The 137,393-nt window shown below is 52.6% G+C and overlaps 5 protein-coding genes across 6 annotated transcripts; 2 read left to right on the top strand and 3 right to left on the bottom strand.

Moving 5' to 3' along the window:
• Positions 1–5,135: 5,135 nt before the first annotated feature.
• AMZ1 (archaelysin family metallopeptidase 1) lies at positions 5,136–14,271 on the bottom strand (the record flags this gene model as incomplete). The annotated part of the gene is made up of 6 exons (XM_080940884.1): positions 5,136–5,693; positions 8,307–8,483; positions 8,821–8,990; positions 9,257–9,385; positions 11,545–11,712; positions 13,968–14,271. The coding sequence occupies 6 exons, from the start codon at positions 14,269–14,271 to the stop codon at positions 5,136–5,138; spliced, it is 1,506 nt and encodes a 501-aa protein (XP_080797010.1).
• A 19,512-nt stretch (positions 14,272–33,783) lies between these two features.
• On the bottom strand, positions 33,784–45,622 carry BRAT1 (BRCA1 associated ATM activator 1). The gene is made up of 14 exons (XM_080940526.1): positions 45,585–45,622; positions 44,773–44,916; positions 41,512–41,666; positions 40,150–40,297; positions 39,379–39,751; positions 39,110–39,229; positions 38,156–38,247; positions 37,852–37,970; positions 37,593–37,779; positions 37,353–37,426; positions 35,955–36,057; positions 35,745–35,843; positions 35,462–35,637; positions 33,784–35,046 (listed from the first exon to the last, which is right to left on the bottom strand). Exons 2-14 carry the CDS (start codon positions 44,897–44,899, stop codon positions 34,351–34,353), a joined length of 2,469 nt encoding a protein of 822 aa, XP_080796652.1. The 5' UTR covers positions 44,900–44,916; positions 45,585–45,622; the 3' UTR covers positions 33,784–34,350.
• Positions 45,623–48,006: 2,384 nt separating this feature from the next.
• On the top strand, positions 48,007–83,288 carry IQCE (IQ motif containing E; the record flags this gene model as incomplete). Of its 2 annotated transcripts, XM_080940587.1 has the most annotated exons (23): positions 48,007–48,042; positions 50,477–50,524; positions 52,144–52,189; positions 54,578–54,706; positions 55,217–55,351; positions 56,449–56,519; positions 58,472–58,585; positions 58,702–58,752; positions 60,428–60,498; positions 62,014–62,086; positions 62,289–62,338; positions 64,616–64,779; positions 65,649–65,704; positions 66,649–66,878; positions 69,474–69,578; positions 70,117–70,204; positions 72,379–72,549; positions 73,442–73,465; positions 75,609–75,728; positions 75,959–76,080; positions 76,818–76,918; positions 80,599–80,799; positions 81,166–83,288. In XM_080940587.1, 23 exons carry the CDS (start codon positions 48,007–48,009, stop codon positions 81,291–81,293), a joined length of 2,334 nt encoding a protein of 777 aa, XP_080796713.1. In that variant the 3' UTR covers positions 81,294–83,288. The 2 variants fall into 2 exon arrangements, with proteins under 2 accessions (XP_080796713.1, XP_080796714.1); XM_080940588.1 differs by lacking the exons at positions 72,379–72,549; positions 73,442–73,465.
• A 12,546-nt stretch (positions 83,289–95,834) lies between these two features.
• TTYH3 (tweety family member 3) lies at positions 95,835–123,129 on the top strand. The gene is made up of 14 exons (XM_080940669.1): positions 95,835–96,060; positions 107,753–107,922; positions 108,188–108,299; positions 108,411–108,631; positions 108,961–109,056; positions 110,058–110,130; positions 110,366–110,441; positions 111,448–111,503; positions 112,118–112,210; positions 113,841–113,933; positions 114,093–114,229; positions 116,142–116,315; positions 116,882–116,957; positions 120,336–123,129. Exons 1-14 carry the CDS (start codon positions 95,938–95,940, stop codon positions 120,408–120,410), a joined length of 1,575 nt encoding a protein of 524 aa, XP_080796795.1. The 5' UTR covers positions 95,835–95,937; the 3' UTR covers positions 120,411–123,129.
• Positions 123,130–127,965: 4,836 nt separating this feature from the next.
• On the bottom strand, positions 127,966–135,330 carry LFNG (LFNG O-fucosylpeptide 3-beta-N-acetylglucosaminyltransferase). Its single transcript, XM_080941146.1, has 8 exons — positions 134,845–135,330; positions 130,938–130,986; positions 130,543–130,642; positions 130,295–130,448; positions 130,096–130,181; positions 129,685–129,850; positions 128,859–128,944; positions 127,966–128,731 (listed from the first exon to the last, which is right to left on the bottom strand). Exons 1-8 carry the CDS (start codon positions 135,271–135,273, stop codon positions 128,665–128,667), a joined length of 1,137 nt encoding a protein of 378 aa, XP_080797272.1. The 5' UTR covers positions 135,274–135,330; the 3' UTR covers positions 127,966–128,664.
• Between the last annotated feature and the right edge of the window lie 2,063 nt (positions 135,331–137,393).

The following is a 137,393-nucleotide window of genomic DNA, read 5'->3' as shown; positions in this document are numbered from 1 at the left end:
AAAATCCAGGTGTGGGGCATGCACTGTTATCCCAGCCCTGGGGAAGCAGAGGCAGAGGGCAGGCCCCAAAGGACACCTTGTCCAAGTAAACATGGCGTACAGCTCCTGGGGAGCACAGCACTGTCTAGCCAAGCTGATGGATGGGTTGTGACTGGCCAGCTGGGGCTCTGGAACCACCTTGGTTTGTTAGGGTTCCACTGGGGCTGCTCTCCACACTGACTTGGCCCTGGTGGGGTGGGTCTGGCCTGAAGATTTGAGCTTTACACCTCTAGATGTTGGTCAAAGTGAGTTCTTGGTTTTTCTTTGCTTAACATAAAACAGGTTTACCACTCAAAGCCAATATTCACTTCCTCATTTTCCATCCCAAAAGCACAGCCTCCTTTGTTTGAAGATTTACCCTGTTAATTGCAAATTTTAATTCCACGTACCTGAGCCTGGCAGGTCAGAGAGTCATCATAAATGCGTCTTTTCAGTGAAATTCTTCAAATCACTGTGACTGTAATGTGGCACATACATTAAAATGTACCCTTTTGCAGGCACATGGGCCTGCACCTTGGGAGATAGAGGCTGGAGGAGTGTTCAAAGCCAGCCTGGGATGCTCCAGACCCTATCTCAGCAATAAACACACACAAGGGGCCGGGGACATGGCTCAACAAGTACAACAGCACTTTCTACACAAACATTAGAACCCGAGTTCAAATCCCTGGAACCCACATAAAGTGTCTGTTGCATAATATATATACTCTTATGTAGCCTAGCTCTGTGGAAGACCTGCTGGCCACCAGTATTAGCTCCTAGTGAGAAACCCTGCTACAATAGTGATGGAGCAAGGCACCACATCCATCCTCTGACCTGCGCCTCTGCACTGAATAGCAAAGGAGATGCTCGCTTCACAGAAATGCCAAGAACCAGCCAAGTGCTGCATGAGCTGGTAGTGGGGGCTTTTGCCACATCATGTAACTGGTTTGTTGGGGGAAAACATACTGGCTCCAGCCTCTGCCAGGCACCACTGTGAGTAATGCTGGGAAGCGTGGTAGTTAGAGGGGCTTCCAGTAAAGGGTGTTGTTCCCACCTGCCACCTTGGCACCTTTCCACCAGTATTGAATTTGCTTCATTTCTTTAATGAATATGAGCCCAGCCATTCGCCATCTTTGCAGAGCTGCGCCACAGGACTGAGTGTCTCAGTAACCGGCTTTCTCTCTCTCTCTTTTTTTTTTTTATTTATTTATTTATTTATTTTTTTTTTAGCCTTTAGTGTGGTGGTTAGTTTTAACTGTCAACTGCCTGAATCTAGAGTCACTTGGGAAGATTCTCAACTGAGATAAAGTTGGTGTGTGGGCAATCTGTTGGGAGACAGGGTCTCTACTAAAGATGGGGTTGAACTGGCAGACAACACACCTTGGTAATCCTTGTGCGCCCTCCCCATCCAGCTGAGGATGACCTTGGACTTAATATTTGGGTCCTCTTGCCTCAGTCTCCTCGGTGCTGGGATTATCCAGGGCCTCTGAATGCTAGGCAAGCACTCTGCCAACCGAGCCACATCCCAGCCCAAGAACCCACCTTCTGAAATCTGCTACAAGAAATGCAAAGGACCAGTGGACCCTGGCTGGCAGCCTTCCCCCGCTCAGTGTTCCCTAGCGTCACCTCTCATCGCCGGCTAGAGCCCAAAATAACCCAGATTTATTTTTGAGCTCAGCTTCTTGGGTAAGAGGCAAATGAAAACAAGCTTTAAGTCAAGAGGCTTGTTTTAAGAGGCAATTTCCAAGAAACGTCTGGGGGTCACTGTGGGTTCAGCCCCACCCAGCAAGCCGTGTTCCCTGTGATAGTTGGCAGGTTACACGCTCCTTGCTTCAGGCTGCAGAGGGATTCTTTCCCCAGGGCCTTTGTTGTGTTAGTATTACTTATTATTGCATGTGTGTGCAAGTGTGCCACGGCATGTGTGTGGAAGTCAGAGGACAACTTTGTGAAACAGATTCCTTCCTGTTACGTGGGTCTGGAGGACCAAACTCAGGTCATTCACACAGAAGCACCTTTACCCACTGAACCTTCTCGTTGGCCTGGTTTTGTTCTACCTCCCTGTTTGCATCTGAGTATTCCTCCAGCTTCCCACCCTGGGAAGAGGTAAGTGTGTGGAAGCTTCCAGAAGCTTCCCCAGAGCTGACCTGGGGCTTCCCAAGAGTGAGGGAACAGTCCCTACCTGTCTGTGCATCCCTTTAGTCTGCCTGTTGTCCTGCAGAGTTCAAAGAACACCACGAGCAAAGGTAGGGACCTGGTGTGGGGCTGGCAAGGTGGCCAAGCTAATAAAAGTGCTTGCCGTACAAGCCTCAGTTCAATCCCCAGAACCCACAGGGTGAACTAACTTCCAAAAGTTCTCTTCTGAAATCCACACACACACAACACGACACCCGTGTACTTCATTTGTGTGAGCCTGCATCTCACAAAGATTTTACTAAGAGACGTGAGCTAGCAGACACGGCACGTTCCCCTGCACGTAGAGACTTAAGTTTAGCAGAATGTGAGGGACAGCTGTAGTCTTCGGCTCATAGGAGGCTGAGCAAGATGAGCAAGAGGACAGAGCGGTACCGTCGCAGCCAGTTGTTCGGGACCTGAGTTTGAGCCGTATGTAGGGGCTGGAGAGATGGTGGTTCAGTGATTAAGAGCGTTGATTGTACTTCTAGGAGGCCCAGGTTTAATCCCAGCCCCTACATGGCAGCTCACAAGTGTTTAATACCAGTTCCAGGGGATTCTGAGGTGGACCTCAGGCCTGTACATGCGGGCACACACAGGTACACACACGTGTGTACACATGCGCACACACACAAATGCTGCTTTTCAGAACCTTTTCTGTCCTTCTAGGCAGGCTTGGGCACAGCTGTCTGTCTCTCCAAAACCTGACTGTCTGTCTGTTGGGTTCGCAGAGTGGCTCACCTTGGCACTGCTTACAGACCTGTATGTGGACACATCCCTGGAATTTTCTAGCATCCCCTTCAGCCTCAGCAGGATCTAAGTTTGGAGTATATCCCAGCTAGACCACTGCATGTCTGTGTATTTAAGCACTTTGGAGGGTCTTTCTGTTCACAAAGGTCTCTGTCCCAGGGGACAGTGTTCAAAGTCCTTCCTGCTCATGTCCTGGCCATGAGGTGAAACTCTTCTGTCCCCAACAGTTTCTGTCACGAATAAAAAACAAAATGCTGGCCTGCCTTGCCCTCTGACGAGTCTGGGCTCTGGGTAAAGGGGGTGGGGGAGGGACATCAAGGTACCTGAAGAGGCATCCACAGCCATGGTCCAACACATGCTGAGTGTCCTAGCAACATAGGAGGCTCAGCAACATGAAGCTAAACAGACAAACTCCAAGGTCGTCTTTGGCTACACAAGAGACCAAGTTGGGCTACTAACACCTTAGCTTAAAAAGGGAAACAAAAATAAGGGGGGGCAGGGTAGTGATAAGAATCAGGAGACTGAGCCTGGCCAGAAAAAAGCAGTGGGAATTTCCCCTTAAAAAGTAGGTAATTCACTGGCCCTTCCTACTCTGCTTCATGGCCTCTGCTCCACCGGCACTGTTCCCACCATGTTCTACTTTATCCTCACTGCAGACCGCCACAGATGAAACCTTGGAAGCCGTGAGCCAAAACAACCCTTCTCTCTTAACCTGACTTGCTCGAGTGTTTTGTTACAGCAATGGAAAGGGAACACAGCCACTCACAAGATTCACATGCTCCTCTCTAATGCCCCTGTGGAAAGCGGAGCGCCCAGCCTCCTCAGGACTGATACTGGCTGCCATTGCTAGCCAACTGGGGTATTTGAGAACAATGAGGGTCACGTCAGAATGTGTGTGTATGTGTGTGTAAGAGAGAGAGACAGCAGTGTGTGAGAGAGACAGACAGAGACAGCAGTATGTGAGAGAGAGACAGACAGAGACAGCAGTGTGTGTGTGAGAGAGAACTTCAACAATACACGGCACAGAAACAAAGAGAACAACACAGCTGGGGATAATTTCAACACCCTATGTTAGGAGTTGATACAGCAGGAGACAGGAAAAATGTCATCAAAGACAAAGATCTGAGCCCCAACCACCACATAGGCCTAACTGGCGGCATCAGCTGAGCAGCAGCCTCAGGGTGGAGAAGTGGCCTCTGCCTTCCACAGCCAACCCCATCACCCCACTTCTAAGTCTCACAGGACACAACTTCTTTCAGGAGCTTCTCAAAGATACCTGTGCCAGTCCTGGTGAGCAGAAAGTCATTCATTCTAGTGACAGAAAGGAACCCCATGTGAGTGGCACAGGTCACAATGAAATGTTAGTGCTGGAGAGATGGCTCAGACTTGAAAGGTGTATGCTGTACTTGCAGAGAGGACCAACATCAGGTGACTTACAACTTCCTGTAATGACATCTAGGGGCTCTGGTGCCCTCTTCTGGCCTCTGTAGGCAACTGCACTCATGTGCCCAGCCGTGCTCAGAGATACAAGCACACACACACACACACACACACACACACATACAGCCACATAAGCCATGCTGCAGGGAGGCCCAGGCCCTGAATAACTGAGAAGTAAGCATGCAGCGCACACACACACACACATACACACACACACACACAGCCATGCTGCAGGAAGGCCCAGGCCCTGAATAACTGAGAAGTAAGCATGCAGCACACACACACACACACACACAGCAATGCTGCAGGAAGGCCCAGGCCCTGAATAACTGAGAAGTAAGCATGTAGCACACACACACACACACACACACACACACACACACACACACACACACACAGCCATGCTGCAGGGAGGCCCAGGCCCTGAATAACTGAGAAGTAAGCATGTAGCACACACACACACACACACACACACACACACACACACACACACACACACAGCCATGCTGCAGGGAGGCCCAGGCCCTGAATAACTGAGAAGTAAGCATGCAGCAACCTCTTACTTCTCAGCTATGGCTGCAGGCCACACAACATGGGGACCCTGTGGTCAAGCACCCAAGGAACATTTCTTTAGCTTCTGGGGAACCTTTGTTTTAACCCTGCAGATACCAGAGTACCCTCAGTCTCTGGGCACCCCTACTTGGCTAGTATCCTCACAGGAACTGACTTCTCTGCACTGGGTGGGCCATCTTGCTGTGTTAATTTTCTGCCCCCCAGCGGCAGTGGGAAGAACTGGCCTTGGCAAGTCTGCGAGAGCTCAGCCGCCGCCTCAGGGAAGAGAACTTGTCCCCCAGGACCCTGCGCAGCCCCACATTGTCCTTGCCACAAGGCACACGCTGCTTGGTCACCGGGAGCTGCCCTGTGAACATCTCCCACCGGCCCAGGGCATCCACGGCCGTGTCCACCTGGACCAGCTCCTCTTCGGCCCCCTTCCTCTCCAGGGCCTGGATGCATGCCTCCAGCCACTGTTTGAACTCCTCCATGGCATCCACAGGCCCCCCGAGTCTCAGCAACACTTCTGAGGCCACTAGAGAGCTTAGTCCGTCCTCGGACACTGGTTCGGGCCCATCAGGGAAGGTGTGACTCCACACATCAGGGGTGACAGGCTCCGACGGGCTGGTGACAGGCTCCGTGTCACTCTCGCAGCCCATGCCGGAGTCGGCACTGAAGGGCAGGGTGTCCTCTAACACAGATGGCTCCCCAGCCTCTTGACCACACCATATCTCCACCATCATCTGAGCCCAAGTGTGGAGTCTCTGTGGGAAGGAACAGGCTGAGCTTAGCAAGGGAACCACCGAGGACCACCCCAGGCCGCAGCCCAGACACCCACCTTTCATATGTGGCAAACTAGCTGTTAACCCAGCCACTGCTCAAAGGGAAATTACGTGAGGATTATATTATAGTTAATCTGAACTTTATGTGTTTGTGTGTGTGTGCACACATGGGGGTGAGTGCACACCCACACAAGTGTAGGGTGTACACATATGCATATGGAGGACAGAGATCAACACTAGGCACCCTCATTTCACATCTTGTTTTTTGAGACAGTCTCTCCTTGAGCCTAGAGCTCACCGTGGTTAGACTGACTGGCTGACGAGCTTCAGGACCCTACTGTTTTGACCTCCCCAGCACGAGGGTCACTTATGCCTGCCCTATACCCAACTTTTATTATCTGCTAGGGATCCAAATTCACATCCTTATACCTGCTGAGATATTTTCCCAGCCCCTAGAGTTTTGTTTTCCACTGGGTGGTTGTGGTGCACATTTTTAGTCTCAGAACTCTGGAGACAGAGACAGGCAGATCTCTTGAGTTCAAGGTCAACCTGGTCTACAGAATGAGTTCCGGGACAGCCAGAACTACATAGAGAAACCTGTGGGGTTTTTTTTAAGTTTATTTCCCTCCTATTTATTTATTTGCATTTGTTGTTTTCCTTCTTTTTAAAAAAATATTTAGCCCAGCATTGTGCTGTGTGCCTTTAATCCCAGCAGTTGGGAGGCAACGGCAAGTGGATCTCTGTAAGTTCAAAGCCAACCTGGTCTTCAGAGCAAGTACCAGGACAGCCAGACCTATTTAATGAACACTGTCTCAAAAAAAAAAAAAAAAGTTTTATGTGCCTGAGTGTCTGCATGTGCACCCCATGCATGTAGTACCCACAATAGCCAGAAGAGGGCATCAGATCCTGCGGACCTGGAGTTAACTGGCAGTTGTGAGTTACTGGACATGGTTATGAAACCAAACTATTCTCAAGCACTAAGCCATCTCTCCAGCTCTGAGGTAAGGCATTTTTAAGTCAAAAGGAAGAATCAACACATTTCCTGTCCCTAAATGCCACGTACCATCAGCTGTGCTGTGTGTGACCTTACCTTCCTGAAGCACATCCCCCTAAGGATGCCCTTGTGTGACAGAGCACATCCCCAGTTGTGCTATATCTTATGTGACAAGATATAGTGTGTCCCACCTCTGCTTTGAGGTTAGACCTCACTTAGCTCTGTGTCCCCTACCAGAATCCTCAGGGACTGTCCTAGTGACACTGAGCTGACTCCACCAGAGAGAGCTCCACTAGTCCCCACGGCCTATCCCCGGGCGCCAGCCCAACTCCGCAGGCACCTGGTACATGCACATGTAAGCAAATGGATGAGAACGGAGCTGGAGAGATAGATCTCAGCAGTTCAGAGAACTTGTTGCTCTTCCTGAGGGCCCAGGTTCGGTTCCCAGCATCCACATGGTAGCCGACAGCCATCTGTAACTCCAGTCTCAAGGGACCTGACACCCTCTTCTGACCCCATGGACACACATGGGCAAAACACCCATACACATACAAATGACATCTTTTTCCTTTTCTCTCGTTTGTTTGGTTTTTTTTTTTTTTTGTTTTGTTTTGTTTTTTGTTTTGTTTTGTTTTGTTTTGTTTTTTTTGTCTTGTTTTGTTTTGAGACAGGGTCTTCCTACGTAGCTCTGGCTGCCCTGGAACTCTCTATGTAGACCAGGCTGGCATCAACTCACTGAGATACCCCTGGCTCTGCCTCTGGAGTGCTGGGATTAAAAGTGTGAGCCAAGACCACAAAGTTAAAGAGGAAAAATCCTGTGGGGAGCGGGCTTCCCTTCCCACACCTAGTTAAGTTGAGCCTAGACACTGGTTCACACAAACAGGAATGTCTCCTCTCTGCACTGAAGACTTTAACTTGATCTCAAGCAGAGGTGGATTTCAAGAAAAAATAAGCAGCATCTGCATTTGACCCCAAACCCTGAGCCACGTTTGCAAACAAGACTTCCTACAGGGATAAAGGGTGGAGGCTGTAGCAATACTCCATGATGACAGCAGAGGGCAGCACCTCCTCGCCAGCTCAGCCAACAGGGGCTCCAAGGCGGCTGCCTCCCTGGATACCAGCTTCCCCTTTGTCCTAGGGGCTGCACCGCCTCTGGGTACAGGATTCCTAGTGTCCAGCAAAGAAGAGGAAGGACTGGAGATGTCGAGAAGGAGCCTCCCCAATGCTCTGTAAATACAGCTCCGGGCAGGGAGCGCTCTGCACCTGCCCTCCTCTAAAAACTGCAGCCTGATGTCACTGCCACCAGCCTGGGTGTCCCATCTGACAGAAAGACCTGCAGCCCACCCCCCAGGAATGATGGTGCACACATGTCCTTCTCTCTCTCTTGCTCTCCTCTCTCTCTCTCTCTCTCTCTCTCTCACACACACACACACACACACACTCACACTCACACACACACTCACTCACACACTCACACACACACTCTCACACACTCACACACACACTCACACACTCACACACACACATACACACACACACACACACACACACACACTGTCCCCTTCCTCTGTGTGGCTGCCCTGAGCTCCCCACACACTCACCTTGTACCTCTCCAGGAGCCTGAAGCCCAGAAGGTGGTGCAATTTCCTCAAGCAGATGGGACAGAGGTCCAAGGGCCGCCGGAGTGCCTCATCCAGGCTGAGCGCCCCCTGCAGGAGGCAGCGGAGCCAGCGACAGCTCCCCAGGCCCAGGAGGTGGCAGAGCTCATGACAGGTGACCTAAGGGGGACAAGGCGCTCAGTCTCTGCGTCCTGTAACTCCCGCCCAGGTATCCCCAAGCCCACTGGGCAACCCTGGAGGAAATCCAACACCTCGGGTAAGAACAGATCCCCGGGCAGTATTCCAGCATCCCCCTCCCTGTATCCTTCTCAATGGCTCCAAGAGCCAGCCGGAGCAGGGGTCATATCCCAGAACCCCATCGGGTCACATTTTTGTGGTCTCAAACCAGAGTGCCTTCTAGTCTTCGATCACTCACTCTAAAATTAGGGGCCACCTTTCTTTTAGCACCAACTGTGCAAGGGAGGGGCCCCTGATCCTTCCTGTCCCCCCTGCTCACCTTGCAACACTGGACCATGCCCAGGGCGCTGAAGCACATGGTCCGTCCTCCCTCGTGTGGCAGTGTTTCAGGGCCACCTGCTGCTGCCTCCAGCAAAGCTGGGTCAGGAACACTGGGCCCGGCCTGCAGCAGCTCCCCAGAGAAACGAGCGAAGCTACACACACCCACTTCTGGGGAGAGGCCAGAAGAACTAGTCCAAGGGACAGCATGGCTCAGGAACCCAGGATGAAACCACCCAGCATTTCCTGCAGCCCACGACATCCAGAAGGGGGACCGGTCCCTGGCCCTGCCATATGCAGTCTACTGGGGACCAGCCCCTTGCCCAGGTCCAGTTAGAACATAGTCTCAAGTCAGGGCATACACAGCAACTCCCGGGAAAGAACACGCATGCAGTCATTCTGTCTCCTTAGCAACAGTTACTAGGACCTCAGCTCACCGTGCCCCGGAAGAAATCTGCCAAAGGTGAAGGTCCAGGCATCATGTGGGTACAGGTCGGCCAGTGTGAGGCCCAGCACGCACAATGCATCCCCTGGCTTGTTGTTCTTCAAGAATGACAAGATGCCATCTGCAGGAAGATCAGGGTGGGCAGGCAGATGAGCCTCCCTCTCTCTCGGTGCGGGACCAGCCCCTCTCAAAGCTGGTGGCAGATAAGCACATCTGTGGGGACCCAAGGAGAGCGAGGCCTTGAGTCCCCAGGGCCAGCCATTCCCTGGGTCATGTCTCCTGCGCCGTGACATCTGATCTGTACACAAGGCCATCACCTTCCATGTGGGGGACGGGGGCCAAAGGGGCAGTCAGGGGCTGAGGAGAGCTCCAGGACCCATGTAAGAAAGTCAGTCCCAGGGTTTGTAACCCCAGCACTGAGAAGGCAGACACAGCGAGATCCCTGGAGCTCACTGACGGAGGAAGACCTGAGGCATTAACCCTCCCCCTCTCCCCCCCCCTTATACACACACATACTTTCTCACACACACAATCTTTCTCTCACACACACATACTCTCACATACACTCTCTCTCACAAACACACACTCTCTCACACACACTCTCATACATACACATACATACTCTCTCACATACACACACTCACACACATTCACATATTCATGCACACTCATACACTCTCAAATTCACACATGCACATACACATTCACACACTCACACTAGCAGATGCACATTCACACATGCTCATACATTCTCACATACACTCCCACACAACACACACACACACACACACTGGACAAAAAGAGCCCAGGAAGGAACAGGTACCTGAACACTTACCCCCAAAATATCCACACCCAGTCCCTAGGCCCAGGGAACACGTTACATCAAGCAGCAAGAGGGCTCTCAGCGGTGATTACAGGTAAGAGGGACCCTGACTTTGCACCACCCAGACAGTCAAGGTCAGGGCAGGGACTCTGACCCACTCAGGGCAGAAGGAGGGAGAAAAGGGAGACCTGGGTAGTCAGTGAGGCCCCAGAAAGCCAGGGAGTGACTGCAGAGGAGGAAAGGACACAAGACAAAGGCAGAGATGGCAGTGGGGCTGGGAGCACCTTCATGAAGATCAAGATGCTCAGCACAAGACAGGGAAGCGGCTGCATCTGGGTCTGCCAGACACCGCTAAGAAAGCACAGAGCAGAGTCCCGCACGGTCTTTACCCAATACCGAGGAAAGAGCGCACTGCAGCAGAACCAGGCCAGTGCAAAAAGAGAGGGAGGTCAGGGACTTGTGGGTACCGCCAAGGAGAATGTCCCTGCTGCACCCCACTGAGTGCATGGCTGGCTTTACGCAAGTGAGGACTGTAAGGGGAAGATGTGGGGGGGGGGGGGAATGGAGACCTGAGATGTCAAGTGTGGGAAGGGAGAGGGTAAAACCGCAGGGCTATGTGACCAGCATGAGACTACCCTAGTCAGGACAGGCAGAGTGACAGATGAAGGGGCTGTCAGAGAGATGTGTTCACAATCCAAAGTGCAGGTGACACAGTTGCTGGTAACAGAAGTGTGGAGTGCACCAAGGTCCAGCAGAAATGGCCTAACCACAACACCAAATGTTTCAAAGAGGGCTGGAGAGATGGCTCAGTGGTCAAGAGCACTGGCTGCTCTTCCAGAGGTCCTGAGTTCAGTTCACATAATGACTCACAACCATCTATAAAGGAATCTGATACCCTCTTCTGGCATGCAGGTGTACATTCAGACAGAGCATCATACATTAAAAAATAGAACGCATAAAGGTACAAAAGCTTCTTTACAAAATAATATAAAACATAATATATTTTAATACAATATTTATAAAAATAAAGTCTAAAATTAATTTTTAAAAACATAAAAAAGGCCAGTTTGATGGCATAAGCTTTTAATCCCAGCTCTCTGGAGGCAGACAGCAGGTAGACCTCTGTGAGCTCTAGGCCATCTGGGGCTACCTACTGAGACCCAGTCTCAAAATTAATAAGTAACTTAATAAATAAAAAATAAGTCTCAAAATTGTAAAATAAAAAGAAGTCAACTAATTTTGACAGAATATTTGATGTAAACAAAACTACCATACAAATCTTTCCATCACGTGCACACACGCACATACACACACACACACACACACACACACATGCCTGCATAAACAACAGACATTCCTTCCCTCTCTCAGGGCTCCTTCCTCCCAACCTTTTCTTCCGGAAGCATCTTCTGCTGCACAGTGAAGCCCCAGGCTGCCCCCCACAGCCCCCCTCTTACCGGTGTGAAGCTGGAGCCCATCAGCGTCCCGGCTGGGTCTTGAGCAGCAGTTAATAGAAGCCGCAGCCACTGAGGGCAGGCACTTAACTCGAAGGCCCAGGAAGAAAGCCTCGGCACAGCTTCGAAGATGGTCCAGCAGGGGGCATCCCTCCAGCCCCTCACTCAGATCTAGCAGTACAAGAGCCCATCAGTCGGCTGCGGCCTCCTGCCTGTGGGTCCACCCATGCTGGCCCCTTGGGTGAAAAAAGTCAGTTTCCTGACTGGGCAGGCAGCCCTGCGTGATAACTCCAGGCAGGCAAAGGCATGGAAACTCGCCAGAAGAGGGCAGAACACAGCCCGGCTGTAGCAGAGAGGCACCAGCGGACATCTGGGATGGGGAACAGCCACCAGAGGGAGGGCACATGCTCGGCCTATGCTACTTAGGGCACAGACCTGGGATAAAAACAGGGGTCCGTGGTTGCAGGGTCTCCAAAGCTGTTAGAAACAATTCCCCAGGCTTGGGGGCTGGGGATGTGGTTCAGCTGGTAGAATAGATATGGCTCAGGATCTGTCCCCATCACTGTAAAACTGGGCATGCTGGTGCACAGCTATAATCCCAGGATCAGGAAGTGGAGGCAGGAGGATCAAAGGGTCAGAAGTTTAAGGTCATCTTTGGCTAAATAATGGGTTCAGGGCCAGCCCAGACTTCGTGAAATTCCCATTCAAAAATAAAATAAAGGGTCTGGAGAGATGGCTCAACAGTTGAGAGCACACACCACTCTTGTAGAGGACCCAGGCTCAATTCCCAGCACCCACGTTGGGCAGTTTACAACTGCCTGTAACCCCAGCTCCCTGGGGAGCAGACATCTCTGGCCTCTAAGGACATTTGTACTCAGGTGAGCAAGAGCACAGAGAGATACAAATACACGTGTCAAAAAGAAAAGAGAGTAGAAAGAAGGAGGGAGGGAGGGAGGGAAGGGGAGGGGAGAAGACAGACAGACTCTAGGTCTAGCCTAGTCCTCCTAGGCCCAGCAGAAGACATGGCGGGGTGACTGACTAAAACAGGCGTGAGCAGTCTGCAGGCTGAGGGGTGCTGGGCAGCAGAAGCCTCGGTGCCCAGAGGCAGTAAGAAGCTGCTGCAGAAAACCCAGGCTGGGACTGAAGACATGGCTCAGTGGTTAAGAGCACTGAGGTTCTGAGTTCAAATCCCAGCAACCACAAGGTGGCTCACAACCATCTGTAATGGAATTACACACCAGTGCCCTCCTCTGGTGTCTGAAGATAGTGACAGTGTGCCCAAATACATAAAAAAATAAATCTTTTTTTTTTTTTTTTTAAGAAAGAAAACAAAAACCCAGGCTGGCCACCGAGGCACCATTCTAAGGACCAGAAAAAACAGGGTGTGTCAGTGTCTCGAAAACCACGCCCTCCGTCCACCATCCTGACGCTAAGTGTGGCCCTCCACCAGGCACGGCGATAAACTTTGGTATACTGAGAACACGGAGACCAGATTGCTCCTCCTCCCTCCCTAGCATCCCTGGCTGAGCCGTCTTCTAAGCCCTGGCTGCTCTGACTCCGCCAGTCTCTTCCTAATGAATAGACCTGGAAGGACTCACTGGGGACCCCCTAGTCCTCTCAATGCCCAGTCCAGTGTCCTCTAAGAGAGCATGAGGCCAGTTAGGATTTGCCTTCAAACCCCACCTCCTCCAGATTCCAGCTCTACCACCAGGCAAGCCTCAGCTTTCAGCCTATAAGATGGGTATCCCCTGAGCAACCAGCACAGCCTAGGGCAGTGGTTATGACCAGGTAATGGCCAGGACTGTGAGCACACACCTTAATAACCAGTAGACAACGGGGGAGGCTAAAAAGGCAAGCCAGCCTGCCAATCCGGGAACCTGGCTGAACCCAGACCATCTCCTTCAAGCCAGTTCTGCCTGGGGCTGGTTCTCACTGGGAGATTCTAGGCAGGGGCTCTACCACTGAGCCACACCCCAGCCCCTCACTGGGGGACTCTAGGCAGGGGCTCTACCACTGAGCCACACCCCAGCCCCTCACTGGGGGACTCTAGGCAGGGGCTCTACCACTGAGCCACACCCCAGCCCCTCACTGGGAGATTCTAGGCAGGGGCTCTACCACTGAGCCACACCCCAGCCCCTCACTGGGAGATTCTAGGCAGGGGCTCTACCACTGAGCCACACCCCAGCCCCTCACTGGGAGATTATAGGCAGGGGCTCTACCACTGAGTCACACCCCAGCCCCTCACTGGGGGACTCTAGGCAGGGGCTCTACCACTGAGCCACACCCCAGCCCCTCACTGAGGGATTCTAGGCAGGGGCTCTACCACTGAGCCACACCCCAGCCCCTCACTGGGGAACTCTAGTTAAGTGCTCAACAACAGAATAACACCTCCAGGAGTCCTGCTGACTCCAGCCCACCTCGCCTACCTATGGGCTGCAGATAAATGTGTTTCTGGGCCAGGCTCTGCTTCCGGAGCTGCAGAGAAGCATGGAAGGTCTCGAAATCCTCAGGGGCCTCTGGACGGCTCAGGAGCCAGTCAAAGGCTGAGTGAATGCACAGTGTGCTGAAGAGCGTCCGGTGAGGGTTGTAGGCCTCAGACAGAAAGAGCCTCTCCGACGGGGAGAAGGCTGAGGTATAGAGCTGCTTCAGGGCCAGGTCGCAGGAGATCAGGGCATCCTTCAGGGCCCGGGGCCCGAAGCTGAACTCCTGGGGTGGTCTGCACTGCACCATGGTGTGTGTTTGGCCCCTGGCCACTCCTTCGATTTCCTTTTCCAGGCCATGAATCTCCCAGGGGACAGCCACGGTCTCTCGTAGACCCTTCTCTCAGGCTTAAAGAGTAGCTGCTCAGGGTTCCCAGGAGATAGAGACTGAACTGAGAGACAGCAGAGCTTAGTTCTGCCTCGCTCTGGAATTCCTCAGCAAGGTGAACGAAAGCCTGCTGACCCCCTGCGGAAGACACACAAGGCCCACAGTCACCGCCCTGAGCAACATGGCTGTCTCTCAGACAACAGGCAGGTTTTCCTGTGAATTCAAGTCAGAACGACCCATCTACACTAGAAGGTACCATCATCAAGTAGGAAGGGGTACGGGTGGACATGTTTGCATCTGTGTGAGCGTGTGTGCATGCGTTGGGGGTGGGAGGGCAAAGGTTGACGGCAAGTCAACTGCTGACCACCTTACTTTTGGAAAAAGTCTCTCACTGAACCGGGAGCTTAAAAATCCAACCAGACTGGCTGATCATCAAGCCCCCAGATGTACCGCCTCAGTCTTCCACATGGTTATTAGGGATTCAAATTCAGATCCCCATTTTTGTGTGGTAAGTGTTCTACCCACTGAGCCATCTCCCCATCCCAGAACTGAGCGTGGAGCTGCCTTCTCTCCTCACAGGTGCGTTTCCAGGGGACTCCAACTCTGCTTTGAGCCCTCGGAAGCAGATCTATAAGGAGGTATCTACCCTTCAATGCTAAGAGGGTGCCTTTCACAAAAGGCAGAGGCTGCTCCTCCTGCTTTTTACAATCGCAAGATGCACGCTGTCCTCTCAGAGCCACCAGACCCTCCTCCCAAACCATTGGGTTCCTTGTGGGAACCCCTCCCCGAGCACCCCAGGACTGTCTTCTGGGGAAGAAGACAACCCAGTGTCTCCCAGACCCTGGTTTCTAGAGTGTGAACATGGTCTAAGTTACACCTCTAACAGTCAGGAGCCACTGCGCCAGACACAGCAGCCGGGCGGACCCATGCTGTAGTAGTCACTGTCCACCGGAGTCCTCCCTCCCTGGGAGCGAAGACTGGCAAGAGCATGCTTTTATCAGGTCACGCCTGGCTCCAGCCACAGGCTGCTTTGAGCTTCCTTTTGTATCTCAGTGCAGGGCAGTCAGCTGAGGCAGGAACACGTAACGCAGAGCACGGGAGGCAAGGTGCTGCTTGCCTTCTCTGCCCCGGCACCGCCAGCTTCCGAGGACAGGAAGTGTGCAGCCACGGAGGCCCTGCAGGCTGCTAAGCACCTGACTCCTCACACATCTCACCAACCTATTTTTGTGTCTGGATGCCAATCACAGCACCTCTTTAGACTCCCTACCTGCCCCAGACCTGCACACAAACAGCACCCCAAGCTTCAAGCCCAGGGGCTGTGCTGTCTTACAGTGACCTCTGAATTAGGCCTCCAGGTTGTAGCTACTACTTCAGTTTGTCTGTCTGTCTTCTCTCTTTAGTGCTAGGGATGGAACCTGTGGCCTGATGTAAGTTGAGTAAACCGTACCACTGAGCCACACCCCAGCCCCTCACTGAAGGATTCTAGGCAGGGGCTCTACCACTGAGCCACACCCCAGCCCCTCACTGGGGGATTCTAGGCAGGGGCTCTACCACTGAGCCACACCCCAGCCCCTCACTGGGGGACTCTAGGCAGGGGCTCTACCACTGAGCCACACAACTACTCCCCAAATTATCTTTCATGTAACTGGAAATGATCTATCTATGTGTCATTTCTCTGGATTAGCCCAGCTTCTCTACCTCATATCTTCTTCAAAAGAAAGGAAGGGAAGCCCTGGTACCACAGACATCCTCATCCCTCTGATCAACATCTGCCCATCTCATCAGCCACTCTGAATCCTTAGAAGCTGGGCAGTGGTGGCACATACCTTTAATCCCAGCTTTCAGGAAGCAGAGACAGGCAGATCTCTGAGTTCCAGGCCAGCCTGGCCTACAGAGAGAGTTCAGAACGGGGACAGCCAGGGCTCCACAGAGAAACCCTGCCTTGAAAAGCTGGGGAAGAAAGAAATATCCCTCAAAATCACTTTGTGAGTGAAATGGGCATGTGTCTGTGTGTGTCTGTCTGTATGTGTCTGTGTATGTCTCTCTGTGTGTATGTGCATCTGAGTAAATGTGTGTCTCTGTGTATGTGCCTATGTGTGTGTGTGTGTGTCTGAGTATATGTCTGTGTCTGTATGTGTGTGCCTATTTGTGTGTCTGTGTGTGTCACACACTGGCAGAAACAAGAAGTCAACGTAGCATATTGTCCTCAGCCACATGCCACATTATTTTTTAAGACAGGGTGTCTATTGACCTGCAGTTCACTAGTTCAGCTAGACAGGCTGTCCAGGGAGCTCTGAGGCGTCTGCTATCTCCACCTCCATACAACAGGGCTGTGGCTACAGATGTGGCTGCTATTCCTGCCTGGTGAGGTGTATAATATCCACTGAGGTATCTCCTCAGCCCGAGACTGTCTTTATTCAACACTTCATTCGATCTTCAGACCAGGGAAACACCCTGGCATCTGCTCTGTGTGCAGCATCATGAGAAAGCACCCCTCCCCCCAGCCCAGGGCTTGGAGGAACAGGACACACCAGCTCCAAAAGACACTGGATACTACATGTTGTGCTTTCAAATCCAGTACTTGGGTGGCTGAGACAGGAGGATCACCATGAGTTTGAGGCCAATGTGGGCTATATAGTGAAACCCTATCTCACATAAAAGAGAGAGAGAGAGAGAGAGAGAGAGAGAGAGAGGAAGAAAGAAAGGAAGGAAGGAAGGAAGGAAGGAAGGAAGGAAGGAAGGAAGGAAGAAAGAAAGAAGAGAACAAGCCAAACAAGTAGGAAAACAAACGGCAACATGGGCCATGGGGGATGTGGGGGGAGGGGACAGTGATGACCAAAGGACTCACCTTTCAACATGGACCTGCAGTTGGTTTGACAAGGTCTAAGTTGGGCACTAGAGTAAGCAAGCCCCTCTGTCCCTTCTCATGTCCTTCTCTGAGGTCTGGTAGCCCGGATGTCTACACAGACAGCATTTCCTCTTGAGCAGCACTTGTGACCTTATACACCTTCTGGGGTTCGGAGTGGACGCTCCTGTCCCCAGGCTACGAGCTCAGTTTTTCCACCCTGCATGGCCAGTCCTCACCAGACCACACGTAATGCAGAGACAGGAGCTGCAGGAGGAAGTGGTCCAGGCAGCCAAAGCAGCCACAGAGCAGGACTGTGAGGAGCCACCCTACCCCTCCCATCCTCTCAGCCATGCCGAATACTCCTCTAAAAAAAAAAAAAAAAAAAAAGACCTCCTAGCTGCCTGCTGTGTCTGTCATGGTCTGCTGACACCCTCTGCTGATGGTCCTGACAGTACATGTCCAGTAGCCTGCCTACACAGACCCTGAGACGTCACAGAGCTAGCGATACTATGGTTTCACATAGGGAAACTGAGGCACAGAAACACTAGTGGCTGGTTGTGGGTCACAGGGTGAAACAGGAACTCTTGGCATGGTTCTAGTGGCTCTCAACCTGTGTGGTGCAACCCCCTCAGGGGTAGGGCATCAGGCAGCCTGCACTTCAAATGTTTACATTACAAATTATAGAGTATCCAGATTGCAGTTATGAAGTAGCAGCAAAAATAACTTTTTGGTTGGGGGTCAGCACAGCATGAGGACCTGTACTGAAGGGTCCCCACATTAGGAAGGCTGAGAACCACTGTTCTAGCGTGCAGTGGCGAGGAGACATTCCTTCTCCCTGCTGCTATACCTCGTTTGCTTTCCTTTGTGCTGCCTCCCTCCCTGTTTCACCCAGAGCCTGGGGCAGCATGCCCACCCTTGCTTAGGCGCTAGCTCCCCAGACAGGTTCTGTCACTCAGTGTAGAGACAGCCTGCCTGACGGAGGTGACCAAGGCCAAGTCCCCTAACTCCCAGAATACTTGTTCATGTGTCTTATGTGTGTTTTTATTATGAGGCAGGGATTTACCATGTAGCTTGGGCTGCCCTCAGACTTGCAGCAATCCTCCTGCCTCAGCCTCCCAATTGCCAGGATTACAGGCATACATCAGAACATCTAGCCTACTCTCTGCTTCTTGTTACTCCGGAGACGACATAATATGCCAGCAGCTGCTGCGGCTGGTTTACTGAGGGCCACATCTTGAAGGCGGTTTGAGCAGCCTCAGGGAGAAGGAAATGCAAGATGCAAAGGAGTTGGGGAAGAGGAACAGCTTAGACAGCATGGGGGAGGCTTCTCCCCCATCTCCGTGCAAACCCCACCCTTGCTTGTGAACCCCAAATTCCAACCCAGTTTCCCTCCAGTCAGTGAAGCGGCTATGCTTGGGACAAGTTCGGAGACTACCTGAACCAGCTGTTTGGATTGACAGGAGGCTTTACCTTCCTGGAGCTGTGACATCCCCTGGCGGTCACTCCCCTCCCAGACACAGGCTGGGGAGCAGCCCGGTGGCCAGAGACCTCACCTGCCTCTGCGGGACGTCCCACAACAGTCCACCGGTCCTAGCTGGGAAATTCTTCAAGCGCTTTCCCAAAGCCCAATCACCCCCATCTGAAGATGACAAAGCTATTGCCTGGTCCTGGGGAACTGCTAGCAGGGACTGGGCACTCTGCCCCCTGGGACCCAGCTCTGAGCAGTCTGGAACCTGATCACCAGCGTAACACGTAGGAAATCCCAGTCGCCAAGGTTCACCCAAACCTCTACCCAAGTACACCGAGTGCATCCCGTGGCCTCCCGCACGGAAGCACGCAGCCACCACCACCCGGACGTCCCCGGGGCTTGCGCTTGCTGGAACCCCCACTCCGCATCGTCCCCCAAACCCACCCCAGCCATCAGGTCCCCGCGCCTATGGTTGCTCTCCGCGCGCCTCCTACCTCGCAGCCCTGCGCCCTCCGGAGCTGTCCCAGAGAAGCTTGATGTGTGGGTCACGGGGACCAAACCGGCCCTGGTGTGACGTCAGCACGCGAGGCAAAGCAGGATCTGGTGGAAAGTGCGAGAGGAGGGCGGTAGGAAACGGTGCCACACCCTCCCCAGTGGCTCTCAGACTTCTGGTGTCTGCTCAGGAGCACGTGGGACACTGACACTCCCAGCAACGTGCGCTCCAGAGCTCACCTCATAGCTCGAGGAGAGGAAGCTGGAACATTCCAGGCAAGCCTAAGACAACAGAGGAAAAGTCAAACGGGGCAGGAGAGGCAAATGGGGGCGGGACATTCCTGTAATCATGCAAATGATGCTGAGACTGGAAGATTGAGGGTTCCAGGCTAATCTGGGCTATATATAGTGAGAAGCTGTCTCAAACACAACCAAGGCCAGAACCAGCTAAACAAATGCACAAGCAAAAAAACCAAACAAAGTAATAGGCAAGAAGCCCCGCCTACCGTGCACAAGGTCCTGCACTGGAAACCCAGGGGTGCAGGCCTGTCACTGAAGGCCTCCAACTTACTACCTTGAACTTCTGACTCTCCTGCCTCTGCCTCCTGAATGCTGGGGTCACAGGGGTACACCACCACACCCACTTGTGCAGTGCTGGGGATTGAACCTACAACAGGGTTGCATGCTAAGCAAGTACTCCCCCAGCTGAGCCATATCTATAGCCCCAGACAGTATTCTGAATGCTTCCAGAACATTCTTGCCCCAGCCACCTACAAGTTTGTTTGTTCCCATTTTGCTGATGGAAAAACTGAGGGGCAAGCAGGAAAAAGGACTGGAAGCCCGGCTGAAGACCTTCCAAACTCATCAGATTCTTGTGTTCTTCTTATTCCTCTTCTAGAACATTCTTCCCCCTAAATACATTGCTCTGAAAGGGGCCTCAGGAGGTGCCCTCATCCTTCTGTGACACCTGTTTATTCCAGATGGATTCAACATCAGGGGTTTGCCTATCCCTCTTGCTGTATCTAAGGTCTATGGTCTGGACCTAAAAACAGGACCTGGTAAAGAACAGGTGTTCAACTTATACTGGCCAAATGCAAAGACTCATAACCTGCCAAATAAATTATCTTAAGCTGGTATAGACCATTCACTGAGTGTCACATGGTCCTGTTTAGTCACTTAACAAAACATTTTCAGGGACCAGAGAGATGGCGGTTAAGAGCACTGACTGCTCTTCCGGAGGTCCTGAGTTCAAATCCCAGCAACCACATGGTGGCTCACAACCATCTGTAATAAGATCTGGTGCCCTCTTCTGCTGTGTCTGAAGACAGTGTATTTACTTATATATAATAATAAAATCATTAAAAAAAAATTTCAATGCTGCCCAGACAGATGGGGAGAGAGGGGAGAGGGAGAGGGAGAAGATGAGGTAGAGGGAGAGGATGAGGGGGAGGGAGAGGGAGAAGATGAGGGGGAGGGAGAAGATGAGGGGGAGGGAGATAATACATGTGAGCTCCTTGGGAGCTATGTACCACCCCAGGGACCAAAGGACAAGGGGCAACTACAACCATTTTGGGGTCACATTGTTCCCAGGCTCTTCTCTGAGACCAGATATCTCCGTTGTCCCTGGGAAGTGTCTTCAAGGAGCCCCAGAGCTACTGGCTAGGGATGCCCCAAGGCGACCTCATGGGGACTTTAGCACCTGCTAGCAATGAGTCTCTTGTTCTCCTCCCATAGTCCACCAGTAGGTCACTGAAATCTGAGACCTCGAGCCTGGCCTAGGTCTCAGCGTGGCTACAGGCAGAACGAGGCCCCCAACTCCCTACCCCAGAGCCAGGCCTGGAGTCTGAGATAGGTCTTCTCACCACCTAGGATCACTTAAGAAGAGAGGCTCAGTGAGGGATTATCTACATTGAGTTGGCCTATGGGGGATGATTTTATAAATTGATGCAGAAAAATTTAGCCCAGTATGGGTGGCACCATTCCCTAGGCAGGGGGTCCTAGGCTGGGTAAGAGCAGAGAAGTTAAGCACAAGCAAGCCCATATGTATTAGTTCCTTCTGCTCCTGGCTGTGGTCATGATGTAACCAGAGGATTTTGGTTCCTACCTTCACTTTTGTACTGTAGTGATCTGTAACCTGGAACTGTCAGCTAAGAAGTCCTTTTCTGCTCTGCTGTTTTTCTTGTCAGAATATTATATCACAGCAACAGAAACCAAACTAGGACAGAGTACTGGGGGCTTCCTGTTGCTTTCCAGGGCTGGGAACTCTGATTTGAAAGTAGTGATGGGGGAGGGAGACTGTTACTTTGTTTCCAGACAGGGTTTTTCTGTGTTGCCCTGGCTATCCTGGAATTCACTCTATAGGCCAGGCTGGCCTTCAACTCAGAGATCTTGTTTCTGTATCGGGAGTGCTGAGAGATTAAAGGCCTGGCCACCACAGCCCAGCTGGGAGGCTGCTAACGAACCTATGTGTTTGTGTGGAAACTGGGTGGAGCAGGTCAAAGAGGAGGAGAAACAGTTCGGTGGGTAAAGAAAGGTACTTGCCACTAAAACCAGACAAACTGAGTTGGATATCTAGAACCCATGGAAATGTGGAAAGAGAGAGCTGTTGTCCACAAAATTGTCCCCTGACCTGCATGTATATTAACTGCCCCCCCCCACAAATATGTTTTAAAAAAATAAGAAAGAAATACTTCAGACAGGCATGCCTTGGGTTACAAGGCCAAAGAGCCACCTGAGGGGAGACAAGGAGACTGTGCGCTGACCACAGTGCTGAGAGCCCACAACCTCTGTTCCCTTCTATCCAGCCCAGGTGTGGACTCCCAGCATTTGCTGGGAAAATGCTCTCACTCCCAGGGATCCCAGAACAAAGAAGCAGCTTCCCACCACATCCCCCTATCCTGGGCCCTCAGGAGCTGCTGACATATGACAAACTGTCAGTCCTGCAGTGGACTCTTACCCAGCGACCCCAAGGAAATATTCCCGTAGGTCAGAGGCACCCTAAGGTCAAGGAATCTCACATGACCTCTGAGCCTCCGAGGGGTCTCCACCTCCACAGGCCTCAGGCAGGCTGGGCATCTCAGCCTCTTCTATAGACAGCAGGCAATTCAGGCAAATTGGAGCTCAGCAGTTAAGAGCAGAGAACCTCGCATAGTTTAGTTTCCAGTACCTAACACTGCATGCAACTCCACGCCCCCTTCTGGCCTCTGTGGCACTGCACACACATGCCCTGCCTATTTAAAACATAAAAAACATCGGGGCTTGGCATTACATACCTTTACTCTCACTTGGGATGTAGGAAGTAGAGGCAGGCAGATCTCTGTGAGTTCAAGGCAGCCTGGTCTATAAAGTGAGTTCCAGGACAACCAGGGCTACGCAGAGAAACCCTGTCTCAAAAAAAGAAGGGGGGAGCTGGAGAGATGGCTCAGGATAAGAACACTGACTGCTCTTCCAAGGGTCCTGAGTTCAAATCCCAGCAACCACATGATGACTCACAACCATCTGTAATGGGATCTGATGCCCTCTTCTGGTGTATGAAGACAGCAACAGTGTACTCACATACATAACATAAATAATTTTTAAGGAAAGAAAGAAAGAAAGAAAGAAAGAAAGGAGGTCCCTGTTTCCTCCTCCCATGCTATCACGAGTGGGGAGTCCTCCCTTCCCTGGCCCGGGATTCATGTCTGGATTCCACAGACGTTCAATGACCTCTTGTTTGTTTCCATCGCCCCCGAAAGCCACTTCTGAGGGGGAATGACTCTAAGTGCAGGGCCAAGCTGTGTCAGTCTCAGCCATGGACGCATTTTTTGGTCATCCCTTGATAGGGTTCCCATGTGTAGCCCTGACAGGCCTTTAACTTCATCCCCCTGCTTCAGCCTCCATGGAGCCACCTGGGACGTCTGCAGACAGCTACATTCTTTGACACCCTGCTCCCCTCAGCAGCACCCTGTGAATGGCTTAGCCGTGCATCATCATCATTTCAGGGAACAAAGGAATTTCCTTAAAAGAATGATTGAGAAATAATGATCCAACTGCAAACATCCAATGCAGAAAACGTGATAAATTCTAAAAAATAAAAATAATAAATAATAAATAAATAAATAGCAAAGGGCAAAGGTTGACTAGTAATCCCAGAACCAGGTCTTTTTCCTAACTTCTGTTATTTTTTCCCTCCACATTTAAAACCATCTCTCCCAACCCCTCTCTGGTTTTTTTGAAACAGAGTTTCTCTGTGTGGCCCTGGCTGTCCTAGAACTCACTCTGTAGATGAGGCTGGCCTCAAACTCACAGAGATTCACCTGCCTCTGGTTCCTGAGTGCTGGGATTAAAGGCATGTGCTACCATCACCCAACTAAAACCATCTTAAAGGGATTGTCCACAGACTCTCTGTTAGATGCTATTTTCTTCATCTTCTGCTCTCCCTCCCTCCTTCCCTCCTGCCAAAGATTTAGGTCTTGCTATGTAGCCCAAGTTGGCCTCAGACTCACAAAGTTTCTGTCTCTTTTTTCCAAGTGCTGATATCACAGACGTGCACTGAACACCACATACTTCTGATATGTGTTTTCTGGTGCACTTTATTAGAGCAAGAACTAAGGCTGTGGGGAAAGATCCATGTTCTATTGCAAAGCTGCTTTCTATGAAGAAGCTGTAAGGAACTGGGAAGAAGGCTCAGTCAATGGGTGAAATGTCTGTCCTGCAAGCTGACGATCTAAGCCAAGAAAAAGCCAGGCACAGAGGCACAGGCCTGTGATCTCAATCTCACCACTGGGGGCCTGAGGCACAGGAGAGCCAGCCTCAAACAAACAACAAGCCAGGCTGGATGCTAGGTATAATGTGCATGTCTTTAGTCCCAACGTTCAGGAAGCAGAGGCAGGAGGATCTCTGTGAGTTCCACATCTGCCTGGTCTACATACCCCAGGCCAGCAAGTGATACATCGTGAGACCTTTTCTCAAAAATCCTAGTAGGGACAGCATTGAGGCCAACGCCTACAACCCACCAGCAGCATGCACACACATAAATGAAGTTGTAAAGTGCCATATTGTCACCTCTAGGAGGCATCAGAGCCACAAGACCCAGGCCTCAGAACTTGAACTTGGAAATATAGATGAACAGGTCCCCAGTGGAGATTTGATGAACTGGAAGGAACCCCCTGACCCCCAAGGCAGGTGGTCCCCAGGCCAGGACTTCCTGGATGCTGCCACACCCAGCCTAGACTATTTCCTGTCAGTCACCCACCCCATGCAGTGAGACACACTGCCCTTTACCCAAGTAGGTCTCCAGACCTCTAGAATATTCTAGAAACAGAATGGATCCCTGTCCTCTGAGCCAGGCACACCTAGGGCTCACTTCTATAGAGGTTGCTGTACTTCCCCGTGCCTCTGCTTCTCCAGGGCTGGTAAAACAGTCCCCTTAAAGATGGGCTCACCCAGACCCTCAGCACGGGGGTCTTGTTTGGAATGAGTTTCTGTGAGTGCACAGCGAGGGTACACAGGTGAGACATTTCCACATTGTTTATTTATTTATTTACTTATTTGTTTATTTTGGTTTTTCAAGACAGGGTTTCTCTGTGTAGGCTGGGTGTCTTGGAACTTGCTTTGTAGACCAGGCTAGCCTCAAACTCTGTCTTCCTCTGCCTCCCAAGTTCTACAATCAAAGAGGTGCACCACCACTGCCTGGCTCAATGAAGCCCATGCTATGGAAAGGGGGACGAGGTCTCATGGAGTCTGGGGTGATCTTGAACTTACCACATAGCTGAAAAGACCCTTGAACTTTTTATTAGTGTGTGCCATGATTCATGTTTACAAGTGAGAGGACAGAGTACAGGGCTCCTTTCCTCCCTCCCACCCCCACCCCCGAGTGAGTCCTGGGGATTGAACTCAGGTCCTCAGGTTTGATGGCAAGTGCCTTTAGTTGCTGGGGCATTCACTGGCCCAAGTCTTGAACTTCTGACCCTCCTGCCTCCGCCTCCTGAGTGCTGTGCTTGCAGGAAATCACCACCATGCCCATTGTTTGCACTGCAGCAGTGAGCCCCAGGGACTCATGCGCTCTTCACCCCAACCAATGAGTCTTAGACAAGAACTAGCAGCCACTACAACAGGAAGGAGGAAACTCACTGTGTAGCCCAGGCTGGCCTCAAACTTGCAGCAACCTGCCTGCCTCGGCCTTCCAGGTATTGAGATTACAGACTGAGTCATCACACCGCTGAACCGATACACTTTAAAAGGGTGGGCTCTGTGGCATGAAAATCATATCTCAGTAAAGCTGTTTTAAAAATATTTACAGGTCAGATGTGGTGGCACAGGCCTTTAATCCCAGCACTTGGGAGGGAGAGGCAGGTAGACCTCTGAGTTCAAAGCCAGCCAGGGCTACACAGCTGAACCTCGCAGGGCAGAGAAGGAACAATGTGACCATAGACGGCTGACAGGGACAAAGGATTCTCTGCAGAGCTGCTGGAACACTGGTTCTCAACCTGTGGGCCAGGACCACAAGAGGAATTACATATCAGTCATTTGTGTGTCAGATAACTACATTACAACTCATAACAGCAGCAGAAACACGGTAGTGGAGTAGCAATGGAATACTTTTATGGTTGGGGTCACTGCAGGGGAGCACAGTGCACCCCACACTTCTGGCTCCATGAATGACAAAAACACGTGTGCTGTTGTAAGCTGACCAGTGACCGGAGCTCGCTCCATCTGGAGAGAGCCAACTGCTCCCCACCGAGTGTTGGAAGGGTGAGAGGAGGCGAGCGATGGCTTTGCCGCAGCAATCGTCCCCAGTGGGTCAGCGCTTTGTTCAGCAGACATGGCGTCTGCCAGGTGCTGGGTTGCAGCGGGCCAGGCTGCCCCAGATACAATGCCAGTGGAGAAAAAGAGGATGCGGAAGGACACGGAATCCAAGGACAGTGTTTGAGGCCTGTGCCACACAGATGGGCAAACAGGATGAGCCGGAACCAAGGGTGGAGAAGGGTCCGGCCCAGGAGAGAAGCTTGTGGTATGAGCAAAAGCCAGAATAAGTCATTTGTGTGTCATTCCTGGGGCTTTGGGCAGGTGGGTCGAGAAGGCCCAGGAGCAGAGTGGGGACGAAGCCACAAGACAGGCTGGACTATGAGACATCATCAAGGACCCCGGGGGCTCCCACTGCCTTGCCCTGAGGTGAAGGACAGGACCAGGCAAGTGACATTAAGACGGTGGCCATGGGACCCAGCTTCGGACAGCAGGGAAGTAGCATGCATGAAGCTCTGTGTTCTGTCCCCAGAGCTGCATAAACCAGACATAGCAGCAGAGCCCCAGGACTCAGATGGTGGAGGCAGGAGGATCAAGGTCATCCTCAGCTACATAGAGAATTGGAGGCCAGCCTGGGCTACATGTGACCCTATCTTGAGAGAGAGAGAGAGAGAGAGAGAGAGAGAGAGAGAGAGAGAGAGAGAGAGAGAGAGATGTAAGGTGTGCTCAAATAGGGTAGAAGACTCCTTTACGCCAAGGGGTATCCTTATCTATCTATCCTCCAGTTTCCCGTGGCCCCCCCCCCATTCACCATCTTGAGAAGAGCCCTCCCCTCTGTCTGGTGGGGCAGCCATATTTCTGGAAGCATTTTATAGAAGCCCCAGCCAGGGTCAGCTGGGACTGGGTGCCAGGGACCACAGCTCTCTGGGTCTCCCATCTCCATCCCATCCTGCAACAGCTGAGAACCCTTCCCAGCCTGTGAGAGTAGCAGAAGACCCTAGACATTAGAAGCATCTTGATTCAGTGGCGGGGATGCACAGGGCTCCAAAGCAGTCCCAGCCGTCCCTGGCCAGCCTCCAGCCATCCACGATCAGCCTGTGAAGCCGCCCTGTGAGCAGCCCAATTAGTATTCACACCAGGTTCCCCAGTTCTGAGATCCCTTGTTCCCCCCAGACAGCAGCCAGGGCGACTAAGACTCAGGGGGGTGGGCTATCAATGGAAAGTTATCTTCAACAAATAGTAAAGGTCTTACGGCAGGGTGCGCAGGATAGGGAGCTGCCCTGAAGACAGGCTCCTGGGGATTCCCAAGGCTAGACCAAATCTGGGTTTGGGCATTGAGACTGGGCTCCGTCTAGCCTCTAGTCTCTCTGTCTTATCTCTGCCTAGGCTCTAACAGCTCCCTCATTCTCCTCTTCCAGTTTAGTGGTCAGGGTGAGGAGAGCCCACCTGTTGCTTCCCAAACAGAAGTACATGGCAGGCACAGAGACACTTGTCCCTGTCTAAGTTCTCCTCCATTTAGGCTTGCCTGAAAATGTCCCCAAAGCCCTTGCACTGGGACACCAACAACATAAAATGGCAGGTCATCTCAGGGAGCCCCAAGTAGACTGCAGAACAAGGGGTGTCCCACACACTGGCCCTCTCATTCATTGTACAGGTTTGTCTTACTTCCCCTGGCAGGGAAGGGAGGTGCTGGCTGACAAGTCTTCAGAGTCTAATCCGTGCCCTGGTACAGAGAAAGCCTTAATTCCTCTTGTAGGGAGGCGCAGAGGTTAGAGTAGGAGTGTGTATTAGCAAGAGAAGGAACTCCTCCGGAAGAGAGGGTTGCCCTGCACAGGCTTGTAAGGAGCCAAGGCGCAGCCTGGTGGAACTAGACCCCTGCAGCCTTGTCCAAACAGTCAGGACACACTCAGGTAGTCTCCAGTGTGGGGAGACTCCTGGGAAGGGCTCTCAGTGAGACCTCCAGATGGAGGTATGGTCCTTGTGCCTCATCTATCCCTGTCACCTCTGCAAGATGGGGCATGGCCATTCCCTTCTGGGGACCCAGATAAACCCAATTCAGGCTACCACAGGCACCGGCCTGGGAGCCCGTGCGACACTCGGGCCTGGGACTTCTGGCAGCTCTCAGCCCCTGGAGGGTGCAGTCATCAAACTAGCTTCACCCCCTACACGGATAAAAGAGAATCAGTAGCACTGGAGGTCCTGGAGACATGGTCTCACACTGGAAGTTGCATGCCTCCCAGACACTTTGCCCTACCCACAGGCCTAACAATCACTTTGAGACATCTGGTCAAGCCTCCAGATATTTTTTTTTCCTGACTGACCAACACAGCTGGCCCCACCTGACTTCTGTCTGTCCAAGCCCCACCCCCATGCATCCTCAAGTATGCCTTAGTCTTATCAGAAAGCCCCATCTTGTCCCTGAACATCCCAGCTTCCTGGCCACCTGGCTCACCCCATTGTGTCTCCACCAGACCTGTCTGTCTTAGCCATTGGTCTTTTCATTCCTATACCACCTCTGTGGGTGCTTCTTCTGGCACCCCATTCTTGGAAGATAGGCTTTGTAAACTGGAGTGCAGTCCAACCTTGTTCAGCCCTGCTGGCTGTCCTCTTTTCCTGTCTCTCTCCATCCCTCCCAGACTCCAGGCCTTGCCCGGGCTATACTCTCCACCCAGATACCTGCTCTTCTCCCCTTCACCTGGCTGACTCCCATTCAATATGTAAGCTGCAGGCCCAGTAGTAGCTGCCTCCTCCCAGAAGCCCTCCAGTCATGCACTCCTGCAGACAAATAATTACCTGAGCAGTGGCTGTCTTTGGCCAGGAGGTCCACGTTGAGGGTGGGGACAGCAACCACAGGGCACCTTGGTCTGGTCCCTCCGCACCTAGTGACGCCCAGCCTGTAGTGCACACATCCCTGTCAGTCCTCTGTTCCCCATGTCTGTGCACACCCAGCAGCCATCACACCCAGAGCGCGTGCACACAGGCAGTTCCCTCTGTTGAGAAGAATGCACACAAGAGCACACACTCCCGGACCACCTCTGACATGCATCACGCAAGCACTTATTGCCTACCCAAGCCATAACTCACCGCACGCATGCCACACACTGCCAGGCACGCTCCTGTCACTTCAACGGGTGCAGGGAGCCGGGTAGTGTGAGCGGCTGCTGGCCGCCTCTGCCTGCCAGCATTTGCCAAGCAGTTTCCATGGCGACACATCTTGGCTCTGACAGGAACTGATGTGTGTGGGGAAGAGGGTCCCACAGAGGGGGCGAAATGGGAGGTCTCTATGTCCTCCGCTCCTGGCACAAACAGGGGGGTGTTCCACAAGTGGACTAGGCTTGCACCTCACATAGGGGGTTCTGAGCTGCCTGGCACAGGAGCAGACTCAGGTCATTTAGTCATTCAACAAACCTCTGTGCATAACCACTCTGTGCTGATGGCTGGGTCTATAATCTTGTCTATAATCTATAATGTAGATTTACCAAGGACTTGATGTCTGAGGATAACTCAGTTTCCCCAAAGCCCCTCAGAAGGCCCTGTCCCAGGGAGGTCTTCTGAGCATCCATCCTCTCTGAGACTAGAGACCAGGAGGGGATGCTTTACACCCTGCTCCTCCTCTCTCCCTGACACATCCCACACTGTTTTTGCCTGGCTCCTATCAGTCCAGGCCTCTCTCCTGGTTCATTTTGGACAATAAAAGATGATAGATTTATGGTTCGGTCTGTAAAGTGATTTCCACATAGGCATGAAGACTTGGATTCAGACCCCCAGCACCTATGTAAAAGGCAGATGCAGAAGTGCACCCCTATAATTCCAGAGCCAGGGAAGTGGGGGTCAGGGAAATCCCTGGGGTAAGCCAGGCAACCTAGCCTAGCTAGGAGCTCCGGGTTCAGTTGAGAGCCTGTCTCAAAAGATGGTGTGGAGAGGCAGGAGAGAGCTCAGAGGCTGAGTGTCCACTGCTCCTCCAGAGGACCTAAATTACGTGTGGTGAGTGCGCACGCGCACACACACACACACACACACACACACACGCGCGCATACCCATTTATAAAGAGATGAACAGTTGGGAGGGTAGGAATATTTGCAGAATGAGGTCAGTGGGAAGCCCAAAACAAGGTGAGGGCAAAGTCAGTGAATGCCACCGACTCTGGGGACATTAGTACTGAGCAGATGATGTTACGTTATGTTGTGGTTTGAATGGGCTCTAGCTTGTTCTCCCAAAACTAGGATGTGTAAGCTTGGTCCCCATGTGAGCCCAGTACAGGGGTGGCAGAGACCAGAGGAGCTCACTAGCAGCCAGTCTAACCAACCTGGTAAGAACAGATTTGGTGAAAGAGACCTTATCTCAAAACCAAAGTGGGGAAGCTAGATTGGGGGGGGGGGCAATGGCTGCTCCTCCCAACAACATATCAGGTGGATCGCAACCACCCAGACCCTATGTTCTGTGGGATTCAATGCTCTCTTTTGGCTTCTGTGAGCACCCACACAAAGATGCAGGAGGAAAGAAAATGGAGAGAAAAGAAAGAGAAGAGCGGAAGATACCTGATGTCAATCTACAGCCTTCACACACACACACACACACACACACAGACACACACAGACATACACACACATAGACATACACACACATACACACACACACAGACACGCATGCAGACACACACACACACACACATAGACACATACAGACATACACACACACACAGACACACACAGACATACACACACATAGACACACACACAAACACACACACAAACACGCATGCAGACACACACACACACACACACACACACACACACACACACACACGGAGAAGGGTAAAGGTGGAGGGACTGGAGCCGATTGTGCAAATCTGACCTTTTGATCAAGCTCCCGAGTGAGCCTGTTTCCTCCTGTGTTGAGAGCCAGGCGATCCTAGGCTTTCTCAGAAGCCTCAAGGAAAGGACAAAAGGAACTGAGGTCTGAGGTCTGTGTCCTTGTCCAGGGCCAGACTCAGCAAAGTCCATTCTGAGGCTGAGAACTGGCTTTGAAGGAGTTAAGGTTTCAGTTCCTGGCAACTTGGTTTACCCCCCCAGTTAGTCTCCTAGTTTCTCAGCCCAGAAGCTTCTGTGCTTGTCTCTGACACCCCAGAGATGACCTTGTTTGCCTTGTGGAACATTGCTTCATTAGCCTCCTGCTGACTGACGGCCTGTTGTATGATGGCTTTTACTGACTCTGTCCTATTTTGTCCCTCCAACAAATAATATATAAGATGCTGTACTTCTTAGTGAACATGCTTGGCATAACTGTGTGAGACCTCCTGAGCCCACCTGTTCTATTTTTAATCTCTGAACCCTGGTCCTTCCTCCTCAGGACCCTGTCACTGAAGAATGACCTGTTGATCCAGGTCTCTCTACACTCTTTGTGACACACCTAAGGTACCCTTGGGGAGGCCCCGAGGCTATGCCATTTAAACCTTCCAACCACCAGAAATGCAAAGAAAACCATTTATAAACTGTCTAGACTTGGGTTTGCTGCTACAGAAAAAAGAATGGATTGGTGTTCAGGCAGTTATTTTGGAAGAGAGAACCTGAATTGAGAAAATGTCCCTGCCAGATTAGCCTGTGGGCTAGCCTGTGGTACATTTTCCTGATGAACCTGGGAGGGCCAAGCTCACTGTGGACAGTGCCACCCCTGGCCCGACGGTCCTACAAGGAAGTGTTCCGAGCAAGCCAGTGAGCGGTGCCCTTCCATGGGCTCCATGTTGGCTCTTGTCCTGCTTGAGTTGCTGCCCTGACTCCCTCCAATGATGGACTTTGAGGTGGAGGTGTAAAGCTAAATAAACCCATTCCTCCTCAAGTTGCTATGGTCATGGTGTTTTGCCACAGCAATGTCAACTTTAAGACATCTGGTGAGGGCACCCCACTTCAGAGACAAGGGAAGTGAGGCTCAGCCAGGCTGAGTGAGCTGTCCGAGTGGCAGATTGCAAATTGGGCATTGGGAGTTGGGTTTCTCTCTCACAATCGGCAGTCTACACAACAGACTGCATCTGCCAGACTTGAATTACTGGTCAGAAGAATGAATGGGTTTAAGTCATATCTCTCGTCCTGTGAGTTGTGACATCCTGAACTTCCCAGATGGTTATTCACAGATAAGTATATGACGCTGCTTCCAGAAGCCCCATCTATAAGAGAACTCTGTAGCGTGCACAAAGCTTTCTGACTAGGAGTAAAGATGTCTCACTCCTCCCTCCGTAAGTGCAGATGTGACTGCTAACACTGTCACCGTTGACAGGCACGAGTCACCTCTGGGCAAGTCTGTGAAGAGGTTCTTACTAGCTAATTGGGGTGAGAAGATGTACCCTAATGTGACACCATCTTATAGTCTATATTAAATAAAAAGGAGAAAGCAAGCTGAGCCCCAGCATCCATTGCTCTGCTGACTGTGGACGCAGACTTGCTGCTTCCCACTGCTGCCATGCCTCCCTCTGTGATGCAGAGTATCCTTGAACTGTTAGACCTCTCTTTCAGAGCATCTCTACAGAGAAGGCGTGTCTATACTGCAAGTGATGCTGTCATGCTCAAAACACTGTCTGCTTTGTTTTGATGTTTTGATCTCTGGCATGGTTTGCCCATTTGTCTGCTCGGACACTGAGTCGTTTGAAGGCCCCTTTACTTCATCACTACACATGTGAGAAAGGACCCCAGAATCTCTGCCATAACCAGAACAAGCCCACTGCAGTTTCAAGAATGTTTAACAGTAAAGAGGCATCTTGGTTATCCGGGGAGACTGCAACCAAGATACAGCTTTTCCCCCAGTCATCTAATTCCTTCCCTACTTGGCACCATGGTGTGAAACTGTGGTGGTTTGGATGAAAATGGTCCCTTCAGGGTTACAGGGAGTGGCACAATTAGGAGGTGTGCCCTTGTTGGAGGACTTGTATCACTGGGGTGTGGGCTTTTTTGAGTGCTCAAGCCAGGCCGTGTTCCTTTCTTTCTGCTGCCTGCTGATCAGATGTAGAACTCCAGGATCCCGTCTGCCTGCACCATGTAAGGCAGCCCGCTTAATATTTTCCACTACAGGAGTCACTATGGTCATGATGTCTCTTTACAGCCATAGAAACTCCAACAAGGCAACCATGCTTATCACAGCAATAGATGACAAAGCAGGTCAGAACTTGGTACCAGGAGTGGGGTATTGCTGACAGACCTGACCATGACGTTTTGAGGATTGTACAAGTGTTTGGAAAAGCCACTGACTGCTCAAAGCCTAATGGGCTGCCATGCAGGAGCTTGTAAGGTAGTTCAGAGAAATGCAGGTAATGGAGGCCTGGCTTTAGGAGGGAATTAGGACTATGAGGACCATTCATGTGATATATTTAAAATCTCTGGTCAGCTGGGGCTGAAGAATCAGCTGTGATTAATCAAAACTAGCAGCAATGAGGTAAATCTTTTGGGAAGGAACTCTTTAGGATCAATACACAGACGCTATGGTCCAGAGAGGGCTAAGGCTGCATCTCAAGCTGCCAATGAACTTGGTAAAATAAATAAAAACCTCTTTTGTGTGGTACTGGTTAGTCACGTAACAACTACAGGATTAAAGCTGCCACGGAGACAGGAGAGGCCATGGTAAAGGTGCGGTTTCAGGTGTGGTGGAGACCCCAGGTCTGCGGGATCACACCAGTAGGTATGAGGTGAAGCCGGCCTGAGTCTAGAAGTCCTTTGGTGTGTGCTGTGGGTGACAGAGCCAGGAAGTGGAGCTGCCCAAGCCCTTTGGAGCTCAGAAGACCATGGGTGAGCTCTAGATGTCAAATTTGAGCATTCTACCCTCAAAAAGAACACAACATTTTAAAAAAATTTTATTTTACAGGACTCACAGTTGTGACTTTGAACTTTAATATATCTGAATTCTTTAGATTATGGGACTTTTAAACTTTGGTTGATGGAGCAGAGAGCTGAATGGCCAGACTTTGTTAAGCCACATACACAATTAACCTCAAAGATTATAGACTTCAATGTTACCTGTTCTGAGCAGAAAGCAAACCACTTCTTTAACAAGACATGGAAAGTAGGATTCTGTGGGGAAAGTGCTTGCCATGCAAGCATGAGGACCTGAGTTCAAATCCCAGCACCCATGTACAGACCCGGGCACAGGGATGCAGTATTATAATCCCAGTGCTAGGGAGGTGGTGACGGGATCCCTGTAGCTCACTGGCAAGCTCATCATCGAGCACCAAGTCCCAGGGAGAGACCTTTTCTCAAAAAACAAAGTAGACAGCACCTGAGGAAGACACCGGAGGCTGACCTCTGGTCTGCATACACACACACACAAAAGGTGGAGTTTTTGTTTTGATTTCTTAAGACAGGGTTTAACTCTGCAACCATGGGTGTGTTATTGTACCCCACTTAAAAGGTAGGAAATGTGATCCACTCCCTGCAGGGTCTCTCAAGAGGCTGACATGGGCTGGAGATGGGGACAGGATGGGGACACACCTTAGTAGCAGTCAGCTTCGTTCTCCTCCAGCACGCCCACCGTGGCCAGCATGTCCTGCAACAGGGACTGTGGGCTCTTCTCCATATGGTCGCTGCTCTTGGCCAGCCTGCCCTGCAGGCCGTCCAGGTCTAAGGACCTGAGCATGGCGATCAAGGCCTCAGGACCCAGGGCCCCCAGGGGCTGGGCCTGCTCACCTTCCCGCCACCTCTGCAGGGCAGCCTCCACCGAGGCTGAGTGGGGGCTGTCCCCGGCTTCCTGAGGGCTACTGCAGGGAACTGTCTTGTCCCTCAAGAAGAGGAGCAGGTCACAGGCCTTTTGGGCCACCGGGCGGTCACAGTCAAGCAAGGCACAAAAGGCAAACTCCAAGAGTGGCAGACGGCAGAGAGTCTGCAAGAATTCCAGGTGTGGGCGGGAAGATGTGGCAGAGGGCAGGCCCACTGTATAGGGACAGTGGAGGCTGGGCTGGCCCACTGCCTGTGTGAGGAACACCCGTGCCAGCTCCAAGCCCTGTACTCGAACCTCCCAGTCCAGATCCCGGCTCACTGCCTGGAGAACAGTGGCCACAAACCACTCTGTGTCTCGAGCCACATCAGCATGGCCGTCCCTCAGCCACTCCGTAAAGACCCGTAACACAGCCCTTCGAGGGAAGCCTTCAGAGTCCGTGCACAGGATGTGCATGAGGTCCGTGAGTAGGCCCTGCAGGTTGTAGAGTTCCAGAAAAGTCAGCATGGAGAAGGTGAGCTGAGCACCAGCATCCATCCCTGCTTCCTGACTACAGATGCAAATTAACCAGCTGCCTCGAGCTCCCGCCACAATTCAGCCACCATGATGGACTGTACCCTCAAACTATGAGCCCCAATTCACTCACTTCCTTAACCTGCTTTCTTCAGGTATTTTCATATAGCAGCAAGAAATCCAGCTATCACAGTTGATGAACCAGGAAGGACAGAACGCAGGAGACATAAATCCATGGCCACCTGGGCTCTGCTCCCCTGCCACAGTGTGTTCTGCATAAACTGTCCCTCAGCCTTGCCCTTGCTCTCAGGAGCAGTTGCTACAGATCTGGCTAGCTGCTTACTGACTCACTGCGCCAACAACAAGCGGCTCCTACCTGCTGGGCCTGCGGGTGCTCGGGACTGGCGGGAACGGCCTGCAGACCCTGGCTGGACAGCTGCCCAGCGGCACCCACTGCACTTGCTCGGACATAACTCTCAGGGTCTTGGAGGAGCTGGCAGGCAAGCGTAGGTACTTCTGAGGAATGCAGTGCCTCTCTGAAGTCAGCCTGCCCTGGGGGTCAAATGTCACACAGCGGTGATCAAAGGCCACTCAGGTAGTCTGAGAGCCCCAGAACCAGCAAGACACAACATACATGCTCCTGTCCCCAGGATGCTCACCTCCCCAGTGTCGGATCAGATGTGTCAGGAACTCCAGGGCCGAGTCCCTCACCTCCCAACACGGGCTGCACAGGCGCTTCTGTAGTATGGGGAATAGCTCTGTACCAGGAAGGGGTGGTTAGTGACCTCTAGGGTCACACTCTGCCTTTCCTCAGGGAAACCCTGCCCAGCTCTCCAGCTTGATACAGTTCTACAAGGAGCTAGGATTACCTCCAAGGAACAGCAGGGCATCAGGGCTGAGCTCAGAGCTGCTGGGGGTCTTGTGTGGGTTCTGGAGCCATCTGAGTGTGGCCTGGAAGGCCTTCTTTAGGACCTAGGATGGGACAGGCTAGAGGCTAGGAGTAGCGTGTTACACACGCCCCACCCCTCGCCACCACTGCGGGCACAGATGCACAGGTGAGTGCAGACCACGGGACTGAAGAAGATGGGAGCCTTCCTCATGTGATATGACAGCAACCCCCACCCCAAGCCTCTCCTCATATTTGGTCCATTCTGCCTGCAGCACCTGGCACTAAGTCTACACCCAGGAGTAGGCAAAGCATGAGAATCTGCCCCTAATTCCCTTCCCTCCTTAACAATTCCACGAATGGCAGAGCATGGTGCGGGAATGCCAACTGGAGGCTTGGGCAACAGAGTAACCTCCTGTCTCAAAGACAAAAACAAAGCCACTGACAGGAAGAATTCCCCTGGATACTGGGTTATCAGCCATGTCCCCACCTCCAACCCTGGCTCCCCTAGAGCTTCAGAAGTCTGTAGTGGGTGCTGCTTGTACTCTAGTGCTGATCTGAGTCCCCCAAAATGGCCCCCAAAACAGGGTAAGACACTGGGGGACCCTGCCCCCAGTTAATCCTGATGCCAGCAGCCAATAGCTGGGGAGAAAAGGCATAGACGGGGTTTATGTTTTCTGGGCTTGGGACAAGGAAGAGGCTGGAGGAGAGAGAAAGGAGTCACCATGGAAGAGGAAGAACGTGCAGGAGGAGAATGAGAGCTGGGGGCTAGCCAACTGCAGTCAGGACATAGAAATGAGTAAGTAGTCACTCAGTTATCAGTACCAAGTGGACTCTCACAGCATGGAGAGTGGGCAGCTTCCATGGTACTGCGCTGCCTAAGGCATATTTAACAACATAATAAAGCTGTGTGTGTGTTTCATCTGGGACCATAAATAGTCTAAGGTGGGAAGAAACAGATCTTTTAAGATCTGCATTGCTACACAATTCCTTTTAAATGTGAACCCCACCGGCATGGGCCTGGCCATGAGTCCCACACGACCACTGCCAGTTTTGACTCTTGAATCAGGGCCTCTACCCCTCGTAGTCTTACTGTGTGGCCCTGGCTGTCTGGGAACTCCTCCTATAGACCAAGCTGGCCACGAACTGTAGAGATTTGCCTGTCTCTGCCTCCCACGTACTGGAACTAATGGTGTGTACGACCGCACCCAGCTTGTCAGGGTCTCTTTATAGCCTAGACTGGCCTAAAACTTATGACTCTCCAGTGTTTACCACACCCGTGGGGAGGATTACAAGTGTGTGACTTGGTAACCCCGATTGGAAGCATTCTAAAGTGAGAAGGTCCCCAGCTGTACAGGCCTCCCAGAACCCTGTACAGTACCATGGGGCTAGACTCTGGGCTCTCCAGGGTCTTCAGGAGGACAGCAAATACCTCCAGCACCAATTCCAGGGGGCCTGAAACAGACACAAGTGGAAACATCAACCCAACTTCTACCCAGAGCCTGCCACCTGGATTCCCAAACTCTATGGAAACAGAAGTCAGAAGCTACCCAAGGGCCCAATGGACCCCCCAGAAGAAAGAGAGAGAGTGGAATTCAGGGCAAGAGAAAACAGCACTCACTTGTCCCCAGAGACAGCGTCCCCAAGAAGTCAAGGGCTGCTCGCTGGACTCGAACACAGCCACCCAGAGCGCCACAGAGACGGCCTCCCGCCCTGGAGCTGGGGTCCGCCGAGCCATCACAGAGATGCAATATAGACACAGCGGCTTGCAGCAGAGGCACCTGTGGCCACGGCGAGGGGCACTGGGGCTGCAAGGAGGGGGCAAGTCAGCAGAGGCCTGGGGTCACACAACTCATGACACAATGCATGGCTACACTTACCAGCATCTGCAGCTCCTCCAGGTGAGCCAGAGTCTGGCAAAGGAGTCCCACACAGGCTGACTTGGAAGATAGGAGTGTATCCACAGTCAGCAAACTACCCACAGTCCCATCCAGCAAGCCTAAGGCAAAGACAACAGCATCTCTTTAGTGACCACCATCCAAGCAAGGGCCAGGTCTCAAGTTCAGGGCCAAGGGCAGTCAGGGATGCTGTCTGTGTCTACTTTCAGTTCGGGAGGTCTGAGTGGGACCAGGGTAGCTCACTCTTCTCTGCCTAAGAATGGAGGGCTCCACCCTCCCTGCATACCTGGAGGTCCAGGGGCCTGAGTGGTAGCTTTCAGGATACAGGCCAGTGGCTGGAGGAGGACTCCAAAGGCCTGGGTCCTCAGTTCCTGGGGACTGGGGACATAGTACAGGATAAGTGTTATACTCTGGCCACAATCTGAGCATCCTAGAGTCTATGGTGGCCCAGTACAAGCGAGGGTAGAGCTCCTCTCAAACAGTTCGTCTGTAAGCTGCTAGTTAGAAACCAGGACAGGAGGAAAGCCCTGACCAAGGCTTGGCCCTGTAGTCCTCAGGGGCCCCAGACAGGCTGGTTACACTCCCTGGTCAGAGTAATTAGGAATTTCCTGGCTCCTAGGGCACTCACGTTGTGTTCAGTGACCTGAGGTGTCCCTTTTCACATTATGGGATGGACCACTCTGATGAACTGAGCCTGCCCGGACCCTTAATACCCTTCCTGCCTGCATCCCATATTCAGCAGCCCACACCTCTGCACACCCCATGGGGTGTACATTATAGGGCTCCAGGAATGTGGCCCAGCCTTACAGATAGTACAGGAGTTAGCTCTAGCTCTGGGGAACCACAGACTTTTATTTGAAATCAATCTGTCTCTTGCTCAGTGTGGGGCACATGCTGCCTAGGAGGTTGAGGTGGAAACGGCAATTCAGTGAAGACTGTCTCAAAATACGAAGAAAAAGAAACCTATTGGTTTTCTATAAGAGAGCTGCCTAGAATCCCCCAGTGAGGGGCTGGGGTTAGCTCAGTGGTAGAACACTTGACCAGCATGTGTAAAACACTAAATTCCATACCAAGTACTGAGGAAGGAAAAGAGGGAGAAAGGGACAGAAGGGGGCAACCAGAGCTTTAACACCTGCCCTTCCTACCTGGCTGCTCTCCCACCTGCCCCATTCTCACATCTGGCTTCCCAGTTTCCACAGTTCCCCAACCATTATGACACTTTCAGCTCTCCCAATCATACCAATGCTGAAGTTTCAGGGTCCCCAGGGCTAGAGGCCCAGCTTGTGTGTGGCTCAGGCGGCTCAGAGTCTGGGCCAGCATCTCCCACAGGCCACAGGCTGCAAAATTCAACACAGGAGACCTGGAGAAAAAAAACATGCCTCCATCAGAGCCGAATTGGACAGCTGCAATTGTGCCCAATCCTGCAGAGGCCCTGTCTCCTGAGGCAGTGCCAGGGTCCTCCCCATGAAGCATCAGCTGCTCTGAAACTTCAGACAATGGTCACCTGACCTGGCTACATTGAGAAGGAGGTCCATGAGCGAGTGCACTGCTGGAATGGGGTCTCTCTCAAATAGGCGAGCGACAGGGGGACTTAACCGCTCCCAGAGGATCCCTGTCCAGGGATTATGACAGCGCCCGAAGGTTGTCGTTAGGACATTCAAGGCCTGTGTGACCTGTGGGGTGGCTTTGGAATGTAAGGACTCTTCCACGTGGTTTACAATCTTCTGGGCACAGACAGGCCAGGCAGCAGCTTCGGGGGCAGGGGATCCTGATGTTTCACCTTGCATGGACAAAGCCAGGATGTGCACTAGGAGCTGGCTGGCTGCTGAGGCTACAAACAGGCTGGGGTCTCCCTGCAAGGAGAAGATTGTGTCCACAGCACCTGGATGGGCAGCGAAAGGTCAGATGAGGGTGCACACAGGGACCTATCCATCATACCCTTCCGAGCCTCTGGGACTCTGCCTCCCCAGCGCTGGGATTAATGGCATGCTCAAGCACCACCTGTCCCTGAGGCAGCTTCTACCCAGTTCTAATGTTACAGGACAAACTCCTCACTAACTGACAGGACACAATTGTAAGAGCCACTCCAAACCCTAGGAATCAAAGATGACACTTCCCTACTGTCACTGTGTGCTTATACTGACATGCCTGGACACTACCATTTCCCCAGCTGCGAAGACTGGACTCAGAGAGGTCAGAGGCTCCTTAGAGATCCCACAGCACAGGCAAAGAGGCAGGAGGCCCTGTAGGGGAACTGGGCAGGACAGGGGCTACACTCACCACTGTCAGCCAGGAAGTGCAGGGCACTGGGGTGGTGTGCCAGGGAGCACAGGCCCTGGATCCAGCCACTGCGCACACTGGGAATGCTCCAGGCTGCCCAGCTGAGGGCACCTGTCTCTCCAAAGAGCCCCATCAACAACTCTCCCTGCTAAGAAGCAAAGAAAGCATCAGAAATGCAGAGGGAGAAGGATTTTACTGTTGGTGGTTTTCAGGACTGGTAGAGTCAGGCTTGGTGGTGCATCCTTTAACTCTGCCATTCAGGTGCAAAAGCAGGTGAGTCTCTTTAATTCTAGGTCTGCCAGGGATACAAGGTGAAACATCTCAAAAAAGAGAACGTGAGCTGGAAAGATGGCTGGGGCTGACTGCTCCAGTAGTGAAACCTGGCTCAGGTCCCAACTCCCACATGGTGGCTCACAAGTGAGTGAATCCCAGCTCCAGGGATCTAATACCCTCTTCTGACCTTCACAGAAACCGCACCCACATACACCAGAGACATACATGTAGGCAAAACCCTAACGGACACAAAGTAAAAATAGATACCAGGGAAAAGAAAAACACCAAGTGTGGTAGTGTATGCCTTTAACCCCAGCACCTGGGAGGCAGAGGCAGGCAGGTCTCGGTGAGCTCGAGACAAGCCTTGTCTATATAGCAAGCTCCAGGGCAGCCAGGACCACAAAGAGAGACCCTGTGTTAAAAATCAAAACAACACCACAAGACCAAAATGATACTAATAAAAATAAAAAAAACCCTCCAACAACAAAGCAAAAGGCCAAGTGGATTGGTAGAAGTGCTAACTGGTTTCACACAACTGCTCCCAGACCCCAGTGCCACCTCTCTGCCCCCGAGACGGGACAAAGGTCAGAAACACATTTCTCTTCCTCCTGTCTGTGTGAGACTTTTATTCTTTTAAAGTTCTTTAATTATATGTCTGTGGGTCTATGTACATGAATGCAGGCTCCTACGGAAACCAGAGGGCATCAGTCCCCAAGAGCTGGAGTCCCCTGCCTTGTGGCAGGGAGTCACTGTACCTAGAACACTGTTCTTTCCCCCACGTGATCCATGGCCTTGCCACAGACAAAGCATGTGGAGTGTCCTAGGGTCCTCACACTGCCCCATCAGAGAGAGATACTTAGAATGTGGCAAGGGTCATACAGCAGGTGAGAACAGGAAGCCAGCCAACATCATCTCTGACAGTGTTTCTAAGTAGGAGCAATGTGGGATGACACTGAGGTTGGAATCCTGGCATGCTGGCCAGGCACAGGAGCAGGGCCAGCGACTGAGACCCAGGCACTGAGATGGCTTCCACACCAGGAGAGGATGCCCGCACTTTGGGGGACAAGCACATGGGAGATAAAAGCTCACCTGAAGGTACTGAAAACAGTCCTCTTGGGCTGCAAATATCCCAACAAGGCGTAGAGCAAAGGAGAGGACCCTGGGGCTCATGTCCTGTGGCTTTAGCACATGGGACAGGAGCTCTACTAGGCAGGGGTGGTCCTGTAGTAATTGGAGGCTGGAGTCTGTGGAGAAAGAACATCCCAAGACAGCAGTGACCATGGATAGCTTCTCTAGAAACGGCTGGAACATGCCTTTCAGTTAGAATTAAGGAGTCCAAGAAAGAGGGGCATTCACCACAAATGATTCATTAAAGAGACCCCAGAGGCATGGTGCTACGTGCCCATAATCCCAGCATTTAGAAGGTGGAGGCAGGAGGCTCAGAAGTTCAAGGCTATCTTCAGCTACCTAACAAAATCATGAATAATTTAGGTTACAAATAAGTCTGCCTCAGAAAAACAAAAATTGGGCTGGAGAGATGGCTCAGCGGTTAAGAGCACTGACTGCTCTTCCAGAGGTCCTGAGTTCAATTCCCAGCATCCACATGGTGGCTCACAACCATCTGTAATGGGATCTGATGCCCTCTTCTGGTGTGTCTGAAGACAGCTACAGTGTACTCATATACATAAAATAAATAAGGCTTTTTTAAAAAGTGCTGAATATGCTGGAAGGAACAGTTTTATACTTGCCCATTAGACTGGCTTTCTCCGTCCACACCTGCTGTGTTCTTGGCAATCTGTGTTTCTCAGAGTTGTGCAAAAATCTTGCCCTGAGACTGTACATTCAACTTTATAGTAGATAAAAGATAACAGCTCATAAAGATGAGAGCCAGTAAGGAGTTAGGGCTGTAACTCCACACCAGAGCCCCTGCCTAGACTCCCCCAGTGAGGGGCTGGGGTGTGGCTCAGTGGTAGAGCCCCTGCCTAGAATCCCCCAGTGAGGGGCTGGGGTATGGCTCAGTGGTAGAGCCCCTGCCTAGAATCCCCCAGTGAGGGGCTGGGGTGTGGCTCAGTGGTAGAGCCCCTGCCTAGAATCCCCCAGTGAGGGGCTGGGGTGTGGCTCAGCAATAAAATACTTGTCTACCTCTAGTATTACCAAAAGAAAAAAAGGAGAAAATAAAGACAGGAAATAAATAAATAAGGAGCCATTAAAGCCAACACTGCCCACTCAAAAAAGTTGAATTTATAATCTCAGAGCAAGATTTTTGAACACCCCTGAGAAACACACAGACAAATCGCCAAGAACACAGCAGTTGTGAACAGTGTAAGCCAGTCTAATGAGCCAGCATGAAAACTGTCCTTTCAGCATGTGCAACATTTTTGGTTTCTTGAGGCAGGCTAACATGTAACCCAAGTTATCCTTGAATTTGTTTGGTAGCTGAGGATAGTCTTGAACTCCTGAGCATCCTGCCTCCACCTTCTAAATTTGAGGATTATGGGCATGTAGCACCATGCCTAGCTTTTTTCTGTTCCTTTTCTTTTTGTTTTTCAAGACAGGGTTTCTCTATGTAGCCTTGGCTGTCCTAGGACTTACACTGTAGACCAGGCTAGCCTGAACTCACAAAGATCACCTTGCCTCTGCCTCCTGAGTGCTGCAATTAAAGGGGCTTTTTCTTGCTGGGAGAGGAAGGAGCAGTTGCTAGGGACTGAGGTCAAGACTTCATGCCTGGTAGGCAAGTGCTCTCCCACTGAGCTACATCCCCAATCCTTCTCTTTTGTTATTACTGACTTTGGATTTGGTTTTGGTTTTCTGTTTGGTTGTTTTGAAACAAATTCTAATCCAGGCTAGCCTTGAATCTGCTACGTAGGTGAGGCTAACCATCAACTCCTGATCCTCCCATCTTTGCCTCCCAAATGCTCAGCCATATCTGGCTGCCAGCCCTATCTGTTTTGCTTTCAACAAGATCTTACTAAGTTGCTTTGAACTCACTGTGTAGCCCAGACCCTAAACTCAAAAATCCTCCTGCCGAGTGCCTGGCACAGCTCTGCCATATGGGGCATTTTTAAAAATTGTAGGAGGTGGGAGGAACTGTCTACCAACCCACACCCAGCTATGTTCGGAACAAAAGGTTATACAATGAGACCGGACAACACCCCTTTAGTTGACTAAAACCCACTGAAATGGTACACTTCATTTTCTACCCATTTATTTTATTTTATATACACTTATATACATTTGTCCTTCTGTAGCCCAGGCTGGTCCCACACTCACTACATAGCCCAGGATGGCCTCAAACTTGCAGCAACCTGCCTGCCTCGGCCTTCCAGGTATTGAGATTACAGACTGAGTCATTATGCCCCGCTGAACTGATACACTTTAAATGGGAGGACTCCGTAGCATGAAAATCATATCTCAGTAAAGCTGTTTAAGAATACTTGCAGGTCAGATGTGGTAGCATACACATTTAAACACGACACTTTGGAAGCAGAGGCAGGTAGACCTCTGAGTTCAAAGCCAGCCTGGTCTACACAGTGAGCCCAGGCCAGCCAGGGCTACACAGCTGAACCCTGCTTCCAAAAAACAAGATGGTTCAGTAGGTAACAGTTCCTACTTTTCAGTCATAAGGACCTGAGTTCAAATCCCCAGCACTCATATAAAGGATTGGGATAGCTGCACAAGCCTCTAATCTTAGGGTTGGGGGAGCTGTGGAAACTGACAGATCCCAAGAGCTTCTGGGCCAGCCCCTGTAATCTCAAATTCAATACAGACCTTGCCTCAAGGCAATAAGGTGAATGGAGACTGATGGCTAATGTTCTGCTCTGACCTTCCTATATAGAAGCTTGGGTGTACGCACACGCACATACATATACATACATACATATACATACATACATGCTCAGGAGGCAGGCACTGGCAGGTCCCTAAGTTCCAGAACAGCTAGGGCTAAACAGAGAAACCCTGGTTCAGGGAGAAAAATAAAAATGGAAACACATACAACAATGCAAGTGATTAAATTAAGGTCCGCCCACAGTAAGGATGTAACTCTGGCTGGCCTTAAACTCAAAATGTAGCGCTGTTAAGGTCCTCTTGTCTTGGCTTCTAGATGACGTCCCACCACATCCACACAGAGATCTGACTCGTTTAAGACAAACAAAATACAATGGAGACAGCAAAACAAAGTGGGCACCTGCTCTGCAAACTCCTGGTGTGGAGTGGACAGCGAAAGCCTGGAACGTGGCCAGAGTTCATCATACATGACTACACCTGACTCTCCCTGGTCAGCCACAGAGCCTCAAGGAGATGATGTAAAGACACCACATGAATGGACAATTCTATAAGCCATGTCCTCACCTGCCTCTGTCACTGTTTTAAACCAGTCCAGCAGTTTCTCCAAGCAGGTGTCATCTGTCACCAGCTGTCTGGGATCTGCCAAAACAGCACAGAGAGCCGGGAGGAGCCTGGAGCATTCTGGGTCCATGATCAGGCCAACAGTTCCTACAGGGGAAGCAAGAGGTCAGCCTCATATCTGGCTTGGGACACCAGCTACCCTAGGTACAGGCAGCCTTGAATGCCTGTTAGGATGGGAGAGGGGCTCGGAAAACTTCACGTGGACCAGAACTTGAGTCCACAAAGATGCTAAGCTCAGTTCAGGGGAACCTGGGCAAGAGGACTGAGTCCTGGCAGCTGCCTTGTAGGGTGAGAACAGGTTAATGAGAGCCACAAGGCCTTTAGTGTCAAACTTGGGGGTTTGGTGGGGTGGGGTAATGGGGTGCAACTGCCTATTAACCTGGCTGCGAGAACAGTCAGGGGATCTGCCAGATGTACAAAGAAACCATGCCACGGAGAAGTGCACAGGAAGGTGGATGTCAGAGCCCAAGTCAGTAAAGGCTACAAGTGACAACCCCGTGGCCTCCAACTAAGTGTTTCCTCAGGACAGAAATATGCATCTTGGAGGGCAATGATTTCGGACCTGCAAGGCTCTGTCTGGACCTCGACATCCCTCGTCCGTACCTCCTAAATCCGGGTAAAAGGTACGCTCTCCACGACTGCGAGTTAGCCTGGGGTTCTAATCCCGCCCCCGCATCCCTCCGCTAAGGGAAGTAGGCCTGGGAGTGCAGAATGCACCACTAGGCTGCCCGGCCGAAGCTCGAACTCTGCCTTACCAGGATCTCGACCCTCCGTGTGCCTCACCCACTGTCGTTCCGGTATCTGAGGCAAGCCCCGCCTTCGTCTCCGCAAATTCCGCTTCACGCGGGCCGAGGCCCCGCCCTCCCCAGGTCCTGTCCCATTTCAGAGTTCGCTTCACGCAACCGCGAGCCCCGCCCCTCCACAGGAATTGACTCCATCCGGCCAGCTACAAGTCCCACCCCGCCTGATTGCACAGCCAGCAACGAGGCTCCGCCCCCTCAGACCCTGCCTCCGACGGAAGTTCCTCTTCTCCTTGCTACAGGCTCCGCCCTCGATGACGCATATTCCCCGCCCGGTTCCGGTTTACGTTTCCACAGGCCCTGCCCTCGGTCAGTGCCACGTGATGGACATGGGGATGGGGACAAAAGAGCGGGGTCGACGCGCTGGGAGACTGGTGATGACTCTGCCGTTCCGATCACCTCTAAGGTTCAAAGCCCATACACGCACTCCAGCTGGATGCAGTTTGGGACTGTCACACTACTAATCTCTCAGAACTGTCGCGCCCTCTCCAGGACGCTCTATGGGACGTGCCCACGCAGGCAGTAGGCGGAGCGTCCCGGAGGCGGGTCCTGTGTGGGCGTGGCTACTTGCTGGGAGGCGCGGCCTAGCTGGCCTCGGGCCACGTGCCTAGGTTTTTAAGGTCCCCGGTTTCTGCTGGCTGTTTTTACCCTTGCTTTCAGTTCTTGTGTACGGTGTGGTCAGCATCAGGCAGGTCAGCGCGGAATCCCCGGTGCTGAAACCCTCGGTTCCCACAGCGGACACCGCTAAACTGGGATCTAGGGTGTCAGGACCCTCCAGTCACCAAAGCCTGCATTTCTGTGGCTCTTCACAGCTCCGTTCTTCTATCTCTTGCCTTCTCTCTACCAACTCTTTACAGCTTTAGCCCGCTCTGCTAATGACAAAGATTAAAAGTAGGCCATCGGGGACTAGAGAGATGGGTCAGTGGTAAAGAATACCTCCTCTTCCAGAGGACCAGAGTTTGGTTCCCAGCTCAGACATCACTCACACAGACACACAAATTAAAATGTCTTTTAGGGCACGGTTCTGGAATACCTAAAGATAACAAGATAAAACTCATCTACCCCGAAATTCCAACGTGCCTTAAATCAAGCCTGTGAGCTAACTTGCTTGTCTCTCTTCCTTCGTAATGGGGGCACGCTGGACTTGTACAGAATAAAACACTGCATTTACATACTGTTTGAGTCAGGGGTGTCATTCTTTGAATGACCTTTACACAAGCAAGAAGAAAAACCTCTCAGGAGAAACCTTGTATTGAGCTTAATGTTGCAATACCACCCACTTGCGGAGAGTTGTTACCCAAAAACTGAATGCGGGCTGGGGGAAAAAAACCTGAGTCGCCAGAATTCATGAAGGAGATAGGGCGGGGTGGAAGAACAAAATAAGAAAAGCAGGGCACGGTAGTATACATTTGTAATCGTAGCACTGAGTTAGGCAGACTCGATGCCTCCCCCCATCCCCCAGGCAGATGACAAACTGTACCATCAGGCATGGGTAGGAAAAGCCACAGGGTTCTGGAGAGTTCAGAGAGGCTTGTGATAGCAAACAGTTGGTGCTGGCCTATGGGCAGCCGTGGCGTGGACTGCCTCATCCTCAAGGTGCCAGACTCCAGGTCTAACAATTAGGGAGTCATTTTGGTCCCCAACATCTCAGCTTATTTAGAGGAAAAGCAAACATGTAAATAGGCTGATGTCCCCAATCTCAAATCTTGCCTACTGTTAAAGATGCTGCCTTATTGGACTGGAGAGATGGCTCAGCGATTAAGAGCATTGACTGCTCTCCCAAAGTTCCTGAGGTCAATTCCCAGCAACCACATGGTGGCTCACAACCATCTGTAATGGGATCTAATGCTCTCTTCTGGTGTGTCTGAAAACAGCGACTCACAGTGTACTCACATACATATATGAAATAAATAGATCTTAAAAAAAAAAAAAAAAAAAAGATGGTGCCTTACGTTCTGTCCTCTAAACCCACTCAGCATGGCGACCCTCGGAACCTCTGCCCTCTGGGCTACATAGTTGCAGCCGCTGTTTACGTAAACCCAACTCGGGCTGCTGAAGTTGGATCTGAGAGCATGGCTCCGAGGTAGAAAGTAAAGCCTTGCCTGCGGGAGGTCACAGGCTCATTTCTTGCATCCCGCAAAACCAAATACTCAAGAGACAAGGTGCGATTGCGCAGTGCCACCCCGGGAGAGTGCGTGGTTGGCCCCTCGCTCACGCGCACTGAGCGCGTGCACAGCACTCCTCCCGCTCTGGAGGAAGGACCACATCCGGGGCTCTGTGGCCGCGGCACGGTTGCCATGGTACCAGGGCGGCTGGCAGGCCTCCCAAGCTGAGGGCCGAGCTCGCAGGACCAGGGAGGCCGCGTAGCGCTGCCGCTATGAGCTTGGGCACCACAGATCTAGCCTCGGAGACGGTAAGGAGGCCTAGGGCAGAGGGAGGAAGGGCGCACGGTGGTAGCCAGCTCCGGCAGGCCGATTGTTACCGCACAAGAGCCAGCTCCGGGCGTCGGCCGCCACCGTGCCCGCGCCTCAGCAGCCTCTAGCTCCCGCCTGCGCTCGCGGAGGCCACTACTTCCAGGAAGCCCCCGGGACTGCGCCCTCCTGCACGCGCTGCGGGTATGAGGCGGTAAGCTCATCTCCTAAGTGTTGCTGTAGGCTGCGGTCCGGTGACGCCCCGGAGCGATCCGGAGCAAGGGGGAAGGCCTGCTCCCACCCTCCTCCATGGTTTGTCCTGCACCGTTTGTCCAGGCATCCCTGGAAGAGGCGTTACTCTCTCACTCTCCGAGTGCGTGTCCGGTACCTTAGTGCCCGTCGGTCTCCAGTGAACTTGGTGCTTTCCGGGTTGTGGGGGAGTGCCTATAGGACAGGACAATAAATAGGCTGATGTTCCCCATCTCAAAGAGAAGTAGGGAGCAGTATGGAAGAGGTTTAGGGCCAGCGGGAATGTCACATGTAGAGGCCGCAAGGCCGGGAAAGTAGCACGCCCGAAAGCAAGCTCGTTGGGATCGGATTGCGAAGAGTACTGAGGAGGTTGGTAGAGACCTGGCCAGGGTGAAACATGACTTTCAAGGGGCCAAGGGATGCCAGTGGGAGGTTCCACAACAGACTTAAGGGACCAGCCTTCTGGTCAGCGGAGAGCAGCTGGCATTTCCTACTTGTTCCTGCCTAGTTTCGGAGGTCGGTCTCCCAACTCTTACTTCAGAAACTGCCCCCAGTAACTGCCTCCTCATCTCTGTTTGTTTTCTGGGTGCTACTGGGGACTGAAACCATGAGCCTCCCCAGCCGGGTCACTGGTGTATTCCAGGCAGACAGTTTCTGACTCAGACCCCCAGCCTAAGCACCCCCACCCCTGCCTCTCACTGGGCTCTCCCACTGAACTAACTTCCAGACCTGTAAGAAGTTGAAACCTCCCCCACTAAGAGTGAGACTTGGTGGAGGAAGACTTCTAACGGGATGTAAGTAAATTAATAAATTAATGAAGAAAAAGACCAAAAAAAAAAAAAAAAAAAAAAAAAAAGGTAAAAGTCTATTGTGTTGAGATTACAAAGATTCATTCATTACTCTTTCAGTACCTTTGAATTATCCATAATCTGGCCATCTACAGAAATCCAGTTAATATAAGTTGTGTTTCTTTTATGCATCTTTCCTCCCACAAGTTTTTAAAAAAAACAGATCACATTTCTACATCTGTATAACTTTTACCATTAACTTTGTTTCTAGTATTTTCGGTATTTTTTTTAAATGCTCTGACTTTGTGTGTAGCCCAGACTGGCCTCAAATTCTGCCTCCTTCTGCCTCAGTTTGCCAAATCCTAGGATTACAGACTTGCACCACCAGGAGGTGTGTGTTTTCCCAGATGTAACTGAGGATGGGGAGACTGGGTTCAGTGGATAAAGTGCTTGCCTGCACTCCCGAACTCACCTCACATCCACAGGGATAAGGCTGCCTGTAATCCTAATGCTCAGGAACTGGAGACAGGGGAAGCCCCTGGGCAAGCTGGCTAACTAGACTGGCCACAACGGATGAGCTCTGGGTTTAGCGAGAGAGCCTCGGTCAAAGTGGAAAGGGATGAAGGGAGACAGAGTCTTCGAGACCTCCACAAGCATGCACGCACAGGCACACACACAAACGGGCAGCCAGGTAGAGCCCTGGAGTTCCGGTCCCCGCTGTGTCAGGCAGTTCACCACTGCCTCCAGGGGTCCACAGACAACCTACATACATGTGCACATGTACAGACACACATGAAAGAAAGCTTGCATATCTATAAACAGAGAGCATGAAACTAAAAGGTATGTAAGCAAAATGCTTTGCTCGGCCAAGAGATGGGCAGAGTAGAAGTGGAGTAACTGAGGCACTGAAGCAGTGAAAACCCGGCTGGCTTCTCTTGACTTGAGAACTCTTACCAAAGGCACACAGTAACCTGAGAACCATCATACCTCTGTGGGTATGGACTTCCCCAGACAGGCAGAACCTTTCATTCACCCCAACCCCACCTTCCTTCTTTTTCTGGGTCTGTTCATAAATGGAGACCAGAGTAATGTCACTTGAAATTCCTCAGCCATCATCCACACACGCCCCTTACGTTGAGGGAGTGGCATAGAATGCTTAAGTAGGCTAGGCCCGATGGTCAGTGAGCCCTAGAGATTCACCTGTCTTTCCCCACCAGCACTAGATGTGGATGGAATCCAGGTCCCCTCGCTCCCACATCCTCCTTCCTGACTACCAGGGTACACCACTGCTACAGGCTGGAGGTGTCCCAAGCCTCCCTCGTGCTGGTCCATGAGATGTACTGGGCCGTGCTGCAGCAGTGGGACGGGCCTCCCAGTGACTTGTGTGCATTTCTTCCAGGGAGATGACAGTCTGTCTGCTATTACCTTTGATTCTGACTTTGAGTCGGTGAGTACCAGCAGGGGTTGGCAGTCCCAGCGTCCTTGCATGTTGTCCCCCAGACGCTGCTGGACCCGAGCATGGGTGTCCAGAGCTGCTTCTGGTGTCAGAGTTTCAGCCTGTTAGTTGCATCTAGATAACTGAGATTGTCGTTTTAGAACTTTTCCATTTGTGTATGTATTTGTTTATTTATTAGAAGTCAATTCCAAGAGCTGGGAATGTGGCTTGGTTGGTAGATTACTCACCTGGCAGGCGTGAAGCCCTGGGCTGCACTTCTAATGCTGCGTAACCTAGGAACCGTGATGCAGAGGCAAGGGAATCAGTTTAAGGTCTTCTTCTGTTTATATAGTGTGCTCAGGACTAGCCTGGGCTACATAAGACCCTGTCTCAAACAATGGTAGCAGCAACAACAAAATATTATCACATCAAAGCTAGTTTTAGAAATCGTGAAGGTCTGGAGAGATGGCTCAGTGACACTTGGTACTTTAGCAAAGTATCCAGATGCAATCCCTGTGTCCACAGAGCAGCTCACAGAGTGCTGGCGACTTGGGTGCACTGTTGAGTCTTGCCCTTTCAACTCACGGGGGATCCTAGGCAGGGGCTCTACCACTGAGCCACACCCCAGCCCCTCACTAGGGGATCCTACGCAGGGGCTTTACCACTGAGCCACACATCCCAGTCTCTCACTAGGAGCTTCTAGGCAGGCTGTCAACATTGGAAAAACACTCCCAGTGCCCCCCTGAAAATTCAGCAGTGGCTCAGGTTCTTTGTAAGTTTGCTGAGTGGCAAAGGGAAGCATGCTAAGTGTTCACTTAATGGATAACCGAAGAAATTGCTTGATTCCATCTATACATGAGCCAACAGGAGAAGCCTCAGCTATACTTAGGAGGCCTCTCATGCCCACAGTCCCCCAAGGAGAGACCACTGTTATTGTACGACAAAACTTTTCCAGGGGAGATAAAACAACTCACCCCAGACTCGGACTCCACAACAGAGCAAACTGCAGCTCCGCGAAGCTGTTGCTTAGAGGTCTGTTGTGGAGGGTTACTTAAGGACCAAAATGACTCAGAGACAGCTTCATGACCAAGGTGGGTGACAGCTCACAAAGCTGGTAGCCTGGAGCACTCTGCGCTTCCACAGGAAGCCAGTAGGTCGGACAACGAGCGTCCTTTCCAAGTTACTCCAGATCTTTCCTGGGCAGGTGGTCTAGTCCCAGAGTTTGGGAGACTTACTTGCAGCCTGACTTGTCTGAGAGTAATTTCTGGCAGGCAGAGCTAGCTATTAGGACAATATGGGAGATCCTTCCTTTTTTGTTCTTCTTTCAAGAAGTTTCTCTGTGTAGCCCTGGCTGTCCTGGAACTCACTCTGTAGACCAGGCTGGCCTTGAACTTAAGAGATCTGCCTGCCTCTGCCTCCGAGTGCTAACACAACTAGAGAGAGTGACCTTCCTGACTCCCCACCTCATGTAAAGATCCACACTATGGAGTGCCTCAGACCTCTGAGAGGTCTCCTGGCCAGCGTCTCCATCAGGGCCCGCCTCCCTGTTTGGCCTCTTGAGTTTGGTGAGGTTTTCCTCCAGAGTTCTTAGGAAGCCTGACATGTTTCATATTGCTTCTTCTTTCTTGCAGAAAACAAAAAGAAAAAGTTTCCACAAACCTCCTTCCACATCACCAAGTAAGTATGACTTGACAGATTCTCTGTCCCCTCATCTCCACCTCGACTCTGCAATGTGGCACAAATGGCCCTTCTTCCCTGGTGTCCTGGAGAAAGCGAAGGATGTTGCTCTTTGGATACAGTTGGAGGAGGGGGCTCAGTGGTGTCAGAATTGCCTGTGTTTGTTTGGGGCTGCTGTCCCAGAGCACTGTGCAGGCCACCGTCTCATTAAGCTTCCCAGAAGATCGCCTTTCCTTTCTCTTGATTTCTCAAAGCCAGGGCACAGCTGAAATGAAAGGAAGCCTGTTTTTGGTGCTTACACACTCATACACGTGTGCACACGTATGTGCCCGTGGAAGCTCCTAAGCCATGTTGTCCTTCCTCAGGTGTGGTTCATCCTGTTCATGACACAAGTTCTAGAGCTTGTGCCTAGAGCTCACTAATTAGGTCAGAGTGCCTTCCAGTAAGTCCCCAGGTCTACCACCCCCACCTCCCAAGCAGTGGGATTGCAGACATGTGTCACCACGCCTGGCTTCTGTATGGGCTAGAGGAACAAGCTCAGATCTTTGTACTTGTGAGACAAACAAACACTTTACTGACTGAGCCATCTCCCAAGCCCTGTAAAAGGACGCTTCTGAACTGAGCTCCCTCAGCAGCACATGTATGGCCTCAGATGGAACAGGTGGCTGTGTGTCTTTCATCCCGGTAGGATCTCTGAGCTCCTTCTGCTACAAAGGCCCTTCTTTTCCTCCCCCTCAGAAGGATGAAGACTGTTTTGTCCCTGTCTCTAGCTGTGACTGAAGGAGGCAGCTTTTATTCATCAGGGTAACTGCGCTTAAACAGGGTTGGTCCCAGGGCCTGCAGTGCCTTCTGGTGGTGGCTGTCAGTGTCACAGTGCTCTAGGGCAGAGTGGCTCATGTGACAGCCTCTGCAGGAGTCTCTGTGACAATTGAGAAGTCCTATACTGGGCTCAGCATCATTTGTAGCTGTGGATGACTGAGCTCCAGATCTTCCTGCCTTAGCCAGGCCCTTAGCTGGGCTAATGGGCTCACACCACCAGGCCCAGTCCAGTGTCCCTTTAAACATGGGAAATGACACCTGAATATCCTTATCTTTTGTATGAATGTGTTGTTTCTTACATAACTAAAGATGTGAGAGTCTCAATTAAAAAACTTCAGGTATTGGAGAGAGGTCACAGAAGGAAAGATTACTGTCTGCTCAGCCAGAGGACCCAGGCTCTGTCCCTGCCACCCACAGGAGAGCTCACAACCCCATTTCCAGAGGATCCATCATCCTCACACAAACAAACACACAAGCAGAACACCAATGCACATAAAATACAATAAATTGTATGAAAATTTTTAAAATTTTCATTCCCTTCATTATGATACATGCCCTAGGAATTTTTTCTCATTTCTTCTCTATAAAGATTAAAATGTTGAGCTAGAGAGAGGTCTCAAGCATGAAAAGCATTGAAAAATTCAGTGCTGCAATATTTATATTTTTATATATTTTTTAATTTATCTTGGTTTTTCAAGCAGCAAGAAAAACTCGATTTTTGAGGAGTAAAACTGTACCCACTATGGGCAGGGCAGTGCAAAACTCATGTTTCTGAAGAAAGCATGGCATGGCATGGCAGGATTACATCTTCATACAAGTTTCCACATCTCAAATTCTCCTTTCTTCAAAACAAAACCGTTCTTTACACTTAAGTATTTGTGTGTAAAACCAGATATGGTGACTTACATCTATAGTTTTGGCTAAATACACTAGACCAGGCTGCAATACCACTCAGTGGTAGAGGCTCTGCCTAGAGTCCCCCAGTGAGAGGCTGGAGTGTGGCTCAGTGGTAGAGCCCCTGCCTAGAATCTCCCAGTGAGGGGCTGTAGTGTGACTTGTTGCTTAACATATATAAGGCTCTGGGTTCCATCCCCAAGTTTAAAAAAATAGCTGTTTCAAGAAGGTTAGACGAGAACCTGTGGAACAGTGAATGGATAGCTCAGTGATTAAACACTCTGCTGCTCTTCCATAGAACCAGTTTTCTACTCACTGCCTCCTGTAACTTTAGTTTGGGGTGGGGGGCTGATGCCTCTGCCACTGTGGCTCCCTGCACTCACCCCACACAGACACATACCTACAAAAAGAAATCCTAAAAACACACAAAAAGGTAGTGTCTTAAACTCCAGGGTTTCTAGCCTAGCCCAGGGTTTCTGGGCTAGCAATATATAGTAATACCTCATGTCAAAGTAAGCCAGTCAGTAAGTAAAAGGATTGAAATTACCTGTTTGCCAGAGCGTGTGCTTTCTGGGTCTGAACACCTCTGGAATGTTGCGTTTGACTAATCTTTGTATCATGCGGGAGCTTAGGTACAGCGATTCCGCAGCTCTGAACTCTACATTGCTTTCCTAGAGTCGCCTTACTACTCCAAGCCCAGGAAAGTGAGCTCCTGGCGATCTCTGAAGACAGCGGGAAGCATGCCTCTGAGTAGCAGAATGTCCTTGACCCCACAGAAGCTGTGGCTGGGAACCTCAAAACAGGGTATGTGGCTCTCCTGTGGAGAAGGGTGCTTTGGCTTGAGACAGAGTATGGGAAATGGCAAACGATTGAGATGGTGCATCTGAAGCAACTGGTTTCAGCTTGCCTGTGATCCTCTCAGAAAGACTGAACACGTCACATCACTGTGGGCGTGGCTTTCCCAGCCCCACCTGAGGATACCCCAGCACCTTTGGTTATCTAGGGGCCGGCCCTTGGCAGAGGTGTGATGGAACCAGTTGCTAGTAGCTTGTAGGAGACAGCCGTTAATGTTTCTGTGAGCTGGTCCTTGTCACACTGGAACCCTGGAGTGGTGACGTTTACACCAGGGAATGGCCACACAGGCTCCCCGAGTTGACCTTCCCGAGGTGCTTGTTAGGCATTAGCAGTACACCCCATCCCACCACCACCATCCCCACCCTCACCATCTGCAGCATCTTTAAGCCCTGGAGCCTGAGAACTTGCCAGACTGTATACTTGTATCTGTCCTGTTAAACACATGCACATTCAAACCAGGAAGTGTGACCCAGCCCCCGAGCTCCACGCTTACCTCGGAGCACACGTGGACCCAGCCCCCCAGCCGCACTCCCGACTACCTGACAGAAGCCATGAGAGCGAAGAGGGCAGACCTCAGGCGTACCGGCAGCCATGGTGAGCATGCTCCTGGGGATAAGGCCAGGAGAGCAGAAAGCAAAGGAAAGCCTCTAGCAATTGAGGGGTGAGACTTGTGTTTTTTTTGTTGTTGTTGTTGTTGTTTTTCTTTTTCTTTTTTGGCTTTATGCATAAGATCCACCATTAGGACATTCTAGAATGTTCATGAAGAGCGTCTCATAGACAAGCCATTGTGTCATACGACCCCCCTTAAGTAGAATTACCATTTAAATCCCTTATGTTGGGTAGGCTGTGCATGTGCTTTGGGGTGCATGTGGAGGTCAGAGCACAACTTGAGACGTCACTTCCCTTTTGCCACCTTGTAGGCCTTGGGATTGACGTCAGGCTCTTCAGACTTGCTGAGCAGAGTTTTAACTGCTAGACCATCTGGCTGGTTCTTTGTTCCTTACTATTCTGTGCCCATGGGGCCTGTTGGCACCTCTGTGTTAGCAAAGACACTTGGTGGCTCTGAGAACTAAATTTACTCATTAGGCTTATGCTTTAGGCCTATTTGGTTACTTTGGACGTATAACTTGTTGGGTGTCATTAAAAGCTCTAAGTGGAGAGAGGGCTTAGTGGGTAAGAGCATTCATTCGACATGCAAACGAAGGCCTGAGTTCAGATCTCATCACCCATGCAGAAAGTCAGGTGTGACCCCAGTAACCCCAGCACTGTGGTGGGCAGACAGGAAGATCACCAGGGCTGCTACCTGCCAGCCTAGCTTTAGTTCCATTGAGAGACCTGGTCTCAAGGGAGTAAGGCAGAGAAAGTAGGACTCCTGATGTCCTCTTTGGCCTCTACATGAACACAGGCTCACAATGCACAAGTGTACCTGCACTCGCGCACACACATCCACACACGCATGCATGCACACACCCTCAGTAAACAGGAAGAAGAGCACTCCCTCGTCTCCCTAGTACTCAGAAGGCCTCAGCATCGTGACCTGCAGGTGATTGGGCTACAGAGTGAGAGTCATCTATCTTAAAAAACAAGCAAATAAGTGCATTTTATTAACTCACAGGTTTCCCTTCAGGCATAACCAGGGGTCCTTTCTACTGTCTCATAATGTCCTAAGAGTCACGCGTATCTCCCTCCAGGTCACGTCTCTGGGACTTCTGTCTACAGAGAGAAAGAGGACATGTACGACGAAATCATCGAGTTGAAGAAGGTAGGGGTCCGCTCTGCTCCTTCCATTGCAATGATAGCTCTCTAACATCACTGACAGGAAGTCAGTGTCATGCTGGGAATTGTCAGACACTTGGAGTACCTTACTGTAGGAGCTGGCCATCTCGGCCGAGGGGAAAGCCTGGTCAGCTGCAGAAGACATGGTGGTACATGCCAGTCATTCATCAGTAGGGAGACAGGCAGGAGAGCAAAGTTCAAGTCCTGTTGGGCAGCATAGTGAGTTTATGGATAACCAGGGAACCATGAGACGCTGTGTCTGAAGCTCAGACAAGCCAGCTGTGCATCAGTGACGGCCCACTGAGAGGACTGCAGCCCAGTCCATCGCCTTCGGAGGCAGTGTAGAGGGTCCCACTCAGCTCCAGATGCAGAGAAACCCCCAGCAATGAATCACTCTTACAGGTGGTACCTGGGAGCCATATTTCGGGGGGCTTAGAAATAGGCCTCTGGGAAAATGACCCTGACTATTCAAACTCATAGGTGTAAGTTTTTAGGAGACATGCTTGAGGAGATTGGAGACACACAGTAGCAGACAGTTGTCTAGAATGTGTATAGCCCAGTGTTCCATTATAGAACAGCAGGGTGCTGTGTAGACTCAGTCACCCAGAGAGGGGCTGGGACTGGGGCTCAATGGTAGAGCCACTCCCTAGCATCCCCCAGTGAGGGGCTGGGGTGTGGCTCAGTGGTAGAGCCCCTGCCTAGAATCCCCCAGTGAGGGGCTGGGGTGTGGCTCAGTGGTAGAGCCCCTGCCTAGAATCCCTGAGTACACGAAAAGGTCTAGGTTCAATTGCAAAAAAAGTTTAATTAAGAGTTGACTACAGGATCTGTTTCCCCTTTACCTGCCAAAGCTTGGTAAGAAAATCCATCCACAGGTGGATGTTGGGAGCATCTCTGCCCAGTCCTTCCTCCCTCCTTCCCTCCCTTCCTTCCTTTCTTCTTCCTTAAATTGATTTTTTTAATGATGAGTCTGTGCCCGCGCTTGCCTGTGTGCCTGTGCATACGATGCCTGAAGCAATCAGAAGAGGGCACTGGATCCTCTGGAACTGGAGCGATGAGCAGTTTTAAGTCTCTCACTGGGGGTGCTGGGAACCCAACTAAGGTCCTCTGTAAGAACAAAACGTGCTCTTAACTGTTAAGCCATCTCTTCAGATCTGTAGCAAGTTTTCTATGGAGCATTGGTCCATAGAAAGTGTGACAGATGGAAGCCCCAGGAAAGTCCCAGAGTTCACAGGCTTCAAACTGTTTCTCTGTTGGTTGCCATCGGCTTTGTAACAGGAGAGGTGTCAGGTGCATGGCTTTTCCCACCCCACAGTGCTGAGATCAGCTCTGTACCACTTGCTGCCAGATCTCCCACCACATAACACCTGGGACTTTTATTTATTTATTTATGTGTATCAATTTTTTGTTTGCATGCACATCTGTAGACCAGAAGAGGGCATCAGATCTCTTAGAAGGTTGTGAGCCACCATGTGGGTGCTGGGAATTGAACTCGGGACATCTGGAAGACCAACCAGTTCTCTTAACCACCTAGCCATCTCCAGCCCTCCTGACACCTCTTTTAAAGCCAAGTATGGCTGTAATCCCACCAGTTGGGAAGCTGAGGCAGGAGGATTGCTGCAAGATCTAGGCTGCCCTGGATTGCACAATAGGGTGGGGAGGGCAGAGAACATCCCCTCCTCAGGAATTCACTGTATGCAGACCTTCCTTAGGTTTTTTGTTTTCAGTTGGTTGGGTTAGGGTCTTGTTTTCACATTTATTTATTTTGTGTGTACATAAAGGTCAGAGGACAACTTGAGGGAGATGTTCTCTCATTCCCGTGTGTGTGTGTGTGTGTGTGTGTGTGTGTGTGTGTGTCCCCTGAGGATTGAACTCCGATCATCAGGCCTGGTGGCAAGCCCCTGTCCCCACTGAGCCAGCTCACCCCTCCCTCTTCTCTAGTCCTTACATATGCAGAAAAGTGACGTGGATCTGATGAGAGCTAAGCTTCGGCGCTTGGAAGAGGAGAACAGCAGAAAGGACCGGCAGATAGAACAGCTTCTGGATCCAAGCCGAGTAAGTGTGGGGCCCAGAGATGCCTCATGGTGTCCCGGGAAGCAGAGGAAAGAAGAGCCACTAGGGGCCTCAGTAAGGGCTTCACCAGGCTGACTGTCTTCCTCTGCTTCCCACAGGGCCCAGACTTCGTGCGGACATTGGCAGAGAAGAAGCCGGACACCGGCTGGGTGAGCGGGGCCTCCTGCGCCAAGGAGAACCTTCAGAGAACTGTGGGAAGGGGCGTGGGCTCAGAGCTTCCTACAGCTGTTGGGCGTAGAGCTGTGGAGATCACAAGATGGTATTTCAGGGTCAGCAAGTGTAGCAGAGGCTAAAAAAAAATAAAATAAAAAAGACCAAATGTCAAGCAGGGTATGGAATGATAGTTTCAATCTACAGAATAGGCCCTTGAGCGAACACAGTTTAATAACAAATAAGTAAATTAATAAGTACATGTAGTCACTTGGGAGTTCAAGACCAGCCTCTGCCTGCCTGAGCTCCATGAGAGCCTGTCTCAGAGACCAAAACAAACAAAAGGAAAACCAACCACAAACTCCCTACATACAAGTGAGTTGTTGCCACCCCATGAGTCAAGTGTAAGGAATACAGTAACAAAGGGCTTGGTGGCCTGGAGAGAGGTACAGTGAAGCCTTAAGACTAAAGGGGGACAGAAAGAATGCCTCAGAAGGGGAGACCTAGTTACATCGTCAGGAATATGCAGTGTCTGTGGTGGTCGGTGAAGAGTTTGCAGATGTAAGATCCATGAGGTAGGACCAGCAAGATGGCTGTCTTCGTGTGTGAGGGTTTGCTTGTGCGTGCTTGCCCATGTGTTTACATGTGCATGCCCATGTGTGTTTGTGCAGTGTGTGTGTGTGTGTGTGTGTGTGTGTGTGTGTGTGTAGTGTGTGTATGTGCGTTTGCCTGTGTGTGCACGAGTGTGTGTTTTCTGTGTGTCTCTACCTCCCCTGTGCTGAGATGACAGGCATGCAGTGACAGCTGGGTCTTAGTGGGTGCCAGAGATCCAAATGGAGGTTCTCATGCTTGTAGAACAAGCACCTGAGCTGCTGAGCCATCTATCTCCCCAGCCCCCCAGCCCCCTGCAAGAAAGTGAGATTTATCTCGGCTCACACAGCAGGGATGGTGGTTGTACTTGACTTGGTTTCTCAGTCTACCAGCACTACATACTGGCAGAAAAGAAATTATTTTAAGTTACTCTGAGTAAAATCTTATGCCACAAAGTAACACGATTAGCAAGGATGGTGCAGACCAGATTTGGCAAGACCCAGATAAAAGCAGGAGCGCCCAGGGGCAGCATCACTGTGGGTTAATGCTGGCAAGCCCTGTCCAGCAGGATCCACATGACAGCATCTGCTCTGTCACGCTGCTCTTGACAGACTCTTGCTCTCCTGTCCACACAAGCAGGGCCCAGCATACGGATGCCCAGGTCGGCAGTTTGCAAAGCCATTCAAAGTGATTCATAGCGACCTCAAAATATGTTTAATTAAAAAGTGGCATTTGTATATACATCCATTTATTGGGAGAGGGCACCCAATGTCCCACTGTGCACATGCACAGGTCAGAGGACAGTGTGTGGGAGTCAGTTCTCTCCTTCCACTCTGTGGATTCCAGGAAGTGGCTGTCATCTTGCTCTCCTGGTCACATGTTCAGCACTGCTCAGTGAGAAACCGGTTGGAGGCACCCAGTCATCACTGGGGAAGAGAGGAAAGGTGTGTGTGTGAGAATCTGGTGGAGAGACGCTCAGAGTCTGTAGGGACACCTAGGAGGGGATTCCCAAGTGTCCTGAGGACCAGGAAGGCTGAGCCCTGAGCTGGACACGGTGCTAAGGTGGTGGCCCTCTGCTGGCAGGTCATCACCGGCCTCAAGCAAAGGATCTTCAGGCTGGAGCAACAGTGCAAGGAGAAGGACAGCACTATCAAGTATGGCCTGAGGGGCTGCCGGGAGGTCTGCTGGGCGCTGGGCTAGCGAAGGCTGCCCTCTTCTCCATCTGCCATCCCCACGCTGGCTTTCTTCTGCCTTCTCCCATATCTCACTTCCAACCTAAAACTATGAGAAATGTTGCTCCTCCTTCCTCTGTATGTCATGGGCGGGGGAAGGGGTGCAGGGGGAGTGGCGGCAGTGAAGCAGCCTACCACTAGTAGGGTTTACCACTGAGCCACACCCCAGCCCCTCACTGGGGGAGTCTAGGCAGGGGCTCTACCACTGAGTCACACCCCAGCCCCTCACTGGGGGATTCTAGGCAGGGGCTCTACCACTGAGTCACACCCCAGCCCCTCACTGGGGGATTCTAGGCAGGGGCTCTACCACTGAGCCACACCCCAGCCCCTCACTGGGGGATTCTAGGCAGGGGCTCTACCACTGAGTCACACCCCACCCAGCCCCTCACTGGGAATTCTAGGCAGGGGTTCTACCACTGAACCACCCTTCAGTTCTGTTTTCTTTTTTTATTTTGATACAGAATCTCCTTAAGTTGACCAGGCAGAAAGTCTTTGACTTTCAAACCTCCTGTGTCAGGTCCTGAAGAGCTTATGAGCTAGGCCAGCATCTTGAGGCTTAGCTTTCTCTTTAGTTTGAATTCCCTCCACGTTTCATTAGGAACCAGCATTTCTCTAAGGTTTTACTCCTGCCCTCACCCATCAGTTTACAGGTCACCCGTACTTGCACATGGCACACACATGCATGCATGGGCACATTCTCATACACACACACATGCAGGCACACACACACACACACACATACAGTCCTTGCTTCTTTCTGGTCTCACTAGGGTAAGGGATAATCTTAGGAATAGTTAAGTTTATTTCAGGAAAACTAAAGCAGCCTTCTGCACCAGGACCCAATTCCTATGGCATTGCCACCCTTAACCTGTTTCTTGATGAAATCTGGCAGCATCGGTCTGGATTTGTGCTGATTTCCTGTTTGGTACCCTGAGCTTGGCTTTCTCCTGTGCCTTCTTTCCCAAAGGCACAATGACAGTGCTGATGGCAGTGGGGGAGCAAAGTGTTTGCTCTGTTTTCCTTTGTCTTGTTTGGAGACTCTCGTGCTGTGAGCTGAATGAGCAGTCTTTGCACCAGCCTCCTGCACACTGGGGTGACATCCCTATGTCACCTCACCTGGCGCTCCAGTTCTTTATAAAGCTGGCCACTCTGCTCTGAAGGAGATTCTTTGGTACTGTCCACCCAATCTTCAGGGCAGCCTTTCTTAGAGAAACACCATCTGTTGATGGTCTGTGGCTTCCTTAGAGGAATGTCTGCTGCCACTCAGAGGGACACTGTCTGGTGTGATCATTTCAGACGTATGAAATCGTGTGGTCAAGGTCAATGCTTGGCTTTCTTTCTCATTGCCTTCTGACTTCCTGACTCCCTGACTCTCTGACCTCTGTCTGCCCTTGGGGTGCTGGTTCCACCATGCTAACTCTGAACTTGGGTTTCCAGCAAACTGCAGACGGACATGAAGACCACCAACCTGGAAGAGATGCGCATTGCCATGGAAACATACTACGAGGAGGTGTGTGCACCCTGGAGTGTGTGGATGGGGAGGAGGCTGGTGCTCCACAACCTGCCTGTCGTGCATGCAGAGACTGCAGGGGCATGGCCGCAGTGGCCACAGTGTAGGTTTCTCTCCCTGCACAAAGCCAGAACTGGGAAGCAGGGGACGCTGCCTCCCCCTTCTTTTGTGTTTCTGACACCTTTTCTTTGGGTCCTCACAGATCCATCGTCTGCAGACTCTCCTGGCAAGTTCTGAAGCCACAGGAAAGAAGTATGATTTCATGTGGGGTCTGTCTCCCATGTCTTTGTGGCCACTCTGAAAGGCTGGTGGCCCTTACCTGCCGCTCTCTGGCTCTCCCGTTCTTGGGGAGCTGTGCAGTGCTTCTTATGGGTGGGTTTTTATGGAGGGATGCTACTGGTAGGTTATTCCTCCACCGGCGAAATGAGCCAACTCAAACCAGATTAGAATATATTAAAGGTAGATTTATTGGGAAGCTCCTCTTGCGGCAAGAGAGTTCACTGGCCCCAAGAAAGGCCAAGTATGTGGCCATGGAGAGAGAGAGAGAAAGGGCATGCTCACAGAGAGAGAAGTGAAGGAGAAGAGAGGGAGAAGCAGAATGTCTGGATTATGTAGGGAGGAGACTCTAGGGGATGGTTGTCCCAGCCCCTGGGCTGGAAGGTTCAGGGTTGAGGACAGGGTATGCCCGGTAGGGACTGAGGGATGCTGGGCCATATCTGCTTTGATATGTAAAATACGCACTTCAGTTCCTTGTCCCAGAGTCCAAAACCAAACAGTTACATTCATGTGTACAGATTTGTGTGTGTATGAACATGTGTGCATGAACACATATGCACGTGTGGAGAGCACCAGTCAATACTGTCTTCCTCTACTGGGAGCTCTTCCACCTTATTTCCTGAAACAGTCACTGAACCTGAGCCCCTGGTGCCCTCCTGTCGGTGTCTACCCAGGCCTTATATATGTTTTATTAATAAAGACCTGCCCATAGCACAGGCCTCTGTGTAAGCCACCAGCACCAGCTGCGGTCGCTCCAGACTGGTTGGAAAACATTCTCTTAAAGAGCCAGATAGGTCTGAGGTGGTATCTTCATGGATAAACACTAGTCTGTCGTGCAAAACAAAGCCAGGCATGGCTGCATGGGGCAGGGCAGGGTATCTGCAGGGCACAGAGGACTACACAGTAGAAAGATCCATGAGACATGCTGGTTGCCAGTTTAGCTCCAAGCTCAAAGAGACCCTGTCTCCAGGGAGGAAGGGGGTGGGACAGGATGCCTGGCTCCTCCTTGTCTCCGGACCCCTGCACACATACACAAGGATACTGAATTAGTAAATACTGACTCGGCTCCTGGGCCAGTGGCTTCAGACTGAGGCTCCCATGTTTACTTGCCAGTATGAGGAATAGTGATTCTGAGGCCAACAGCGGCACTACAGCCTTGTGCACACTAGGGGGCGCTTGGCACCATGTTTAGGACCACTTTTAAAATATTTTATTTATTCATTTTTTTTATTCCAATATCAGCCCCTCCTCCCACTACCCCCTCAAGCGTTTCCCCCTCAAAACCTCCCCTCCTCCAGTACATCAAGTCACTGCAGGACTGGGTGTATCCTCTCCCACCGAAGCCAGGGAAGGTGGCCCATTCAGGGGATCCACAGGCAGGGAGGCAACAGGTTCAGGGACAGCCCCACTCCAGATGTTGGGGGACCTGCATGAAGACCAAGCTGCTCATTGCTACATGTGTGCAGGGGCCTGGGTCTAGCCTGAGCTCACTCTTTGGTTGGTTGTTCAGTCTCTGGTAGCCCCCAAAGGTCCAGGTTAGTTGTAGAACCACTTTTATTTTAATGCCTTATTTATTTATGTGGGTATTTAAAGAAATACTTGGTGATCCTGGGAGAGGAACCTAGGACCTCCTTCGAGCTAGGTAAGAATTGTACCAACTGAGCTATGTTCTCAGCCCATTCCAGGACCACAGTACAAACCAGCTCAAAATATAAAAGATAAAGTAGAAGTGGGTCTGGTAACACCCATATCAATCCAACATGCAGGAAGTGGGGGCAGGGGGTCCTGAGTTTCAGGACAACCTGGGATACATAAGGAGGCCCAGTCTCAGAAGTGGGGGGCACTGTAGATCTTAACAGGTGGTAGAGTGCTTGCCTGCCATTTAGGAAGCCCTGGGTTCTGTCCTAGCACCGCATAAACTGGCCATGGTGGTGCACGCCTCCGATCCCAGCACTCAGGAGGTAGAGGCAGAAAGCTCAGAGGCTCAGGGCCATTCTCTGAGTTCAACATAGTGAGTTCAAGGCTGACCTGAGATATGTGAAACCCCAAGTCAAAAAAATAAAGGGAACAAAAGAGTGGGGTTGGGTCTGTCTCTGGAGTTAGAATAATTTCACTCATGGGGACCAGGGCAAGCTTCCTGTCTGATTGTTCATATTCGTGTGTGTGAGCCACTCTGACCTCAGAATCTGGTTGAGTTGTTGCTGAGTCCATCTGGAAGCATGGCCCTCAGCCTGTCACTTGCTTGCCCTCCAGGCCCACAGTGGAGAAGAAGCTGGGTGTGAGGAGGCAGAAGAAGATGAGCAGCGCCCTGCTGAACTTAACCCGGAGCGTGCAGGAGCTGACAGAGGAGAACCAGAGCCTGAAGGAGGACTTGGACCGAATGCTAAGCAATTCCCCCACCATCTCCAAAATAAAGGGTATCGGCATGGGGAGACAGGCCCTGCTCCATGGTGAAGGAAAGGATGGGGAGGGGGTATTCAAAGATGAAGACCTAGGTCACCATCTCATAGCAGACATCTGCCCTTATCTGTGCGTAAGAATCATCAGTCTGAGAGGATGCTCCTCATTGGTCCGGGGAAAGCTGGAGCAGCCTGTCAGCTCCGGGTCTAATGTGGACGAGGAAAGCGCTCTACTGCTGAGATGCAGCCCAGACCCCAGGACCCAGGGCTTCTGTGTGACCTATGGAGGGGACAGTTGTCATAGCGAGGAGGAGGAAGAGTGGTTGAGATCTGAGGCAGGTGCATGCCATTCTGGAGAACTAGATATGCTTGTTCCTGGCAGACTCAAGTGAAGGCAGCCCACAAGATGAGCATTAGAGAAGAACAAAACTGACCTTAGCCTGGGAGCATTGAGAAAGCCAGGCCATGGGGACCAGCTGGTAATGCATGGTCAGCAGTGGGAGAGACGGGGTGAAAGCCAGGCCTTGAGAGTCAGGTATGGAGAATGAGGTTAGAGTTCGGAGTTTGCCAAAGTGAAAATCATTGGGCTGGAGATGTAGCCCACTTGAGTGAGTGCTTGCCTAGCATGCATGGGACCCTGAGTTCGATCCCCATCACTACGAACCCTGGCATGATAGTGCATGCGTCTCAGTACACGGGATGGAGACAGATCAGAAGTTCAAGGACCTGCTTAGTTATATAGTAAGTTTGAAGCTGGCCTGTCCTCTCAGGGGGCAAGCACTTGTCCCACTGGGGTCTGTGGCTTGTCTGTCAGCCCATGCCTAAGAGGAGCGAGATCCTGCTGCAGTAGCCCACAGACACTGTCTTGTAAACCCCACTACCCTTAGGTTATGTAGACTGGAGCAAGCCCCGGCTGCTGAGAAGAATCTCGGAGCTAGAAAAGGTAAGTGCGGTTCTAATGTATGATCACTCAGGGTCTTCCATGTCTGCAGCGTGAGATAAGTTACTCAGCACATACATAGATAGGGTGCTCTGCAGAGCTTGCCAAGTACAGTATAGTACAGAAAAGACTACTTCCTGGCAGGTCTGGGCAAGACGCAAGATTGTGTCATGCACAACCCTCATTTTATAGAGGGCCAGGCCCAAGAACCCATAACTAGGTTTCTTGTAGCAACAAGTGGACGTGTGTGATTTGAAGTGCCTGTGGTCTACCCTGATGCATGCATACATCTGCAAATCCCATACTTTTCTGTAAGACTCAGATTTTTAGCAATCTCTTCATCTACACTGCTGACCAGGAAATCTGGGAGGCTAGCTAGCATTTCCTTACCCCACCCCACACCAACCCCACAGAGGCATCTGATTCTGGAAAACTTGTCCATCCAGTTGGGGTTATTGTATGACAGGGATGCAACTTAGAGATACAATTTTTACCTAGACTGAACATAAGGGGAAGCCCATGGCGCAGTGGTAGAGCCCCTGCCTAGGATCCCCCAGTGAGGGGCTGGGGTGTGGCTCAGTGGTACATCCTGAGACCCAGTAGGCAAGGCCTGGGGAGACAGGAGTTCCTTTCAGACAGAACTGGATTGTCTGAAGGTCAAACACCAGGGCTGGAAATGTCCTGCATTCCAATGTCTGTACCCTCTTAGCCTGCCTACCTCCCTGGTAGCCTTCCTGGTAGTGTTGGTACCCTTGACTCATGTCCTGCCCCTGGGCCTGGCCAGCACTTTCCCACTTTGGCGTTTGGCTGCTAGGAAGGGTATCTTTGACAGCAGTGACCCTACTGCCTCAGCCCCCACAGTGAAGCTTCTCCCATACACCAAAGATTGGCTGCCCCTGAGCCCCACAAACAGAGGTAATGTTAACAACCACTTCCATTGCCTCCAGAAAGTGAGTTCCTTAGAAAGCCCAAAGCCGTCTACTTCAGAGCTGGTCAAGCCGAATCCCCTGGTCCGTTCCCCATCCAACATCTCAGTACAAAGGCAGCCGAAAGGGGAGCAGTCCAAAGAGGACCAGCCCAAAGTGGATCCATCTGATGACCATGAGCCTCCCCAGGGAACCATGAAGATGTTGAAAAAGGAGCTGAGCGCACTGCAGGAGCAGCTGCTGGAGAAGGAGTGAGTGCTTACGGGCCTGCACCATGGAGGGCTGAGGGGCTGGGCCTGTATGAGTTAGTACGTCCACATTTCCTGGCACTAAACATCTACATCACAGGTAGGGTGGAACTTGCCTAGGATCTCAGCACTTGGAGGGGTTTGGGCAGGAAGATCAAAAGTTCAAGGCCAGCCTCTGTGTCCTAGTTACTTTTAATTTGTGATAAAGCCGTGACCAAGGCTGCCACCTTTGTCCACCCTGAACCCTTTGCAGATGAAGAGCTTCAGGCCCCACCACTCATGAGCTGGTGAGGGTTCTAAACTGTCCCCACTTGGGAGCTAACTGGCATAGAGGGCCTGAGCCCTGACCTCCTGAGAGCTGACTGGGGATGCCTTGGGTCTCACGCACTCCAGAGTAGTTAGGGTTGCAGTGTGTGAAGCTCGGCTGGAGAGGTTAGGAAAGGAGGCCCCAGGCCCCACCCACTGGGAAGTAGGGTAGAGAAGCAGATCCTCACTAGGTCTGGCGTGCACAGTATTCCCACCCAGTACTTGGTGAGCTGAGGCAGGGGGATCTCAAGTTTGAGTTAAACCTGGCTACATAGAGAAACTCAAAAACCCAAGATCTGGGGATGTAATTCAGTGGTATGGTACTTGCCGAGCATGTGGGCTGCCTTAAATTCAAGCCCTAGAAACACGGGATAGGGGAAGGCAAAACTGTAAAAGTTCAGAGTTGCCAGACCGTACAGACTATCTTCCTGTTGCCTCCTGGCCTACTTGATACATTGATAAAATGTATCAATGTGAGCCGATGGTGGGTTCCTTATATAGCATTTCATGGAAAGATTTTAAAGTTAGATGGTGGGTCAGAGAGATGGATCATCAGATAAAGGCACTTGCCATCAAGTCTGATAGAAAGCCTTAGATCCTGGGACCCACATGGTGGGAGGAGAGAGCCAGCTCCAACAGGGTTTCCTCTGACCTCCACAAGTGTGTGTGTGTGTGTGTGTGTGTGTGTGTGTGTGTGTGTGTAAATAAATGACACTGGACATTCTGAAGTAGGTAACGTCTGCTTTATCTGTCACGATGTCATCTATGCAAAACAATACAAAAACCCACAGTTGTCACCTCAGAGGGGTTAGCAGTTTATTCTGTGGCCACAGTTACCTCAAATACTGTGTTCCATGTGGGAACTGTTTCCTAAGGTTGTTCAAATAGCAGAACAGAGAAAACCTAAGTCAAGGCAACTTAAGATGCGTAGTGGGAACTGCAGGTCAGCAGAGGTCAGAGACCAGGGAACCTCAGCTTCACATGTTTTTTTCCTGAGGACTTTCTCTTTTATTTTATGTATATGAGTACTCTGTAGCTGTCTTCAGACACACCAGAAGAGGGCATCGGATCCCATTACAGGTGGTTGTGAGCCACCATGTGTTTGCTGGGAATTGAACTCAGGACCTGTGGAAGAGCAGTCAGTGCTCCCAACTGCTGAGCCTTCTTTCCAGCCATCCGAGGACTTTCTTAGCCTTTGGGTGTGAAGCCAGGGGTCCATCTGTATCTTCTGAAAGAATTTGCCTAAAGGTCACATGGATATGCAGTTACACCCAGAGGTAGGCATGAAAGGCTGTTAGGACTAATAGGAGTTCAGGGTAATTTGACTTTTTGAACCTGTAACATTGCAACTCTCCAATCCACATTCTAGTTGGTCAAATGTTTCACACAGGGGGACCGGAGTCGTGGCTCAGCAGTTAAGAACATTTATTGCTCTTGCCGAGGACCTGGGTTTGATTCCAGCACCTACATGGCAGCTCACAAGCATCCATGACTCCAGTTCCAGGGTATTTGACACCCACTTCCAACTTTGCATGTCGTGCCCATACATGCATGAGGCACACATTCATATACACAAAATAAAAGCAAATCTTTTTAAGGTTTTAATATGGGTGTGCTTACACTGTGAGGTGTGTCACAATAGCTACCACTTAAAAAGGGCTTGCTATGTGTGTGACAGTCCCGCTAAACACAAAGTGAGGAGCTCATTTAATATGGAGAGTAGCTGAGGTGGTGGTGGAGGGGTAACCAGGAAGTGGGGTATTATTTGAGATGTAAACAAATGAAATGATTAATTTAAAAAATGTAGATTAGCAAGAACCTGGAGAAGTGGGGTCGCCAACATGAAGTGGCAGGCCTGGGTTTCAAAGTCTCTTCCAGGGCCGAGTTCATGGCCACAGTGCCACCCATACCTTGGTGCAGCACCTCCTGGGGCTCAATGTAAGCCATGTCCCCGGTTAGGCCAGAGTAAAGCAGGCCCTTCCTGGTCTCGGACACTGTGCTGAGGAAGGCACTGTGTCACTTAAGTGTCCTTGAGGTCTCTGTCTCAGGGTAGGATCTTAGTTAGCTGCTTTTGTTCCTGCTGACCCATCCCGTGGACAGTCCCTCTACACAGTGGTGTCTGGGCCTCATAGATGCCCAGGCACTGTCATTGAAACCAAGAGCCTGTCAGGGTTCTGTGTAGATCCACTGCCCAAGGAAGGAAGCAGGGTCATGTGGTCCGAGAAGCATCACCCCCAGCACGTGCTAGCCGTGGGTCTAGTGACCATGAAAACGTCTCCACTTTTGTCTCAGCCTGGAGATGAAGCAGCTGCTACAGTCCAAGATGAACCTGGAGAAGGAGCTGGAGACGGCCAGGGAAGGCAAGAAGGAGAGAGAGGAGCAGCAGCAGACGCTGAGGTGAGGACACCGAGTGCCCGGTAACATTTGGACCGCAGTTTGCAGTTCTCCACCCTCAGCCTCTCAGTTGTCAGAACCATGTTTGTTAAGATCACAAGTGTGTGCTCCCACCCTGGATATCCCAGGATTGTCTGTGACAAGGTTTCATGTACCTGACTCTGGCTTTGAACTTGTTCTGGAGCCAAAATGACCTTGAGCTTTGTATCCTCCTGCCTCCGCCTCCAAAGTGCTATGCTTGCTTGGTGTGCTAGCACACTGCTTTATGCAGTACAAGAGATGGACCTCAGGACTTTCTGCCTGTTAGGCAAGCACTCTACCACAGACCCATAGCCCGTCCCCTTTTCCAGCATCCTCAGCCCTGCCCTCACAGACTCTCAGAGCTGGCACAGGTGGCAACTCAACCCCTGCAGCACCTTTCTTGGTGGTCATCACTACCCAGGACTGTGGTCTGTACTTCCTGTAGTCCCCCTGCAGCACTGCCTCTGCCACTGTGTGACCAGGTCACCACTAAGGTGTCCTCGTTTCCTTTGCACTTCAGGGAGGAGATTGAAGCACTCACCAAAAAGTGTCAGGAACTGGAAGAAGCTAAGAGACAAGAGAAAGACTTCATAGCAATGACCCATGAGGTAACAAGCAGTGGAGATGTCCCCTCAACTTTAGACATGGCGGGACTTGTTACCATTTCTTCACGTTCAACTTCTCCACGATCGCCCACTGTCTGTCACCTGCCTGAATGGTCTCAGTAACTCGGGTGATGTGTGTAGAAGCTTCAGGCTGGCCTTGGGTCTCAGGTGGTTTAGATGTGGTGGGTTTCGTCCTGAAGAGGAAAGAGGCCCAGAAAGGAGAGGAGGAGGAATACCTCACCCCTAATGTGCATAGACGTGAGTTCCAAAGCATGCTGCCTAGGTGTGGTGGGTATTCTGCTGTGCCCTCACTGTCCCTCCCCCAGACCCCAAATTTGTTTTGTTTTCATGGCGCTGGTCAGAACCCAGCCCCTCACTGGGGATTTTAGGCAGGGGCTCTACCACTGAGTCACATCCCAGCCCCTCACTGGGAGATTCTAGGCAGGGGCTCTACCACTGAGTCACATCCCAGCCCCTCACTGGGGGATTCTAGGCAGGGGCTCTACCACTGAGCCACACCAGCCCCTCACTAGGGGATTCTAGGCAGGGGCTCTACCACTGAGCCACACCAGCCCCTCACTAGGGGATTCTAGGCAGGAGCTCTACCACTGAGCCACACCCCAGCCCCTCACTAGGAGATTCTAGGCAGGGGCTCTACCACTGAGCCACACCCCAGCCCCTCACTGGGGGATTCTAGGCAGGGGCTCTACCACTGAGCCACACCCCAGCCCCTCACTGGGGGATTCTAGGCAGAGGCTCTACCACCAAACTCCTAGCCTTATTATGTTTTATTTTGAGACAGGGTCTCACTTAGTTATCTATGCTGACCTTGAACTTACAATCTTCCTGCCTCTGTTTCTTGTGTGCTGGCATTACAGACCTGTGACCTTCAGGACTTGCTGTCAGGCAAGAGTTGTGGTTGTGAAGGTCATCTGGGTATTGTCTACTTCCAAAGGATAGGGAAAGGGCCTCTAGTCCCTGTTCTTCAGGCTACCAACAACTGTGTATCCAGGAAATAGATGCACCCCTTGCCGATCTGTCTCACGTGTGTGCACCTGCTATAAGCACAGGTAGAAACCAGTTCCTTAGGGACTAATCTCCTGTGGCTGCTCTTTGCTCCGAAGGGCCTGCTATGTGAATGCATAATATATAAACCTTTGTGGGCCATACATGCTGGTGTAGGACCGTGATCCCAACACTCAGGAGGCAGGAGCTGTGGGGGCTGGGGAGCTGACTGGTAGGTAAAAGCACTCTTGCTATGCATGCATGAAGACATGCTGGGAACAGAGGCAGAAGGAGAGCTGGGGCTTGTTACCAGCCTTAGCTGCAGATCCAGTGAAGGAGTTGTTTGTTTTGTTTTTGTTTTTCTTGCAAGAATAAAGCAGGACACCTGGTGTCCTTTGACCTCCACAAGCACAGGGCCTTCACCATATTCAGTACAAGGTGTGGAGAACACATGGCTCACCATGAGGTTGGCTGGTTTGAACAGTGTGACCTCTGAGCCACAGAGCATCCATGTTGTTGGCTCTGAGGTCCTGAGTGTCACCACCTACTGGATGTGCACTCCTCGCACATGGCTGGCTAGGCTGTTGGCTGCAGCACGCTTTTCCATTGGGCCTGCCTTTAATGTGTGTGCTGTTGTGCGGTGGTGTACACGTGTACAAGTCGGTCAGGCTGGCTTGTGAGAAGCCCCAGGGATTTCCCTGTCTCTGCCTTCCTGGTGCTGGGTTGGTTACCAGTACACACCGCCACGCCTGGCTTTATAGCAATACTAAGGATCGTGGCCCCCGAGCCTCTTCCCCAAGCACTGTACTGAGCATCTCCCTGGCCTTGAACCTGCCTTTTGATGGGAGGAAAATAATTTTCCCAGCAACTTTAACTTTATTAAGAAGAGCCCTGGTGGGGGTCAGATTTCGAGAGCACTACCTAGAAAAAATCCCTGCCCCTTCCTACCTACATTGGAAGTATCTCTACTTCAGTCTCCCAGATCCCACTCTTAGACCTTTAAAAAGAACCCCCAAAAGACTGCCGCTGCCCCAGGCTCAGACTTTGTTTGATTAAGTCAGCTGTCTGATGAGCGAGTCCTGCTGCCCTGCAGGGTAATATCCTGGTTAATATCCTGTCTGCTGCCTGCTGCTGACATCTCTGTAGCAGCTGGCCCCTTTCATTTCCTGCAGGCTCACCCAGAGCTCCGAGCATCCTCACCCTGCAGTAAGCACTGTGAGCCAGGCTCTTACAACAGTGCTGGTGAGGAGAGTGGCTCCCAACCCCCTTCCCTGTGCTCCGAAAAGAGGAGAGAGGCTGCTATCAGGACTCTGCAGGCCCAGTGGAAGGCCCACAGGCACAAGGTGAGCTTCCTGGCCCGTGCCCAGCTGCAGAAAAGCATTTGGTGTTTGTGCGCTCCATTACCCAGTGTGTTTCAGGGTGGGATGGCTCGCAGAAGGCAAGGCTGCTAGCTCTGGCCTCTTGAACGGAGGGGTGGTGCACACCTGAAATCTCATTGCTAAAGAGTAGCAGGAGTTCAGGGTCATCCTAAACCACAAGGGGCCATCTAGCAACAGTCAGTGCCGACTGCGGCCACCTTGGCTGGCCACAGGACTGCTTCTGGTTCCATCTTTATCAGGTTTCCTAGTGTAAACAGCGTTTGCTCAGCAGTGGACATGTGTCCAGGTTCTCCTGAGGAGACAGGGCAAGCCTTCTCTTCTAGGTGGATACCAGTTTCAGAGCAAGGAACGCTTGGATTATCTTCGCTCTAACAGAACACAGGAGCCTATCCCGCTCTCCCTCCCTCTACCCCTCATGGGAAGAGAGTTATTATGGGTTCAGATTCTTCTATTTATTGAATTTTTTTTTAAATTGAGTTACAATCATTAGTCTTTTTAGTATTCAAGCTGTCCCAGATATGGTTCCAAGAGCCCCCTTTCCCTGGCCTTAGTGGCTGTGGTCTTACTGAGCATGTCATTGATTTTTGGTGAAAGCAGGTTCCCAGACCACACAGTCAGGCAGGTATACATAACTGTGGTGCCCAGCACCATTCTTCTCGGTGGCTCAGGACTGGTCTAGGTGTGGTAACTTCCCTTGCGGTATTCCTCCAACCCACCCAGTCACCTAGAAAGCCTCTCCCAGGCCTGAGGTGTCAGTCAAGATTAGCCTTTTTTTTCTAAGGAAAGGGATGCCTGGAATCCACCAGGGACACCACACCATGCTCACGTTAACTCATTTCTCGGTTCCTTATTTCAGAAAAGAAGAGCAGCTTTGGATGAGGTAAGCCATGTCTGCTCCACCCACTTCCAACCCCTGCTTTGACTGTGGGGTAAAGTAACAGAGGAGTGGTGGCCTGGAGAGGGTGTGGACAGGTGGATACACACACTGTGCGGGAATGCCCGTGCCTATGTGCTTGCAGGTCAGAGGAAGAAGGCGGAGCCTGCTCTGTCACTTTTGGGGTACTCTCCTGAGGTGGGGAGACAGGGCCCATCACTGAACCTGCTGGCCGCAGCGATATCTACCCCTTTCTATGCTTGCAGAGAGAATGCTCTTAACCTCTGAGCCATCTCTCCAGCCCAGCCAAGGGCTATTTAAATGAATGTATGCTTCCTTCCTTCCTTCCTTCCTTCCTTCCTTCCTTCCTTCCTTTTTTCCTTCTTTCCTTCCTTCCTTCTTTACTTCCTTCCTTCCTTTCTTAATCAGAACACTTAGCTGTCTTCAGACACACCAGAAGAAGGCATCAGATCCCATTACAGATGGTTGTGAGCCACCATGTGGTTGCTGGGAATTGAACTCAGGACCTCTGGAAGAGCAGTCAGTGCTCTAACCACTGAGAAATCTCTCCAGCCCCTTATAGGTGTATCTTTAAGTCCTGACTTTTCAAGAAATTAATTCAAACTTTGACACGAAGTTTAAAATACACTAGTAGCAGAAGCATAAGATGTAATGCCTGAATAACTTCACATTTTACACAGCCTTTCCTTGGTTCACATGTTCAGTTCTGAGTTGAACAATCCCACATGCTTAGCCCCAGATGCCAGGACACACGTGCTGTGAAGCAGGGAGCATTGAGCTGCCACTCTACGGCGCAGGTGTCACCATGGGACAGATAGGATAGGACAGCAGGGTTGTCCCCACAGGAGAATAGCAGGAAGGAGAAGCAAGTTCTGGACAGTGAGATTGGAGTAAGACACTGGTATTTGTTACTAGGACTTCTTATGTGCTAGGTGTGCCGCTACCACTGAGCCACACCCCAGCACCTTACTGGGGGGTTCTAGGCAGGGGGTCTACTGCTAAACCAATGCTTGCAGCCTTGTTTTTTATTTTGAGGGGAGGTTTTGCCACATTGTCTAGGCTGGTCCTGAACTTGTGAATCTCCTTTCTCCAACTTCAATCTGAAGTAGCTGGGATAGCAGGTCTGCGTTGTCAAGCCCTCTTCCTTGTGGTCCTTCCTGGCCAGATGTCTATTCTTGCTCTGTGGCTTGCCAGTTAGATTAGCTCACCTGAGCTAGGTTCCAGCCTGGACACTGTCTAGCTGTTAGGTGTTCTAACATAAGCTAGGCCCAGAGCTAAGCCTACATCTGGAACTAGATGTATATCTGGCCTCAGTTACTGCCTTTAAGGAGTCATCCATTCTCCCCAAAGCCCCAAGAGCTAAGAAGAGCAGGCATGGCCGGAAACTTCATGGCATCAGATCTGCACAAGGGCTGGGGTGTGGCAGTGAGGGGCTGGGGTGTAGCTCAGTGGTGGAGCACCTGCCTAGAATCCCCCAGTGAGGGGCTGGGGTGTGGCTCAGTGGTAGAGCCCCTGCCTAGAAGGCTAGAGGGGGGTGGCTCAGTAGTAAAGTGCTTATCCAGAGTGAAGGTTCAGACATTAACACTTCAAAATCAAAAAAAAAAAAAAAAAAAAAAAATCTTGCTGTAGCTTTGTGACTGAGAAGGATGTGTGTGAAGGAAAGTCTATAAAGCGATGGACCCAGATTTAGAGACAGACCAGTACATAAGTCTCCAGGGCAGATACTGTGGCACACACCTGCAATCCCAGCACTTGGGAACAAAAATGTGAGGTTCAGCACACTTTTGAGGTCTTCCAGAGCTCTGCAGCGAGACCCTGACTGGAAAAGCCAAAGTAACGTGTAAAGTCTGAACTATTATTAGCAGCTAGTGTAACTGTGCTTAGCAACTGTTTGACTGTGTTTAGGATTGATTTGGGGGTGAGGGGAGGTGAGCAGCCAGCATGTACCTTTTTCTCCCTGAGGGACTGGTGCATGCAGCAGCATGGGGGGGGGGGTAAGAGGAGCAGAGGGAGGTACAGTGACATGCCCCTGAGGTCGTACAGCAGTAAGAGGAGTTTTTTCTATAATTCTTTAATCTTCGCCCAGTACCATCTTCTACTAACTGAGTCCTTCCTTCTCCGCTGCCAGGCAGCGACGGTGCTCCAGGCAGCCTTCAGGGGACACCTAGCTCGTTCGAAGCTTGTACGCAGCAAAGCCCCAGACTCCGGGTCTCTCAGCCTGCTGGGCCTTCCCAGCCCTCTTAACCAGGTAACCATCTGAGTGGATGAACAGCCTGGCAGGGCCCCTTTGACACATCTCAGACGAGTTTACAGTTAGAGTCTGAACCAGCACAGCTCACAGGGAATGCCGTGGGGGTAGTGAGGAAGAACACTGTTAGGGGTTCAGCTGGAAAGCCCCCCTCCGGGAGATATTTGCATGCTACATTTGGAGACAGGGTGGCCCTAGACAGGCCTTTCTCCCCTTGTCATTAACTGCAGAGCTCACCTACATCCCGTGTCTCAAGCCCCAGCTCCCCGGATGAAGACAAACAAGCACAAGAGGAGGCCGTCACCATCATCCAGTCCATCCTCCGTGGGTACCTGGCCCAGGCCAGGCTCATGTGAGTAGGCCACGGGCACCTCTGTGCCGCGTGACTTCGGGGACGGCACATACACATTTTGGGGCCAACCAGGAGTCCAGTAGGAGATGGCATGTGTTGTCATGGCACTCTCTGTGTAAGCCATAGCCTGGCCGTTCACCATAGCAACTGTTAGGCCTTTGGGGACATCGACATCCTTGCTTCACTGCGGGTATTGTGTAGACTGTGGATTCTTGCTCTCTGGAGAAGAGCTTTTTAGAATGCATCTCCATGGTGGGTTGGAACAGGGCCCATAGTGTGTGGATGTCAAGGGCTTGAGCTCACGCAACTTGGCACAATGCTATTCACCTGTAATCCTAACATTCAGGAGGCTGAGGCAGCAGGATCATGAGTCTGAGATCAGCCTGGGTTATGCAGAAAGTTCTGATCTAGCCTGAGCTGTATGGTGAGTCCCAAGCTAGTCTGGGCTACAGAGTGAGTTTTCGGCCAGCCTCGGTCATTTAGCAAGATGATCTCAAAAAGACAAACCAATAGACTGACCATCCTGAGCTCAGTGGGCATGGGTTGGGAGGGGTGAGTCATGAGGACATGAACCAAGGGCACAGACTCGGGGCCAGCAGTGTCCGGGCCCTAGGCACACATCCACGCTGTCTCACCTGTGGAAGAGGCTGCCCCGTGGACCCCAGTGCTGCAGCAGGCAGGCCATGGCGGTCTGCGTCCTCCAGCCCCTGGCTCAGCCAGAGCTTTCTGTCTTCCAGTGCCAGCTGCTGCCGAGATAGAGCTGTGTCCTCTCGGAGGGAAGCAGTTTTGATGACACTCTCGGAACCCGCCTCCCCACCCTCCCTCGTAGCTTCTCCAGGTAATTTCACTCACTTGGTTCTGCCACAAGGTGGAGGTGGCCCTCCCCCTCCGAGGTTCAGTCAGAAGAAGGCTGAGTCCTCAGCGGCTCGTCCCCAGGGTGAGCTGTCTTGACCTGTGTTCATACCTTGTGCCAGAGACCCGAGACTCACTTTCCTCCAATGCTGCTGGGACCATTGGTGGCAGCTGCCTGGGTCACAGGTGTCCAAGTGTCCCCGAAAAGCTGTGCAGTCAAAGTTTACCTGGCTTTTGCCTCTTCATGGCTCCTTGGGCCATGGCTTCTCCTGATTGCGTGTTTAGGGAAACATTGCCTTTATTCCTTTTCTACTCCATTCAAGCCCAAAGCTGGTTGAAGATCCAGCTTAGTGATTTAACACTTCAGAGTACCTGTGAGGCCTGGGCCCATTGAAAACTACAAGCCGAGTACTGATGGCTGCTCGCCCTTAGTCCCTGCACTCCTGAGGCAGAGGCAGGCAGATCTCTGAGTTCAAAGTCAGGCTGGTCTACAGTGCATGTTCCAGGAGAGCCAGGAAAACCCTATCTGGGGGAAAAACATTGGGTAAAAAAGCCTGGGGCTGGCTGGGGAGTCAGGGTGTTGCTCAGCTGATAAAGTTGCCTGCAAGACAATAGAGGGATTCAAGTTCAGTTCCCAGACCCCACACCCCCTGGGCATGGAGATGTGTGCTTGTAATGTTAGTGCAGTACCGGAGAGGTACATACCGGAAGGTCCCTGGGGCTCACTGGCCGGTCACCTAGCCAGATGAGCAAATTCCTGGCCAGGGAGAGACCCTGTCCCAAAAAAATAAAAGAGAAAATGGGCAACATCTAAGAGATCATACCTAAGATTAACTCACATGTGAACAACAAACCCAAATGTGCAAACACACACAAGCATGCACACATATATATACACACACACATAAAAAGCAAGCCCAGGGCACACGCAGACTGAGTCCCCAGCTATGAAGTCTGGCCCACACTGAGTCCACTAGCCTGTGGGTTCCACTGTTCTGTGGTTGGGCCTGTGACTCCTGCGCTAGCTACAGCAGTGACCCAGTGGTGCTGGCATGGATGAGGATGAGCTAGGGACTTTGGGTCATGTTAGATGTAGAAGTTTGGCTGAGGCTCTGCCCATGCACGATGGCCCAGGGAGCTGAGTCACCTGGTGCTTCCCAGAGGCCTCTGTGCTGAGCCCTCAGGTGTCAGGGGTAGAACTAAGAAAGGCTGGCAGGGCCAGACAAGTGCTGGTTGCCAGGGACAGGAGGGTGGGGGCTGCTGGAAACAGTCACATAGGTTGTCCTGTCCTGCCCAAGACTGACATGCTTTATACAGAATGGGGTCCATCAGGAAAACACAGCAAGGCAAGCGGTGGGGAGGCTGCTGAGGACGAAGATGAGGCAGAACCAGACCTGCAGCTCCACTCAGGTAAATGTGTGGCCACGGTGGTCAGGGCAGCACCTTCTCAAGCAAGCTCCCAACTGTGGTGGCTCACAGTGAAGACAGGGTTGTATTCCTTCGGCCTGAAGAGTGCCTCACCCTACTGTTCTTGTTTTTTTCTGAGGTGCTTGTGATAGAACTCAGGACCCTACTACACAAGCTACAGAAGTGTTGTTGAGCCACACCCAGCCCCTCACTGGGGGATTCTAGGCAGGGGCTCTACCACTGAGCCACACCCCAGCCCCTCACTGGGGGATTCTAGGCAGAGGCTCTACCACTGAGCCACACCCCAGCCCCTCACTGGGGATTCTAGGCAGGGGCTCTACCACTGAGCCACACCCCAGCCCCTCACTGGGGGATTCTAGGCAGGGGCTCTCCCACTGAGCCACACCCCAGCCCCTCACTGGGGATCCTAGGCAGGGGCTCTACCACTGAGCCACACCCCAGCCCCTCACTGGGGGATTCTAGGCAGGGGCTCTACCACTGAGCCACACCCCAGCCCCTCACTGGGGATCCTAGGCAGGGGCTCTACCACTGAGCCACACCCCAGCCCTTAGCTAGTTCTAACTGGATCAGTCATCCCTTTAATTCTCAGGCCCCGTAGGAGTGTGTTTAGGAGAAGCTCCTGCTTAGCCTGTCCTCACACCGGAACTTACACCGTCCTCAGAGTCACTTTCCAGGCTGTGTCAGAGCTTTACTGTTCTCTACAAACCCTTGTCTGCAAAGCACAGTGAGCTCTGGGCTCCCAGAGAGGAGGCACACAGACACCAGAACCCCAAAGCCACTGCCAGCCTGAAATCCCACAGGCTCCCAGAGGCTTTACTCTGTTCTCCAGAGCTGCCTGCTGATCTCACCGAGTCCAGTGTCTGCTGACCTTTAAGTTATTTGGTCGGGGCTGAGTTGTTTGTTTATGCTGCTCTTTCTTTCCTCCTCTTGTCAAATTTAAAGTGGCAGATCTGTCACCTGTGTAGACTGGTCTAGAATCATCATCCACTGCTGAGCAGGTCCTGACCCCAGGATCGGTGTCATGTGGGAAAAATGAATGACTGGTTCCTTTGAGCTGATTGTGTTGGGCTGTCTGTCGTTGGTTGGTTTATTACCCTAACAAGATCCCACACCAGGGCCCAAGGTAACCTGCCCGAGGCAAAGCAAGCAGAAGGCCCACACCCAACCCTTGGTTGTGCTGTTAAAGAAAACTGCCTTCAGCAAAGACAAGAGGGTGAGGTGTTCCAGACCAGACCAGAGACTTTGAGTCTAGCCTGAGGTTATGAGAATCTGTCTCATGAAGGAAGGGAAGAGGCTTGGAAAGGGGTCTTGTTGGTGGAGAGCACTGGCTGCTCTTCCCGAGAGCCCGGGTTCAGTTCCCAGCACCCGCATGGAGACTCGCAACTCTGTGTACATGGTGGTGAATAGATGTATATTCAGGCAAAACTATGCATAAAATAAAACTTTTTGTCCTCGTTTTGGTTTTCAAGACAAGGTTTCTCTATGTAGCCCTGACTGTCCTAGAATTCACTCTGTAGGCCAGGCTGGCCTCAAACTCAGATCTGCCTGCCTCTGCCTCCCCAGTGCTGTGATTAAAGATATGCACCACCGCCTGGAAACAAAACACAAAACCAACAAAATTTTTAAGAGAAAGGGAATGAGGAAAGGTGAATGAGGAAGAGAAAGAAAATAAAAATAAAGACCAATGCCACAAGCCAGAATCCCCAGGAATCTAGAAGCTGAGACAGGAGGATAGTAACTTAAGGCTAGCCAGGGTCACATAGCAAGACTCTATCTCAAAAACAACCCCCCCCCCCCACACACACACAAAATAGCTGGGGAGAAAAAAAGATTCAGGAAAGTGTGTCTGGGGGGACCTGTCCTCGGGGCACATACAGCCAGGTGATCAGTCATGCTAATCCTAGAACTCTTGAGAGGGGGCAGATGGAGAAGGGACGGGGCAGCGTCAAACAGCAGGGACCCTGAGGCAGACCAGGCGGAAGGTGAGGACCCACCTCCAGTTGTCCTCGGCCCTCTACATCTGCCCCATGATGCACAGATGCCTACACAGAGATTATGAACTACAATAAGAGAGCGGGGACAGCCATTAAGCTGCCTGAGGCTACAGGCTCTGTGGACTGTGGTGAGAACGCTGTTGGGAAGAGGTGGACAGCCGTGTCATGGTTTATGGTTGGGTTGGAGTCTTCCTGTTCTTTTTAAATCTCAAAGCAGTAACCAATCATTTCCCCCCATCGTTAGGAGCTATAAGCATGGGGCTCTATGCTGCGGAGGAGCTGAGGGAGACCACTGCATTTGAACCTGTCCCCTCGGTCCCTGAGTCCACCCAAGGTGACCATAGGGACTGCCCATCCTCATCCAGTCTGGAGGCTGTGCCCAGTGTGAAGGATGTGACGTGTGATGGAAGGAGCTGCAGCACCGGAGGTGCAAGGCCATCTCTGGGTATGTCCCTCTAACCCCCGCCTCATCCCCACTGCACACCAGACAGGGCAGGCTGGAGGCTGGCCTCAACTGTGTGACCTTCCTCCTTTCCCTCCTCCCCCTTCTTTGGCTCTCTGAATGCTTGAGATTACAGGTGTGCATCTCACACCAGGCTTGGAAGTGTTTTAATGTCAGCAGCTGCCAGGCCATCTCAAGAGCAGGAGCCAGCAGAGGCTGTGTAGTATCACACACAGGGACCCTGAAGGTGGACCCTTGGCTGTGTGCGTGAGGCTTCAGTCTTACAGGTGGCTGTGTGTGTAGCTCTCAGTCTGTGTACACCCTGTGACTGACTTCCTCTGGCTGACCTCCCTCTCTGGTTCCTTTCAGCTGAGCCCTCTCCCCCAGAATTGCAGCCCTTGTCACCACTACCTGTGGAGGACATCTGCTCGGATGACTCAGATGACATTATCTTTTCGCCATTTCTGCCCAGGAAGAAAAGCCCCTCCCCATTCTAGGACCCCAGTCGGTGCCTCCAGGTGAGGTGGCTATGGGGACAAGTTAGAGGACTCTGAATTTAAGAAGATGACTATCTTGCTAGGGAAAGAGCTCTGCCTCGGGAACACCTCAGCCATCGATTTTCTTACGTGTCGTGCCTGTGCCTTTGAGGGATCCTGGTGGCTCTGTGCTCTCTGGGGATGGAGGGAGGAAAGGAGGGTAGCCACCTCCCACTTCCATTTCTGGCTTCAACCTGTGTGTTTCCAGTGCCCACAGATAATGTCCGCACCAAGTCCGGGCAGCAGGGAGTCCTGCAGAGACGCGAACTCTTGCAAAGTCTACTACTACTTGCCCTTAGCCTTGGCGTTGTCAGCTGCCATGTCGGCGTAGCTTTCCTGATCCAATGCTGCCCGGTGCCTTAACAGGTGCTACAGCTAAGTCTCCTGTGCCGGAGGCGGAGTGCAGTCATGAGAGAGCCATCGAGAATCTATGGACACCAGGGTCCCCAACTGAATCCCTGTCCCATGAGCTCCTTGTTCTTCCTGTTGTTATCCCCCACCATTCCCCATCCCCCACACAGGAGGATGAATTCTGGGAAGAGCATCAACACAGAGTGTTGCTTTCAAGCAGCCCAAGATGGCTCAGGTCACCCAGACACAGGCAAAAGGCAGGGCCAGGAGCAGCCTGTTGTCCCAGAGGAGACATGTCTCAGGGAAGGACAAATTCCAGTACGATTCTGACACTGGGTTTGCAGAGGTACCTGCAGGCCACCAGTGTCATCTGGCAGTCAGCATCCAGCAGCTTGAGATGTTGGTCCCTTGTCTGTGACATTAGCTTCTGTCAGTGGGTGAGAATGAGGATTTGGGATTGCAGGATTTTATAAGTATCCAGGCTCCATGTAGCTTGGGCCTGCTGCCCAGATGTCCCCTCCAGGGTGCCTGTCGGACTGGCTGCTGGTGGAGTCCATATGTCACTGGAGATGGGACTTCCCAGTCCCTAGAACTGGCATTTGTCTCAGGAAAACCTAATGTTATAAGGTTCCTTCTTGGATGAGGCCGATGGGGTCACCCAAGAGGTTTGCTTTTAGGGACCATTTAATTCCTGGCATCCTCCTCCACAAACACCTGCCTGATGCGGCACACAGCACGCTGGGCATGGACGCTCAGGAAGTGAACTGGGCTTGGTAGTCAGATACCAGGAAGAGAGGGCCCATGCTTTATCTACCTGCTCCTGGATGGTTTAAGTACCCCTAATACTGTGATGGGACCAGGCACAACTGCCTTCTCATTTTTCTCCACCAGGGGGCAAAAAAAACAACTCAGCCAGGACCCTGGCCATCTCCTTAGGCCTGTAGGCTGCCTGCTAAGTCAGTTTCTCAGTGAACTGATGGTAACGTTACTAACATGGCAGCCGACTGGAGCCCTCTATAGATCTGCTTTTTTTGGTCAAACTTGGCTGTGCTCCTTGTGATTGATGCCACCGCTTGAAGCTTCAGACCCCACCCACTAAGGCACAAGACAGCAGCTACAGGTGGCCCTCATGTGCCGTACCTTCCCTGGGCCGGTCCACATACCGCTGCTCTGTCCTCTCCCTTACTTAACGGCAGCCATTTGTGCACTGAGTGTTCTGAGTGAACAAGCAGTCACGAGTTTGGGGTGGAATGTCTTTACCTTCACCTGCAGGGCAGGGTCTGTACACCTCAGGGCCAACTGTACACCCAGCTGGGCCAGTGGGCAGTGAGGTCTGCTCATTGGGTTTTCTAAGAACACGCCTCTGATAAACAGAAAAGCTGTAGCCCTCCTGTCCTTTGGTGTAGCCGATTATCTATTAAAGGCAAACCCTGTCTTGAAGCTTCCCGGTGAATGAGGGCGGGCGCCTGTAGCCTCTGCCTTTGGCAGGTGTCTGTGTCCTGGGCTCTCCACCCACCCGCCATTGCCAGAGCAGACAGCCCCTGGCTGATGTGAATCAGAGAAAGCGCTGGGGGCGTGGTGGCATATCTGGGGTGTGGAGGCAGAACAGTGAGCTCCCACTGACTTCCCAGCTGAATGGGAGCTGGAAGTCCTGCGGCCTGAACTTCTCATCTATAGATGATGCTTGGCTTGGCTTTGTAGGTGCAAGTCCCCAAGCCTGACTGGCCAGTGAGAGCCATTAGCAAAGCCACAACTGCAGAAGCGGGGGTGGGGGATATATGCCAGTTGCCAGGGACTGGTAAGATGAGATCCTGGGGGGAGGAAGGGAGGAGCAGAGGCTGTGGGCTGGGCCAAGCCTTCTGGGACTGTGGTTGGTCTGGGACTCAGCCGGCTGTGGCCTTAGGAAGCAGCAAATTTCATCCCTGGGGAATAGGAGTGGTGACCTCAGCATTCAGGACCAAAGCAGGCCCAGGTATGTGCACTGAGATGGGTAAGTGACATCACTGTGCCCTGATTTCCACAGCAACACCTCCACATCACCTTGAGCTTAAAGGAACAGGAGTGAGCCTACTGTGTAGGCTGCTAGGTAGTTATCTCTAAAAGAGCCCTGCCCTCTCTGTGACCCACTCTCTGAGCAAGCACTGACACGAGAAAAAGTAGACTGTGACCCCGTGCTGTGGGTGGCCATCAGCCTGCTGACAGCCATACCGCTCCAGCTGACCTTTGTGGAGAGCTGAAAAGTGAAAGGCTGCTCACACCACTCACATGCTTGTGGGCGGCCCTGGGCATCCCTGGAGAGTGCACAGGAAGCCAGCTGAGCTTGGGATGCGGTACTTACAGGGCTGCTGTTCCTCTTACCTCAAAAGCCAGGAACAGACTGGAACCACCCTCCTTGAAGAGGCCACCCCTGTGAAATCTAGGAAACATCACAGCCCTCTGCTCCCCTTGCTTCTCCGCCCACCAGATGCAGCTGAGGAGGAAGGGCAAAGAGGGGGCTGGGACAAACCAGGCTTCCCCAAACAAGCAAAACAGACAGCTGTGAGTGAGCTTTGGCATGTGGTTGGGAACAAACCTGTGGAGGTCAGAATCAAGACTGTAGTGAGCTTTTGTATGGTGCTGGGGATGGGACCGAGGTCCTTATATATGCTAGGCAAGTACTCTACCACTGAGCTACATCCCAACCCCTCACTGGGGGATTCTGGGCAGGGGCTCTACCACTGAGCCACACCCCAGCCCCTCACTGGGGGATTCTAGGCAGGGGCTCTACCACTGAGCCACACCCCAGCCCCTCACTGGGGGACTCTAGGCAGGGGCTCTACTGCTGAGCCACACCCCAGCCCCTCACTGGGGGATTCTAGGCAGGGGCTCTACCACTGAGCCACACCCCAGCCCCTCACTGGGGGATTCTAGGCAGGGGCTCTACCACTGAGCCACACCCCAGTCCCACAGTAAGGGATGCTCTAATACTGATATCTCAGCCCTTAATGGGGCAGAGTTGGGGGTTGGGTTGGAAGACACATCTGATGCTGAGTTATACTCCCAACCCTTAGCATTCTTAATGCAGTATGGGCGTAGGGGCACACAGCACTGAGAGGGGGCTTAGAAGCCACCAACACCACAGTCCCTGTAGGCCTCCTGATGGAAGACTAGAGCTAAATTGCCAGGGCCCTGTGCCTGGCGTTTGTGTAAAGTCCCACAGCACACTGGGGGCTCTCTGTAGGTCCACTGGTGTCAGCATCCAGGAGTGACTGCCTGCAGGTGCTGGCTGGGTTCTGTCTGATAAATGTCTATTTTTGTCTCCCGAGGAGGGGAGTGAGGACTGTGCCTTCAGTCTCTCAGAGCCAGAACCCTCTGTGAAGAGACCAATCATTAGAAAGAGGGAAGATAGGAGCAGAACAGATGTCTTTAAACCTATAAATACCTTCGGGAAAGCACTCTCAACTTTTGAGATCTAAATAAAAATTCCATTATACTCTGGTCAAATTAATTGCAAGTTCCTCCTTGGGGAGGGGGAAGCAGAGCACGTTCCCATGTGGCTCAGAAGCAGAGACTCGGCAAACAGCTGACTGACGTGGAGCCAGGCTGACCCTTGAGGCTCGCACTACTCCAGGTTTGCCGAGTCTGCACACAGCAGCCACGCAGCCTTATGTAACCAACTAAACTGTCTAGTGCAGGCCATGGCTGAGCAAAGCATCTGCATCGAGAAGCTGGGACATGAACCTCAAAGCCGCTCAGGCCAGTGGCGAGTGGATCCCCGGCCTTTCTGGACTTTTTTACAGGGCTTTACTAGATAGTATCACTGGTATGAGGTTAAAAGCATGCGCCACCACACCCAGCTAAAAAGTCATTTATAGCCCGTACAATAGCTCAGGAGTTAAAGGCACTTCTTTGTACCAGACCTGAAAACCTCAGTCTTCACCCACAAGTTGTCCTCTGGCGTGTGTGCACATGTGTATACATGTCATGGGGTGTGTGTGTGTGTGTGTGTGTGTGTGTGTCTCAGATTATGAGAACAGTTCAATTTTGTATATATGTATGTCTATATACATACTTGTTTGTGCTTGTGTGGATATTGAATGTGTGTGTGTGTGTGTGTGTGTGTGTGTGTGTGTGTGTGTGTGTGAATATAGGCCAGAGGTCAATGTCCAGTGTCTTCCTCAGTTGCTCTCCACCTTTTGTGTAGCTATTTCAAAGATTAAATGTGAGTGTTTTGTTTGCACATGTGCCCTCAGGTCATAAGGGAGCATCTGGAACTGGAGTTACAATTGTGAACCACCATGTCGGTGCTAGGAATTGAGCATTGGTCCTAGACCAGAACAAGAAGTGCTGTCACTGAGTTATCCGTCCAGGCTCCACTGGATCTTCTGAGACAGTCTGTCATGGACCTGGGCCTCACTGATTCTGTTATGCTGGCTGGCTAACACATCCAAGGGTCAGCCGCTCTCCTCCCCACACCGATGCTGGCGATCTGAGCTCAGTCCTCCGGCTTCCCTGGCAAGGTCTTTACCTAACCATGTCCAAGGCCTTTTGGAAAAGTAGAATTTTGGGGGTGTATGTATTTGTGTGTGGTGAGTGTTGTGTGTGGTGACTATGTGTGTGTGTGCATGTGTGTATATGCATGTGCGTGTGTGCATGCCCATGCACAGCATCCTGTGAAGATGAGAAAAAAGCTTGCAGGAGCCAGTTCCTTCTGCCAGGTTGATACCAGGGAACTGAACTCAGGTCATCAGGCTTGGCAGCAAGACCTTAACCTACTGAGCCCTCTCACTGTCACTCCCCAGCTCTTTAATGGAAAAAAAACAAAACAAAAACAATCATAGTAAGTCACCCAGGCTGGTCTTGAATCCAACCTGTAGCCTAGAAATGCCTTGAATAAGGGATCCTCTTGCCTCAGCTTCCCAAGGAGAATATAACCAGCACCACCCAGGCTGCCTCACACATGCCTAAAGTCTGAGGAGACTGACTCCATGCCTGACCAGGTTGGTTTTAAATATGCCATTTCCCCAAGTCCTCGGGGAACACAGAAAAAAGAATTTGAGTCCTCGTTCCTTTTGGCAGCACTGTCAGGTTCCGAATACGAATGATGGGGAAGGGAGCGGGCTGGCCTGTCTGAACAGGCACCCACTAATGGCCTTTGGCTAGCGTGCCTTCCCATGGGCTCCCTCAAGTTGGACCCAGTTACAGCTGAGGGACGGCCCCATTAGTCAGTGCCTGCCTGAGGACCCTGGAAAAGGTTTCCATGGTGCTGGGGCTCTCTGAATAAGGAGAAAGGGGTGCCCCTGAGCTACTTGTTAATTAAGCCCAGAACAGCCAGGATTCAAAGAACAGTCCAGTGTGTGCCAGGGCTCCTGGGGCCATTCATGGGACCCAGCCTGGGGCTTTCTTCCTCTCAGCTCTTCTCTTCCCAGGCTCAGGCTTCTAAGAGATGAAAGCAGAGAGGCTGTGGCGTAGGCGGGGAGGGGGCACTGCTGACATAATACATGAGAAAGGCTGTTCCATGCCAGGGCTGCCGCCTTCCACCCCCTCCCTTGGCATATGTGACGCTTCCCTTGGACAGGGCTGGCTCATGAGCCAGGGCTGACCCACACGAAGTCCTGCCTCGTCGGTACTTCCCTCCCTCCTGCTTTTCCTCCACCACTCCACTCAAGGACTTCCTGTTAAATGCGGTATTTTCAGGTACTGTCCCCGGCATCTGCCCCTCTGGATCCCTGGGGGCTTTCAGTACTTACAGCGCTCAAATTCAGCCTCGGTCCCAAGCCTGCTGCTCCTGATCCTGTGAATGGCATAGCAAGCCACAGGGTGGTCCCCACCAGAACCTGAGGTCACCTGTTTTCCAATACTTCTAAAACAGTCCTACAGTGTTAGGTCCTGTGTACCACCTCTGCAGCCCTCAGCCCTGCAGTTAGAGGAACCCTAAGGTCTCCCTACAGTCCTCAAGGCAAAACTCAGTTCCTGAAGAGGTTGTTCTACCATGTGCACACACACGAGGTGTGTAACAGACACAAATGTGCAAATCTATATATGTGCACACATCACATGGCAAATGCAGCATACAGACATGTATGTGCACACATGCATTTGTATGGTCACATGTCACAAAACCATAGTGTACTCACAAGTATGCACATGCATGAATACATGGAAGCACATGTACATGCAAAAATACACACAGGCTGAGGAGGGGCCTCAACAGGTTAAGTATTTGCCAAGCAAGCAGGAGGACCTGAGTCCAATGCCCAGAATGTACATTAAAACACAACAACAAAACTAGCCAGGCATGGTGGGTCATGATCTTAATTCCAACCCTTGGAAGGCAGAGGGAGACATGTCTGTGGTTTGGAGAACATCCTGGTCTACACAGTTACTGACCGGCCAAGGCTACGTGATGAGACGTAGTCTCCAAAAACAAAATATAAAAATCTGAGCAGCACACACGTGCCATCCCAGTGCTGGGGTGAAGGCAGGCTGAAGCTTCGCCCACTTGGCCAACTCCAGGCTAGTAAGAGACCCTGTCTCAAAACAAAAACAACCAAGGTGGATGGTTGAAGTTGGCCTCTGGCTTCCACATGCACATGTGCACGCACACACATGTACACAAATACCCAGATGCAAATATGTATGCAGTTCCTTTGGTCTTGAGAGAAAAACCTGAGTGATTGTTGCACACCCCTTTAATTCCAGCACTCAGGATCTCTGGAGCTCAAGGCCAGCCTAGTCTGTAGAGGGAGTTCCAGGACAGCCAGAACTACTTTCTGTCTCAAAGAAGAAATAAAAAGCTAGATATGGTTGCCCATAACCCCAGCACTTAGGAGGCTAAGGCAGGAAAATAGAGAAATACAGAAGCTGGCTGTTTGAGAAGACAGTTTTCTTTGGTGATGTGCCCCACCCCCACCCCACCCCGCAGGCTGGTCTTATACATGGGCAGCAATAGCTGGGCTCAGTGCATTGCAACAGTATTCTGTTTCTGAGGAAGGGGTTATGAAAATGGGAGGGCAAGCTGGTGAGGGGCTCGGGGAGTCAGAGTAGGGAATGGAGTGGATATGATCAAAATCCATGTCATATAATGATTGTGTTCTCAAGGAATAAAATACAGTAGAAAAAAGCCCAATCTGGACTACACAATAAAACCTATCCCTACCCCACCCACCAAAAACCCAACAAAGCATAAGCCTCTGGTTGGGATATGCTGCCTTCAGGACCTTTCCCAACCCAAGGATTGCCTGTGAAGGTGGCCGGGGTGTCTGCTCACAACCCACAACAAAACTGCTGACTGCAAGTTTCAGGTGACTTTGAAAAACTCATACACAGTGATATCCAGTCCCAGCAAATGGGAGTCTCTGTCCCCAGAACTGTGGTGAAGTCTGAGTTCCATTCCAGGTTCACATGCTGTTAGATGATTCTGCTGACATGTCATCCAGAAACACTGGTGTGTGTGTGTGTGTGTGTGTGTGTGTGTGAATGAGAGGAGCAACTAACCAGCCATTGTACGCTCCAGGATCCCTTGGAAGGGCCTAAGTAAAGCAGCTCAGTGGTTCAGAGGACCGCCCACATGGTCTTCACAACAGTCTGTAACTCCAGTTTTAGCTCTCTGGCAAGCACTAAGCCATACATGTAGTGCACAGACATACATGTAGATAAAACATACATAAGAATAAAGAATGAAAAAATGATTACTGGTGATTTTTCCTGCTGTCTTTGTTATGGGTGGGTGCATGGAAGGAGAGGGGTGGAAGGATGAATGGGTGGGTAGATGTAAATATGCCTGGGGGCAGGTGGATGCATGTATGAACAGAGATGGATGAAGACTGGGCATACAGGTAGACGGACGGATGGATGGATGGATGGATGAATGGATGGATGGATGACAGGTTGTGAAACAGAAAGTGGGTAGATGGATGATAATTGGACATGTGGATAAACGGATGGATAGATGGATGGATGGATGGTGACAGGTTGGCTAATGGACAGAAGAGATGGGTGCATGGGAACATGGTGGGATGGATGGACTGATGGAGGAGTGGGTAGACCGCTGGATGACTAGACAACAGATTACGTGCAGATGGAAGGGAGAGTAGGCAGGTAAACTCTGCAAAAGTAATGTTGTGTGAGTGTGAATCGCACTTTCTGTGATTAAAACTTAAAACATGGCATTTGCAGTTTCTTCAATCAAACTAAGGAAGACAGCTCAGAGGGCCTGTCGGAATTCTGCCCACACCAGTCTCCAAGAGTTCCTCAGTGAACTGCCTGTGTCCAGATTTCTCCTGGCCTTGTTGTGTTATCTGTCTAACATTACTAAAGCAGTATATCTCTGTATCTTCTCTCTCTCTCTCTCTCTCTCTCTCTCTCTCTCTCTCTCTCTCTCTCTCTCTCTCTCTCTCTCCACCAGGTGAGTTCTACTCTCTATCTGAGCCCTGTGACACACCGCAGGATACTTTTATTCTTCAGGGATTGGGGTGAAGGGCGAACACAGCAAGGAACATACACACAGATGGAGTATAGACACTGTGGGCCTGGGGCTCAGGAAGGAGGCCAGGGCTTGTGTTGGGGGAATCCTGCTGGGGAGCTTGGATCAGCCCCCAGAGATGTGGGAACAGAGTTTAGGCAGAAAGATGGAGCCCACAGTTTGGGGGGGTGAATGAGCAGGGCTGGGGGATAGTGTGAATGCTGACTACCCCAAGTGCCTACTAGAGCCCCACTAATGAAAGCTAATATCACCCCAAGACTCCCCAGCATGGGTGCAGTCAGGCTGCTGGCTAAGATGGAGAGAAGACTAACCTGAAGGAAGCAGCTTCAAATGAGGGAACATTTTTTTGTTTTGTTTTCCAAGACAGGGTTTCTTTGTATGGCTCTGACTGTCCTGGGACTCTGTAGACAAGGCTGGCCCTGAACTCACAGAGATCCACCTGCCTCCTGAGTGCTGGGATTAAAGATATATATTCCTATGCCCAGCTCTGAATGGATGGATTTTCTGTGCATCTCTGTTCTGTGATTTCTTCCAGAGCCACCACAGTGTTTCACAGACCTGGAGAAGTAGAAAAGGTATAGCAGGACCCCCAGAGGCTGCAGTGGGGCCTCAGCAGGGCCTCCACTCTGTTTGTACAGGCTCCCGCAGCCCGAGCTTCTGACAGCATGCATCAACATGCCTGTCCTAGTTACGGTTACTGTTGCTGTGATAAAACATCATGACCAAAAGCAAGTAGGGGAGGAAAAGGTTACTATCAAAAGCAGTGAGGGCAGGAACTCAAGCAGGGCTGGAACCTAGAGGCAGGAGCTGATGCAGAGGTCATGGAATGGTGTTGCTTACTGGCTTGCTCCTCATGGCTTGCTCAGCCTGCTTTCTTAAAGAACTCAGGACCACCAGCCCAGGGATGGCTTTGCCCACAATGAGTTGGGCCCTCCCCCATCAGTCACTAGTTAAGGAAATGCCCTACAGCTGGATCTTATGGAGGCATTTTCTCAATTGTGGTTCCTCCTTTAAGATAACTCTACCTTGTGTCAAGTTGACATAAAACTAGCCAGCACAATGCCCAACTTCACCCTAGAAGTCTGAGAGAGAAGCTCCAACTCACCATGGGAGAAAGGCCCACATGCAGAAGAGCCCATGTGAAGATGCACCTAGAAGGCACAGCCATTGCAGGTGAATTAAGTGAGCCTCAGTTTCTCCATCTGTAAACTAGGAAGCATGCCCTGGTGTGTCTCTGGATGCCTGTGAGCAAGCAGCTGAGGCAGCTGTGCTGCCTGCCACAGGTGTTCTAGAAACATACACATCTGGCTTTAGCCAGTACTCATCAATCACTGCCTGCCTTCCTGGGAGAAGGCGGAGTCTGTCAGAGATAAGGCTGGTTCTAGGGACTTTGGACTTGGTCATGAGGTCCTGCAGGGTTATAGAAAGGCCATCAAGGGAGGGGCAGAGAAAGAGGGCATAGCATGGTCTTCACTGCCAGTGCTCTGGAGGACCTTGACTCTGACCTTGAATGAGGCCTTTCTTTTTTCAGAATCCAGGGATTAGCCCACGAAGCTAAGGTGAGATTCAGATGGCTCTGGAAGCTTCTCCTTTACCATGGCTAATGCTGGGTGTATAGACAAGGAACCCCAGGAGTAGGTGCCATTAAGGGGTTCTCTCTGAAAGTCCAAAGACACCCAAATGATCAATGAAGGGACCCACCTCCTTGCCCTACAATTCATTCTGAATAAGATGAGTAATAATGCTACCCACAAGGCAGCTTCCAGAACCTTCCCCACCATTACTTCACAGGAAGGAGAAGGGCTGTGCTTGGGGCTCGCTCCACAACCAGCTTGAGGGCTACTTTTAACATAGGTTCCTGGGAGCCCTATCTCTCATCCGTTTTCGGGGTGGCACTCTCTAGATTCAAAGCCAGGCCAGATAAATCTTTCCTCACACACAGGACAAGGACAGGTTAAAAGGTTTGTTTGTGTTTTTGTCAGGTAGAGTTCAGGGTCCCAGAGCCCCCAGTCTTGTCCAGGCTGGACCATCTAGAGCCCCCTAGGACCTCTTACTTCCCTCAGATTCACAATATATTGACGCAAGGCAGGGGAGATCTCCTTACTCCCAAAGAACCCCAGCTTAGTAAGACAGCAAGAAACCATATGCCTTTCCTTCCTCCTGTCCTTCATCCTTCGTGTGTGTGTGTGTGTGTGTGTGTGTGTGTGTGTGTGTGTGTTGTCGAAGTGGGAATTAAAATCAGGGCCTAGCATGTTCTAAGTAGGACTCAGGCATGTTCCAAGCTGGATTCTAGGTAAGTGTTCTACTGAGTTATAATACTAGCTTTCTTTGTATTTTGTTTTGTTTCCTTCCTTCCTTTTAAACTTACTCTAAAGTTCAGGCATCTCTTGAACAAAATGTGATCTTCCTCCCTTAGCCTCCTGAGTGGCTGTGATGACCGGTGTGTGGTCTCAGGGCCGGCACCAGGCTTTGTCTACCTGAGGTCTGCTCTGGGCTTGGAGGGGTGTTCTGCTGGAGAGATGAGACTTGAGATGGGGGGATTGGGGGGTTGGGGGGTTGAGTGGGGGGTTGGGGGTGGGGAGGGTGGGGATGGGTGGGGGAGGTAAGGGGTTAGGGGGTGGGGGGCTGGGAGTTTGGGGCGTAGGGGTGGGTTCAGAGACCTCCTGCTGATTTACTGGCTCCCACTGACTTTCTGAAGGGTAGATGAGGCTGTCACTTGTCATTGCTGGCTTAGGTTTTGTTTTGATGGCTCCACAGGCCTCTAAAGACAGTGTTGACTGACTGGCATCTCTCCAAACTCCAGAGACACCAGGCTGCATGGCCAGATTAAAAAGAAATGTCCCTGTGGCTATTCTGTGGTCAGGATGCATCTGCTGTCCTGCTAGGGAAGCTAGGGACTCCTGGCGTTTGTGTGGCCCAAGTGTCACTTTGCTGCACACACCGGGGGTCTGGGCCTTCAGCCCTCTCCTCTTCCCTCCTAGTGCTCACTGGATGGGATCCAAACAGGGAATTCCCTTGTTCTGGCTACGGCCTGGCATCTGGGGGCTGGGCCAAACTAGACATGTATAACTGGATTTTCACTTTCTTTCACTGGTTGCAGGTCTTGGGACTTTTCAGGAGCCTTGGAGGACTCATGCCCTCAGTCCCTGGGTCCTTTGTTTCAAATGTTTCTCTGAGGTGCTCCTTCCCAGTACGCAGTCTTCAGTGTTGGCTTCTCACAGACTCTTTGTTTTTCCCAAGACAGGGTTTCTCTGCACAGCCCAGGCTATCCTGGAACTTGCTCAGTAGATCGGGCTGGCCTTGAACTCAGAGATTCACTGGCCTCTGCTGTGAATTGACAGTGCTGTATTTAACAGTATGTGCCACCATGCCCAGCTCGAATAAACTTTTTTATTCCTGCCTTTAAAAATATTGTACGGGTGATATTTGTACATATGTGCATTTGTATACAAGCACATTCACCCACATATATGGGTGTAGAAGCCAAAGTCAGCATCGTGTAACTTCCTCTCATTTTCACATTGTTTTTCAGATGAGGGTCTCTCACCAAACTTGGAGTTTCCCAGTTGGCTGGACTGGCTAGCTAGCAAGTGCCCAGGATCCACCCAGCTTTGCCTCCTGTCTCCAGTGCTGGGTTACAGACTCATCTCACTATTGCTGGCCTTTAGTGAGTGTGAATGGCTTCGAACTCAGGTCCTCATGTTTGCACTGCAAGCATGCTGCCCATCGAGTGATCTCCCCAGCCCCTAGCCCAGTCTTTGGCTCACAAACCCTACTCAAGTCAAATGAAAGAAGAGGGAGAAAAGGCGGACGGATTGGAGAGGCAGGTGCATCTCCACCTCCTTTTCTGGATAAGGTCTTACAACATAGCCCAGCTCACTTCAAGTTTGCAATGTGTATCAGGCTTCAAACTTGTGATCGGCTCCCCAGGTGTGTGACTTCATACCTGGCTTTTTGCACATATCTTTTGGGCAGCCCAGGTAGCCCGTCATAACGAGTAGATATATAAAATAAACAGGTGTTGTGGCCTTATCAGAAGAAAATCTCCAATCTGATGAAGCTTCTGGTGATGAGAGAGGGAACTCCTGGACCTCATTCCTATGTGTATGAGCCCTGGCCATCATCACTGGGACCAAGTGAGAATACGGGGCTGTCTGTAGAAGGTGCTGGAACAGATGTCAGTAGCTTTCCCAGCCTGTGATGACAGTCTCTCAAGTTACTGCTCACCTTTGGAACTACAGAACCCTAAAGGCAGAGCTGGAGGCAGGGCTAGTCCCCACTCTACAGGAGAATCAAGGGAGCACCCTGGCCAGGTCCACTGGAGTGGGCATCTTACCTGCTGCACTGACTCTGGCACAGAGATGAATGCTCAGCAGGTGGGGGTGGGGAGTGGGAAGCTGTGCATTCACTGCCATTTGGCCCTAGAATAAGAAGCCTAAGAAAGTCTCACCTACTGCTCCAGGCTGTTTCCCAACTAGGTGGCTTCCTCCAGCCATCCAGAGTACTGAAACCCACTGCTCTGTAAAGGGCCTCTGCGCTTGGGCCATAGTGCAAGGAGGGAAATGCCTCAGGCAGTTGCATGAACTGAAAGACAGGTCTATCAGGAAACCATTTCCTAGCCAGCAGGACTGGCCAATAGAGAAGCTGACATGTGCCTAGTTTCTAAGAGCATAAGGCCTCAGGGTTTTGAGGGGACAGAGCCAAGTGGGTAGGTAGATCACCCCGGGGAGAACAGCAGGATTTATACCCCTGTTCCCATGCTCTTTCTATAGGCTGTGTCCAGTTTCCAAGATGGGAGACAGAGAACTTCCTTTACATCTTCCTTTCGCATCTTTAAAACGATGCAACCCAATGGGGTGGTGGTTCAGGCCTGTTATCCTACTACATGGAAGGATAAAGCAAGAGGGTTGCCAAGTTTGAGGCTAAGCTGAGCAACTTACAGAGATCCTGTCTCGGTAACTAAAGATAAAGCAGGTGGGTATTCAGCCTATCTGCCCATCAATCGCCTTACACTCATCTTTATGGCTTACGCGCTAGACTTTGTTCTGAGCGTTTTACACTCGTTTTATCTCCACAACTCCTTTTCTCAGACTAGAACACTGATCCGGAGAGCCCAAGATCACACAGCTGCAGCTCCTGAATGTTCATGTTCATCCTATAGACAGGCCACTAGTTCCTCGGAAGGCCCCTACAATGGCTGCGTGGAAAGTGTAAAGATCGAACTAGAGAGCAAAGGCATGGGACGGGGAGGAAGCTACACGTGAGCTTCGGTTTCCGGCCTTCGTGGTCTACAGGGAAGAAATGGCCGAAAAGGTTGAGGGTCTTGCCTAAGCCGAGAGGTGGGACTAGTAGGCTAAAGGACCAATGGCAATGCAGAGGGCAGGGCCTATGGGAAAAATGCCAATGGTAGCTCGGGGACAAAGACTGCCCTGGTATGGGCGGGGTCTGCTAGATGCCGGCCAATAGAGGTGTGGGGGCGGGGTCTAGGGACCGGGAGGCCGGCTGAGGTGGGGTCTGAGGGCGGCGGGCCTATAGCGGTGTGGGGGTGGGGCCTGAGGGCGGGCGGGCGGGTGCGCGGAGGGGGCGGCGGCAGCGGCGGTGAACAAAGAGGCGGCGAGCGCGGGCGGCCGAGCGGAGCCGAGCGCAGCCGAGCCGGGCCGAGCCGGGCCGGGCCGGGCCGGGGCCCCTGGTAGCAGGCACGATGAGGGCAGCTGAGCAAGGGTCGGCGGGTCCCTGAGCCCCGTGCATCCGGCATCGAGGGAAGCCCGGCGTAGCGGCCGCCCGCCCGCCATGGCTGGGGTCAGCTACGCAGCGCCCTGGTGGGTGAGCCTCTTGCACCGGCTGCCGCACTTCGACCTGCGGTGGGAGGCCACCAGCAGCCAATTCCGGCCCGAAGACACCGACTACCAGCAGGTGACGCGCGCCCCCGGGTGTGGGGTCAGGGGCCCTGGGTCATGGCCCCTCCCAAGGGGCTGGAGCTTCCTCATCCCCTTTCAATCTAGGGGTCGCCTCCGGTTCGTTGATAATCTTTCCAGGGATTAACGTTGAACACCCCCTGGAAGCTGTTCAGCCCCTCCGTGTCATCAGGGCCTCCTATCTGGATTGACGGAGCTGCCTCCCTCTCCTGATAGACCCCCTCTGATCCTATGGGTTCTGGCAGGCCCATCTTCATCCTGTAGGCAGTCAGCTGCTCCCCAGCAGAGCACCCCCCCCACACACACACTCCGCTAGCCGAGGCTGGAACCCTGGATTCAGGCACGAGGGTTTTCCTCGACCTCTTCCCCCAGCTAGGGAATCCCGCTGCCAGACTGTTGGTGGGTGAGGAGCCTGGGCCATAGCCAGCTTTCTGTGGCTGCTAATGACCCCTTGCTTCACGGTCAGGCTGTGGGATGTACACAGGGTGTCGCGTGGTTGTGGGAAACCAGGGTGCAAGCAGTCTCTCAACCCAGGGTGGAAAATGAGGCCTGGCTGAAGTGGGGTGAGTGGGCCTCCGTCTGGGCTGGGGGCCATGGGGCACTTGGCAGCCCTCTCCCAGCGAAGCCCCAAGTCTGGCGTCCTGCCAAGTCCCAGCACCACCCCCACTACTGAACCACTGTCATTTGAGTGCAGAGCAGGGGGACCATGGTTGTAGGCTTTTCCTTCCTGCTCCAGATTCCAGAAAAAAGAATGACCAGCCCACTTGGTCACCAAGCACTTCAGAGTTTCTGTCCAGGGGCTCCTGGGAATCAAGTGTTCCTGCGGCTGTGCCAAATATCTCTGCGACTGTCCTCATCTTATTGAAAACTGGAAGTTGAGGGTGAGAGCACAGGGCTGTCCCCGCTCTCTATCCCTACCTGATCCCAGCTCCCGAAGCTGCTGATGTTCCTGAGCAGATTAGAACAAGTGTGAGGAGTAGGGCAAGGCCTGAGCCCTGAGAGACAGTAAGGAGATACATGACCGGGACCTCACCTGGGGATTTTGGGGGAAGGCCAGCCCCCGGTGGGGGTGGAGGGACACATGTGGTTTTCTTACTGTGTGATGGTATTGTTATGCTTTTTCCTGGAAGAAACTGTATGAGCTATTCTTGGAAAGTTGCCTACCTAGGGTTTGCCTGGCTGTCAGCTCGGATGGCCCGCTGGCACATGGGGCAGCCGGGTAGCATTTCCTGAGGTCGGTGGGCTGCCGCCTGCTTTTGCTTCGTTGTTGCTTTTCTGGCACAGTTGTGACAGGGAGAGGGTGAGGATTCAGTCCCTGCAGTCCCTGGGAATCTGAAGGTAGTGGTTCAGGCCCAGCTCTATAGGTCTTTAGATCTGTGGGCCTGCAGCTCTGTGTCCCCAGTTAAGCCTGGTCCTGCCTGCTTTTGCCGCTCCACTGTGGGAGGCCTCTGACTCAGCCTCCCTCCTGCCTCCTCTCCCAGGAGCAGAATTAGCCACTGAATAATTCACGGTGTGGAACCCAGCCTGGCTCCACCCCCCCAACACCCCCACCGAGGCCAGGGTTGTGGATGTGCTTGGTGCCCTTGCCCTCTCTGAGTTGTGCTCTAGTGTCTCGGAGCTTCCTCCCTTCATCTTGGAATCGGAACGTTTGGTTTTGCGAGGGTTACCTGTGGGGAGAAAGGCAGGAGTTCCCTTTCTGGGTGGGTGCGTAATGGTTTCTCACAGGCTCCATCCCATCTTCCCTGGTGAGGTATTACTCTGTGTGTGTGGTTGCATATACATGCTTGTTAGGGAGGCTGTCCTGTCCCAGGGGACCCTCTCAGCAATCCACCCTGTCCACACTTGAACTGTGTCCCACTAGGGAAGAAAGCTGTTACATCTCCTCAGATGGGGACACTGGGCTTGTCTTTTACACTCACAGCCCACTGTCTGGAACCTGATGGAACCTGAAATTAGATTCCCAGTCAAGCCCTGTGTGGAGCTGCCTGTTCTTGCCTCTTCTCACACAGGGCCGTCTGTGCAAGCTGTCTGTCTGTACACACTAAGGCTTAGCCTCAGTCAGGGAGCAGGTGGGGGGCATCTTTTACCCCTACCTCCTGGAGCCCACAGCAGGAGTGGACTGGCTGTTGTGAGGGTGTCTTGGACCCTGCTGTTAACTGGACTGGTGAGAAACCAGTATAGAACCAGTGTGTTTATATAAAACCAGCATAGAGATCAGCATGCCCTGCAGCGTTTGTGCAGGTTGCGTACTGTTGTGTTAGTGGAGTGTCTCTGAGCCTGTTACAGTGCTGAGGGGAAGGACCACCTGGTGGAAGGGCTCTGCCAGTCTGGTTGGATTTTACACTGGTTTCTTACCAGGCAGTCCACAGAAGCTGCTAGTTAGGCTCCTCTGGGGTTGGGCTATCCCCAGCATTCCTTAGCTTCTCCATTTCAATGGGGTATCTGGATTTTCGAAGCATCTGTGTGGGTAACTGCATTCACCTCATGGGGAGGAACTGAAATACCAGCAGTAGACAGAATGGGACCCAGAGGCTCTGGGAGCTGAGCTGGCCTGCAGCCAGCTTGTCCTGACTGAAGTTTTGATGTTCATTTGGTCCTGTTCTGGCTGCCTGGGCATGAGACCCCTCTCAGAGTAGAGCATTGACAGCTTCTGACCTCATTATGGTGTGGGGTAAATTATCTGCCTCTTATCTCCCATCAGCCCTCATGAGCCTGCTTCTACCCAATCCATGCTCACTCTTCCAGTCTCACCGTGTCTGGTTCACTATCTCTGTCAGTTCAAGGCAGGCCCGGAACTGTTTGCTGATGGAGAACTGTTACCGCTGGTGATGGGGTCAAGTGCAGGGGCTGTGGGGCTTGCAGTCTGAGGAGGCTTACCTAGTCTGCCATGGAGACTACCAGCCAAGGCTTGGGACTCACCAGCTTTCTCTCTGACTCACTGTCTACCGGCTCAGTCCTGGTATACAGATGGCCAGCAGCACACTAGCCATCTAGATAGCTGGTAGCACTTGCCTGCCGGCCTGTGGGACCATTTCCCATCAGTCCCGAGGTTCAGGCATGGCCATGCAAGCATGGCATCCCAGCTACTCGGGAGGCAAGTTCAAGGCCACCCAGGCCTGCAGAATGAATTCAAAACTGGCAATTTAGTAGATCCTATCTTTTAAAAAGGGGTTAGGGTTGGGGTATGGAATATAGCTTACCATTTGCCTAGCTCTGGGTTTGATCTGCGGCAGCATCAATTAAAAGGGAGGGAGAGACTGACTAGGTGGTATAGTCAGGCCTTGAGAAAGAGCTCTAATAACGGGAACAAAGTAGCAAAGGCATGAGGTGGAGAAGCCCTGGGGTGTCAGCTCAGAGACCCTCTATCCGAGAGGCACAGGGTAACGTGCTGCCTAGGAGGTACTGGGTGCCCTGTGTCACGGACCACTATTTAGGCTCTAGTTAAATAGCCCTTGGGACCAGGGGTCTGCTCCCAGAGCTTGCAGCTGGCTCATAAGAGCTTCAATGTACAAGGTCAGCGGCATAGCAGGCAGGTTGGCAGCTTGACTGTGTCCTCTGGGCAGGGCTGGCTTCATTGTCATCCTCCTGACTACTCAGGAAATGAGCTCTGTCTGAAAAGGGAGCCTTATCGCCTGCTTTCAGCTTACACAGAGAGCACACAACTGTGGGACACTCGGGGTGGGGTGGGAGGTGACCGTGCGCAGATAAAGGAGCCACCCAGCTGGAGTCTGTCCATGTGCTTGCATTTTTGGGATGATGCCACTTGAAACCAGAGTCGTATTGCATACTGCCATGTTTCTTTCATCTTGTCCTTCCTCCCTACCGACCCCCACCCTAATGCTAGAGATCTAACCCCACTGAGGCACGCCCCAAGCTTTGTCTCATTTTTACAAATTGTTTGCTTTGTTTTTGAATTGTGTACAAATGTGATATGTATGTGTGTGCACATTCCTGTCCTTGTCATTTGCCTATGCATGTACCAGCTGACAAGCTTCTAGGGATTCTCCTGTCTCTGCCTTCCTCTCATCTCACTACCCACAGGAGAGCTGGGGTTTCAGATGCACACCACCGACCTCGGCTTTGTCTCAGTTCTCAGAACTGTTGTACCCACTGAGCCGTCTCATGTAAGGGCTGGCCTTGAACCCAGGATGTTAAGGATGAGCATGTCTCTACTTCATTAGTTCCCCACGATACTCCACAACATCTGGAGCTACGCGGAGGCTTGTAGATCAACCTCTGGCTGGAGATGATGATACAAGGAGCAGGGACCCTGTAGATGGAACCCAGACTTCGTCCCTTCTAGGCAAGTGTTCTACCAACTGAGTTACATCTCCAGCCTCTGTTTAGAGTCTCAGTACTTCTGGGTGCTTCTCAGCGTCTCATAGTGCTGACCAGAACTCTGAAGTTGCAAGTGAGAAAAGGACCCATACAGAACCCCTTTACACTGCCACTCTGCCCCTCACCCCAAGTCTAGATCTGGGTGGAAGCTTCTAGAGCAACCCCTGGTTGGGAAATGATGGTCCAAGGAACAGGGGCCCTGTATTAAGGGAGGCAGGCATGTCTCTACCACACACGCTTGGCTGAACATGCTTGTGCATTGTGGCTAATTACTGAGTCCCGGGGGAGTATTATGAACCAAGTTCGAATCAGTAGTTACTTATGGTCAAGGATGGAGAAACTGTGATTGTGGACCATAACATCCACTCTATTCGAGGTGGGTGTGCCAGAGTTACACTGCCTAGATCTGGAAAATGCTGTGCTATTTGATCAGTCCCTGTGTCAGCCATGGCTGCTGCTATAGGAGCCTCAGACAGTATGACAATCAGCCCTGCGGCCATCTCTGGCCATGCAGTCTTGGGCCTTCAGAATTCCCAAGAAGAAACTTTAAGACGGCTTCTAGCCAGGCAGTGGTGGCATACGGCTTTGATCCCAGATGCAGGCGGATCTCTGAGTTCAAGGCCAGCCTGGTTGAGTCCAGGACAACTGGAGCTACACAGAGAAATCCCGTCTTCTCTGCTAGCGAGGTGTGAGTAGTACATGCCTATAGTCCTAGCACTTGGAAAGCTGGGACAGAAATATCATGAGTTTGAGGCTAGCGTGGCTGCATATCCTGACTTAGAAGCAAGCAAGTGAACCATTGGGATGGTTCAGTGGCCAAGGCGTTTGGTGCACAAGCCTGGAGACCTGAATTCAGACCCCAGATTCCATGTAAAGGGGAAGGAAAAACCAGCCTCATAAGGTTGCTTCTGACTTCCACACATGGATAGCGGCATATAGGGCTCCCCTACACACACAATAAATTTAAGTAGAGTGTTACAGTTAAAACAGCAAATTATGTTGTTAAATTTATGTTGGTAGCCCATTTGCCCAGCCTGTAACAAAGTTCAGCCCTGCATAAACCAGGGCAGTGGTGCACGGCTGTGATCCTAGCACTTGGAGGTAGAGACAGTGGGTCAGGAAGTCAAGGCTCCCATCCCCTACAGAGAGAATGTGAGGCCAACCTGGCCTATGTGTGACCTTGTCTCCCGACTAACACAAAATCAAATCCAAAGGTTCCTGAGTAAAGGTTGGGATCAGACTACCCCAAGGCCATTCCCAGCTTTCTCTAGGGATGCCGCCTCCCTCTGTCTTCCCACTAGGCTCAGCTGTCCATGAGACTCTCTGCCACCTCTTTCTCTCCTGTTTTCCTCTCCTGCCTCACCCAGTGTGGCATCTTGCTACCTGGGGCCTATACCAGGTCATTTGGCCACTCTTGGTCATACTCTGGGGAGCTGTGTGCTCTGTTGCCCTGACTCTGAGGCGCCGACTGCCCTGTTCATTTCTAAACTCTTTTCTAGGAAAGCCCCTTCCCTGAGTAGTATTGGAGTTGGACATTTTTGTCCTCCTGAGGCAGTTCCCCTGCTTGTACACACCCCCTTACCCACAGACAGTTCTGGTAAGGCCTAAAAGAACAATCTTGCTATGAAGCCAGGGCCTTGGGGTCAGGGAAATGGGAAATTCCTCACATGGTCACCGAGAGACTGGACATGTGACTATGTAGGCCAGACACTATTGGAAGTAAAGCCCCTTGTATAGTTCTGTCAAACTAGGGTGCACATGTCCCGATTGGGTGCCTGCTGTATCCTAAAATGGAGAAGCTCTGATGGGCATCCTGGGAACTGTGTCACAGGGCCAGGAGCCACTTGCCCTGCTGAACATGGAGACAGGAGAACTTTCCTGAAAGTTCCCTGAGCTGAGGTTTGAGAAGGTCCCTGTCAGCGTATCTGACAGTGAATGCCTTTAGAATGAGGCCCGAGGGACACTAGCATATGACTGCATAGCTCTGGACACCTCAACTTAAAATCTCAGGGTGGGGGAACAGTAGTAGTAAGTTGGACCCCTGTCCCTCCTCCCCAGCCCACCTCTGCACAGCAGCCATCAGCTCTCTCTCTCTCTCTCTCTCTCTCTCTCTCTCTCTCTCTCTCTCTCTCTCTCTCTCTCTCTCTCTCTCTCTCTCTCTCTCTCGGCCCTGCCACGAACTCACTGTCCTGGAATTTGTAAAACCCAAGCCTGGCCCGATGGAAAATCTGCTTTTAATTTCTGGCCAGCATCACTGGTTCCTCAGCCCAGCATGTTGGGGGTGGGGGTCCATGGTCATGCAGCCAGCTCAGCACCCTGGCAGCCCCTCAGGGACAGTGGGCGGAGGACCCTGGGTCCCCACTGGGGGGCTGACAGTGGGCTTCCTGGCCAGCCTCAGGGAGTCTGGTCTGTGGCTCACACATGCTGAGACAGCTATGTACGCGCTCAGCTACTTGTGTGTCCCTCGTGATCCCCGGGCATGGGCTCAGCCCGGTGGGCCCTTCCCTTTACTCACTCTGGCTCAAGACACATGTGGAGCCTTAGTCTGACCCAGCCAGCTTTCAGGATAATCGCTCCCATCCACGCCACCTCATATTTTATCTCTTTCCACTGGCAGATATAAGGTTACAATTGGAAGCTTTCTGTGCAAGAAAAAGGGTCTCACTTCCCTGCCTTCTTTCACGCCTCCTATCCACATCCCCACCTTGTGTCCTGGATCCCTTCCTGATCCCTGACCCCTTCCTGGTGGCTCATCTCTACCCAGGAAGCTGTGGCTTTGTGCTTCCTCTAGATGACTGTCTAGATGCTTCTACACTGGTGGGTCCAGAGCCTCAACAGTGCTATGCTGGCCTGTCTTATGTCAACTTGACACACAAACTAAAGGTATCTGAAAGGAAGGACCTAAGTTGAGGAAATGCCTCCCTAAGCTCTGGCTGTAAGATTTTTTTTTAGTTATTGATAGGGGAGGGCCCAGCTCATTGTGGGCATTTCCATCTCTAGGCTGGTAGTCCTGGGTTCTCTAGGAAAGCAGGCTGAACAAGCCATGGGAAGCAAGCCAGTAAGCAGCACCCCTCCATGGCCTCTGCATCAGCTCCTGCCCCCAGGTTCCGGCCTCCCTTGAATTCCTGTCCTCACTTCCTCCAACGAAGGACTATCATCTGGAAACATATGCTGAATAAACTTTTTCCTCCCCAACTTGCTTTTTAGTCTTTGGTGTTTCATCATAGCAATAAAAGTCCTAACTTAAGACAGATCCCACCTGGAAGTTTGCTCCTGGCTTTTTACATGTATGAAAGGTGCATATGTAATGTGGCTCATGAGTATTGCATCTGGGAGCTGAGAGAGTCACAATAGGGGACTACTGGGAACTGAAGACAGTGTTGTCCCCTGCCCACCTTTGCTGGGAGCCTGGTTCCTGCAGCCTACACTGTGGCCAGTAGCCCAGGACAGAGATGAGTGCCCGCCCCACCCAACTGAGCCTCTAGATCACTTTTACCACAGACGGAAAATTCCATGTGGTCAGAGCCTAGATGCTGAGTGGCATTTCCTATTATCATCCTCAATGGCCTGTGGGCAGTGGTGGTTGCTCTGTCACTGAGTACATTGGCCTAGTGCCCCCATGGAAGCATGTCCTCTGGGATCTGGCCTCAGAGACTTGGGAAGAAAGTCACGCTGTCTCAGCCAGCTGTCTCACAGGACCTCAAAGTGTCTGCTGACATGCTTTCCCTAAGTGTAAACTAAAGTGTGCCATCTTTTCCATTCCTGGGGCTCAGTTTCTACAGGCGTTCCCTGGCCTCGAGGACTGACCGTGAGCTTTCATTACCATTGCCCCTATCTGGAAGGAATGGTTGTGCTGGAAAGTTCCCCTGGCCTCTTGTGATTTGGGGGAGGAGTTTCTCAGTTTATTCCTGCTGTGGTTGAACGCATTCTCTGGGCACAGATCCTGGTAGATTGGAGGATAGCCTCTCCCAGGCTTGCAGTACAGATGTTAGCAGCATCCCTCCAGGGGTTTGGCATCACATCCTAACATCTCATTGGTGATATGCTAGCTGACCTGGAGACATGGGGTAGAAATGTGGTCAGAAGGAGCTTCCTAGATCAGGTCAGACCAGGATGGGGGAGGAGAGCAAGTGTGGCCACTTGGCTGCCCTGAGAATAAGGAGTTGAGAATACCAGGTACCTGGTGTGACTGTCACTACTATAGGTCTTGACTAGCCTTGAGATTGTTATGTGACACCTGTTCTTTGAGCTCCAGGGTACCAGTGTTTTTGGGTGGCCATGGGATTTTTTCCTTTTTTTTTGGTTTTTCAGACAAGTTTTCTTTTTGTTATAGTCCTGAATGTCCTGGAATTCTCTTTGTAGAGGCTGCAACTCACAGAGATCCAACTGCCTCTGCTCCCAAGTGCTGCCATTAGAGGCCTGTGCCACCCCTGCCCATTACCATGGGCTTTCCTAAGGCTAGCTCTCTTCTACCTTTTTCACTGTGTAAGCCAGGCCAGCCTCAAACTCAGAGATCTGCCCACCTCTGCCTCCCCAGTGCTGGGAGCCCTGGAACTCACAAGTACACACCTGTTGGTGCTGTATGTGTGGGCACACACAGCTGCGAACAGGTGTATGAACAGACTAGAATGTTTGAGTATGGACAAGAAGGGTGTGTGCTTTTCCTGGCCTTAAACCTTAGTTTATGTGACTCCCCAGACCCCTCTGAGGACATGTAGCATTCTCTAGGGGTTCCCCACAGAGGTAGACTTTAAAGCCTGTATTCCTGTCGGCTTGTGTGTGTTTCCTCTCTCCGGTGATGCTGACGTGTGTATGTGTACACCCATGTGTGTACACTCATGTACATGCCATAGCATGCATGCAGAGGTCAGAGATGAACATGGAGTGAATTCTCTCCTTCCGTCATGTGAGTCCTGAGGCTGGAATTCAGGTCTTCAGGCATGATGGCAGGAGCCAGTGTGCCCACCTCTCCAGGGCCCCTCATTCCCTCTGTAAACTCAGTACCAATATCACCTCCTGCGCAAAGGCTGTCATAAGTCCCTGTCATCTTGTGGCATTTTGTGAGTATCCCTCTGCAACTCCGCAGTGCCATTTGTGAACAGGATTCTCACTCCCACCCACAGATCCTATCGTGGGACATAGCTTACAAAACGTTTTCCCTTCTAGCAAATGGGAGGATGTGGTCCAATCAAGGAGCCACTGGGTGTACAGGCCTGCCCTGACCTCAGAACCAGAGCCTGGTGCCTGTCATGTTTCTGGGCTTCCTCTCCAGCTCCCTTCCAGTGTACATGCTAGACATGTGGGCCAAAATAGGGCTGGTTGACATGAGTGTCCTAGGGTGGCCCTTTGGCACCCAGGGAGAGAATGGTCAGTTGCTTTCACAGGCCTTTACGTTCCTTTGCCTCTATTGTGAGGAGGAAACCTACAGAGAATTGGTACCTTTTGTCCATGTCTAGATGTGAGCAGGTTGACAACAGATTCAGAGGGAATCTAGGGGATGTTGAAGTTCAAGTGTGCTGGTATTTACTGATGGCCACTATGCAGGGGCTAGTAATTGGCCCTGTCTGTGGGGCACCTATGACTGGCCTGTAGTCTACAGGTAGTCCCTGGATTCTGTCTCTATTGCCTGCTTCAAGCTGGCCTGCTCTTGTCCCGTGTAGTCCTGGGTCAGCTCTCCTGGGCAGGATGGCTCTGGCACACTCTCCTGGTTCCCCTCCACGCAAGGATCAGGTCTTATAGTACGCACTGCAAACATAGCAAGATGCCTGCCTCCAGGGCCCTGCAGCACCCACACTGCGGGTAGCTACAGGGTACAGTGTAGAGAGACACGTTGAAGCTGGTGGGGGGTGGGCTGCGTGTGGTGTCCTGGTGGAGCTCCAGCCTTGAGGGGTTTTTTTGTTTTGTTTTGTTTTGTTTTTTCACTGTACCACAAGCAGAAGCCCAGGTTCCAGTGGCCCCTTAGCCTTAGGACAATACTGTAGCTTTGGATCACAGAACCCTGGTTCCTGGCCCACATTAACTGGACGTTCAGGAAGCACCTTCATGGCCAGATGGGAAGTGTAAAGGCCTGCCTCCAGGTGTGGGAGCCAGCTGGCTTCTGGGAGGGCAGGAAGCACCATCCTTTGGCTGCCTGGCAACTGTCTCCTGGGAAATGGCCCACTGGGTTGCCAGGGCTGTTGATAGAACAGCCTGTGGTCCCCAGGGAGCTGGGCAGAGTCATTCTGACTCCATAGCTTCTTCTGTCACTGGCCCGAAGGAGGGCACACTTGTCCAAGGAGCATCAGCAATCCCTCTCTAACCAGGAAGGATAAGGAGAGGTTGGGGTGGGTCCAGGAGAGGCTCAGAGTCTGGGAACCTGGGGATAGTCTGGGTAGGGTCAGAAAAAGTAACCAGCTAGCATCTCTCAGTGCCCCCCACCCCCGCCCAGTAATTGGTGTGTAACACCACCCTGCTTCCTACCCTGCACAGGAAGTGAACTGAGAGCTCACTTCCACTACAAAGAGAGCCTGTTTACTGGCCTGTCCTTCCTGTCTACCTCTCTAATGTGTGGGCGCGCATGTGTGTGTGTGTGTGTGTGTGTGGGTGTGGGTGTGTGTGAAGGGGAAGGACACATTTCATGGTTCACATGTGGAGATGGTGTGTGTGTGTGGGTGAAGGGGAAGGACACATTTCATGGTTCACATGTGGAGATGGTGTGTGTGTGTGGGTGAAGGGGAAGGACACATTTCATGGTTCACATGTGGAGATCAGACTACTTCTGGAGTCAGGGGTGCTCTCCCCTCCCACCATGCACGGCGTGGGATTGAACTCAGGGTGTCTTTGTACCAGCACCTTTATCTATTGAGCAGTCTCACAGACCCAGATTTTCTTGGTTTTAAAATAAGATTTATTTTATTTTATTTGCATGGGTTTTTGCATGAGTCTGTGTACCACATGCATACTTCATACCCCCAGAGGCCAGTGGAGGGTGTCAGCTCTCCTTCTGATTGTTGTCTCAGACAGTTAGCTGCCATGTGGGTGCTGTGTTGAACCTTTGTTCCTTGGAAGAACATCTAGTACTCCTAACCATTGAGCCATTTCTGCATCTAGCTCTTTTTGTTTTGTTTGTTTGTTCGTTTGAAGTAGAGTTCTGTTCTATATTCCATAGCTTTGAACTTACAGGAACTCTCCTGCTTCAGACTCCTGGGTTCTGGAATTACAGCCATGTGCCACCTGACACAACGCATGGCTTCTGATGTTTCCTTACTGGGGACAGCAGAAAGGCTAAAAAATGCAGAACCACTGGGAAGAGGGGCTGACACGGGACAGCCCCATATCCTCCAGCGTGCTTCTGTCTGCCCACCTGCTCTCAGGCGCTGCTGCTGCTGGGGGCCGCTGCCCTGGCCTGCCTGGCCCTAGACCTCCTCTTCCTGCTCTTCTACTCCTTCTGGCTGTGCTGCCGGCGGAGGAAAACAGATGAGCACCTGGACGCGGACTGTTGCTGCACCGCCTGGTGCGTCATCATCGCCACATTGGTCTGCAGGTAAGCCGGAGAGGGAGGGGCTGGAGGGCGCCACGTGGAGGCGGGTGGGGGCGTGGTTAGGGAGCCGAGGGGGTGGCGGTGGGGATAGAAGATAGGTGGGAGCCAGGGCTTGGAGGACACGGAGTAGGGTTAGGAAAGGAACGGGGCTGGTAAAATTGTAGGATGTGGGGTGGGGGTAAGGAGATTGGGGACCATCGGCACCAGGCCGGGGCTGTTGGGAAGGCTCGGCTGCAAACTCCGCATTCGCTGGTTCTGCCTCCCCTAGTGCGGGCATCGCCGTGGGATTCTACGGCAACGGGGAGACCAGCGACGGTGTTCATCGAGCCACCTACTCACTCCGCCATGCCAACCGCACAGTGGCAGGGGTTCAGGACCGCGTGAGTAGCTGGCTAGGGAGCATCCTGTGTGTTCTAGAACCTTCTGTGTGCATCTGGTAGTGCAGATGACAGCTCTGCACCAGGCTCCAGCTTACACTGCTTCTCCCGAAGGTGTGGGACACGGCTGCAGCCCTGAACCGAACAGTGGAACCCAACCTACAGAGCCTGGAGAGGCAGCTGGCCGGGCGTCAGGAGCCACTGAGGGCTGTGCAGCGGCTGCAGACCCTGCTGGGGACACTGCTGGGCTACACTGCTGCCATCCCCTTTTGGAGGAACCCTGGAGTATCGCTGGAGGTGCTGGCTGAACAGGTGGACCTCTATGACTGGTACAGGTGCGCCGAGCTGCTTTCTTTTCCACTAGGGTCCACCCGACCTGGGTAGAGCATCATCGACCTACCGCCTACCTAGTCCCCGAGGCCTTACAGGCTGCCAGTCATAGCAAGAATCCCTGTGGGAGGAAGCGCTGTCTTCAAGAACTGACATCAAGTCAGGCTTGGTGGTTTACAACTGTAATCCCAACACCAGGGAGGCTGGGGCAAAGGGACAGAGAGCACCAGGCCAGCCTGGGCTAAACAGCAAGACCCTGCCAAAAAAGACACTAGTCCCAGGCTATTTATCCCACCCTTGTCCATGCCTGGCTTACGCCTGTGTGTGTCCACAGGTGGCTGGGGTACCTGGGCCTGCTGTTGCTTGATGTCATTATCTGCCTCCTAGTGCTGGTGGGCCTCATCCGAAGCTCCAAGGGTATCTTGGTTGGGTGAGTCTGAGGGGAAGGTGGGCTTCTGTGGGTCTAGGGATAGAGGTATGGGGTGATGGGATGAGGTAACATAGCCCTGTCTCCTCCCCTCAGTGAGACTCAAGAGGCTCTGGTCACAAGTGTCTCCCTAAGAGCAGCCTTCCCCTCCCTGGATGCCATATTGCTATGGCCAGCATCACTATCCACTTTCCTGTGTATGGTCATTAGATGTGCACCTTCCTAGGAGAGTCTATGCAGACAGTACTTACAAGCCACCTGGCCAGGTCTCGAGGTGGTGGAGGGGACAGGCATGCTAGGCTGGTTACCTTGAGCAAGTGACCCACTGGTGCCAGACCCATCTCCTCTGAAATAAGGATGATAGCTTACCAGTGGGGAGGCTGCGAGGTAATGTCACTGTCCCACCTGAGCACTCACCTCTCAGTTACTGTGTGGACTGGGCACTGCCGAGCCAAGAACCCTCCAGCCCCTGCCAGTGGCACCCAAGGATAGCTGCCCTGAAGCTGAGGGTCAGGTTGATAATGGGTAGGCAGAAAGCAAACTCAGAGACAGGGCATTCTTTAATGTGTGATTCACCCACGGAGCTCCAGGACAAGGGACAGGAGGGAAGGGACGTGGGTTAGTGTGCAGGCCTGCCGTTGGGTGGTGTGTAGAAGGGCAGGGAGCCCATGTGGCTGGAGCAAAGGAACAGGAGCTGTTGGCATCGTTGTGATCATGATTTCTTATAAACGAGATGTCTCTAGGGTATTTCTGGGTATTCTAGCCAAGCCCGGGCTGCTCACTGGTCTCCTGGTATGAATTGAGGCCCATCTCAGCCAGGAAGAGCATTTCATCTGCCCAGGTCCTGGGTCTTGAGTAGAACCGAGACCAGCCACAGGAGAACTTACTGTCCTGTGTGTCAGAGCCCCCGGGCCCTGGAGGCCTGGCACACTCTGCACTGCAGCTGTCACTGCTGTGTGTAGCATGCTCCTACTCCCAGCCTGATGGGCCTTCTTTGCCCCAAGGGTCTGCTTGCTGGGTGTCTTGGCCCTGGTCATCAGCTGGGGTGCACTGGGCTTGGAGCTGGCCGTGTCTGTGGTGAGTGGCAGGGGCCCAGGAATTGTCATCAGTGGCTTTAGTGGGGAGGAAGCCATTCTCCTCTAAGTCCTCACTTGCCCTAGGTCATACAAACCCAAGTTTCCCACGTTGTACTCTGTCCCCCTGAACAAAGGTCCTGCCCTGGGGAGCAGGGTCTTCCTGAGAACTCTGGGTGGGCCTGGTTCCCTCTGAGGCCCAGCTTGGTCACCAGCATTTCTTGCCTTGCTCACCTCAGGGCTCCAGTGACTTCTGCATAGACCCTGACACCTTCGTGACCAAGATGGTGGAGGAGCACTCAGTACTGAGTGGGGGTGAGTCTGTGGCTATGCATGGGACTGGAGTGACCTAGGACAGACAGCAAGGTGGAAAAGGCTGAGGAACTCTTGCTCTCGCAGGCCTTTGACCTCAGGGAGGCATGGCACAGGCCAGGAAGCCAGTGCCCCAGGCTGCTTCTAAGTAGGCAGCCAGGGGGTCACACTTGTTAAACAGGAGACTGCGTCTCCACTGGACATCTGAGACAGACACCCAGCTGTGCTTGTGAAGTAGCTAATTGGGAACAGAGAGGGTGGGAAGCCAGAAGGCTGAGCCACAGTTGGGAGTATGGGCTTTCTTGTAGTGGGGAAGAAAGGGTTAGGCCCACGACATGGTGTGGCATCCTTGTAAAAGCGTCCTGAGGTTGGGCACAGCACACACGGGAATCCCAGTATTCAGAGGCCATAGCAGGAGGATCTTGAGTTCTAGATTCATCCTGGGTGAGACTGTCTCAAAGAACACAGAAGTATGAAATAAATAAAAACTTCCCAAGGCTGCTAGCTGACATGAAGGAAGGAAGACGCTGTTAGAGAACCACAGGCCCCAGACAGAGGAGGCTTGAGCAGGTGGACAGTGGGCAGGGTTGTTCCCTCGAGGTAGCACCAACAGGAATTCTGTCACCCTGTCTGCAGGAAGAAAGTGAGGAGCCATGACCCTGGTCCTGCAGCCCTTCCATCCCTAGAAACCAAATGGGGTGCAGAACCTATGGCTGAGTGTGTGTACTGGGGCCCATTCCACCTCCAAGTGTCCTGCACACTTCAGGGGCTCCATTCTGAAGATGGGGTCTTGGCTCAGCCTCACGCACATGCAAACACACATACCTGTGTGTGTGAATGCATGTACATACAAGTATGTGGAAGTACATGCATGCATACATGTACCATTTGCAGACGGCACATGTAGACACCCAGACACGAGCAGGCACGCTTGAGGACAACGGTAATGCACGTAATTGCATGCAGACACAGACAGGACCCGCACTCAGCCCCCTCCCTCTCTTCACAGACATTTTGCAATACTACTTGGCTTGCTCGCCCCGTGCCACCAACCCCTTCCAGCAGGTGAGAGCCAAGCTGGTCCTGAGTGGCCAAGGCCAGGGACACGGTGTGGGGAGAGGCTGAAAGAGCTGTGGGCCCAGCCTCCAAGCCCAATATCTGAAGTTGCTAGCCCCTTAGGCTCGGTGCAAACCCAGCTTGGGGATGCTGATCTATTGTCCCATCCTTGTGATGGCCCATGTAATGGGGGATCCTTGGGATGCCTTTCACTCTTTGGGGTTCCCTCAGCTGGCCTGCAGAACAGAGGCTAGCTGACTGGTGCATGTGAGCAGATATGGGAAGAGCCCATTTGAAGAGTTTGGCAGTCCTAGCTAGCCATACCCTGTACCCCTGTTGTAACAATAATGGGGTGAGGGTACCCTTGCATCCTGAAGATACATTTCCATTGAGAATGCTTTGTTTTGCTCTCTGAAGTGAATACAGGCTTCTGTTACCTCCTCAGGGGTGTGTATTTTGTCCCTTGCGTGGGCACCTTCAGGGAGAAGGGATATTCTGTAGCCTGCTGGGTGGAGTCAGGCATAACTGACCCACTTGGGCTCTTGTGGGCTACCCATGTTGGGAGGGCTGGGGTAGGAGGAGCAGGTGGCAGCCACTAGATGCCACACTTCTCTGTGGAGCAGAAGCTGTCGGGCAGCCACAAGGCTCTCGTGGAAATGCAGGATGTCGTTGCCGAGCTGCTGAGGAGTGTTCCCCGGGAATTCCCAGCCACGAAGGTGAGGGGGGCCGTAGGCAAGGGTGGCCCTGACTGGTGGGAACCCAAGGGTCTTGATTGCTCTCCTTTTCACCACCCCCCCTTCTCCCTGAACATTTTCCATGGATTTGTAAAGTATTTGAGGAGCTGGTGAGGTAGCTCAGAATGAAAGGGTCTTTACTGCCAAGCCTGACAACCTGAGTTCCATCCTGGAGACCCACATGGACAGAAAGAAGCGTTCCTACACATTGTCCTCTGACCTTCACGTGCTTACCGTGGCATGCTTGCACACATAGTGCATGCCTGCGCGTACACACACCACAATGAAATGGAATAAATGTTTGTTCTTTATACGAAAAGGAAAACAAGCTTGGCGTAGTGGCATGGTTATAATCGTGGGACGACACAGGAGGCTGAGGCAAGATCTTGAATTCTAGGCTAACCTAGGCTACATGGCCAAACCCTATCTCATAAAAACAAGGCCTGGTTAGGTCTTGTGGCACACACCTGACTCTTGGTGAACACTAGGAAAGGATCTGGCCTTCCAGGTCAGTCTCAGCTGCATGAAGTGAGAGTCTAGCCTGGGCTCCAGAGAGACTCTATAGAAAGTGCTTGTCAGGCATTTGTCAGGCCCTGGGTCCCATCCCGGCCCTGCAGAAAGGGTTTCCATCCGAAATGTGACTTTCTGAGGTTCTGGGTTAGGCCTTTAGCCCATGGTTTGTAGACACAACTCAGTCCCTCACACCAGCACAAGCTCCCAGATGATAGGTGACCTTTTAATAACGTTCAGCAGCCAGGTGAGGTGGCGCAGTCCTTAGTGCCAGCACTCAAGGCAGGATCAGATGGATCTTTGTGAGTTTGAGGACAGCCAGGGCTACATGGTGAGACCCCATCTTTCACAAACCAAACCAAACCAACAGAAACAGAAAGAAAAGACTTGCTATGCAGTAACCCTCCTGCTGTGCTTCTGAGGAGTACTGGGGTTGTCTACTACAACCAGCCTAAAATTTGGCTTTTGTAAAATGTATTTTTTAATTTTATTTTATGTCCATGGTGTTTTGCCTGTGTGTGTGTGTGTGTGTGTGTGTGTGTGTGTGTGTATCCATATACCATGTGCCTGGTTCCTGTACAGGCCAGAGGACATCAGATCCCCTGGAATTAGAGTCACAGACAGTTGTGAGATACCATGTAGGTACTGAAAACCCAACCTGAGTTTTCTAGAAGGGCAGCCTCTTTGAACTGTTGAGCCATTTCTTCTGCCTTTAAGAGTAGAACGGCTCAGCATAGTGAGTTTCTCCCACATCAGTGAGGGAAATCTAGCCAGATATGATAGTGTGCACCTCTAATCCCCGCACTGAAAGAGGCTGAGGCATGATTATGAGTTTAAAATCACAGTAAATAGCAAGACTCTTGACAAAATTAATTAAGCTTAATAGTGGATAGGAATCAGCAGGTTCCCCGGTCTCTGTTCCCAAGGCATGGAACCCAGACTTGCCATTTCTGAAAACCCTGATGGGGCTGTATAGGGATGGGTTCAGGAGGTGGATTCCTAGTTGGGAGATGGAAGGATGCCAGGGTGGGGGCATGGCTCCTTGGGGGGTCTTCCCAGCCCTTATGCTAAAACTAAGTGGCGTGTGAACTCTTCGCCCCAGGATCCTTTGCTCCGAGTCCAGGAGGTGCTAAATGGCACAGAAGTGAATCTCCAGCATCTCACCGCCCTGGTGGACTGCCGCAGCTTGCATCTGGTAAGGCCACTGGGCAGCTGGGGTCGGGGAGGAGGGGAGCCACCAGAAAGAGATGGGGGGTCCTTGGGATGCTGGTGGGTTTCCTATCCCGCCTCATGTGTGGCCTAGGGAGTAGATTTCACTGCCTGTCCTCAATTCTCTCCCATTCTTCCGGCTCAGGACTACGTGCAGGCACTGACGGGCTTCTGCTACGACGGTGTGGAGGGCCTCATCTACCTGGCCCTCTTTTCCTTTGTCACAGCCCTCATGTTCAGCTCCATTGTCTGCAGCATTCCACATACCTGGCAGCAGAAGAGGTAAGGTTGTCACTGGGCTCTGGGGCTTGGAGATTCTGTGCACCCTGGAGGTGAGAGGAGTGCTCTTTCCAGCCTCTCCTGCCCCCTTGTGTCAGCTTTATGCCCTACACCCTAGAGGTGCTGCAGAGCATGTCTTCCACAATCCCAGGGACAGATGCGCACAGCTGTGGGTGGCAGGGCTTGGTTTCAGCAGTACGAAGTTCTGGTGACCGTATCCTACTGGGGACCAAGATATATCTTTGAAGTCAGGAATCCTCATGGCCTCATTTTCCTCAGCATAGGACTAGGCTGAGGAGACGCAGAGAGTCAGGCTTGCTTCCTTGACACATCCCCCAGACCTCTCCCCTCCCTCCACTGGGGCCATGGGTGCTGTTTGTGGCCCAGCTCAGATGACAGGTCTGTCCCCTGTGCCTGTGCTGTTCTTCTCTTCTTTTCCCTTTGGTGGCAGTAGAATTAGTGATGGTAAGGAGGGTTGTGACGGCTGGACATGGCCATTCACAACTTTAATCCCAGCACTCAGGAGGTAGAGGCAAGTGGATCTCTGTGAGTTCGAGGCCAGCCTGCACTGCATAGAAAGTTAGTTCCAGGACAACCAGGACTATAAAGAGAAATTTTATCTCAAAATAAACAAACAGAAAGACAGCTGAGTGGTGGTGGCCCGCACCTTTGTACAGAGGCTGGTGAATCTGACTTCAAGGCCAGCCTGGTCTGCAGAGTGAGTTCCAGGACAGCCAGGGCTACACAGAGAGACCCTGTCTCTAAACACCAACCAGCCAACCAAAAAAAAACCCAAACAGACAAAAACCGAGGGTGGTGGTGAGGATGGGGAGGGGCGGTCTATGGTGGCAGTTATGAGGAGGATGTTTGAAGTGGGGCCGGGGATGAATGCAGACGTCGTGGTGACAGTGCCGCCGCTGCTCATGCATTGAGGACGGTGACAGCAGTAATGACTCTGATGAAGGCAGAGGGGACGTGCTGGTGGCAGTGGTAGCAGTGTTGATAACGAGCCCGATGACGGGTGGACGTCATGGTGATAGTGATGGTGGTAGTGACGGCCATGGTGATTCGGAGGGATCATGGTGGTGATGGTACGCGTCATGATGCTGCCGATGGTAAGGATGCCGGGGATGGTGGGGGTTAGTGATTCTAGCAACAGTGAATGTGGCAGTTGTGTGACAGTGGTAGGTGGTAGTGATGATGGTGATGACAATGGTGACATACATGGAGCCTTTAGGAGAATGGAGAGAGTCTCAGAATTCCATGTTTGTGGTCATGTCCCAACTTTATCCTTGCTTACTATGTGGCCGAACAGGTAACTACACTGCTCTTGTAAAAGCAACCTATGAGAGGAGCTGGAGCAATGGCTCAGGGTGAAGAGTTGCAGAGGACCCATGTTTAGTTCCGAGCACACCCACGTTGGGGGAGCCAGTGCCCTCTACTGGTCTCCGTGAGCACCTGCACTCTTGTGCACAGACTCCCCACACAAGTGCACAGAATTCAAAGTAAAACATTACTCTCTTTTTAAAGGGCCACATATTGGGGGCCAGGGGAGAGCTCTGTGTGAGGGTCCTGCCTGGCTCATTGTAAACACACCAGCAACTCGACTGTCCCACCTGAGCGATTCCCACCCAGCCGCCCAGCCTTGCATTCGTGCAGAGCAGAACAGCATAAGTCTGGCCCACAGCCACTAACAGGGAGTAGGGGGTGGAAAGCCAGAGGGGAGCAGAGCAGGTCACATCGGGCCATCCAAGTTTGAGGACAGACCCTGCAAAACCAAAAGAGAACATCGTAGCCCAAATGAAGGTGCAATGCAGAATGCTCTCTCCGAGGACAAAGATGGCTAGCCCATAACCCTGCCACGCGTCAGTGCCTCAGGCTAAGGACACTGAGCCTGTGCTGTCCCTCCTTGCAGGGGCCCAGATGAGGATGGGGAAGAGGACACTGCCCAAGGGCCACGGCAGGCACATGACAGCCTTTACCGAGTGCACATGCCCAGTTTGTACAGCTGTGGGAGCAGCTATGGCAGTGAAGCCAGCATCCCAGCCGCCGCACACACTGTCAGCAATGCCCCGGTCACCGAGTACATGTGAGTTGTGGAGGTCGGGGACAGGGACCGTGTACAAACTTGGTTGCGGGGCCTGTATAGCTGCATGGAGGTACTGGGGGGTGGGGTGGGAGGCTTTCATCAAGGCTGGGCAGCCAGGGCTTCCTGTGGAATGGTCTGGCACTAACCTGTGGCTAGGTGAGCCCAGTCAAAAGCCATGGGGGAGGGGCACATGGCCCCGCGGAGGGTGTGCGCTTCTGTGGTAGGCTGGCAATCTGGAGGGCTGTAGGCATGCATTGAAGACTGTCCGAGCTTGCTACTGTAAAGTTAACATTGGCAGAGCTGGCCAGGCATGGCACCTGTCTGCTCCACGGTACACACCTGTGATCCCGTCACTCAGTAGGTAGAGGCAGGAGGATTGGGAGTTTAAGGTCATCTTTGGCAGCATAGCAAGTTCCAGGCCAGCCTGAGCTACATGAGACCCTATCTAAACTAAACCAAACCAATCACAACGACCCTCAAAACAACAACAGAAAGATGGGCCCTTCCCCCAGAGAAAGTCCATGTGGCCCTGACTGTTCACATGTTCTCTCTCCCCTTCCACTCAGGAGCCAGAATGCCAATTTCCAGAATCCCCGCTGTGAGAACACCCCCCTCATTGGGCGCGAGTCCCCACCGCCCTCAGTAAGTCTCAGGGCAGGAGGGAGGATGGGGAGACTCTTGGGCTTGATGGCTCTGCCTGTCTGCCGCCACAGTACCCTGGTGTGGCTCTCAGAGGCTGCCTGGGCTCTTGAGAAAGCTGTGGGCCTACATAAATGGGGCTGGGTGGGTCCTGCAGCTCTCACCAGCTCTGAGGAGCCTGGGGGTCAGTGCATAGCCTCTGGGCTCTGCTACCCAGCAGGTTGCCCTTGGTTCTTTCTTGAGATGAGCAGGCAGCCAGCAGGGCCCCTGCACTCCTCCCACCTTTCCCCTGGACTTGGCAATGCCTTGGCTTGGTGCTTTCACTATGTAAACCAGCCTTGTCTCCCCCCCCTTTCCCTCCCTCTTCCTCCTCTCACCCTCCTCCTCTCACCCTCCTCCTCTTCCCACCCTCCTCCTCTTCCCTCCTCCTCTCATCCTCCTCCTCTTCCCACCCTCCTCTCATCCTCCTCCTCTTCCTACCCTCCTCCTATTACTTCCTCCTCTCACCCTCCTCTTACTTCCTCCTCTCATCCTCCTCCTCTTCCCTCCTCCTCTCACCCTCCTCCTCTTCCCACCCTCCTCCTCTTCCTCTTCCCACCCTCCTCCTCTTCCCCCTCTTCCCACCCTCCTCCTCTTCCCTCCTCCTCTCATCCTCCTCCTCTTCCCACCCTCCTCCTATTACTTCTTCCTCTCACCCTCCTCTTCCCTCCTCCTCTCACCCTCCTTCTCTTCCCTCCTCCTCTTCCCTCCTCCTCTCACCCTCCTCCTCTTCCCACCCTCCTCCTCTTCCCTCCTCCTCTCACCCTCCTCCTCTTCCCACCCTCCTCCTCTTCCTCTTCCCACCCTCCTCCTCTTCCCCCTCTTCCCACCCTCCTCCTCTTCCCTCCTTCTCTCATCCTCCTCCTTTTCCCACCCTCCTCCTATTACTTCCTCCTCTCACCCTCCTCTTACTTCCTCCTCTCACCCTCCTCTCCCCTCCTCCTCTCACCCTCCTCCTCTTCCCTCCTCCTCTCACCCTCCTCCTCTTCCCACCCTCCTCCTCTTCCCTCCTCCTCTCATCCTCCTCCTCTTCCCACCCTCCTCCTATTACTTCCTCCTCTCACCCTCCTCTTACTTCCTCCTCTCACCCTCCTCCTCTTCCTCTTCCCACCCTCCTCCTCTTCCCCCTCTTCCCACCCTCCTCCTCTTCCCTCCTCCTCTCATCCTCCTCCTCTTCCCACCCTCCTCCTATTACTTCCTCCTCTCACCCTCCTCTTTCTTCCTCCTCTCACCATCCTCCTCTTCCCCCTCTTCTCACCCTCCTCCTCTTCCCCCCTCTTCCCACCCTCCTCCTCTTCCCCCTCTTCTCACCCTCCTCCTCTCACCCTTCTGTCTCAGCCTCCCTTCTCTTTTCTTCCATTTTTTCCTCCCTCCTGCTTTTCCTCCTTTCCTCCTCCTCTTTTCTTATCTTTTTCCCTGCCTGTCTTCCTTTCTCTCTCTAAACATCCACCAGTGTCCCAGCCCCAGGCTGTTGTAGCCCAGGCCTGATGTCTTTTCCAAGCCCCCAGAGTGAGATGTACACTGAAGGATGTGCTGTTGGAAAGGTGGGGCTCCTGGGGCTTCCCCGAGGGCTGGGCTGTGAGGACAGGACCTAAAAGGCTAAAGGCCGCCTTGTTTTAGGAACACCCACCTTATGTCAGCCATATCCCCACAATGTCCTCTAGCACAGGGCGGTGCTGGGATGCCCAGACCTGGACCAGGGACTGTCAGGCCTCTGCGTCACATTTGACTGCCCTCACCCTTGGCCCTCTGGTCTCATGGTCCACTAGGGGCCGGCCACGCCTGGCGTTGAGGACACCCCTCTCTCTCTCTCTCCTGCATCCCTCCCCCCTGGGTCCTCCTAGCGCTACCTGGCTGCCCTGGACTCTGGCAGCCATGCAGGCTGGCAATTTAAACCCATGGACAGCGCCCGAACACTGTGGTAGCTGTACCCTCAGAGTGACAGGTACTGACCAGCCCCCATCCCGCACGGCTGTCCGCCTGTCCTTCATGCCTTGCACCCTCTGCTCACCGTCCTACACCCACTGTCTGGGGGTCTGGAGGCTCTGAAGTGGTCCTGAGATCACTGATGTCACAGGGAACCCCGGTCCAGGCTTGACTCTGTCATCAGCTGCAGGTGGCCCAACCCATCTTGTCACTCCCATCCAGGCCCCTGTGGGCTTTGGATGCAGAGCTGGGTCCCTGGGTGTGTGGTCCTGCATGTTGACCCATGCACAGGGTACACACAGGTGTGCTCATATGGGTGAGTACCTGCCCCCTGTCCCATGCCTGCTTGGGTTCCTCCAGGCCTCTCTGGGCTGCCACCTCCCGTTCCATCCCACCAGTTGTCCCATTCCAACCCCCATCCCTTGTCACCTCTGCATGTCCATGGAATGACATGGCTCTGGGCCCCTGCTCCCCCGACCCCCTCACCATGGCCGCCTCATAGGCTGCTTGCAACCTTAACCTAGAATGTCTCAGGAAAGTACTCAGTACCCGGGGAGCAGTGTCTCTCATCTGGGAACTGTGGAGCCAGCCTGTGCTCCCTGAGGTGGGGTGGGTGAGGTCAACACTGCCTGGCCTTGGCACATGCTTGGAGGCGTGTTTCTCTGCAAACAAACACAGACAAACGCACACGCACATGCGCGCACATACTACTCAAACCTTCGCACCTATTAAGGTGGCTAAGGTGTATATATAGGCCTTCTGCAGAACCAGGCAGTCACCTCTGTCCCGAGTCACACATCCTTTAGTTCATTTTTCCATCCAAGGAGTGAGGCAAAGTCACTCTAGCTTCAAGTGTCCCCATTTCCTGGGAGTGATGGAGCTGAAAGGCTGGGAGGAAGCTTCAGCGTCCTGACCCCAGTGGGACTTACCAACTCCAGTCTGTGGCCTAGCTTCCTGAGGGCCTGCCCTGGGAGCCCTTGCCTGGATGCAGGGCACAGCTCTGAGGCAGAGGTATAGAAGGGCTCATGTGGCCTTTCTGTCCTTGGCATGTGTGATGCATTCAGAGCTTTTGAGCTGAATTATTGGAGGTGGCAAAGATCTAACTGGGACTCTGAAAGTGGCCTAGTGATAGAAGGGGGCTGAATGTACTTCACTGGGAAGGGAGCTTGCCTCTGGTACAGCCTCGGCTGCAGAGGCTGACCTTTGTACTCTAGGTATCATCACCCCTAATCTGTACTCGTCCCTGGTCCAGCCCTGGGCCAGTGGCCTCTTAACCTTAGAATTCTGCCAACTGTGCTTCCCCAAGGGTCGGCTGTGGCTCACCCTACCAAGGACCACATCAAAAGAGGCTGCTGGCTGCTCAGTCCCACCTAGGAACCCACCTGACCCTGGTCCCTCCTTCCCTCTCTCCTCCAGTACACCTCCAGCATGAGAGCCAAATACCTCGCCACGAGCCAGCCTCGCCCCGACTCCAGCAGCAGTGGGCACTAGACCGCACACCGGCCAGCCATCTGCCCCCACGTGCCAATTGCCCCACCCTTCCTATGCCAGCACTGCGCTTCCACCCTGCCGGACCCTCCTCTGCAAGGCACGCCGGGCCAGCCCTAGGCACATCTGAAGGCCCCCCGCTATACCCACCCTGCAGGAGGCATGGAGGTGCCCAGCATGAGCTCCAGGCCAGCCTGAGAAGTGAGGCTTCTGGGGCACTCACCTGGACAGACGCTGCCACCAGCAACACGACCCTGCCTGCCTCTGTCCCCCCTTGTCCTTCCTGAGCCCTGCTCTGTGCCAGGTGTTTCCACCCCATGTTCCTTCTACAGGTGACCCTTCATGCTGTTCCTTGCTCTCTGGACGCTCCCTTCCCTCCAGCTGCACCAAGCCTTTCCTGGTACTGCCCTAGCTCCTGACTCTTCCGAGATCACGTCTCCATTCACAGGCAGTAGACCCTGTGCCTGGCGCCATTAGCTCGTCACTGAACAACCCCTTCACACACTCGTCTTTGCAACGTCCGGCACCTGCCTTCTATCCACCCGGCTTACTTGGCTCTTCCTGTCAGTTCTGAGTTGCCTCTAGGGTGGGGCTCTTCCTCATGCCCAGCCAGCCCTCCCCAGACAGCAGGTGCCATGCAGAGCCCAGGTCACTCCCTGGCCTCTCAGTGCTGGCCACCTTCTTGGTGCCAAATCCTCTTTCCCATTCATTCCCAAAGAGTGGCAGCTTCGTCCCCTTTGTTTTTTTTGCACTGACCACATTTGTCATCTCCAGGGCGGTCTGGGACATCGGCGACACAGGACACTGCCCACTTTCCTCTCAGTTTCATTCTCACCCAGGACAAGCGGCAGTGCCCTTTGGAGCCCACCCTTGGGGGCTGGACCTGTGATGGCTGTGAATGTGCCCCCAGCCTCAGAAGGCCCCCGCTGGGACTAACCACTAACCTCACTCTCAGCTGCCATGGGCACTCCTGGCTGACCCTGAGCCAGCAAGCATGACCCTAAGTCTAGCCTGGAGCCAGGGCTAGAGTGGTCATTTCATTGTGGGGTACTGCCAGGGAGGGGCCAGACCCACAGGCTACTCAAAGGGCCTAGAGACCCCTCCCCAGGCAGGTGCTGCCCCAGGAGGAGCATGTCCTGAGGACTAGGGACTGAAGTCTGTGGCCTCAGTCCCCCCACCCAGAACACTGCTTGCCTAAGGTGCTTTTGGCTTTAGTGTGATGTTTGCTGTGCTTCCCTGCTGCCTGAATTAGCTTCCAAATCAGGACCTGGAGACTCTCCCCTGGCCCAGCCAGCCAGTGTGAGCTCTGGTCTGTGGGACAGGCAGCTACAGGCCAGTGGAGCAGCATGTGGTGGGAGGGGCAGGGCTGGGGGACCCTGTGGTAGTTGGTTTACAGACCTGTGGCCCTCCTGAAGCAACCTGGCAGCTATGGACCCCAGAACCCCCTGGGCTTCAGCTCCCCCCAAATGGGAGAGTTTCCACATTGCATTCCTTCCCAAACAACCCCTTTCTTTGTGCTGGTGTCTGGGACCAAAAGGAGTGGGGTATGGGAGTCAAAGGACCTAGGGGTCGCAGTCTGAGCATCTGTAGCTCCTGAGCATGACAGAACCTCAGTGCAAGGTCCCCTGCCCTTGGCTCCAGCTGAACTGGTGCCAGGAACTTCTAGGGCCATTAGAAGCCCAGCTGCAGCCAGTCTGCCCACTATGGCTATGTTCCTGACCTAAGGTGTGTGCCCTGGGGCCTCTCAGAAGCACAAATGCTGCTCCTGGCTGTGAGCTGGCCACAAGGTGAATGTATATAGCATGAGAGGCGGGCGCTGCCCGGATGTGGCTGTGAACTTGTGCTGTCTTGGGAGTCCTGACTGTCGTGTGCGTGTGTGCCCCCATCTGTGACGTTTCACTCACCGAGGCTGAAGAGAGGAAGCAAGGGGAAACGAAAAGGGGGTTCTCACCCTGACCTCTGCGGAGGAGACGGCTCCTACCACTGTGGTTTGTTCCATTTTGTTTCCTGATTTCTGGGGTGCCACTTACCTACTTAATCCAAGTGGCTCCCCCACATCCCCAGGGGTGAGCAGTCCAGTGTCAGCTGCCTGCGATTGGTACCCAGTCCCTCTTACCCCAGCAGCCCCTACAGCTCTGTTGGGTAATGGGGGTTGAGCCACCAAACCGGAGCCAGATCCCTAGCGAAGCCAGAAGGAGGGATCTGGCTGGGAAAGCTGATAGGACCGGAGGCCACCACCTACAGCAAACACACTCTGGTTTATTATGTAAGTAGCAGAAGACCCTGGCCTGGAACATCCTTCACGCCCTTCTCCCAGTGCCCCTCCCACCCCATGTCACTATGCAATTCCTGACCCCAGCTCCAATGCCGGCCTACCAGGCCCCAGCCCAGAACATAGTTAGCCCCTGGGCCACAGGTGACCAGGGTCTCTGGTTTTGATCATAATGGTGGTGTGCTGCGCCCTTCCTCCTCTATCTGATTTTGTGAGATTTGCCTCCCAGTTACTTCCCTCTGCCTGCATCCCCCCAGTGGACGCTGTCATCTGAATCGAGCCAGCCCCAGGTCCCCTCCAGCCTCCGTCGGGCCATGGCTGTGTCACTGTTGCTGTGCTTTCGTTTTCTTAACTGGGCTTGGGTTTGATTTTTATTTCTTTGGGGAACTTTATTTTTCTTGGCAAATAACTAAAGTTCTTGTCCATGTAATTTCTGTGGTCTCTATTCAGCTTGGGTTTCATGTTTTCAAATAAACAATTTTAAAAAAACAGGACTGTCTCCCCCGCCCCCCCCCCCCCCCGAATTTGCTAGAGAATCCAGAGCCATAGGCTGTACACAGGGTAGTTGCTTGTGGCTCAGGCTAGGGTCGTGGGTACGGAGTGAGGTCTGTGGAGACAATGTTTAGTTTCATGGACAGGAGATCAGGACCTCGTTGGCTGGGGTGGATCCATTGAGAGTGACACTATCTAGTGTTCATTTCACATGAATTTCTCTAGCTGCTGAGTCAGGAAGGGATGGAAGAATATAGAAGCTGGGGATCAGTCCAAAAGGCTCAATAGAAGGGCTGGGGTGTGGCTCAGTGGTAGAGCCCCTGCCTAGAATCCCCCAGTGAGGGGCTGGGGTGTGGGTAGTGGTAAAACACCTGCCTAGAGGCACCCAGTGAGGGAATTGTACATGAAAGCTGGAATAAGGTTCATGGGAAGCAAGAGGCACTGGTTCCCCCTCAGGATTGTACTTGCCAGTCTGTATTCACAATGCCCAGAGGTCCCAGTGGAACATTTGCGTTGAGGAGGAGGGGAGTGGACAGTGGTTCTGCTGAGAATGCTTGTGCTGGCACCTGCTGCTTGAGTCACACTGATAGCCAGCCCAAGACAGCACATGAGCCTCATGCTCGACTCCCATACTGCATAAATCAGACATTAGAAGGCCAGGGATGTACTTAGGACTTTGATTATTTACCTAGCATGGGAGACCCATGATTCAGTTCTTAGCACTACTAAGGGGGTAAAAAACCGAATAAATCAGAAGGGTATATATTTAGTCTCACATGGAACTTAGGCCAGTGGTTTTTTTTTTGTTTGTTTGTTTCTTGGTTGTATCCCTAGGTAGGAAGTTCCAGTGTGGGAAGTCATCAACTGTAGCCACCAGGTGGCACCCTCGAGCTGCGGTGGGCTGTGGTGGATGCCTGGACAGTCCCCTAAACGCCATGACAGCATCTAAGCAACCTCCAGGGTCCAATATTGGGTGCCTCTTGGTCCTGGGGTCCTTTGCAGGGATTTACCTAATGTCTTTACATATGTAATTTTTCACAAAGCAGGGCAGATTAGGTTTTATACATTTCCTCCTCTTGTTTTACTTATTTTAATATTTTATGTCTGCGGGTGCTTTGCCTGCATGTATGTCTTTGCATCACACGCATGCAGTACTGGCAGAGGCCAGAAAAAGGTGTCGGGCCGGCTCCAAGCCACCACATGGGTGCTGGGATTCGAACCCCAGATCCTCGGGAAGAACAACCAGAATTCTTACCCACTGAAGCTATCTCTCTAGTCTAACTTATTTTTCAAGACCAAGTTCAGGCTGGCCTTGAATTCTGTGTATCTAAGGATGTTCATGTGATGCTCGTTTGAACACAGGACTTAGTTAATGCTTGGTAAGCACTCTGTTGACTGAGACATGTTTTCAGTTTTCATGTATGTGTGCGTGTGTGCAGTTTGTGTGTGTGTGTGTGTGTGTGTGTGTGTGTGTGGTGAAAGTGGACTACCTCAGAAAGACAACTGTTTAGAGAGGATGGAAGGTAGAAGGGATGAGTATGGTCAGAGCGCTGGAGAATGAAGCTGTCTCAGTGAAACTAATCACTGTGTGCAATGGAAATATACCAATTAAAAAATTGCCAAAGACCAGTGAGATGAGGCAGCTGGTTCCCGTGTGCATTCTCAAGCCCAGTGCACACGTGCACACGTGCACCACGACACACAAAGACCAACCTCCAGTACTTTTAACCTATTTTAAGTATGTGTATAGGTGTTTGTCTGTATGTGCAGCATCAGGCCTAATGTCTGTAGAGGCCAGAAGACGGTGTCATATCCCCTAGGACTGGAGACAATTATAGGCAGCCATGTGGGTGCTGGGAATCCAACCTGAGTTCTTCCTCTGCAAGAGCAGCAGGTGCTCCTGACCATGGAACCATTTCTCCAGCCCCAACTTAAAAAAAAAGTAAATGCCAAGCATCAAAAAGAAAAAAAAAATGTATTTTGTTTTGTTTTGTTTTTTGGTGGGGGAGAGGACAAGCCTAGGGTCAGGCGAGCTGTTGCCCCTAGGAGAATGTGCCACAGGCTAGGCCAATTGGTCTGATAAACTGCTGTGTTTTACCCAGGGCCTCTGCTTCCTCCTGAGACCTCAGGCCCAGAGTACAGAGAGAGCGGCTGAAGCCATCCAGAGGGGCCGGACTCTGCTATCAGAGGTCAGCGCAGGGGGAGGTGGAAGGCTCAGTTCTTTTGTTCATTGCCTTCCCAGCCTTCTAACCAGGTCCCTCCAAACCCCACCCTAGCTGTGCCAAGCTGGAGCACCCACAAACACTTGCTGACTTTTGCTCATGCGCTGTGGTTTTGGCCTTCCGGCTCCAGCAGTGAGGCACCTCTTCCAGGAAGTCAGCCCTGCTGACCCCAGAGGGGAGGGAAGTTCAGAGGAGGAAGTTGGAAACTTCAACCCTACCCTGCCACCTTCTCCCCAGACCCAAGTCAGTGTGAGAGGAAGCTGGGGACCTCCCTGTCTCTGCACTTTCCTGACACCCTATAGCTTGCATTTGCAGTTTTACTTTTATTGGGGGCCTGGGGGGGGGGGGAGCATCATTTAGTAGGTAGTCTAGGCTGGCCTTGAACTCTCAGCAATCCTCCTGCCTCTGCCTCTCGATGGCTGAGACTTACAGGCATGGAGCATCAGGGTACCTGGCATTTTATAAACTTTTTAAAGCCCCACAGTGATGGGTAGTTTGGGACAAGACACCTGGCTGACCAGAGAGGAAAGCCTTTTGCTTCGACCCTCATGGAAGCAGGCGGGCAGCGAGTCATGGGCGGTGTGTGCCTTTAATCCCAACACTCGGGAGGCACAAGCAGGTGAATCTGAGCTCAAGACCAGCCTGGTCTAGAGTGCGGTCCAGGACAGCCAGGGTTACATAGAGAAACCCTGTCTTGGAAAAAAAAATCAATCAACCAATCAATCAGTCAAGTCAGCTGGCTTCCCTTCTCGGGAGAAGCTCTCCTGACCTGCTGTGCCTAGTAGTTGAGGCTGCTGACTATACCTTCCTGGGTCCTCCCCACTTGGCTTCCATTTCTCAGATGATTTTTTTTGAAACAAGACCTCACTTGGTAACCCATGCTGGCCCTGATGTTGTGATCCTCACAATCCTCCTGCCTCAGCGGCCTCATGAATACTAACTAGGTTAGAGACCTGTGCCACCTCACTGGGTCCTCCTCCTGCTCCTGTTCTGTCCCTCCAGGCTCAGGGCCATTTGGACCACCATGAGGCCCTTTGGCTCCAATCCCAATGGGAACCCCACCTTTTTTGGGGCCCCCACTCCATGCCCATGAGGTAGGTGCAGTCATACCTCACCTCTGCGGCTGCCAGCTCTGTGGGGAGGCTGATACCAGCTACAAGAGGCTTTGTGACGACCAGAGCAGAGGGTAGTGGGCCTCTGACTCATCCAGGCAGGAAGGAGGCCCACGGCCTGTGTGCAGACTGTTCCATCATGACCTTTCCACCCCTAGCAAATGTCAGCTTCCTCATCCAGAAGTAGGGCCCTGAGCCACTGCCACCAGGCTCTGTATGCTGAGGACAATGGCCACCAGTGAGTATCCCCTACTCGGAAAATCCCAGGCAGCTGCCCCAGACCTTCAAAAGCCAAACTGCAAAGTGGGCTCAGGCCCTGGCCAGTCCCCCAAAAGGCAAGAGCAGTTACCAGCAAGGGCCATTTGCAGTCCACTTGGGAGACTGAACCCACACTGTGAGCCATGTCTGGTGGGGCAGGAAGGAGGCAAAGGACAGGGGTGGCAGATGAGGACACAGAGTCCAGGCTCAGGTCAGGCAAGCAGGCCCCTCGGACGGGCAGCAGGTGGGCAGTGCTACAAGGAGACCACAGGAAGGGGCGTGGCTGGATTTGAAGAAGGTCTCTGAAGAGCCTCAGGAAGATCTGAGTCTCCAGCTCCACCCACGAGTGAGCAGCCTGGGCACTGCCCATTCTCAAGAGGACACCTCTACGCTTCTCAGTGTCAGCTGGGTTGATAGGGGACCAAGATCTAGGGAGGCATCCATCTCAGCAGCCTGACTTAAGTCATCCTGATTTAGCCTGCTTTGGACTCAGTTTTCCTGTCTGCAAAATGGGTCTGTGGCCAGCCCCCAGTAGCCACTGTTCCTCCTCCAGGAAGATCTGGACTCCTATCCATCACAAGAGATGTTGACACAGGGCTGCCTCCATCAGCTCTGCCCACCCCCAACCTCCCAGCATGGTACCAACCCATCAGAGACAAATCTACACCAAGCTGGCAAGCTGGCCATACTTTGTCTATTTCAACTAAGTTTCCTTCCTAAGTAGTAAGCTCGTTGGATTCCTACCAATTGCCTTCTCCATGTCATGACCCAGTGTCCCCTACCCTCATCTGAGTGTCCCCTGGAGTTACCTTGATGGACAAGTGGCTTAGCCCCAACTCCCAAGCAAGACTAGGGCCCCTTGGATTGCTGCAAAGAGCACCTTTATTCAGAGGAAGGATGTCACCATGGCAACAACACATCAATTCCCTGAGAGCTTTTCCCTTATCTTCATTAGCTTGCCTAGCTAAGGTCTTTGCAAAAAGAACACAGAATCCAGCCCATGGGGTGGGGGTGGGGGAGGGAAGCAGGATTCCAGATACTGGAAGGCATAAATACAGTACTAAGGCACTCCTGGTCCAGGTTTCCAAAGACCAAGCCTGTCTGGCTTCCACTTTTTTCTGATCCACAGAAAAGATAAAATAAGACCTTCTCCAGCCCACCCCAGAAAACACCCCCCCTTATTTCACACCCACCCCTCCCCTTTCAAGAACCAGCACAGTAAAAAAATACTGTCACAATATTTACAGGCACACCCACTATGGGCGACTTTCTCTCTACTTTGGAGAGGAGATAAAATTCATAGCTCTGAACCCCACTAGTGTGGGAGACAAAGATAGGCCATCAGAAGGTGGGGCTGAAGACTACCCCACCCTGGAGGGTATGGAGAGGAGCGCTGTTCCCCAAACACAGGCAGCGCCTGGGCCAGAGCTCATGAGGGGCCCAGGCCTTTTATGACCCAAACTAGCTTCCCTAGCACTGGGCACAGCTCAGCTGACAGTGAAGGTTCCAGGTAGGTGCTAGTACCCCAACATAAGAGACTGTTCGACAAGACAGTACTTGGACCCCCAAGGGGAGCCCTGAGGCCTCTTATCCACCCCCACTGCAGAGATCCAAACACAGATCCCACAGATCCGCCCTTGGAGTGGCTCTCAGAGTGTAGAGTGGTTAGGGACAGACCTGCCACTCCTGAAGAACACGACTGCCCAGCAGTCTGCAACATGGGTGGGCACGCCACACAAACACAGATATAGACACACTCACACAAATATAGACACACACACACACACACAAACAAACATAGCCCTGAAGAACCTCGGACACCAAGGCCAGGACGTACAACAGGGGTCCCTGGGCCCTTTGGATACCAGGGGCACCCAGGGACAGGGTCTCAACCACGGGCGCTAGAAGATGGTGCTTCGGGGACACCAAGATGTGTCCGGGTACAGGTGGCAGTGGATAGAGCGGAACCTGTGGGGACAGAGTAAAGGCTGGTCCATGTGGGGTGGGGGTGCCATACACTCTCTGGCAGTCCCAACCATGGGGTTCCTGAGGGTCCCCTCCAGGGGGTATTTGGTGACCCTCTGCAAGTTCTTACCTGGATGGGTCAGCCTCCACCGAGAAGGGTCCCTTGATGTGCACCGTGTTCCGCTTGTTTTCAAATGTGCCATAGCTCAGGGTCACCTGCATTGGGAGCAAAGGAATGATGCTGGAGAGGTGACAGTCCTGCCTGGTCATTCCTGCTGGTCTCCCTTGGACCAAGGACACCTGCTCAGCCCAGTTGGGGATGAAGTCCATGATGGGGGTCTATGACCATGAGCAAGACAGAGCAGGAGTGTCCCCTCAGAGGGCAGGTCAGCAACTTAGAAGAATCTATTTTGCTTTATTTTTTGAGGAGCCGGAAAGTGAAACTGGGGTACCTCATCTGGGCCAGCAGCTTGGGATAGGCTGTGACACCTAAGAATGAGCTGTCTCTGTTTCAACAGTGACCCCAGGCTAGCTCACCTGACAGAGTGCTTGTCTAGCATGCACCGCGTAAACTGGGTATTGTGGTGCGCTCCTGCAGTCCTAGCCCAGTAAGGTGGAGGCAGGAGAATCAGGAATTCAAGGTCATTCTCAACTACATATCAACTTCAAGGCTAGCCTGGGCTACAAGAGACCCATCTCTAAGTAAAGCATACAAACAAATAAATGAAAATGTGTGTGCACCCCACTAAATGGCTCTGAATCGGGTGTGGTGGCACACAACTGACTCCCAGCATATGGGAGACTACAGCAAGACGACAAGGCTAGCCTGGGCTACATGGTGCACTGGAGGTACATGCCTTTAATCCAGCACTCAGAGGCAGGTGGATCTCTGAGTTCAAGGCCAGCCTGATCTACTGAGACAGTTCTGGCCACCCAGGCCTTGGGGACACGGGTACCTGCTCATGGAGCTCGGTGGTGGGCACCTGCTGCAGGTTCTCCAGGTGTGAGTGGAAGAGGCCGCTCCGGATGAGGGGCACGCCCAGTAGTGCTTCTACAATGTAGCCGACCGTGCAGTCGTCAGGGAGCCGGATACGCTCCGCTGTGCTCATGAAGTGTCCCCCACTGCAAGGGAAGGGCCGGGGAGACCTTGCAAACTGAGCTTCAAAAGAGGGAGTTCCCTTCCCCTCGCCCTCCGCCCCCACCATGAACCATAGTCCAGAGGGTTTATCAGCCAAGGGTGCTCTAGCCAGGGCAGAGGTAGGGCGATCGGCAGAAAACTTGGCTGCCTAAGGGACAGGCGTGGGTATCTGGGAGACCACGAACGCTCTGCTGTCGTGGGTAGTGGCTGACATGCAGGGGACACTCACCTGGCCCATGGGCCCATCTTTAGGGCCAGCCCTCTGCTGATGCAGAAGCCAGCTCCTCCGGTGGCAAACCAAAAGTGGACAGGTCTCTGGGGGAGGTGAAATGGTTGTCAGAAGACTCCGGGTTGCCAAGGTGGCTCAGCACCTCCCTACCTCCTCAGGGTGTGTGCAACCCCTGGAGACAGCACCGGGAGACACTTACTACTCTGTGCTCGCTGATGCGTTCCGTGGCCTGGATGGGCCTGTCCAGGCTGGGCTTGCCGAGGTACACGTCTTGGGTGTGGGGATAGCTGGCCAGCAGCCGCAGCAACGCCCGGAGGTTCACATAGTTGTCATCATCCACATGGCAGAACCACCTGAACACAAGGTGGGGTGCAGACGGTGGTGAGGAATACCAGGCTGCCAGGGAAGGGGCACGGACAGGGCACGGCAGGAAAGGTAGGAACTCACTTCTTCCCTGACTCAATGAACCGGTCGTATTCAACAGCCATCTTGCAGGACAGAGCCTGGCGGCTGTGGGCCGCAGAGCAGTTGGTGAGCACTACATTGCCTGTGGACAGGGAGGCCGTGAGCAGGCCTGGACTTTGAGCAGTAGGCTTTGCTCATTGTCTCAGACCTCCCTCCCCCCCAGCCCAGCCCAGCCCCCTCCCCGGGGTAGCCACCCCTGCCCATTCATTCAGCCAGCTTTTCCCCAGTACAGGCCACCTGTTGCTGCTAAGCGGGACTCAAAGGGTCCTCAGAGGACTGAAAGGGGCTCCTCTGCACCAGAATCAGGGGCCCAGGGAGTGGTAGGGCAGGCACCAGTGACCTCACAGCCTCAGGGGAAGAAGTTGCTTAGGACCAACCTGTGTACTTGGCCAAAGCTTCATCCTCCCCGTCTGTGAAGATGAACGTCTAGAAGAAGAGACAGGATCTTGAGCCTTCAGCTCCAAGTTCCCTACTAGGGCCACACCCTCAAGTGCTCTTAGCTGTAGGTCTGTCTCCCCACCCTGCACTGAACTGCTTGAAATTTCCATCGCACAAGTGCCCAGGGGGATGGCCGGGGGAGGTGGGCTCACTCTCCAACTTCAGACGGGTGGGCCCAAGGTCACCACAGGCAGCTGGGAGGCACGAGCCAGGTGGGATGCCCCACCCACCAGCCAGGTAAACGGGCTTCAACTAACCCTCCCGCCAACTGTGCACCTGGCGGGACACACACCCTTATTGACACAGCCTGCCAGCCCGCCCAGCCTGCGGGCTTTCCAAGCTGAGGGAGGAGGTGGGGGACAGGAGGAGGAGGTCGGCTTTGGGAAGCTGAGCCTCAATCACTCGGGTCGGGGACAAAGGCCTCTGCTGGGCTGCTGCCAAGCCCTGGCAGACAAAGGGCTCTGGAGGGAGGATGAATCACCAGCCATTGTCCGCCAGCTTTGTCCTGGGTTGGGCCAGCCTTAACTCTGCCGAGTTAAGCAGGAGTGGCCGGGCGGTCATTTCCATACAGCTGGCCTGGTTAACTGGGCCGGCTGGGCAAGAGGTCCTGTGCACAGGACTATGGGTAAGGCCACTGGCCATGCGCTACTCTGGCCTGGACTCCCTGCTGCGTCCCATAGAGCGGGTTTCCCCAGCCATAGTAGCCAGTCAGGTTCTGGGAGGTCACCGGTGGTCAACATGTGGTAGCAGAAAAGGATTTGTGTCCCAGGGCCCACAGCAGGGCATCTGAGCAGTCGGTGCAGCTTTGAAGAAGAAAACTGTTCGCTGCTCACAGAAGGCCTTGCCCAGGGCCACAGCCAAGACTCCACCTGGCCGGGCACCGGGCCACCCCCTGCCAGGATTGCACTTCGGAAGGGGAGGGGGCGCCGGGGCGGGGCCAGGAGCTGCCGGCGCCCGCCTGGGCCCGTCGGCACACGGGAAGGAATGTTCCTTCCTCCGCCGGCCCGCCCAGCGCGTGCCGCCTGCCGCGCCCTTGCATTGCACAGTGCAACCCTAGGGCGGGTGGGGGCTGCTCACAGCAGAGGAAGCAGGTTCCCCTGCAACCACCAGCCTTCACTTTGCATTTGTGTGCCAAAGGGTACCAAGTAAATCTGGGTGTGTGCGTGCAAACCTGGAGGTCAAACTACCCTAGGCCTGAAGGGTGGCACACCATACCTTGAACGGTCCTATTCCCTTACCCAGGTGACCCCATGCCCGTGAGGCCCAGGTTAGGAGAGCAAAAAGTGGGATCTATATTATCTGCAAGTATGCGCCCCTCCTTCCAGGTCTCTGCAGACACCCGGGGCAGCCCACACGCACAGACTCGCATCCACCACCACCCTGCGCCCCAACATCGTAGCCCAGGAATGCCGTGGGAGGTGCAGCGGGCCGGCCTGTGCAGACGCTGCCGCTGGATGAAAAGGAAAATGCTTTCTTAATGAGATCAAGAGAGGCCTGTTCTCCCTCGCGCTTCCATGGTGTCCTAAAAACCCAGCCCAAGGCTACGGAGATTAAAGTCACCTTTGTTCAGTTTGGGGGGTGGGTAAGGAGGCCCAGAGAACAGTCTTTTAGAGGTGGAATGTGGGGTGTGGGGGCATTCTGCCTGCTGCCTCTCCAATACAAGGCAATCAGGAGGGGAGGGGGACAGGGGTGCCTGTGGGTATCACTCAGTCCCTGGAAACTCTGTAAAATGGGCACACCACAGCTCACCTGTGCAGAGCCAAGTGCTGGGGTTGGACTCTCCTCTCCCGAGTGTCCCTGGGAGGTGAGTACCATATTCTTTTCTCCTAGGCTTATAGTAAAGAGACCAAATTGGACTCTAGCCTGTGCCACACTCAGGAAGAAGTTTTGGAAGACCCAGGTCTCAGTCTTTCCCCATCCCACCAATGTCCCCTGAGGAGGACCGACGGGGCAGGGGGGGCAGCAGAGCTGGTGAGGGCAAGCAAGGGGGTGGGGGAGAGACACACAGGAAGCAGCATTGTTCCTGGAACCAAGATTCAAAGAAACACAGGATGCCAAGTTCTGCCCCAGCCATTGTGGCTGAGGTGGTGGCAGCCCTGCAGCCTGGCGCGCTCCTTACTGGTGGGGGAGGAGCAAGCGGGCCAGAGGCCAGGCGCTCTCCCTGTGTCCCTCACTGACCAGCCTCCCCACCTCTCCAAGCCTACCTGATTTTTGTACAACCCCACAACCATGCCTGCTGCCAAGACTGCCCCTCCTGGACCATAGGACTCTGAATGCAGATGGAGCCTCCTCCTTCGGGAAGCCTTCCTTCCATTTATACCCAACCCAGGTTCACCTTTCACCCTTTGCTCATAGCACACAAGGGGGGGGGGTTTGCCTGTGGTGTGTTCAGGAGGTGACATGGGGGTAAATGCAGCCATTTCTGGGTAGGGACTCCTGGGGTCACCAAGAGCCTCCTAAGTTATACCGTCCACTTTATCATACCTCATTAGAAAGACAGACTTTCCCTTTCCTGAGAGTGAGAGAGGGCCAGAGAGACCCTAGGCTTTTCACCAGACCACACAGTCCAGCTAAGACTTGTTTTTGAGTCCTCTGTGCTGGACAAAGTTCCCAAATCCCCAAACGAGAGTTTTTCAGAACCGATGGTGGCCCAGAGGGGGATAGATGCTATCCGATATCACACAGTAGGAAGGCTGAATGAAAGAGTGGGGGAGTGCCCTGGCTCAGGGATCGTGCCCCGCAAGGGCTGTCATTCAGGGTTGGGGGAGGACAGAGAGGCCCCCTCATCACCAGGCAACCTGAGTGGCCAGCACGCCAGCCAACGGTTCCCATGGAGCGCGTAGCTGTACACAAGAGGCCGACGCCTTTCTCAGCTGGAGAAAGGGGCTTTGTTGCCTTGCCCAAGGGGCCGGCGTGAGAGCAGCCTAGCGCTGGGAATCCTAACGGCACCGCAGCCAAACAAAACCCATGCCCCCCCCCTGCACTGCCCCCTCCCAAAGGCCTGCTGAGCCCCTGGGAAAGGGACGCTCGTTCTCAGGAGGCTACCATGGGGTTCTCAGGGTCCCTCTCTGACCAAGACTAGATAGGAGCTTGTCCTCTTAACCTCCACTCTCCTAAAACAAAACTCTAGGCAAGCTTCACGGCCTGGCTCACTGGGGCTGGAGCAGGAAGGAAAGTGAGCCTTCATTCACACCAAATACCCATCCGCCCACTCCCTCACACACTCCCTCAAAGTGCACTCTGCTCTCCCGCCCCAACGGTCCTGTTGTAGCCTCCAGGGAGATTTTTAAAGTGGGGTGTGTCTTTTTATTATGTGTATGAAGTTGGTCTAACGGGGGGGGGGGGGGGGGGGCGTTGAGCTACTGAAGACAGGGTTCTGAGCAAGTCTGGAGAACCAGAGCCCATTTCTTTCACTATGCCTGGTCCAGAGGTGCTATAGCTTTTCCTCCCTCACTTTCTAGGGGAGCACCTTCCACCCAGGAAGAAGGGATCCGTTCAGAGTGAAGGGGACCCAGGATGAAGCTGAGCCAGTTTGCTTGGAAAAGTTTGGAAACACTCCAGTGTTTAGGAGAAGCATCACAGGGCCAACCCTAAGCTGGAGGCTACTCATCCAGACATAGAGCATGTGGCTGGGGTGACCCTGGGCAACAAGGAAGGGAACTTCCAGGGTTGTAAGGTAAAGTGAGTCCCAGCAGCCACACGGGGCTGTAATGGGATTTATCGGTGTCATCGTTTCCCAGATAGACCCAAAGCTATTAATGCAGCGGGAGCCGCTATCAGCAGTTACCAGTTGGGTAAGAGGGTGATCCCCCACTTTATCCTCCTGCCCAGGCCGCAGGGTCTCACCGTCTCCTTGTGGCGTGAGATCCAGGTCTCGAACAGCAGGTCGAGCCGCACGCGGTGAAACTTTCTGGTGGTCTTGACGGCGATGAAGACGTCGCGAGGGGACAGAACTTCGGCGGGGGGACGTGGATGGCCGTCGCCCTGGCGAGAAGCGACCCCGGGAGGTGGATCAACGTCTCTGCGCGCGCGGGTGAGTAGACTGAAGTACTCGGAGAGGCTGTGCACCTCGCGGGCGAGGACTCCGGAATCCACGGCCGCTCTGGACCCTGGACCCGGAGCCGCCCCAGAGGAGCCGGCCAGGCTACGCAGTGCGCGCCGTCCACGCTCAGCGGGCACCGGAGTCGGCGGCGGGTCGGCGGTGAGGACCAGCAGACAAGCCAGCAGCGCGCCCACCAGCGCCAGCAGCAGGCGTCGGCCGCACCGCTGGAGCATGGTGGCCGGTGGCCGCACGTAATATCGTCCCAGGGTCAACTGGTCCGGCTGCCCGAGGCTCCCGGTCCAGCTGCGCGCCTCTCCGTTCACGCGCTCTTAAAGCTCCCCTGCCCGCCACGCCCCCACTCGCTTATTGGCTGCTAGTCTTGGGGCGTAACCTCTAGGGCGATCTCTAGTTCCCACGTGGGACACCGATGGGGGGCTGGGAACCACCTAGCTGGGGCACCCACGGCACCCGCCCCCTTTCTGCACGAGCTTGTCCCGCCCGCGCCGAGTCACCCTCCGGAGCTGCTCTGGGCGACACCCAGGCTGACCAACGCCCGCCGCGGCTGCACGTGGAGGGACGCGCCCCCGGCGCTGGGACCTAGGAGATAGGTCCAGTGCTCCTCCGCGGGCGACATCCTTGGCTTCTCGCTGTGCATTTCCTGTCCCCAGCGGGCTTCCTTCCCCGGGGACCGTGCTGACCGAGCCAAAGTGGTAGCCAGCAGGGTGTCCTTTTGGGCTGCCCTTACTGATTCTTATGTCTTAGGTGTGAACCTGAGGTTCAGGCAAGAAGGTATCAGTGACCAAATTCTATGTCCCTCCGTCGGTCTGTCCTGCCCGCTTCCCCAGGCAGGCCTGTCTTGGCATCAGGTTCCTAAATGGGGAGGGTTGGTTCCCTCCCCCGAAAACCTCAGGCGCCCCATAGCGAGGAGACACTCAGGCAGCCTCTTCCCTTGCAGGATGAAAGGCTACCTTCTGTTCCATTTGGTTCCTGCGTACTTCGACCAGATGTGACCCAGCTGTGCGCCATCCCAGACCCGCCTCCCCGGCACACGGCCCCCTTCCCACGGGCAGGGGCCTTGCCTGCGCCTAGCACGAGCGGGGGCGGCAGGAATGCGCGCCTCGTGGTAGGGTGAGAGGCTGCGGGTCCGGAAATGGCCAAGGGTCCCGGAGTGGGAGCAGGGTCCGAGCCTGAGGCTGACGCATCTTCCAGGAGCGCAGCTGGGAGCGGCTCTCCGCCTGGTTGCTCCTGGGTCTGGTTGGCTTCAGTTTCCGCGTCCCCCTTCAAAGTCTGAGCCCACCCTGCCACCACGGATAAACCGCTGTTCCTTCTGTCGCCGATTCACTAGCATTTGTCATTTAGACCGAAATACCATTTCTAGTTTTCTCTACTACACTCTTAATGTTAGTCATTCTCTTAGAATGTTAAACGAAAGTACCAGGCTGGATCCGGTAGATCTATTGTAGGGACTGTCTAGATGGTTCAATGGATGTAGGCTCTGGATTTGAGTTTAATTCCCAGGTCCCACATGGTCAGAAACAATCAACAGTATGTTGTTCTCTGACCTTCACACGTGCAATTTGGCCTGAGCAACACACGCACGCACGCACACGCACACCTGCTTTCAACGAAATTCTTTTCAAAGAGAAGACAGACGTGATAGCCCATGTAACAGGCTAGAAGATTGCTGAGCATTTAAAGGCAGCCTGAGTTATACAGTGAATATCGGGTCAGCCTCTGCTACCGTGAGAAAAAGAACCTGAAAATTAGCTCATCTGGCAAAGTTGGTAAAGTGTTTGTCTAGCGTGCATGGTGCCTCGGTTTCATCTCGGCACCGAATAAAAACTTGTTTGGTAGTCCGTACCGATAAGACCAGCACTTGATAGAGAAATAGACTGAGATCCTCCTCGGCAAACAGTGAGTCCAGCCTGAGCTACATGAGACCCTATCTCGAAAATAAAATGACATTGAATTGGTGTTTAACCAGGCTGGTGTTTAACCCCTCAACTCACCCCAGGAGTGGATCTGTGGTCCATTTGCTCTGAGGGACCCGTGGGACAACACGGTGGGAGGGAGTGGGATATGGTGGTTCCCAGGCTTCTTCCTGACCCCTCCCCCCAGGTAATTAGGAGGCACCACCTCTGGTAGGCAGATGCCTAAGCAGATGGCGCTGGCTGTGCCCGAGTGACAAGTCTCCCATGGCGTCACCTCCTGCTATAAACCCCTCCCCCTCCTGCCAGAGCCCAGTCCCTCAAGGATGAGGAAAAAGTCCCACCTGCTATCTTGCTATCTGCTGCACTGCCCTCCGAACATAGACCCACCGCAGGTCCAGCACCAGCTGATCCAAAGGTCTGAG

This window comes from Micromys minutus, assembly GCF_963924665.1.
Source record: "Micromys minutus genome assembly, chromosome: 29".
Lineage (NCBI taxonomy): Eukaryota > Metazoa > Chordata > Mammalia > Rodentia > Muridae > Micromys > Micromys minutus.
Note: the sequence above shows the minus strand (reverse complement) of the source record. Positions and strands in the feature narration are given on the sequence as shown.

Bases quoted from the DNA above. Each gene is read 5' to 3' on its own strand.
- BRAT1 (XM_080940526.1), bottom strand. From the start codon at position 44,899: ATGGACCCAGAATGCTCCAGGCTCCTCCCGGCTCTCTGTGCTGTTTTG. The intron at 40,298-41,511 runs GTGAGCTTTTAT...TTTGCTTCTTAG, and splicing joins ACTGTTTTCAGTACCTTCAG to CAGGGAGAGTTGTTGATGGG. The intron at 37,780-37,851 runs GTAAGTGTAGCC...CCCTCCTTGCAG, and splicing joins TGGAGGAGCTGCAGATGCTG to CCCCAGTGCCCCTCGCCGTG.
- TTYH3 (XM_080940669.1), top strand. From the start codon at position 95,938: ATGGCTGGGGTCAGCTACGCAGCGCCCTGGTGGGTGAGCCTCTTGCAC. The intron at 110,131-110,365 runs GTGAGTGGCAGG...TGCTCACCTCAG, and splicing joins TGGAGCTGGCCGTGTCTGTG to GGCTCCAGTGACTTCTGCAT. The intron at 116,316-116,881 runs GTGAGTTGTGGA...CCTTCCACTCAG, and splicing joins GCCCCGGTCACCGAGTACAT to GAGCCAGAATGCCAATTTCC.
- LFNG (XM_080941146.1), bottom strand. From the start codon at position 135,273: ATGCTCCAGCGGTGCGGCCGACGCCTGCTGCTGGCGCTGGTGGGCGCG. The intron at 130,643-130,937 runs GTTGGTCCTAAG...CCCTGTCCACAG, and splicing joins AGCTTTGGCCAAGTACACAG to GCAATGTAGTGCTCACCAAC. The intron at 129,851-130,095 runs GTGAGTGTCCCC...CTTCCCTTGCAG, and splicing joins AAGATGGGCCCATGGGCCAG to TGGGGGACACTTCATGAGCA.